The following is a 144,179-nucleotide window of genomic DNA, read 5'->3' on the forward strand; positions in this document are numbered from 1 at the left end:
ATCGGACGGTTCTTCCACTTGACCAGATATTGCAGATACTCTTTCCATCGAGTTCGCTTAGCTACCTCAGTGTCGAGGATTCTCTCGATCTCGAGAGGTTGAACGTAAGGCATTTGTCTCATCCAAGTTACACTTCCATCTTGGGTGTCCCGTTTAGGTCGTGTGGTTTTGTCTTCTTCTTCTGGGTCAACAGTGTAGGGAAATAGGTCTGCCACATTAAAAATGGGCGAAATGCCTATCCCTGGTGGCAGCTATATTTCATAGGCATTTATTGAAAATTTCTGGAGAAATTTGCAAGGACCTATCTTCTTGTACTTCAACTTGTTGTATGCTCCTCTAGGAAAGTGTTCCTTGAACAAATGCGCGAGGAATTCATCTCCCACATTAAACTGCACTTCCCTCCGTTTCAAATCTGCTTGCTGCTTATATTTTTGGCTGCTATCCTGCAGTTTAATTTTCACCTGCTCATGAAAATACCTCATCGCATTAGCGATATCTTCCCCATCTGCACTTCGCCTCTCTTGCTGTCCTAGATCTTGAAGCTCATGCACTCCGTGAGGATGCATGCCATACATGATCTGAAAAGGATTGTAACCCGTGTTGCGAGTAGGCGAGTCGTTATAAGTGAACTCTACCTGGGCAAGTACTCAATCCCACATCCGTGAATTCTCACCAATCAAGCTTCGTAGCAGGTTCCCCAGACTTCTGTTTACCACCTCTGTTTTCTCGTCGGTCTGCGGGTGATAAGTAGAGCTATAACTCAACTGCGTATCCATCTTCTTCCATAGGGTGTTGTTACAGGGAAAAGTGTCTACTCAGAACTACTTATCCCACTAAGGTGTGACAGCTGCCTTAGAAACAAACAGAGTAAAGCTACTTTTGTTTTTCCTTTATGAATTATAGATAGAAAGGAACAAAAAAACCAACCTCTGTCTTGCGCTAATCTCCTGATTTGATTCCTCTCTTCCTTGATAGTCTTTCGCTACTTGTTCCCTTGCACGCCCAGCTTCACAGAGTACCTGTAAGATCACAGTAGCATAGCACTATACAAAGACATGGATCTATAATCGTAAACAATCTAGGATCAGATGTAAATTGACCATACAAATGCAGCAAACATGAATAACACAAAAGTATGGAGGAAAACTTGAATAGCTTTTATTGATAAACAAGAAAGAGCCAAGAGGAGTTACAACCAGTTGTTCTGACCTAGCATCAACCTCTCAGCAAGGAAGCCCCTCTTCACCTCATACAATGCTTAGATCACCCAACAATCTAATGTTTGTCTCAAGAAACCAACGGAAATTCCTTACAATATGAAAAATTCCAGCCTCTGGATCTCTGGGATGAGGGATCCATATATAGATATTTGTAAGGGAGATGAGTCAACTTGTGATTTGATTAGTGTCCTCCCTCTGATAGCTCTTGCTTCCACTTGGAGATTGATGATCTCTTACTCATCCTTGGTCGAATTCAGAGAGGCAAGTGTCACAGGAGAAGTTTCTGGAAGCTTCCATTGCCTCTCCACCTCGTGGAATGACACTGCCATTTGTCATTTCTCGCCCATCGCACCCCATAGAAGGGATTTTTGAAATGCAATGCACCCACACAGTGTACTTAGGTGAGATGCAACGCACTTGGCCAGTGGAGCAGCTGAAATGATCCTACTTTGACCAATTCTGAGCAGTTTTTCATGGAGAACTTCTGGGAGAAGCTATAATCAGTTGACCTTGTTCCTTTAGGGGTTAGAACAACACTTTTAGGGACTTAGGAGCCCTTGGTTTATGGACATTTCATGCTTGGGGTTGTAGTGCCCAAAAATGTCTATAACAGTTGCCCCCTAAAGCATGAGGTTTTTAATCTTTTGATGTCGGGTGAAATGCTTTATTATGAGGATCCGAAGTTCTTTCAAGCTGGGAGGAGACCTGTAATAAGATACAATACAATACATTATCTTCATAATATTTTCATTATCTAGCTGAGGCGGGCATTCCCATGCTCAGCTTTATAAATTCATTTTCATGTACATAGGACAGATAATCGTCTGAGTGTAGACTGATGATTCTGATAGAGCCAACATCCCTTTGATTGGATGATTATCTGTGCATCAATGATGTACATTTGATATCTTTATTTCCCTGAATATATATCGCAGCCCGGATGGATGAAACTAGATCTGGGGTCTTCAATCTCGTCCGATCTTCACTCAAAGTACAAGTCTATCCATGTGAGAAATGTTCTGGAGTCGAACATGGAAAGACATCGCCTGATTACCAGCCAATGATGTAAGCTGTTAACAGGTGCGAGAGGAATCACCGATAATGATAATGACCCTCAAGGTACTGCAGTACAATTCACGTGGTGTGAATAAAGGACTGGGCGTCGAACACCACGCAAAATCTTTCGGTCGAAGGTCATTGATGTAAACCTATCGCCGGAAGTGAGAAACTTGCCATTGAGGCATGCAAGCTTCAAAGTACTGAATGGGGTGTTCCTAGATCAACTTCTTGGATAATGAGCTGATGTCGACAAGAAGCGATTCGTCACAGGAGGGCCTTAATGAATCCCACATCAATGACACGGAACGGAGCAAATGATTTTAATGGAGGTGAAAACGATCTGGTGATATAAGGTTCAGGGTGGCGGTCATGAAAGAATGGAGTATAAATGTATTGTAGTGGGTGAGACACAGGTGAACTCTCTGAATGACTTCTCTTGAACATATTGGCGACATTGACGTGATGGATTGGTAGCAATAACCCAAAATATGGATGGTATGATGGGACCATGGTGATGTGACCGGTGAATGAAACAACCCAACCCGACTTGGATGCGGAGTGAAAGTGTCATGTTCAAGAGCGACTTGCTACCAACAAAGTTTCTTCAAGTTTTCTTCCCAATTTTTCCCCAGTCACTGCTGACCAGTACCTCTTTATTTTTATCAAGCTTGAGGAGGATAACATATGCTTTTTCTATAATTTGCCCTTCGGGCAAACCCATCGCTATGTTTTAATGAGCCTAGTGATAGTGAAACTCATTCTCGTCTATAGACAAGTTTGTCGCTATTAAAAATTTTAACGAGCTTAGCGACAAATATAACTCGGTCCTTTTCAATTTTAGAGAGTCTGAAAAGGAACGTAAAGGAAACTCCAAAATTCCTTTTTCGTCATCTAATCCCTTAGGTCCGAAAAAGTATAAAACAATACAGAAGGGATGAATTTTCGATACTTTTAACGAGCCGAACAAAACAAGCGCTCGATCTTTTTGTGTAATAATCCTTCAGGTCCAAAAAGATTAAAATTTAGAGGAGGGATAGCACTTCCGGTCCCTTTAATGAGCTGGAGAGGCCAATGGCTCGGCAATCTTTTCATATTTTACGAGTCAGTTGAAAAGAGCTTAAAGGAGACTCATCTTTTGAGGAACGAGTGATAAAATGGGTAGCTATTGATTCCAGGTAAGGCTTGGAATTTTCCAATCACGGCAGTGTTACAAGGATGGCTATTGAGATCACTCTTCGCAGCTGTTCCTCAAAATGGGTAAACAATCAAATGGAGGTGAATGATCGGCCAATGCAAAAATGGAGGTGACGGTGAAACACGACCAAGGCTTTAAAGGCTGAAGTATTTCATTCACGATGGTTATTTACCGAAAATTGGTTCATTTTTTAATGAGCTTAAACTCTGGAGGAACATGTGCTCATTGCTTTTGTTTATTTTTTAACGAGCATGAAGTCCGCGCTAAAACTGCTAGATTAAATGGTCTCTTTTTGACTTTACCATAAATGGCTTTGACCGTATTCCTGTTTATCTTTTTTCTTTTGTAATGTCCTTGTGCTTTATTCTGTCAAGACTTAACCAAACTCATGTGTTCATGCAGATGTTGGTCTCGTTCGGCCAGTAGTATGCCTGAGAGTGCCAGCTGCCGCCTCAGCAGGAGAGGCTGTTGGAAGGGCTATCCTTCGCAACCTCGATGTGGCCGAGACTCTTGCGGCATTATAGGAACAGGTTGAGGGCCTCACTCTTGGTATTCCAGATGTGAGGACTGATGAGCTGCCCTTGAGGTTGCAGCGGCATACTACTGGTGTGCCAAGACGATGGACTCGGCTCCTACGCATGATTGCACAGGCTGTGACTTGCTATCACGAGCATCATTAGACTAGGGTACCCCCTAGCGTTTTGAGTTTTTTGGTCATTTGACCAATTTTGTCTTGGTTACAGAACATTATGTGTAAACCATAAACAGTTATATATATTTTTTATTTTTGGAGTTTTATTTTGGTTAAGTTACATGATCCAAATGCAAATATTGATGGTATGCTTCTTTTTATAAATGTTGCAAATGTCTATCTAACACATAATTTGCCAATGAGTCAGTTAATGTGTTTAAGTTTCTGGAAATATGTTGATATTGAATAAAATCAAATTGTCTTTCCAAAATCTTAACCCTTAGGAACATGCGATAAATAGCTGGATTTCGGACAGAGTAGATACCAGTGAGTTGTAGTATGACGAGTTGTGAGTCTAGCCTGACAATCAGTCGGCGTATACCATGTGTGATGGCATCAGAGAGAAGTTCTATCAATGCGCTATATTCAGCGATGTTATTCGTTGATCGACCAATACATACCCCTCTGAAACTTACTAACTCGCCGCTTGGATCAAAAATGGCCTAGGCCGCGGAAGATAGGTTCCACAAATTACGACTCGCTCCATCGGCATATCCAACACATGACTCCGATAGGTTTGACATCTGCAATAAACGTAAAAAGTGGATTACTTGACCAAAATAAACACTTTAGCGAAAACAAAAGACCTAACAAAAGCATACAGGTTACCATACTGAATTACGCATAGTAACGCTTGAGGTACAACCCGTTACGAGGTTGCGCCAGTGGAATTTCGTCATAATCCATTAACTCGTAAGCTCCTTTTGCTAACACTCGCTTAACAATATAGGGGCCCATCCATAAAGATTTAAATTTACCTGCTCCCAATTTATCGGATTCTTGGTCATAAAGCAAGACCAAGTCACCTTCTGAGAAGACACGGGGTTTGACATTTTTGTCGAACTGCGCTTTGACTCGTTTCTTATGGGCTTCGTTAGCCAAATCGGGAAGCCCCTCTTCACCTCATACAAAGCTTAGATCACCCAACAATCTGATGTTTGTCTCAAGAAACCAACAACAATTCCTTACAATATGCAAAATTCCAGCCTCTCGATCTCTGGGATGAGGCATCCATTTTGTTACAGGGAAAAGTGTCTACGCAGAACTGCTTATCCCACTAAGGTGTGATAGCTACCTTAGAAACAAACAGAGTAAAGCTACTTTCATTTTTCCTTTATGAATTATAGATAGAAAGGAACAAAAAGACCAACCTCTGTCTTGTGCTAAACTCCTGATTTGATTCCTCTCTTCCTTGATAGTCTTTCGCTACTTGTTCCCTTGCACGCCCAGCTTCACAGAGTACTTGTAAGATCACAGTAGCATAGCACTATGCAAATACATGGATCTATAATCATAAACAATCTAGGATCAGATGTAAATTGACCATACAAATGCAGCAAACATGAATAACACAAAAGTATGGAGGAAAACTTGAATAGCTTTTATTGATAAACAAGAAAGAGCCAAGAGGAGTTACAACCAGTTGTTCTGACCCAGCATCAACCTCTCAGCAAGGAAGCCCCTCTTCACCTCATACAAAGCTTAGATCACCCAACAATCTGATGTTTGTCTCAAGAAACCAACAGCAATTCCTTAAAATATGCAAAATTCCAGCCTCTGGATCTCTGGGATGAGGGATCCATATATAGATATCTGTAAGGGAGATGAGTTAGCTTGTGATTTGATTAGTGTCTTCCCTCTGATAGTTCTTGCTTCCACTTGGATACTGATGATCTCTTACTCATCCTTGGTCGCATTTAGTGAGGCAAGTGTCACAGGAGAAGTTTCTGGAACCTTCCATTGCCTCTCCACCTCGCGGAATGACACTGCCATTTGTCATTTCTCACCCATCGCACCCCATAGAAGGGATTTTTTGAAATGCAACGCACCCACACAGTCTATTTAGGTGAGATGCAACACACTTGGCCAGTGGAGCAGCTGAAATGATCCTGTTTTGACCAATTCTGAGCAGTTTTTCATGGAGAACTTCTGGGAGAAGCTGTAATCAGTTGACCTTGTTCCTTTAGGGGTTAGAACAACACTTTTAGGGACTTAGGAGCCCTTGGTTTATGGACATTTCATGCTTGGGGTTGTAGTGCCCAAAAATGTCTATAACAGTTGCCCCCTAAAGCATGAGGTCGTTAATCCTTAGATGTCGGGTGAAATGCTTTATTATGAGGATCCGAAGTTCTTTCAAGCTGGGAGGAGACCTGTAATAAGATACAATACAATACATTATCTTCATAATATTTTCATGATCTAGCCGAGGCGGGCATTGCCATGCTTAGCTTTATAAATTCATTTTCATGTACATAGGACAGGCAATCGTCTGAGTGTAGACTGATGATTCTGATAGAGCCATCATCCCTTTGATTGGATGATTATCTATGCATCAATGATGTACATTTGATGTCTTTATTTACCTGAATATATATCGCAGCCCGGATGGATGAAACTAGATCCTGGGTCTTCAATCTCATCCGATCTTCACTCAAAGTACAAGTCTATCCATGTGAGAAATGTCCTGGAGTCGAACATGGAAAGACATCGCTTGATTACCAGCCAATGATGTAAGCTGTTAACAGGCAAGAGAGGAATCACCGATAATGATAATGACCCTCAAGGTACTGCAGTACAATTCACGTGGTGTGAATAAAGGACTTGGCGTCAAACACCACGCAAAATCTTTCGGTCGAAGGTCATTGATGTAAACCTGTCGCCGGAAATGAGAAACTTGCCATTGAGGCATGCAAGCTTCAAAGTACTGAATGGGGTGTTCCTAGATCAACTTCTTGGATAATGAGCTGATGTCGACAAGAAGTGATCCGTCACAGGAGGGCCTTAATGAATCCCACATCAATGACACGGAACGGAGCAAATGATTTTAATGGAGGTGAAAATGATCTGGCGATATAAGGTTCAGGGTGACAGTCATGAAAGAATGGAGTATAAATGTATTGTAGTGGGTGAGACACAGGTGAACTCTCTGAATGACTTCTCTTGAACATATTGGCGACACTGACGTGATGGATTGGTAGCATTAACCCCAAATGTGGATGGTATGATGGGACCATGGTGATGTGACCGGTGAATGAAACAACCCAACCCGACTTGGATGCGGAGTGAAAGTGTCATGTTCAAGAGCGACTTGCTACCAACAAAGTTTCTTCAAGTTTTCTTCCCAATTTTTCCCCAGTCATTGCTGACCAGTACCTCTTTATTTTTATCAAGCTTGAGGAGGATAACATATGCTTGTTCTATAATTTTCCCTTTGGGCAAACCCATCGCTATGTTTTAACGAGCCTAGCGATAGTGAAACTCGTTCTTGTCTATAAACAAGTTTGTCGCTATTAAAATTTTAACGAGTTTAAGGACAAAGATAACTCGGTCCTTTTCAATTTTAGAGAGTCTGAAAGGGAACGTAAAGGAAACTCCAAAATTCCTTTTTCGTCATCTAATCCCTTAAGTCCGAAAAAGTATATAAAATAATACAAAAGGGATGAATTTTTGATACTTTTAACGAGCCGAACAAAACAAGCGCTCAATCTTTTTGTGTAATAATCCCTCAAGTCCAAAAAGATTAAAATTTAGAGGAGGGATAGCACTTCCGGTCCCTTTAACGAGCTGGAGAGGCTAATGGCTCGGCAATCTTTTCATATTTTACGAGTCAGTTGAAAAGAGCTTAAAGGAGACTCGTCTTTTGAGGAACGAGTGATAAAATGGGTAGCTACTGATTCCAGGTAAGGATTGGAATTTTCCAATCATGGCAGTGTTACAAGGATGGCTAGTGAGATCACTCTTCGCAGCTGTTCCTCAAAATGGGTAAACAATCAAATGGAGGTGAATGATCGGCCAATGCAAAAATGGAGGTGACGGTGCAAACACGACCAAGGCTTTAAAGGCTGAAGTATTTCATTCACGGTGGTTATTTACCGGAAATTGGTTCATTTTTTAATGAGCTTAAACTCTGGAGGAACATGTGCTCATTGCTTATGTTTATTTTTTAACGAGCATGAAGTCCGCGCTAAAACTGCTCGATTAAATGGTCTCATTTTGACTTTACCATAAATAGCTTTGTTCTTTCAAAGATTGTACTGTATTTTCAATTGATTCATCAAACTAGTCAGAAATGAACAATATATGCTTGAAAAATGAGTTAGAACACTAATATTTTACTTTGAACTACGTAAAAAGTAATGAAAAAGTGCTTTTACCTCTCATTTTACCATTTCATTTGAACTTTGGTTTGTTGGAGCTTTGGAGGTGCTTTCCCCCTTTGATTTTCATCAGCTGATTTCGGGAGATTCTGTGGACGATTCTTGGCGCCGTCTGGACCAGGTAGGAGCTAAACTTGAGCTCTTTCATTTCATGCTTTCCATTTTGCATTCTGAGCTTGATTCCTGGTTTTTCTGAGCCTCTGGGGTTTGAAAAACTCGTTCTGCCTTCAATGCACCCTCTGTGTATCGAAAGGTGCGTTGGATGTTGGCCTGTCCACTGGCCATCTGACATGAAATGCACCCAGAGCACTACTGTAGGTGCGATGGGCGCAAAGAAGGAATTTTATGCACAGTTTTTGATGGAAATTTTGCCTGTTTCTTACCAAAATCAGGATCTAACTCTTCTCTTGTTTGTTTTTCAGAGATCTTTGGAGTAAGATGACTATTACATGGCGAGAACGTGAGCATGAAGAAGAGGACATGCTTGCCCTACATGATCCGGTTACAGTAAACGCACTGCGGAACTGTGGCTTGCTGAAGTTTTTCCGCATTTCTAGCATGAGACAATAGATCAACTTACTGCAGTATTTGCTCGATGCTTGGGATCCTACCAACCAGGTGTTCCAGATCAGGGGCAAATCCATCCCCTTGACTGTAGTAGACATCTATTTCTTGACTGGCTTGTCGAGGCGGGGTGCCCCCATCTCTTTATCAGGTTCGGCCCCAGGAGGTGAATCTGTGAGAGATTATGTTTGCCGGTATTGTAGAGAGGGATCTCAGCCGAGTAAAGATGGCAAGATCATCATTCGTGATGTAACTGATAGGTCCCTCAGGACTATTCTGTTTACTTTTGGTAGGATGGCTGGTGGTGCGGCTCTTCATGTAGCCAACCGATCTTATATGCAGTATGCCTTGGAATGCCTCCAACCGAAGGTGTTCAAGTGGTGTGACGCAGTGCTTCTTGTGATGAAAGAACAGTTGACCAAGGTAAAGAGTGGGAGGTTGAAGAACTTTGGGTATGGTTCTATTTTGACTGCCTTTGCCTTGGAAAAGATACCACTGATGTAGCTGCAGTATATTGCACTCGATTTACCTTCACCGACTGAACCACGTATGCAGAGATGGGTTGACCATATGTCTAGGCATGCTGGTCAGTCTCAGATTTCATTTTCTGATACCTTCTTTGGGTGGTTTGATCGTCAGGAGATGGTTTACTCCGAGTATCCATATGCTGGCATGGACTTCCGGGGTGACCCAGATTTAGTACTGCCAGATGGCGAACAGTGGGATGCCATTGGTAAATTCTTTGACCATATTCCTGTTTATCGTTTTTCTTTTATAATGTCCTTGTGCTTTATTTTGTCAAGACTTAACCAAACTCATGTGTTCATGCAGATGTTGGTCCCGTTCGGCCAGTAGTACGCCTGAGAGTGCCAGCCGCCGCCCCAGCAGGAGAGGTTGTTGGAAGGGCTAACCTTCGCGACCTCGATGTGGCCGAGACTCTTGCGGCATTACAGGAACAGGTTGAGTTCCTCAGCCTTGGCATTCCAGATGTGAGGACTGATGAGCTGCCCTTGAGGTTGCAGCGGCATACTACTGGTGTGCCAAGACGATGGACTCGGCTCCTACGCATGATCGCACAGGCTATGACTTGCTATCACGAGCATCATTAGACTAGGGTGCCCCCTAGCGTTTTGAGTTTTTTGGTCATTTGACCAATTTTGTCTTGGTTACAGAACATTATGTGTAAACCATAAATAGTTATATATATTTTTGATTTTCCGAGTTTTATTTTGGTTAAGTTACATGATCCAAATGCAAATATTGATGGTATGCTTCTTTTTATAAATGTTTCAAATTTCTATCTAACACATAATTTTCCAATGAGTCAGTTAATGTGTTTAAGTTTCTGGAAATATGTTGATATTGAATAAAATCAAATTGTCTTTCCAAAATCTTAACCCTTAGGAACATGCAATAAATAGCTGGATTTCGGACAGAGTAGATACCAGTGAGTTGTAGTATGACGAGTTGTGAGTCTAGCTTGACAATCAGTCGGCGTATACCATGTGTGATGGCATCAGAGAGAAGTTATATCAACGCGCTGTATTCAGCGATGTTATTCGTTGATCGACCAATACATACCCCTCTGAAACTTACTAACTTGCCGCTTGGATCAAAAATGGCCCAGGCCGCAGAAGATAGGTTCCACGAACTACGACTCGCTCCGTCGGCATATCCAACACATGACTCCAATAGGTTTGACATCTGCAATAAATGTAAAAAGTGGATTACTTGACCAAAATAAACACTTTAGCGAAAACAAAAACATAACAAAAGCATACAGGTTACCATACTGAATTACGCATAGTAATGCTTGAGGTACAACCCGTTACGAGGTTGCGTCAGTGGAATTCCATCATAATCCATTAACTCGTAGGCTCCTTTTGCTAACACTCGCTTAACAATATAGGGGCCCATCCATAAGGACTTAAATTTACCTGCTCCCAATTTATCGGATTCTTGGTCATAAAGCAAGACCAAGTCACCTTCTGAGAAGACACGGGGTTTGACATTTTTGTCGAACTGCGCTTTGACTCGTTTCTTATGGGCTTCGTTAGCCAAAGCGGCGTCACGATGGGTTTCATCCAATTGGATTAGTTCCAAGAGACGAGCTTCTTCTTTTGAAGTTCCGGGTAGGAGATCAATTGCGAGTTTGAGGGACAAGATTTCACACTGGATTGGTAAGACTGCTTCCAGGCCATATACCAGTTGAAAAGGTGTAAACTCGGTTGCATTCCTTACCGATGTTCGGTAAGCCCACAAGGCTGAGTACAGGATTAGGTGCCACCTTCTTTTGTGAACTCCAATCATCCTTTGCAGCATGCGCTTCAGGACCTTATTGATTGCTTCAACTTGTCCGTTGGCTTGCAGGTAATATGGAGTAGAGCTGTCGTGAGAAAACCCTAGTTTGGCAGCTAATTCGACCATCATGTGATTGCGAAAATGTGATCCATGATCTGTGACTATAGTTTGTGGGACGCCGAATCTGGCGACTACATGATTGAAAAAGAAGAGGGCAGCTGTTTCACTAGTATTATCTAATGTAGGCATCGCCTCGGCCCATTTGGTAAAATAGTCAACTGCGACTATGATATACCCATGCCCCCGGTCTAGAACAATTGGTTGTAACTCCTCTTGGCTCTTTCTTGTTTATCAATAAAAGCTATTCAAGTTTTCCTCCGTACTCTTGTGTCATTTATGTTTGCTGCATTTGTATGGTCAATTTACATCTGATCCTAGATTTTTTATGATTATAGATCCATGTCCTTGTATAGTGCTGTGCTACTGTGATCTTACAGGTACTCTGTGAAGCTGGGCGTGCAAGGGAACAAGTAGCGAAAGACTATCAAGGAAGAGAGGAATCAAACCAAGAGATTAGCGCAAGACAGAGGTTGGTCTTCTTTGTTCCTCTCTATCTATACTTCATAAAGGAAAAATGAAAGTAGCTTTACTTTGTTTGTTTCTAAGGCAGCTGTCACACCTTAGTGGGATAACCAGTTCTGAGTAGACACTTTTCCCTGTAACAAAATGGAAAAGTGTTTACTCAGAACTACTTATCCCACTAAAGTGTGACAGCTGCCTTAGAAACAAACAAAGTAAAGCTACTTTCGTTTTTCCTTTATGAAGTATAGATAGAGAGGAACAAAGAAGACCAACCTCTTTCTTGCGCTAATCTCTTGGTTTGATTCCTCTTTTCCTTGATAGTCTTTCGCTACTTGTTCCCTTGTACGCCCTGCTTCACAGAGTACCTGTAAGATCACAGTAGCACAACACTATACAAGAACATGGATCTATAATCATAAACAATCTAGGATCAGATGTAAATTGACCATACAAATGCAGCAAACATAAATGACACAAGAGTATGGAGGAAAACTTGAATAGCTTTTATTGATAAACAAGAAAGAGCCAAGAGGAGTTACAACCAGTTGTTCTGACCCAGCATCAATCTCTCAGCAAGGAAGCCCCTCTTCACCTCATACAAAGCTTAGATCACCCAACAATCTGATGTTTGTCTCAAGAAACCAACAACAATTCCTTACAATATGCAAAATTCCAGCCTCTGGATCTCTGGGATGAGGGATCCATATATAGATATCTGTAAGGGAGATGAGTCAGCTTGTGATTTGATTAGTGTCTTCTCTCTGATAGTTCTTGTTTCCACTTGGAGATTGATGATCTCTTACTCATCCTTGGTTGAATTCAGAGAGGCAAGTGTCACAGGAGAAGTTTCTGGAAGCTTCCATTGCGCCTCCACCTCGCGGAAGGACACTGCCATTTGTCATTTCTCGCCCATTGCACCCCATAGAAGGGATTTTTGAAATGAAATGCACCCATACAGTGTATTTGGGTGAGATGCAATGCACTTGGCCTGTGGAGCAGCTGAAATGATCCTGTTTTGACCAATTCTGAGTAGTTTTTCATGGAGAACATCTGGGAGAAGCTGTAATCTGTTGACCTTGTTCCTTTAGGGGTTAGAAAAACACTTTTAGGGACTTAGGAGCCCTTGGTTTATGGACATTTCATGCTTGGGGTTGTAGGGCCCAAAAATGTCTATAACAGTTGCCCCTTAAAGCATGAGGTTGTTAATCTTTTGATGTCGGGTGAAATGCTTTATTATGAGGATCCGAAGTTCTTTCAAGCTGGGAGGAGACCTGTAATAAGATACAATACAATACATTATCTTCATAATATTTTCATGATCTAGCTGAGGTGGGCGTTCCCATGCTCAACTTTATAAATTCATTTTCATGTACATAAGACAGACAATCGTCTGAGTGTAGACTGATGATTCTGATAGAGCCATCATCCCTTTGATTGGATGATTATCTGTGCAGCAATGATGTACATTTGATGTCTTTATTTTCCTAAATATATATCGCAACCCGGATGGATGAAACTAGATCCGGGGTCTTCAATCTCGTTCGATCTTCACTTGAGGTACAAGTCTATCCATGTGAGAGATGTTCTGAAGTCAAACATGGAAAGACATATTTTGATTACCAGCCAATAATATAAGCTGTTAACAAGCACAAGAGGAATCACCGATAATGATAATGACCCTCAAGGTACTGCAGTACAATTCACATGGTGTGAATAAAGGACTTGGCGTCAAACACCACGAAAAATCTTTCGGTCGAAGGTCATTGATGTAAACCTGTCGCCGGAAGTGAGAAACTTGCCATTGAGGCATGCAAGCTTCAAAGTACTGAATGGGGTGTTCCTAGATCAGCTTCTTGGATAATGAGCTGATGTCGACAAGAAGTGATCCATCACAGGAGGGCCTTAATGAATCCCAAATCAATGACATGGAACGGAGCAAATGATGTTAATGGAGGTGAAAACGATCTAGTGATATAAGGTTCAGGGTGGCGGTCATGAAAGAATGGAGTATAAATGTATTGTAGTGGGTGAGACATAGGTGAATTCTTTGAATGACTTCTCTTGAACATATCGGCGACACTGACGTGATGGATTGGTAGCATTAACCCCAAATGTGGATGGTATGATGGGACCATGGTGATGTGACTGGTGAATGAAACAACCCAACCCGACTTGGATGCAGAATGAAAGTGTCATGTTCAAGAGCGACTTGCTACCAACAAAGTTTCTTCAAGTTTTCTTCCCAATTTTTCCCCAATCATTGCTGACCAGTACCTCTTTATTTTTATCAAGTTTGAGGAGGATAACATATGCTTGTTCTATAATTTTCCCTTCGGGCAAACCCATCGCTATGTTTTAACAAGCCTAGCGATAGTGAAACTCGTTCTCGTCTATAGACAAGTTTGTCGCTATTAAAATTTTAACGAGTTTAATGACAAAGATAACTCGGTCCTTTTCAATTTTAGAGAGTCTGAAAATGAATGTAAAGGTAACTCCAAAATTCCTTTTTCGTCATCTAATCCCTTAAGTCTGAAAAAGTATAAAACAATACAGAAGGGATGAATTTTCGATACTTTTAACGAGCCGAACAAAACAAGCGCTCGATCTTTTTGTGTAATAATCCCTCATGTCCAAAAAGATTAAAATTTAGAGGAGGGATAGCACTTTCGCTCCCTTTAACGAGCTGGAGAGGCCAATGGCTTGGCAATCTTTTCATATTTTATGAGTCAGTTGAAAAGAGCTTAAAGGAGACTCGTCTTTTGAGGAACGAGTGATAAAATGGGTAGCAACTGATTCCAGGTAAGGTTTGGATTTTTCCAATCACGACAGTGTTACAAGGATGGCTAGTGAGATCACTCTTCGCAGTTGTTCCTCAAAATGGGTAAACAATCAAATGGAGGTGAATGATCGGCCAATGCAAAAGTGGAGGTGAGGGTGCAAACACGACCAAGGCTTTAACGGCTGAAGTACTACATTCACTATGGTTATTTATAGGGGAATAGTTCATTTTTTAATGAGCTTAACCGCGAGGGGAAACATTTGCTCATGGCTTATGCTTATTTTTTAACGAGCTTGAACTATGCGCTAAAACTGTTCGATTAATCCAGTCGTGTGATAAGAATGTCTCATATATAAAAATGGTAACTTTTAGAGTTTTGCCCCACATCCTTTCTTTATGCAAGTTAGGAAACGACCAATCCTACGAGTTTAAAGGGTTAGAGGACCTACAAATTTAAAAAATAAATAGACGCTCTTCGCTTGCATGCCAAAAGGTTTGCATGCCCCCAGGTATAAAACAGAGTTTCAAGGTTACCTCTTCTTCTTTCCATTAAAACATTTGTTTTACTGGGAGAGGTCTACCTCTTACAGGTTACCAAAGATTGTTCTATTTACAGCGTAAACAAAACACTTCTTCGGCGATGTTTATTGAAATAAACAAAGGTGAGTGGAGGAGGCTACTCCACTCACGTAACTTTGACAAGAGAATCTTGTTCCAGAATAACTCCCTCTTCCAATCACAGATGGGAGTACAGACCAGTCATATATCTCTCGCGGAAACCTACCCTATACCCAAAGTTTTCCTGCCGAAGCAGACCAGGGTGCATGCCCCCTGGGTTTCAGTCATGTCCCCCGAATCACTCACGCTCTTCGGGTGGGCGGACTGGGGATTGATGAGACATTCCTTGTGTGAAAAGACCATTTAGGGATGGTATATGACTATTTGCTATGCATGAACCGGGGAATGAAAGCTGGTCTAAGAGCTTGACCACTCTTCCTTCGTGCGGAAAACACATTACTGTAAAGAGTGAGGAGACAATCGCTCCCATGCAATAAATATAGTCTCGTCCAAGGAGTAGATTATAATCTAGGGGTCCTTGAACTACCATTACGTTCATTTGAACGATTTTCCCCCTCAATGTTATGGGCACATTGGGAAGGATCCCTAACGGTCGACTGGTTCCTTTATCAAAGCCTGTTAGATTTCTCATCTCAGGCAAAAGCGATGGCGAACCAAGCGCTTTCCAAGCAGTCGAGGAAAGGATACTCACAGAAGCCCCTTCATCTATGATGGTACCAACCATAACCATTCTATATATTTGAACAATGATTTGGAATGGTATGCTAGCTGGTAAACGGGGTCTGCCTAGTTGATTCCAATCAAAGGAGACAACTAGGTTGCTTGGAGGTGGGACCGAATAGACGGCCGGGTATGACTCTGACGAACTTCCTTCCTGTGGTAAAGGAATGGGTAAATTGACCCTATGTTCATTGGACACTGTGCTTATGAAAAGAATTTGGATGGTGTCATCCTTGTTCTCTTCAGTGACGGTATCATCTGAAGATGGAACCTCTGAAGGCAAGACCGGGTCAACTGCCGCCTCGATGTTTTGACTTTCGTCTGGTATGGGTTCAGATGGTTTGTCTTCAATGATAGATGCTTCAGCCGACCACTTGAGCGGGCCAGCCGGATTTTCAACTAGTGACGGACTCGGCAAGAGTTTTTTATATCCAGGAGGAAGTCGTAACGGTGAAACCGGATGATCGTCCAAAACTCTTTTAGCTTCGTCTAAGAAGGGACAATGGTGGATGGCATGATCGCCTTCGTACAGTTTACAAGGAAATCTATATTTTCCTTTTTGTCCTGGGGCTTCACTTTCACTAGTCGACGGTGTGTTTTCAACATGATCATCAAAGGTTGACGACACCGGGTTGTGAAAACGAGGAGACCAGTCCCTTAAGATCCGAGGGATGCAAGGACAATCTCTATGATAGTGGTCTCCTTTGCAAATGACACATGGCGATTTAGGCCTGGTCGGTACAGTGTGTGGATTTTCGCTAGACGACGCTCATTTGCCCCCATTTGCTTTTGGCTCCTTCTTCTTCTTCTCTTTCTTCTTCTTTTCCTTCTTCTTCTCAGGTACTTGACTTTTGGCTTTACCAGCCCCATCAAGCGAAGAGGAAGGAGGAGAGGAAGAATTACAGGAAGTAGAAGGTTGGTGGGTAACTCTGGACTCGTCTAGTTGCTGATTCGATTGTTCAGGAATTGCGGTGTTCTGAATGACAGATGTTGAGAAGAGCCATACAGGCAAGCCGATTTTCAGTCTTGGAAGCGACAATGTGGCCATATGGGGTGCACCAACATCTCCCCAAGAGGAGAAGGGACTAGGATTTCCTCCAAGGGGAATTCCTTGGTTGGTGGATTCCATTTTCTCAACCCAAGATCAATGTAGGAAAGGGTAACGAATATTTCGTTTAAAATAAATTTTAAACGCTTTCACACAACTTGTTTTTTCAATTTTTAAGAGTCGAGAAAAAACAAAAGATGACTCTAGTCGCCTTCGATTTTTAATGAGTCTGAAGTGACAAGTGCTCAGATGGACCTTTTCTGTTAAAGAGTCTGAAAAGGAACGAAAGGGATTGCTCTGGAAATCTAGGTAGAGGGATTACCAAACCAATCGCAAAACTGCAGAATACTTTTTACGGTACAGCAGTCAATCTTCCCGAATGCTGTGTTCAGTGCATTGCGATCGATAGGGCGGCAGGCACAGCTTCCTATGGATAAAGGATTAAGCCTATTGTGGTCTCCCAAAATATACTCGATGGTACGTGGGAGCACAAGTCCGTACTTGCACTTATCGTCTCAAAGTGGAGGAATCACCCAACCATCAGTGAGAACAACAGTTACCAGGCTTTACGACGCCGGAATACGTCTCTAGCCTAGACTTCTAAATGTTGTGTGTTAGGTTCCAAAGCGTTGTTAGGTTCATTGAATTTATTTTATAGTTGATCTTGTTTATGAAGTTTGCCTTTCAGGTTCACCGCGAGATGTAGATGTAATTCCTAAAATGCAATCTAAGATGATAAACAATCTTTTATCTTCTTTGTGCAATGAAATTCCTAGTTACTAAGGAAAGAAAGACATAATCCTTTCACAAAGAGCAAAGAGCACACTCTAAATGCACTTTCTTAAATCAAACCAATCAGACTGTCTAAATGCAAATGCACATGGATGTATTTTTTTTCGACTTTCTTACTATATGAATGATAAGAAGAAAGTTGATGCACAAATTTGAATTTCTTTTCAAGCGACAAATATCAACAAGTTTCTTTTCGAAATAAAAAATGAAGACGATCACAACACCTTACGATTTTGAAATGAATACTTGTTTTGACACTAGAAAAATTACAAATTCAGACCAAAAACAATAGTAACAGGATAATCGACTATCAACAGCAATCAAACTCTTTCCTATGATTGAAATCGACACTTGCGACAGTTTCAAATTAAAGGACGACAGTATGATTATGCTACTTTTGCAAAGGAGAACTGAAAATGACTCAACAAACACACAAAAACATTTACAGTTCTTTTGTACAAAGGAGGCGGAATAACAGCAAGGAAAAGGGGTCTCAAACAGATGTATACTGATCACAGGCAGCAAAATTCAGGAATAGAACTGGAAAGAATGAATCACAGAAACAAAAACTGCACAAAGCCTGGCCTGATCAGCGCACCTGCAACACAGAGAATTTGAAATGCAGCGCACCTTCTACACTCGGGAAGTGCGCTGAATTTCATATTCTCAGAACAGTACCTACGCTGGGCCAGAAACGAGACTCTGTTTGGGTTCCGGGTCACAGTTTGCAGTTCAGTTCATGGGTTTTGGCTGAGCAAAAGGTAATCAGTAACTCAACAATTAGGGGTAGATCTAAGGAGGATCTAAGAGCTATCACAAGGGCAATCAGAGAGTTTGTGAATCAGTTGTTTAAATCATAAACAGATCCCGTAGATGGACTGAAGTAGCATTTATCTACTTTGCATTTGCTATGGAAAATGCAGTTCGAATTCTACCTATAAGTTTATGAAATAGACAACAAGGAAGATAAACAAACAAACTAATTCGTCCCCAGCGGAGTCGCCATTTTGTTACAGGGAAAAGTGTCTACTCAGAACTGCTTATCCCACTAAGGTGTGACAGCTGCCTTAGAAACAAACAAAGTAAAGCTACTTTTGTTTTTCCTTTATGAAGTATAGATAGAGAGGAACAAAGAAGACCAACCTCTATCTTGCGCTAATCTCCTGGTTTGATTCCTCTCTTCCTTGATAGTCTTTCGCTACTTGTTCCCTTGCACGCCCAGCTTCACAGAGTACCTGTAAGATCACAACAGCACATCACTATACAAGAACATGGATCTATAATCATAAACAATCTAGGATCAGATGTAAATTGAACATACAAATGCAACAAACATAAATGACACAAGAGTATGGAGGAAAACTTGAGTAGCTTTTATTGATAAACAAGAAAGAGCCAAGAGGAGTTACAACCAGTTGTTCTGACCCAGCATCAACCTCTCAGCAAGGAAGCCCCTCTTCACCTCATACAAAGCTTAGATCACCCAACAATCTGATGTTTGTCTCAAGAAACCAACAGAAGTTCCTTACAGTATGCAAAATTCCAGCCTCTGGATCTCTGGGATGAGGGATCCATATATAGATATCTGTAAGGGAGATGAGTCAGCTTGTGATTTGATTAGTGTCTTCTCTCTGATAGTTCTTGTTTCCACTTGGAGATTGATGATCTCTTACTCATCCTTGGTTGAATTCAGAGAGGCAAGTGTCACAGGAGAAGTTTCTGGAAGCTTCCATTTCCTCTCCACCTCGCGGAATGACACTGCCATTTGTCATTTCTCGCCCATCGCACCCCATAGAAGGGATTTTTGAAATGCAACGCACCCATACAGTGTATTTAGGTGAGATGCAATGCACTTGGCCTGTGGAGCAGCTGAAATGATCCTATTTTGACCAACTCTGAGCATTTTTTCATGGAGAACTTCTAGGAGAAGCTGTAATCTGTTGACCTTGTTCCTTTAGGGGTTAGAACAACACTTTTAAGGATTTAGGAGCCTTGGTTTATGGACATTTCATGCTTGGGGTTGTAGGGCCCAAAAATGTCTATAACACATATGTAACACCTGACATGTAAGAGGGCCTCACTCTTGGTATTCCAGATGTGAGGACTGATGAGCTGCCCTTGAGGTTGCAGCGGCATACTACTGGTGTGCCAAGACGATGGACTCGGCTCCTACGCATGATCGCACAGGCTGTGACTTGCTATCACGAGCATCATTAGACTAGGGTGCCCCCTAGCGTTTTGAGTTTTTTGGTCATTTGACCAATTTTGTCTTGGTTACAGAACATTATGTGTAAACCATAAACAGTTATATATATTTTTGATTTTCGGAGTTTTATTTTGGTTAAGTTACATGATCCAAATGCAAATATTGATGGTATGCTTCTTTTTATAAATGTTGCAAATGTCTATCTAACACATAATTTGCCAATGAGTCAGTTAATGTGTTTAAGTTTCTGGAAATATGTTGATATTGAATAAAATCAAATTGTCTTTCCAAAATCTTAACCCTTAGGAACATGCGATAAATAGCTGGATTTCGGACAGAGTAGATACCAGTGAGTTGTAGTATGACGAGTTGTGAGTCTAGCCTGACAATCAGTCGGCGTATACCATGTGTGATGGCATCAGAGAGAAGTTCTATTAACGCACTATATTCAGCGATGTTATTCGTTGATCGACCAATACATACCCCTCTGAAACTTACTAACTCGCCACTTGGATCAAAAATGGCCCAGGCCACGGAAGATAGGTTCCACGAATTACGACTCACTCCGTCGGCATATCCAACACATGACTCCGATAGGTTTGACATCTACAATAAATGTAAAAAGTGGATTACTTGACCAAAATAAACACTTTAGCGAAAACAAAAACCTAACAAAAGCATACAGGTTACCATACTAAATTACGCATAGTAACGCTTGAGGTACAACCCGTTACGAGGTTGCGCCAGTGGAATTCCGTCATAATCCATTAACTCGTAAGCTCCTTTTGCTAACACTCGCTTAACAATATAGGGGCCCATCCATAAAGATTTAAATTTACCTGCTTCCAATTTATCGGATTCTTGGTCATAAAGCAAGACCAAGTCACCTTCTGAGAAGACACGGGGTTTGACATTTTTGTCGAACTGCGCTTTGACTTGTTTCTTATGGGCTTCGTTAGCCAAAGCGGCATCATGACGGGTTTCATCCAATTGGATTAGTTCCAAGAAACAAGCTTCTTCTTCTGAAGTTCTGGGGAGGAGATCAATTGCGAGTTTGAGGGACGAGATTTCACACTGGATTGGTAAGACTGCTTCGAGGCCATATACCAGTTGGAAAGGTGTAAATCCGGTTGCATTCTTACCGATGTTCGGTAAGCCCACAAAGCTGAGTACATGATTAGGTGCCATTTCCTTTTGTGAACTCCAATCATCCTTTGCAGCATGTGCTTCAGGACCTTGTTGATTGCTTCAACTTGTCCGTTAGCTTGCGGATAGTATGGAGTAGAGCTGTCGTGAGACAACCCTATTTTGGTAGCTAATTCGACCATCATGTGATTGCGAAAATGCGATCCATGATCTCTGACTATAGCTTGTGGGACACCGAATCTGGTGACTACATGATTGAAAAAGAAGAGGGCAGCTGTTTCACCAGTATTATCTAATGTAGGCATCGCCTCGGCCCATTTGGTAAAATAGTCAACTGCGACTATGATATACCCATGCTCCCCGGTCGAGGTGGGGTTACATGTCATGAAATCGATGCTCCATTTGGCGAATGGCCCGACAACAACTATTGGCTGCAGAGGGTGCGGGTGGTCTTCTGGTTTTGCTATCAAAAATTTAACAAGCATGACAACTTCTGACTGCATTTATGCAATCTTTAAACATTGTTGGCCAGAAGTATCCTGCTCGTAAGATTTTTTGCGCTGTAGCATAACCGGATTGATGCCCCCCACACGCGCCTGAATGGCAATCATTCAGGACTTTCTCGGCCTCCTCATGCTTGAGGCACCTTCTTAGAACTGTATCGATACCGCGATGGTAAAGCGTATTACCGACGATCATGTAGTCTTTTGCTTGGTATCAAATACGTTATTAGCGAGAGGTATTTGGCCTATATTTTTGGGTTTGGAGATAAATTATTATATCCCCATACCACTCATTGCTTGAAGATATCAGAAATAAACTTTCATCCATGATCGTTTCTTCTGATATTTCATCGTTGGACGACGATGGGAGATCGCATAATAATTTTGCGAAAACCAGAGCTTTCTTTGACTTGGATTTTACAAATTCCAGATCAAACTCTTGTAGGATTGCTATCCATTTTGAATAGTTTCCCCCCACAACTGTCGCAACAATATGTAAGTCATGGGGTTGCAATCTGACAGAATGGTAGTTTTTCGAAAGAGGACATAGTGTCAAAATCTCTGTATCGCTTGAACAGCTGCGAGCGCTAGCTTTTCAACATAAGAATATTTTCTTTCTGTATCATTTAAGTTTTTACTTAAATAATATATAGGATGTTCGATTCCGTCGTCTTCTTGAACTAAAACCATTGCGATGGTCGTATCTACTGTAGCCAGATACAGGTTAAAGTCTTTTTGATAATCAGGAGCATACATTAATGATGCTTTCATCAGGGATTCTTTTAAAGCATCAAAGGAAGCTTGCGCAACCTGATCCCAGACAAAGGGTACTTCCTTTTTCAAAAGATGCGTATAACCTTTAGCAAGTTTGGCATAATTTGGAATGAACCTCCTCAGAAAGTTTGCTTTCCCTTGGAGTTTCTGAATCTGAAGAAAATTCGAAGGTGGAGGCAAATTTATGATTGCCTGAACCTTAAATGGGTCGAGACGAATCCCGTCCTTTGAGACTACAAAGCCAAGTAAACGACCAGAACTGACGCAAAATACACATTTGTGTGGATTGAGTCGTATCTTGTAGTGTCGGCAACGTAGAAATATCGCTCTTAAATGCTGCGGGTGATCAGTCCGCTTTCGCGAATGAGCTAGAAGGTCGTCGAGGTATGGTTGAATGATGTTTTTGATGTCATGGAAGGCATAATTCATTGCCCTCTGAAACATCGCCCCTGCGTTCTTTAAACCAAAGGGTAATTTTCGATATGCGAATGTGCCCCATGGACAAATAAATGCAGTCTTTGACTGGTCCTGTGGGCGGATATTTCATTGATTATACCCGGAGAATCCATCCATGAATGAAAAGATTTCGCATCCGGCACATTCATCAATTATATGGTCGATGAAGGCTGTAGGGTAGTTTTCTTTTGGACAAGCTTGATTTACATCCCTATAATCAACACACACTCTAATTGTTCCTTGTTTTTTCATAACAGGGACAATATTCGATACCCAATCGGTTAGAGGAGCCGGGTAAATGAAACCAGCATGGAGAAGTTTCTGAACTTCTGCCTTAATGGCAGCGGCTTTCTTGGGGTGCACCTGCCATAGCCGTTGTCGTACTAGTTTGACATCTAGATACATCTTAATTTCATGTTCAATGATACTCGAGTCAATGCCTGGCATTTCACTATATGACCAAGCAAAGACATCTCTGAATTCGTGAAAAAGAGCATTATATATTTCCAGTTCTGAAGGAGAACAACATTTTCCAACATAAATATTCTCTACAACATCTGTTTTGGTCGAGATATTTATGGCGATAGTCTCTTCAATGTTGGACAAGTTTTGCTCGGAATCCGCCGTATTTACAGAATTTGATAGAAAATAAAAAACTGAAGGATAATAAAGGTCATCAGGAGTATCTTCTCCACAATCCGGAAGAAGGGAACTATGGTGGTAATCATCCCATGGTGCCCCTTCAACTACCATTGATTGAACAATTCCTTCGTCGGTGTCATGCAGTCTCGACCAAGGATCTGAAGGGGTGCCATATTCCGTAGACCTATCTATCCAAACACTCGATGAGCGTTGATTTGGGTTTGCCTCCCAGGCCAGGAACATTGATTGCTACAATATTTTTGTTGGGCTTGGAGGAAAAACCATTGCATGATCCATGTCGATATCATTTTCTGAGATCTTTTTAGAAGATATCATATTGCAGGTTCCTACCGACGCTACTTCCGCCAAATTGATTGGAGGAGGAAAGGCAAAAGTTCCCATTAATACAGGGTCTTTTAGTAGGCCTACTCCGATATTTTGAAGCAAATGGGGGCTTCCATGGATCATAGGAATGCTTCCCGTAACTTGAGAACCATTGGGGAGGAAGTTTTGTTGATCGACGATTGTAATCCCTCCTTGAAAGGGAAATGCAATCTTCCTAAAATAGGTCGACACAACAACAGCCATGGCATATATCCATGGTCTTCCCAGTATGATGTTGTAATCGAGATTTCCGTCGATTACCTCAACATCTATTTCTACTGTTTTTCCTCCTAGTTCAACCTTCAAGTTACTTAAAATACCATATGGGGTATATGTTCGTCCATCAAATGCTTTTAATGTTATTGAAGATCACGACAAGGTTGGAGATCCTAAAGTTTTCGAGCAACTCGTCAACATAATACATGTAGATGCCCCCTCATAAATAATTGTTCGATGAACAATTTTGTTGAGGGCTTTCACTTGAACAAGGAAAGCTAGTTGAGCTGGTAATTGAGGATCGTATCCTTTATGATCGAAGGATACAAGATTGGAATCCTTTGGGTCTATCCCACCAATGGCTGATAATAAAGCCTGCTTTTGGGATGGGCAATTTTGTAGTACTTCAAGAGTCGACATAGCGGATGGCGATTGGGCCAAATCTTCCACTATATTATAATGCTGTGCTACTCTAGCACGAGGATTAAATGTCGATTTGTGTACTACTCCCTTTGGCGGTTTTATTGTCAATTCAGGAATGATGGGCGGCGCAACTTCTGTTGAAGTTGTTGTCGAACTACTAGGTTGATCTTTATCCTTGTTGTTCGACAGCTGTGGATTCCCATAATCTTTGTTCCTTGTCGATATCAAAGCATCATTTTGCTGTTTTGAAACCGACAACATTAGCACTTGAGACGAGGAAGCATTTCCACTGTCAACCATATTTGTTCCTGGATTTGGAAATTGGATCAGTTAACACTGCGGAGGTTTTTGAACTCTTGAAGAATTTTTTAAGCTCAGCTCTGTGTGGACAATCTGTGGTCCAATGATCCTCATCGCATATAAAGCATGGATTTTTTGGTTTCCTATTTCCAGGAGGGTTTGTAGAAGATTTTTCGGGAGATGATTCTTCCTGTTTCTTCTTCTTCTCTTTGCCTTTCTTCTTGCCCCCTGGTTGCTTGGTTTCTTTGCCTTTATCTGTCGATACGGCATTTACTTCCGAGGAAAGAAGTTCATCTTTTGCATTTTGACCTGAAATCTTACGGGCCTTTTTGGATGTAGCCTTTGTCGATTTCGTGTCTGTTGCGCCAATCACGCCATCGCCGGCATGAGAGTCGTTGTTTGATTTAGGAGGAGGAGGAACTGAGAATTCTGGTCTAGGGGCGTCAGGTATTTTATCGTAGAGCGTTCCGGACTGAGTGTAAATCAAGTCCAAATATTGCGCACGAGCGATAACTTGCTCTTCCGTGACGACTCCCCCTTTTGCCACATCTTTCGTGATGGAAGGTAGTAATGACTTGATAAACCATTCAGCTAAAAGCTGATCGGGAACATACGCTTTTACCATTCTACGACGACGTCGCCACTCATGTATATGATCAGATATGTGAGTGGTCGTCGTTTGTTTGAAGTTGGTAAGGAGTTCTGTTCTCGTTTCGTACCTTATCGGTAATTGAAAATGGGTTAAAAAGGTTGTGGCTAAGGTACTGAAGTTGTCGAATGAAGCTCTAGGCAATTCGATGTACCATTTTGCTGCTGGACCAGTCAACATCCTCCGAAAAAGGCGAAGCCTAATCGAATCATCGTTTAGGGTGTTTGATGAACACCACAGATGAAATGTCATCACATGATTCGACGGATCTTCACCCGGATTTCCATTAAATTTAGGAATATCTGATGGAAGTTTATGCGGAATCGCTGGCCACCAAGGGGCGTAAGCGATTGGATCATTTGTTAACCGATTTAAATCAAGTAACTCTAAAGTTGCCATGAAGGGTAACTGTTGATTCAGGTTAGGTGAAGCATACCTAGGATAAGATGGGATTGCCTGAGCAGTTGGTCTTTGCATACCGGCATAATGCATTTGATGCTGGTAACTTTGGTAAGGTTGGTGGGCATGACCATTGTAAAATGGTTGATTTTGACCGTTTTGAATAAACGGCTGCCCACTATTTGCAAAGATTTGTTGCTCAGAACCTTGGTATACTTGTTGGAATTGCGGTTGTTGGTATTGTACTAGCCATGGTTGTGAAGCCATGTGCTGATGCCCAATACTAACTGTTTGACCAAGATGAGGGGTAATTGTACCCCTCTAAACCTGTGTCATTCCACCAGTTGGCGATTGTGGTTGAGTTGCAGGGTCAAGGGGCTGTTGCATTACAACCTGAGAGACCTGAGGTTGGCATACAACAGGCAGCGCTTGAACTTGCAACACCGTCACAATAGCTGGCGTAGTTGGTATATTTGACATAGGTAAACATTGTTGCAACGAATATACAATTCTTGGTTGTTGAGGTAGTATCGATACCCAACCGCTTGTAGTAATTCCGGCATAACCAGAATTTTGTTGTGAACTCCCGTATGGTTGTCCTCCCAGAGGGGATAATGAAAGGGAATACTGCCCCCCATACGGTGGTAATCCAGAACTCAAGGGAATGGTTTGCCCTTGAGGGCCGGACTGCCCAAATTGACCTCCAAATGGATCAATTTGTTGAGACTCAACATAAGATTTCCCGGATATTATTCCGGATGAACAAACAGGAACAGACCATACTGTCGAAATGGCCCCTGAGTGGGCTCCTTCTAGCGATTGAGAGCTAGTTGGGACAGATGTTATACCGGCGAACATTGTTGGAGTGACAGCAGGGGGTTCTGCCGTCACTGTGTCAGACGACACAGTCCTAGATGTTGACGGTTGTTCAGACATTTCTAGTCTATCCAAAAGATTACCTAGCGATTCTACAGGAGCTTCCGCTGGCGGTAGACTAACTTCTGATGAAGAAGGATACAGAGTGATCCCGACTCCAAATTGCGATGGAGTACTAGTTGGAGGATCTTCCACAATCTCTTCTATGGCAATCAGACCAGGTGGAAGGGGTAGACCGTCAGGTCTGTAGAATATTTATGGTGCCGAAGAAGGTATGAAATCGGCAGCGACAGATGTTTGAGGAGTAAGACTCTCCGAACCGGTTGTAAATGGAACTGGTTCGGTAACACAAGTGTTTACCCTCAGACTAGGATCAGTACTACTGTCCTTCTGTGTCTGCTGAACTTCTTCTGTAGAGGCAGGGATTCCAAAAATGTTTGGAGTAACCGGAGTCTCTGATGTTGTTGGAACACTTGTTCTAACTTTAACAGGAGATTTGGAACCGGTTAAACGAGTTTGCTTTGTCCGTACTAACTTCGATTCCGGAGACAAAGACAGTTGACTCGTAAGCCTCCGCGAACGACGGGGTTTCAATTGACTTTCTTCCACGATTGCGGATTACTCGATCAACTAAAAATAAAGGGGAAGTATGTTTCCGAATTAAATGAATTTTAGACGCTTTGACACAACTTGTTTTTTCAATTTTTAAGAGTCGAGAAAAAACAAAAGATGACTCTAGTCTCCTTCGATTTTTAATGAGCCTGAAGTGACAAGTGCTCAGATGGACCTTTTCTATTAAAGAGTCTGAAAAGGAACGAAAGGGACTGCTCTGGAAATCTAGGTAGAGGGATTACCAAACCAATCGCAAAACTGCAGAATACTTTTTACGGTACGGCAGTCAATCTTCCCGAATGCTGTGTTCAGTGCATTGCGATCGATAGGGCAGCATACACAGCTTCCTATGGATAAAGGATTAAGCTTATTGTGGTCTCCCAAAATATAATCGACGGTACGTGGGAGCACAAGTCCGTACTGGCACTTATTGTCTCAAAGTGGAGGAATCACCCAACCATCAGTGAGAACAACAGTTACCAGGCTTTACGACGCCGGAATACGTCTCTAGCCTAGACTCCTAAATGTTGTGCGTTAAGTTCCAAAGCGTTGTTAGATTCATTGAATTTATTTTATAGTTGATCTTGTTTATGAAGTTTGCCTTTCAGGTTCACCACGAGATGTAGATGTAATTCCTAAAATGCAATCTAAAATGATAAACAATCTTTTTATCTTCTTTGTGTAATGAAAATCCTAGCTACTAAGGAAAGAAAGACAGAATTCTTTCACAAAGAGCAAAGAGCACACTCTAAATGCACTTTCCTAAATCAAACCAATCAGATTGTCTAAATGCAAATGCACATGCATGTATTTGTTTTCGACTTTCTTAGTATATGAATGATAAGAAGAAAGTTTATGCACAAATCTAAATTTCCTTTCAAGCGACAAATATCAACAAGTTTCTTTTCAAAATAAAAAATGGAGACGATCACAACACCTTACGATTTTGAAATGAATACTTGTTTTGACACTAGAAAAATTACAAATTCAGACCAAAAACAATAGTAACAGGATAATCGACTATCAACAGCAAACAAACTCTTTCCTACGATTGAAATCGACACTTGCGACAGTTTCAAATCAAAGGACGACAGTACGATTATGCTACTTTTGCAAAGGAGAACTGAAAATGACTCAACAAACACACAAAAACATTTACAGTTCTTTTGTACAAAGGAGGCAGAATAACAGCAAGGAAAAGGGGTCTCAAACAGACATATACTGATCACAGGTAGCAAAATTCAAGAATAGAACTGGAAAGAATGAATCATAGAAACCAAAACTGCACAAAGCCTAGCCTGATCAGCGCACCTGCAACACAGGGAATTTGAAATGCAGCGCACCTTCTACACTCGGGAAGTGCGCTGAATTTCAGATTCTCAGAACAGTACCTGCGCTGGGCCAGAAACGAGACTCTATTTGGGTTCTGGGTCATAGTTTGCAGTTCAGTTCATGGGTTTTCGCCGAGAAAAAAGTAATCAGTAACTCAACAATCAGGGGTAGATCGAAGGAGGATCTAAGAGCTATCACAAGGGAAATCAGAGAGTTTGTGAATCATTTGTTTAAATCATAAACAGATCCCGTAGATGGACTGAAGTAGCATTTATCTACTTTGCATTTGCTATGGAAAATGCAGTTCGAATGCTACCTGTAAGCTTATGAAATAGACAACAAGGAAGATAAACAAACAATCTAATTCGTCCCCAATGGAGTCGCCATTTTGTTACAGGGAAAAGTGTCTACTCAGAACTGCTTATCCCACTAAGGTGTGACAGCTGCCTTAGAAACAAACAGAGTAAAGCTACTTTCGTTTTTCCTTTATGAATTATAGATAGAGAGGAACAAAAAAACCAACCTCTGTCTTGCGCTAATCTCCTGATTTGATTCCTCTATTCCTTGATAGTCTTTTGCTACTTGTTCCCTTGCACACCCTGCTTCACAGAGTACTTGTAAGATCATAGTAGCATAGCACTATACAAAGACATGGATCTATAATCATAAACAATCTAGGATCAGATGTAAATTGACCATACAAATGCAACAAACATGAATAACACAAAAATATGGAGGAAAACTTGAATAGCTTTTATTGATAAACAAGAAAGAGCCAAGAGGAGTTACAACCAGTTGTTCTGACCCAGCATCAACCTCTCAGCAAGGAAGCCCCTCTTCACCTCATACAAAGCTTAGATCACCCAACAATCTAATGTTTGTCTTAAGAAACCAACAACAATTCCTTACAATATGCAAAATTCCAGCCTCTGGATCTTTGGGATGAGGGATCCATATATAGATATCTGTAAGGGAGATGAGTCAGCTTGTGATTTGATTAGTGTCCTCCCTCTGATAGTTCTTTCTTCCACTTGGAGATTGATGATCTCTTACTCATCCTTGGTTGAATTCAGAGAGGCAAGTGTCACAGGAGAAGTTTCTGGAAGCTTCCATTACCTCTCCACCTCGCGGAATGACACTGCCATTTGTCATTTCTCGCCCATCGCACCCCATAGAAGGGATTTTTGAAATGCAACGCACCCACACAGTGTACTTAGGTGAGATGCAACGCACTTGGCCAGTGGAGCAGCTAAAATGATCCTGTTTTGACCAATTCTGAGCAGTTTTTCATGGAGAACTTCTGGGAGAAGCTGTAATCAGTTGACCTTGTTCCTTTAGGGGTTAGAACAACACTTTTAGGGACTTAGGAGCCCTTGGTTTATGGAAATTTCATGCTTGGGGTTGCAGTGCCCAAAAATGTCTATAACAGGTGCACCAAAAGTGCCCTGTAAACTTCACGTCCCTATCAGAAAGAATAGATTTAGGCAAACCATGTAGCCTGACAATCTTTGTAAAGAACAAGTGGGCCACGTGAGTAGCATCGATGGTTTTTCTGCAAGGGATGAAATGCGACATCTTCGAAAACCGGTCCACTACTACCATCACCGAGTCATAACCCCGCTATGTCCTTGGTAGACCCAAGACGAAGTCCAAGCTAACTAAGTCCCACGGTCTACTTGGAATGGGAAATGGTGTGAAAAGTCTCGTGTTTTGACTGTGACCTTTGGTTAACTGGCACACTTTACATCTGGTCACAAATCTCTGCACATCCCTTTGCATTTTTGGCCAAAAGTAAAAATGGATGAGTTGCTCTAATGTCTTGTTTATGCTGAAATGTCCGGCTAGACCTCCACTGTGCTTCTCCCACATAATATTCTCTCTCATCGAGCAGTCAGGAATGCATAGTTGTCCTCCTCTAAACAACAGTTTCTCCTGCAAGTTATAGTCCAACCATGGACTATTATCTCTCACCAAAGGGTTCTAACATGCCTCGTAGGCCTCCTTAAAATCTATGTCAGCCTGATACAAATCTTTCAAGTGCTCAAAACCCAGCACTTGTGTAGTACTCTCTTGCAAGAGTATGACCCTCCTACTCAACGCATCTGCCACCTTGTTGGCCTGCCCACTAATATGTTTCAACACAAAGGTGAAACTCTGCAAATATTCAACCCACTTAGCATGTTTGTGATTCAACTTGTGCTGTTGCATCACATACTGCAATGCAGAATTATCCAAGAACAAAACGAATTCATTTCCCAGAAAATATTGTCTCCAATGCTTTAGTGCTTGGACGACAACATAGAACTCCTTGTCGTAAGATGAATACTTTTGCCTGCTTTCATTCAACTTCTTGCTGAAAAATGCAACGGGTTTATCCTCCTTGCTAAGTATAGCTCCAATAGCCGTACCGCTTGCATCACAGCGAACCTAAAAAATCTTTTTCAAATCTGGCAGTCTCAAGATCGGTTGCTCTATGATCTTCTTCTTTAGTAGCTGAAAACTCCTCTCTGCTGCATTAGTCCATCGAAAAGGCTGACTGGCCTTTTTTATAGTGTCCAACATAGGTGCGCAGATTTCACTAAAATTTCTTATAAATTTTCGGTAAAAACTTGCCAGCCCATGAAATCTACATACCACCAATAAGCTTTTCAGGGATGGCCAATTGAATATTGCTGCAATCTTCTTCGGATCCATCTTCAACTCGTTTTCTACTATTACGAAGCCCAAATAAATTAATTCTTTTTGCAAAAAAGTACAGTTTTTCAGATTTATCAGCAATTTATTCTGCTGCAATTTTTCCAACACTTTTCGAACATGTCGAAAGTGTTCCTCCCTTGTCTTGCTGAAAATCAATATGTCGTCCAGGTACACTATCACAAACTTCCCGATGTATTCTTTCAGCATTTAATTCATTAACTGCATAAAGGTACTGGGTGCATTGCTCAGTCCGAATGGCATGACCAGCCACTCATACAGCCCCTCGTTAGTCTTGAAGGCTATCTTCCACTCATCCCCCTCTTGAATTCGAATCTGATGATACCTTCTCTTTAAATCAATATTAGAAAAATATGTTGCCCCGCTTAGGCAATCCATCATGTCGTCCATCCGTCAATGGAAATATGTATCAAATGGTGATCTTGTTGATGGCCCTCAAGTCTGTGCACATCCGCCATTCTCCTCCTTTCTTGGGAGCGAGAACTGTTGGAACTATGCAAGGGCTCAAGCTCTCCCTTATCAACCCTTTGTCTAGCAGTTCTTGCACCTACTTTCTAATCTCCTCATTGTCTTTTGGGCTCATCCGATATGCTGCCTTATTTGGCAAACTTGCTCTGGGTATAAAGTCAATATGATGACTTATGTTTCTTTTAGGGGGAAATTTATCTAGCAAGTCATCCACCACTATATCATTAAACTCCTGCAACATCTGTTGAATTTCTATGGGTAAATCTGACACCTCTGTGTGTAGCAGCACCATCTTTGCTCTTCTAACAACAACATAGCTCACCTCGCTGTCCTCAACTTGTTTCAGAAACTATTTCTCGCTCATTAACAAAACTCTCATCTCACTTGTCCCTGCTGTTTCTTCCTCCTTGATGGGCACAAGCGTGTGCTTGACCCCATCTTTGACAAACTTATAACAGTTTGTCTTTCCATCATGTACCACCTTCTTGTCATACTGCCATGGCATGCCTAGCAGTATGTGACATACATCCATCGGCATTATGTCACAAATGACCTTATCATTATATCTACCAATACGAAACTTCACTTCACATTGCTCATCTACCAGCAACTAATGGCCTTTTTGCAGCCATGAAACTTTGTAAGGGGTGGGGCATTTCAACCACTTCAACCCCAACTTTTCCACCATCTCTGTGGCCACCAAATTATATGTACTTCCACTGTCAATAATCACCATACAACACTTACCATGTGACTTACAAACTGTCTAAAACAAAGCTTTCCGCTAAGTTTGTTCAACTGTTTCTTTGGCTGGTTTTAGCAACACCTTGTTCAAACTAAGGCTTCCCCTATTTTCGGCACATTTTCTACTTCTTGGGGAGGTTCCTCTACTTCTTCTGGCTATGCGACATACGCACCCCTCTGTCCAGCTTGTTCTGCCTCAGGGCATTCAAATGATTTGTGTCCCCACTTTTGACACCTGTAACATTGATAACCAGCTCCTCTACCTCAGCCATTTCCCCTACCTCGCTGATATGGCCTACCACCTCTTGTGCTTTCACCTCTTTTTGTTGTTTCGGAAGCTTTAGAACTACTGTCTTCTTCATTACTGGTAGCAGTTTGTCCTCTACCATAAGACTGTCCTCTTCCTCTGCTTATTCCCCGTCCTCTCCTGGCATTTTATTTTCTGGCGACTTTCTCCTCTACTTTCATAGCACTCTGATATGCTTCTTTAATGTTTTTTAGGGAAAGAATGCTAATTTCATCTAAGATTTTTAACCTTAAACCATTTACATACCTGGTTGTTTTCTCCGCGGTGTCCTCTGTATAACTAGCCCTTAAGTTCACTCGGTAAAACTCTTCAGTGTACTCCCTTACTGTCACCCCTTTCTATTCAGATTTTGCACTTGCCTGTGTAGTGCAATTTGGTAATCCTTAGGCAGAAATCTACCTTTCAACTTGGCCACCATCCTTGACCATTTCTTGATTAGCAACTTGTTCAACCTCCTTCTCTCTGTTTGGACACTGTCCCACCACAGGGCTGCGTGTCCCTTCAACTTTGTCGCAGCGAACTTGACTCTACGGTCCTCACTGATCACTTTGCACTTGAAATACTTATCCAGTTCGCTGATCCAGTCCAACAGAACCTCTGTGGACAGGTTGCCGTCATAATTTGGGAGTTCTGGTTTGGGTTTGCTGCTCGCCATTAGGGCCGACCTCAACAGCCTCATTTCCAGTCCTTCTTAATCCGATCCATTTCTTGTCACTACATCTTCTTCTTCGTTATCGTCTCCTACCTCTGGATCCCTTCTTCTCCCTGCTTCAACCGCCTCCAAACGGGTAGTAAGGATCCTGATCTCCTCCCTCAACCCTTTCTCTGCTATCCTTTGAACACCTCTTCCATGACCTCGTCTTCCTACCTTCATTTCTCAAGCCAATTCCAAATCCTGCTCTGATACCACTATGATGGGACCAGCCCACACTACAATGTACAAACTTTATTAAAGTCTATTTGGTGTTGATTAACAATATGTGTTTGGTTTGCGATTAATCACTAATCACACATTAATCATAAGATATTTTTTCAATGGTGGCTGGAACATTTATGACAGTGCTTTAATGTGATAGCTGAGCTGTACTTACCTCGATCCTCATTTCCCGCTTGTTCAACTTGGCAAAACCCTTGGCATTTTGGTATTCCGTCATTCTGGTTTTTTGCTCTGCATGGTAAACTTAGTGAGGGTTTGTTCTGGAAATGGCTTTCTGTGCTGTATGCGAGTGGAAATGAGCCACAGGCTCTCCCTGCGCCGGTTATGGCTATGCTCTTTGCTGGTGCGACCTTGTTACTCGTTCTGGTGGCTTGCCTGCTCGGCTTCTGGGCACAGAGTATTGGTTTGTTTATTCAAGTAAGAAAATGACCACTAGTTGGTCTTGTCCGGTCTCTCAACTGTTGCCTGTTCTGCTATTTCTTTGTTTTGTTACAGTTCTGTTGCTAATTTTTGATTAATGACTCCACATGCTCCAAGTTGCAGACACGGTGACCTCACTCTGCTTGTATTCTTCAGGAAATTTTGTTATCGATGTTTTATTTCTTCTCCCATCTTGTTCCAGCTCTAACAATATTTTGCCCCTTTGGTCTCAGGTGGTCGCCGTGGTCTGTGGCTCAATGGCCTGCGTTTTATCTATGTGAATAAGTCTCCAAGTAACGGTTTTCTCACTTTGCACAAATTTTATTGCTCTTCATTTGTCCTCTTCTATTCGCAGTTGACCTAATAGGTTTGTCCTGTTCTGGTCTTGCAGGTCAGGGTTTGCTCTTGGACGTGGTCGGTTTTGAGCTCCTCAGCTCTTACCTGGTAGGCTCTGCCACTGTCTTCATTTTGTGGTTAAAACTAGAGTTTGTACGTTTCATTGGCTGGAGTCACAATACTTGTTCGTTTGTTCTTCTCTAATGTTGCTATGCGACTTGGGTTCACTTATCACAACCCCTATTTGTAATTTATTTCTTTGTAACTGTAAGGTTGTATTCAAAGCCAACTATTCCAAAACCCTCGACTAGGGTATGCTAGTTCGTGAAGGTTATTTTCCTTTTACTCTGTCCAGTGTACTAACCCTGGACTGCTATGTATAAACAAATATATATCTTTCTTTTTCGGTTGGAATGAAAAAATGAATTACATTGACATGAGTTTTTACTGGTTACCTCTGTTTTGGGCTCAACCACTGGGTGCTTATATTTTTGTTGTCTTGTTCGGACTGTTGTGATGCATTAGACTCTTTCGGCCACGGGCTTTTCTTTTACTGCTTGCCAAGCCTCATTGTTGGAAACTTGTGTGCAATTCGATTTGTCAATTCTTTGTTCTTTAAGAGAGGAAATGAATGAAACTATATGCATGCACCATATTTGTCATTCTGAATTATTTAATGGTTAAGAAAAGGAAATTTAGATACACAATACAAGATTGTTACAGATGGATGGATTCAAAAATAAACTTATTCTCTGTCTTTTATTACTGTGTGCAAAATGCTGAACCCCCAGAATGATTTTTGATTTTACATTTATACTTTCTGTCCACAGTTACCTGAACTGTGCGTAGTTATTTTTTCAGTTGCTATTCTATTAGTTACACAACTGTTTATGCATTCGGTTCTGTCTGTACTGCAAGATTTTACATTAGCCATGTTTGTCTTTTTTCTCTAAAACGAAAAAAAAAACAATTATTAAACTATTGTCTATTAAAGACAAACAAAACACTGACCCTAACTGACTAGACTGTTCCTAACTGATACTGAGATTAAAAAGAAACAAAGTCCTACATTCTACTTTGACAAACTGAACATAAAGAAACCAATTCGCTGATAAAACTTTCCACCTTGGCGGAGACCAACACCCGATCATGGTGCCCTAGCCGGATGCTCCTGCATCACACAAAGTGATGGTTGTTGAGGATAGTCATTCCTCTAATATTGCGGGATAGAAGGGACAACTTCATTAAGTGGGAATACCCATACCAAGGCCACTAAATTTGTTGTTTGAAAAAAAATTACTCATGACTAAGATCCTTTCATCAAGAGATGTGAACTAGGACTCAACCATTGATTTGGTATTTTTGATGAAGTTCAAGATTTGAGCTCAAACAAAATCACTCATGATAAAAACCCTTTGATTAAAAAACCATATAGCCATATTCTTGTAAGATCTAAGATGTGAATTAATGCTCCAACTCTTGCTATGATATTTTTCGAGAAATTGAAAATTTGAATTGTTTTCTCTTATTTGTCTAAACTTACAACCCCTATGGGTCCAGATTTATTATCAAGACTTTGTTGTTGGTGAAAATGTTCACTGGTCTAGAAAAAATAATATAAGCTCCTTAGGCTGGGCCAATTAAGCTAGAGATGAAACTAGAACTTGTTTTGTGATAAGACATTGACCAAAAATAGAATATTGAGTTGCAAACAATACCTCCATAACTGCATACTTGTTAGGGCCTTGGGTTGCTGCATTTTAAAATTTCAGTATGGAAAACCTTTAACAAGGTGATCCTATGCTTGGCATGGGAAACAAGCAGTGCACATATTTAAATATCATAGTTATTGTTGTCATATGCCATCTGTGTTGATCACAGATAAACCGAGGGAGTTTTTTCAAGTGGGGTTTCTTTCTTAAGTCAACTGCCCCACAGACATAAATAAACTGTTTGGATTTGAAGAAACTACATCACGCCCCTAGATAAAGAAGCTCACTAAACCTCTCAGCATGACGAAAGAGTAGAGACTAGCTTGGAATGCCGTGAATTTGATCTCAAGAGAATAATTTATGCGACATTTGTCATGAAAGCTGAAGTCTAAACTCCAACATCCCACATATCCTAAAGAACGTGCAATATTCCAAGCACCATACTGAATCAGACGTCAGACAACAGCCATATTCAAACAAAGGGTGCAAGCATTTAGATCGAAAGGCATTTAAAACCAAGACTCACTGCTAATTTAAATACAGCATTATGTTAAAGGAAATAATAAGCGAGCTATGTTTATTTTTTTTTCTGTATTATTAGATATCATTTTTTGAGATTCAATTACATTAAGTAAGCCATTCATGTATAATCATTTTTATGAGAAGTAGTCCTAGCTGATTAATTTCTCATAATTTTTGAATAACAATCATTGCATCGGATGATACTCACAAAAATGAAGAAATAAGATTGAAAATAGTGATATGAATCACATAGGGTAAATCATGACTCCCGAAACTTACATCCAAGACCATCCCAAATCATATTCTTCTTAAATTAAAATATATATTTTTTAATTTTTGATTTTAATTAATATAATTATATTAATAAATATATTTAATACTATTTTTTATTAATATTAATTAAATTATATTAATCATTTTTAATTAAAAAATTCTTATTTTTATTTTTTTCCTTATTTTATTGTACTCTAATTTTTTATACAATTTGCACGCTAAGTTTTTATACAATTTGCAATTAAATATTACTTGCAAATGACACTCCCTCACGTTCTTAATATTATCCCCCCAGCTGGTGTGTCATCCAAGAACCACAATATATATATATATATATTTTTTTTTTATTTATAAATATAGTTTGTTATTTTTTCACGTAAATTTTGGATTTTATATATTAATTATTTTGCATTGTAAATTTGGATTTCAAGTTTGTATGGAGTTTATAGTTGTTCAAATGGATTCACCACTCATTGCGAGAGACGGGAGAAAATCATAATGGATCAGGAAAAAGTGTTATCAAGGTTATAGAAAATTGGAAGGTGACCAATGTTTAAATGAATTAAAAATAAAAATTAATTAAAATAAATTTGATCAAAATATTTAAATTAAAAATTATAAATAAAATAAGTGATTTTGACATAAAGATTTAATGATAAAAAAAAAAATGATAAGATTTATGATAAAATATAAAAAAGCAAGTTATAAGAGGTTTGACCAACTAATAGATACAAATGAAAATGTTGAGGCATTAATATGTTTTTTTCATTAAACATTTATTAATTCCTCAACAATTTCATTTGTATGTATTGGTTGGTCAATCTTCTTTTAATTTTTTATTTTTTATTTAAATTTCTTGTTCAGAAAATTTTCAATTAATTTTTATTTTTAATTCATTTGAATGTTGATATGAACATTTGTGTTAATGTTGTTGGCATTTTCCATTCTTTGAAGCCGTTTTGACACTTTTTTTCCAATTTACCATGATTTTCTTATTTGCGGATAATGGGTGGTGAGTCTACCAAAAACCTTGGACAACTAAAAACCATTCTTTATAGCCCTTTTGACGCTTAGTTTTCAATTTACCATGATTTTCTTATGTGCGGATAATGGGTGGTGAGTCCACCAAAAATTTTGGACAACTAGAAACCATCCTTTATAACCATTTTGACACCTTTTTCCAATTTACCATAATTTTCTTTTGTGCCTAATAATGGGTGGTGAGTCCACCAAAAGCCTTAGGCAACTAGAAACTCTGCATATAGTGAGATCCAAAATTTACATGGAACATGAAATTAATATGCAAGATAATTAATATTTAAAATTTCATTTGATTAAAAAAAAATGATGAGAATAAAATAACAACATTTACCATTAATACAAATTTAAGTTAGTGAAAAAACCTCTATGGGGAAATGCCTATAGACTTGAATTACAAATTTAGAATAGGAAAAAAAACATAGACCATGAAAATGCTTATAGACATGAATTACATGTGATGTTGAAGGGAAATGAAGGAAAAGATAGCGATTTGAGTGCTATCATCACGTTGGTATAAAATGTTCTAATTAAATACATGTTGAGGACTATGGTTAATGTAGTGAACTTCAGTGCATGAAGTTGTAATTTTATAAGAGCATAATTTCCAATTTGAATGATAAGAACTAAACTATTTTGTAATACTTATTTTATACTGATGTAAATTTTAAATATATATTATTTTTAAATAATTTTATAATTTATAATTTATAATTTTAAAATTAAGAATAATACTCTTTATTTCATTTTATTTATATAATATAATCTTTATTAAAGTGTAATTATGACTAAATATTCAATATTTAAATTTCAAATTTTTAATGAAAATCTCATACAAACTTTTTGAGAGATAACATACAAATATAATATCCTTAGAAATATTTGAAAATAAAAGAGAATGTTCTTTCAAAAATAATGTTGTCATTAAAAGTTTTAATGAGAAATTATGATGTCATTAAGAAATAAAAATATATTAACTTAAATATTATAAGAAAATCATTAACTTTAAAACAAAAATTAAAACCATCTTTACATTATAACTAATTTAAAACCAACTTAAATTATTTTTGATAAAAAACCTAATAAGAATTATTACCACTATTAATTTAAACACATAATTTATCAACTAAGAATTCCAAAACTACCCAGGTAAAAGTGGAAAAGTGAATCACAAGTGCATTTTTTTAAAAGGGATAAAGCAAGTCAATTGACATTATAATTATACAATAATTTGAATCTTGCATTCATTTTATTAATGTATATCTTTTTAAAATTCAATGATGTTAAAACCAGTGAAATATCTTCTTTTCAGTTTCCACCGTAACAAGAACACACCACCCTAAAATGGACGATGGTTAATGTTGACCGTACTAATCCACCATCATGATAAAGTAAAATAAGAAAATGCCTACGTCACACTCGTGTTTTTACGACTTTGACCCGAGACCCACACGAAGTAGCTTTTAATTTTTCGCCGAAAACGAAAGGTTCATCTTTTCAATGGCAGTGCAATGAGCACGTGATACTGAAACCCTAATATTCCACTGGAGAATCAGATCTACATTACACAGTGAAAAAACACTGTCATCTTTATCTAAAACCTAAGTTTTGGAAATATTTCAGAATTTAAGGAAATTTGGTTTAACTTTTATGAATGGTATTCTAAACTATATATAAATTTAGCTTATATGAGAATTTTAAAATATTTTCAAAAATTTACACTCAAAAAAAATTATTTAGCTCAATCAGATATAGAAATATTTGAATATATGTGATGTATTCAGGTATGATCCATGATAAATTAAGCAAAGTTTTTGGGTAGAAATCATATAAGATAAATTTTTGGTCTACTCTTTTCGAACCAAGAACTCTGTTTTGTCATGAATAACAAATGAAAAGACACACCATGAAAGAGAAAGCAATGTAGAGACATAATTTCACTTGAAATTATGTCTCTACATTGCTTTCTATTTAAGCCTTCGCCATGATTTGCCTCTTCATCTGGTCCACCACATTTGTTGGTTCTAAGATTGTCAGCCAAAATTTCTCAAATATGATTTTTAAAGAAAAACATTACTTAACTAAAATATTTATTGATTTAACCTATACGTGAATTCTAAAATATTTTCAAAATTTACAATCAAATTAAATCATTTTACAACATCAAATATAAAAATACAACAACATGCATGCCATTGATTATCTCTTCTTGACACATCTGCAAATACAACAGTGTGCACGCCATTGATTACCTCTGCTTCCCATACTCTCACATCAATATTATGCAGCAGAGAACTGTTTATAATCAGAGCGAATCTTACCAGAGAATTGTCGTAATGGAAGGGGACCGGGATGGATGTGCTGCTACTGAAGATTCCCCATAATGAATGCCCCCGTTCGTGCGTGCCTGAGAACTCCAACTGGGGTTTATGTTGGAGCTCAGAAAAATAAAGTAACTAATGAACAAGGTGGAACCATCAATTTTATATTATGCTTAGAACTTTGAAGCCAATCATAGCTATGTTGGAGCTCAGAACTTTGAAATAAATGGTGTGACAGCTTGGTAATGAGTTTCTTTTGCTTACAATTAAAGGGTGAAGTGAATGATGAGGTTAAAGCAAATGGTAGGGCAGGTTGCAATGATGAATTTTATCTTTCCAAGAATTTAACTGTGAAATGAATGATGAGGAATGTTGGAGTTTAAAGCTTTGTAGTGAATGGTGGAGCATGTTCTCATCATAATTTTCCATAATGTCAACTTGCTTGAAAGATGGATAAGGAAGGTGGAAGTTTCTTTATGCTTTTAGCACACTGTAAATGATGAACTAATATTTAAATATTACCTTTTATTTCTCCAATGCTATCGAGTTTTCACAGAGTAATGATATATCCATTTTCATCCCATAGCGAAATGCATAAATTACAATTTTCAAATGGATGGATTCGGAAGCTTCTTGACCCATTTTGAAAATTTTCTATTGGATCTAATATTTTGACATTATTCATATTAAACATATAGTTACATAGAAACATAGCGTGGTTAATTGAGTGGTAAAATATTTTGACATTATTCATATTAAACATATGGTTACATAGAAACATATAGTGTGGTTAATTGAGTGGAAAAATGGATCAGAAATGATGATAACATATGGTTACATACAATCATATATTGTAGTTAATTGAGTGGAAAAATGGATCAGAGAAGGGTGATGAAGGGGAAGACAAATCCTTATACCTAGGATTAAATTATAATTCCCAATGCTATTACAATAAAGATTCTCCACTATTTAATACCAAGAAGGATTTCAATCTTGTATGAGAGAAATAAAATATTTAATAGCAAGAAGGATTTCAATCTTATTCAAGTATGAGAGAAATAAAATTCAATGAAAATACTGTTGGGATAAGTGTCTAACACATTTTAGTTTTTGTAATATAGTGAAATATGATTCTTGAGCTATACTAACGAATAAATATTTAGTAGTAATAAGAAATAATAGAATAGATAATGATGGTAAAGTTTTAAGGAATAAATATTCAGTAGTAACAAGAAATAATAGAATAAATATTTAGTAGTAATAAGAAATAATAGAATAGATCATGATGGTAAAGTTTTAAGGAATAAATATTTATTAGTAACAAGAAATAATATAATAGATAATGATGGTAAAGTTTTACTAAAGAAGTAAATGATGATTAGTAATGAAGAATAATTATTAATTAGAGGTAGGGAGTAATTACTCAGTAGTGTAAGAAATAAATCATTAGATATAATAATTGGTTGGTATGTTAAGGTTGAAAAAAATTGGTGTGAGTTTTAATTTATTGTTATGTTGTTAAATTTAGTTGGAATCCTTATGCTATAGCTGAATACTGTTAATGAGAGACTAAAGACTCTGTAATTTATTGTGTCCATTTAGTCATTAAATAATACATTCAACATGCTTTAGAGCATGGGCATTTTTCTCAAAGAATTTTTTATCTAGTGGTTATATGGTTTTATATTTTTTATTACTACAACCATGTTTATCTAAAATTTCGATATTCTTTTCTCATTGATTCATCTAGGAAGCATATTCTACATCTTTTCTTTATTTCATTTCAAATTAAAACATGATAATCTCAAATCCAGGGTGTTAGGGACAAGGTTTTTTAATTTAATATTGGATTGACTGGGAGCTTGTCTAGAAGGAAATCTTGTTGTAGGGAAATGGTGAGCATTGATCTATATTAGAAATAGATAAGTTTAATGGGACTAACTTTGAGCTATAGAAGCTCAATTTGGAATATCTTCTTGTAGATTAAAGATCTATTGGTTGCGGTGTTTGGAATCGATCCCAGTTATATGAAAGATGAAAAGTGGGTGATGTTGGAGAGAAAGGTCAGAAGCTTTATCAAGCTATCTTTAACCAGTTTGGTATATTGAACTTTTCTGAAGAAAAATCCCCACAAATCTTTGGAAGAACTTTGGGGATTTGTATAAACATAAATCCTCACTTAATGATTTTTCTTAACGAAATAATTGTTCATCTTGAGAATGGATGGTGGGGATTATGTAGTTGAGCACATGAATGCATTTAATATTATTGTTACCTAGTTGATATTAGTTGGAGTGAAGATGGATGAGGAGAACTATTGTATGAAACTTTTGTGTTTTTTTTCCATATTCTTGAGACAACTAGGGTAATGGACATAAGAAGCACTATGAAAACAATTTTACTTATGAGGTCATGGTTTCTTTAATCTAAGAGGAGGTGAGGTGTAAAGCTTTTGAATCCACTTGAGTCCTTAGTTTTTTATGGAAAAATGAAATATAAAAATAAGAAGAGAGAAAATGGAATATCCAAATTCCATGTAATATACTAGTCTCCCAAAATGATAGAACAATGATAAGGCTTGGCATTTCAAAAGAGATTAGAAGGAAAAAAAAATAATAAGAAGAAAGAGATTGATTTGATGATAATTTTGAAAATATTCTCAAGACAATGGTGGAAATGCCTTTGTTGTATCTTTGTAAGCCTATGCAAGCTAAGGCCATAGTTGATATACTCTAGAACTTCCTTCCATATGACTTTCCATCAACACTAGTTTTCTATGTATGAAAAATATGATGGTGTGATAGTATATGATTTGCAAGCCACTATGGATATTATGCTAAAATAGTTCATTATAATGAATCTTTTAATATTTTGAAATATTTAATTGTGTAGAATCTCAAATATTAAGTCCTCTAAGTTAGTGTTTTAGTTGCTGCAACAACCCTCCTCAATTCCTTCTAGTGCTTTGCAACTGGAGTAAATTGAGGGGCCCACCTAGCTTAATCAACTTAGAAGTCACATTACAAGGCTTTGTTAGACCTTCCCTAGGTGAGATCAATATTCTTAGGACTTGGAGATAGTGGAAGAAGACTTATAACACTAAGCATGGTTGGAAAACCTAATAGTACATAGAAACAGTAATCCTTAGTATAGAAATAAAAAGGCATCTTCAAGATCTTTAGCCTAGTGAGATGATAGTTAGGGATAAATTTCAATTTGAGTTTCTTACAAACTTTGGATTTCTTAAGCTCGTGTGTCACTCCACTGAGCCTTATTGGAGAAATATTGCACCCTACTAAGCCTTAGACCAATGCCAATATGATGGCTCTTAGTATTGCAACATGATTTTTACAAACCCAAGATCCTCCTTTAATTATCAATCTAAGGTTCGTACAAACTTAAGAGGGGTTGATAGTGTATGTGCAGTAGACACCTTCCTCTTTCTAGCCTAACTCCCTTTGATGCACGTGAAAGAAGGAAATGAAACAACTTCAAATGAGAAAAGATCTATATAAGTCACCAATCCTAATTGCAAAAGGTAAATATCAATAAGTAAAAATATTCTACTTTTGCTGGAAATTAAATGATAGAAACGAAATCTATTCTATTTGAAAAAATGTAAAGCACACATAAATAAATGACAACAAAGAAAATCTAATCTATCTTGTTGGAAAAGTAATGAAAATAAAGGAAATCTATTCTAGTTTGAAGAAAAGTAAAGTTCTAAAATAATCTTGCACGAAATAATTCACACTTTGGGGAAAATGAAACCTAGACTAGTTGCATGTGGAAAAATGCAGCAAGAAATTCTCAATTTGATTTTGCAATTAAATTGGGAAAAGTCAAAATTCCACATCAATAAACAACTAGGAGGTGTTAACTAAAGTGACATGGCTCTTGTCACTTAATTATCTTATTTAATTCGAGTTAGGGGCATGAAGTTCATTGGTATGTAGTGATTCCAAAATTTTAGGAGCCTAGGTTGACTTAATTTTAGTTGTAATCAATTAAACTAGTTCTAACTATTAATTGAACTAGTTGGTGCTCAGTTAAGTAGTGGGAGATTATTCTAACTTCGATATCATCTAGCTAACTTATCAATCAAATAAATAATTAACTCATGCATGCAAAGAATATGAGTTACCTAGTTGTGGTGGAGTTTCCAAGGCATTTAACTAGTAGTTGTAAAATAGTTGAGAGTAGAGGCATTACATGAGGTCAAGTGATCAACCCTGAGGGACTACATAAGCATTTTGGAGGAAATTCAAAATTAACACGGGCCTATTTCCTCAGGAATTGCACAAGGAAATAAGGGCTCAAGCAGAGGTAGAAAATAACTAAGTCTGGGTTAGAGCTTCCGAGTGAACAGAGAGATAGGTTATGCACTTGAACAATGTGCTTAGTTGAGAAAAGAAATTGTAATACATCTCTGTTCATTGTATTAATACAAGGCATTGGGGATTTTAGTAGTTTAATTTCCTGGGGAAAAATACTATTTTCATGTGTGTGATTCCTTATTGACCGTTTGAGATTTTTGTTCTAAATTTTTAATTAATGGCTATATAGAAGTAGAGTAGATTTTTGTCTTGTGATTTTGATTAAAACTTCACGAGAAATTGCAAATATACATCATAATTTATAAGTGGTATTAGAGAAAATTTCACATTTGAATGGGAATTTTGAAGTTGTTTTTGAGGAGGTTCGAATTTAGAGTCTAGTGCAGCAGGATTTCTTTAGAGTTGAGAAGATGGTCTTCATTGGACTAAGGCTATAGAATTCCTCGAAAGGCACCTCTAATTTTGTTGCATGGAAGTATCACATGAAGGAAGTATTGGATGACAATGGATTTCTAAAATACATCAAAACAAATGTTGCAAAACCACTAGAATCTGATGCCCATAACCTTGCTCAATATAAATAAGATGTAGCCAAGGTGAGGAGAATAATCTTGGAGGGAGTACAGGATGATATTGTCTCAAATATCCACGGAAAATAAACTTCGTTCACAATGTGGAAGGCAATGACAAAATTAATCGAGAATAGTAGTGACGACAAGAAGCTGGTACTCAAAGATAAACTTTAAAGTGTCAAGATGTAGAAAAATGACGGTATTCTGCAGTGTCTGAGTAGGTTCACACAATGTCATGATGAACTTGGTGGGGTTTGTGTTAATGTTGTAGAAGAGAAGTTGGTAAGCCTAGTCCTTATATGCCTTCCCAAGAGCTATCATAACCACCAAGATTTAGTGAACGAGATGGAGAAACTATTGAATTGGGAATTCCTATGGTATGATTTGGTACAGGAGGAAATAAGGCGAAATACTAGAGATGGAACCTCATCCAAATCATAGGAAGAGGACTTTGATCTAGTCAGCAAAGGAATGAAGGCCAAGGGAAATAATTCCCAAGGTGAGGATGATTCCATTTAAGAGGGAAAGAAGAAAAACTTCTCCAAAATAAAATGCTTCAATTGTCATGAATTCAAGCACTATGCCACAAAGTGTGCACACAAAAGTTCTAGCAAGAAGGAACCTTTGGGAGGAGAAGCAGGTGAAGCCTTGCCTTCAAAGTTTGAGCTTTACTTCACCCTTATCGCATGCATGGTGAGATTAGTTATGGGGAACATGTGGTACTTAGACTAAGGTGCATCGTTTCACTTGATAGGGTGTAGATATTTTTTAAGTGACGTGGAAGAAAAATATTTGCAGATGCAGATCGAGATCGGGGATGGAAAAATGTATAGCACTAGTGGGATTGGTACAATCACCTTTCACAAGGAGTCGGGATCCCCCCTTAGGCTTAAGGAAGTCATGTTTTTTCCAAGCCTAAAGAAAAATTTCATCTTTGTTACAGTTTTGGAAGACCGTGGTTTTGATGTGGTCTTTAGCAAAGGAAGGGCATTCCTAAGACAAGTAGGCATGGGACAGGTGAAGAATATCAGGGTAAGATTCAAGAACCTATATGCACTTGAGGTATAAGATGCATGCAAAATCTTGAGGATAAATGAATATATTAGAGATATGGTGGTTGGGAGGGAGCAAGATAGGCCTCTCAAAATGAAGCCTTAGAAGGAGCTTGAGGAAGTTGTAGAGTAGCCACAAATGGAGAGGAAAAAAGGAGGCAGAGTGAATACATCCACCAAAGTAGATACATTCAGTAGGGGGATATTTCGAGCCAATTTGGTAGAGTAAGAACATGCAGTTATACCTCCAAGAGTGAGGTGGAGTGATATAGCTGCTTAGTCCAAGAACTGTAGAACTTTCGGCATAATCCATTGAGGAATTCTCGTCATGGGTCATTACCTTGCTACGGGGGGCCAAAATATTCAGTAGTAGGAGGATCAGTGTCAGTCAGATAGTGAGGATTTTAGAGGACTGTTGATAGTAGAGAAGAAGGTTCAGTAGTAGAGTCAACAACAACACAATTTTCCTAGTAGACAGTTGCAGACACAGTTGAATCATTTTTTTTTATGCTTCTGAGTTGTAGATGTTACAGTAATAGAAACAACAATGAGAGGTGTTACATGTAATACATTCAACATATGTAGGATAGGGGTGGTTGATAATCCATTTCATGCTGACAGGGAGTGCTAAAAAATGCAACAAGAAAAACTCAAGTTGATTTTTCCTTAATTAAATTGTGAAAATTCGAAATTCCACATCAGCAGACAACTTGAAGGAGTTATCTGAGGTGACATGGCTCTTTACACATAGTTATCTCAGTTAATTCATGTTAGAGGCATGAAGTTCAGTTGTATGTAGTGACTCATGAATTTAGGAGCCTAGGTTGAGTTAATTTCAGTGGTAATTAGTTAAACTAGTTCTAACTATTAATATAACAAGTTGGTGGTCAGTTAAGTAGTGAGACATCAATCTAATTAAAAAATCATCTAGTTAATTGATCAATCAACTAATAATTAGCTCATGCATGCAAATAATATGAGTTAGCTAGTTATGGTGGAGTTTTCAAGGAAGTTAACCATCAAATGTAGACTAGTTGAGTGTATAGGTGTTGCATGAGGTCATGTGATCAACCCTGAGGAATTGCACAAACATTTTGGAGGAAATTCCTAACTAATAGGGGCCTATTTCCTCAGGGATTGTGCAAGTTAATAGGGGCTTATGTAGAGGTATAAATTGACTAAGTCTGAGTCAGAGCTTCTCAATAAGCAGAGAGATACATTAGAGGAAATTTCAACTCAAAAATAGCCACCTAAGAAAAAATTAAGAAATTAATAAAATAATGGCATGTAGACAATTTTTTAATATATCATTTTTATTATTTCACTTTTATCAACACTACCCAAATAAATAGCATGTTTATCAAAATAACCGTAAATATATTTTATATTTAAATTAATTTATTAGCGTAAGGTTTAATAAAATTTAAATAAAAAAAGTAAAATTAAAATTAAAATTAAAATTTAATTTAAATTTAAATAAAAAATGTAAATTTAAATTTAAATTACCCAAATAAACATCACTTTTATAAAAAAAATAACCGTCTATATATATTCTATATTTAAATTGATTTAGTAACACAAGATTTAATAAAATTTAGATTAAAAAATAAATTTAAAATGTAAATTTAAATTTAAACACAAGATATAATAAGATTTACAATAAAAAAAGTTAATTTAAAATTTAAATTAAATTTAGATTTAAGATTTTATATTTAAATTTATTTATTTAACACATCATGATTTGCCCTTCATTAAAAATATTCTCGGTATTCTAACTTTTATGGATTAAGATATTAATTTTATTTTTAATATCTAATATAGTTTTGGGTCACTTGGGCACCATTCACACTTAAAGTAGGTGAATTATATTATAAAAAAAATTGTCGATGCCTAGTCACACCTATATCTCTTTTAAAATTTAAAGGATTTTGATTAGCTTACACATTATGACACAAAAATTCATTTTAACATTTTAGAAACAAATTTCCTCTAATGGGTTATGCACTTGTAGGTTATGCTCAATTGAGCAAAGCAATTGTAATACATATTTATTCATCATATTAATGCAATCGGACATTGTGGTTTTTAGCAGTTTAATTTCCCCTAGAAAAATACTATTGGCATGTGTGTTATTTCTTAGTGCATGTCTGAGATTTTTGTTCTAAATTGTAAATTAATGTTCGTAGGGCAGTAGGGTAGGTTTTTGTCTTGTGATTTTGATTAAAACTTGATAAGAAGTTTCAAATCTACATCATAATTTCTACATTGCACATATTAGCATTCAAGAAGCAAGCAATGCATAAGCTTAATGGCGACCTAAGAAACCCTCAAATCAACTAAATTGGGCTCAGAGATTCATAGGCTATCCTAAGACATAAATATACTTCTACCATGAATTTGGATTAAATCTAGGCAAGGGGGAAGCTCGAAAATAAACAACTATAGGAAACTCTATTATGTTACAGGAAACTTCTAGCAAGCCTTTCTATCGAGTTAGCCTTCGAAATTCCTAAGCTAATCAAGTGAAAATATTGTGGGGTAATTATTTTTATTAATTTGAATGTTCTTATAATTCATTCCAAGTGGAATCAACTCAAAAGAGCTTCATTAAGACGTGGGAAAATTCAACCGACTATTAAAACAAGAAATTAGTAGGCGAATCTAAGTAACCAAATTCCTAAGATAATACGGTGAAAATTCTATGGGGAAAATTTTGTAATTGATTTTAATATTTGTAGAATTTGATTCAAGTGGAATCAACCCAAAATAACTTCATTAACATATGCTAAAATTCAACAAAGAATTACTACTAAAACCATAGATTTTAGAACAATGAACTAATAAGTTAATCTAAGTAATCCAATGATGACAATGAATTTAATAATATATGATAATGATGCATCACACTATTTATTATCTAAATAACTTGGAAACAAACTAATTTCAAGCATTTAGTTAATATAACCTACAACAAATGAAGCATGAACAATAAGTGGAGAAATGGGAAATGCAAATAAACAAGAAAATGGTGAAAGGAAGATAAAAGAAATGGTACAACATGTCTTTAAGGCTCCTGGGATGGACAAGCCCAAGGATACCCAAAGTCATTTGAAGAAAAACAAGCCTTAGAAGCTAAAAAATAAGCTATCTTTCATTATTAGAAAGAAGTCAAGTACATCACTCGTGGAAATGAAAGTGAAAGTACTGAATAATAATTTCTTATCGAAAATACCAAAAAAATCCTCTCCCTTAGAGGCTAATTCAAAATTTACTTATACAAGTTGATGGGGGAAGAAACCTCCTGGAATGGAGGGCTGATTTCCCCTCCAAAATTCCTCAAAAAGTGGATTTGGTGCCCAACAACATGAATCTTCATTAAATGTTGAGTTCTAGCTTCTCTTGTAGCAGGGAACTTATCCTTAGATTTTCTCAATTAGTGGATCTTTAGATATATCCATAATTCCATAATATTTTGTTTATTTATTATCCAATCCAAGTCCATCTTATAGTAGGGAAAAATCCCCTAAATTCTCTCACTTTTCAAATATTCATAATATCCCCAATATTCTCACAATATTCTACAAAAGAAATAATATTAGGAACATAATAAAAAATAATCTCTAATGCTTCCTAAGAACATGTTAAATCTAAAAAATACATTATTAAGTGCAAAAGGAAAGGTTTAATGTGCCTAGGAAAGGTTAGATGGGCCTTAATTTGTATCTAATTTAGAGGCCCATCATAACTCCTACTGAAATTGTTTCTCATCCTCTGAGAAATATATTCATCCTTTTTACTCTTCTTTTATTAACACATTTCCCTGAAGCTTTGTCTCACATCCCATGTTGTGCTTGATGTTGTCTTTTGCTTCCTCCTTCCTCTTTTTAGTTGGTCTTTTTAGTGTCTTGATGTTTTTTTAGGATCTTGAGACTCTCTCTATGATGCTGGAATTTTAGCTTGAACCTTTGGTTATGCTAAATGGAGCTCAACCAACTCTATTTTAGGTTTTCTTGTCTCCATTTTTATCTTTCATAACTCTTCCCATACCTTTATCTTTTTATTTGATTCTTCCTCTATTTATGCATTTTTTCTTATGTTCTTTTTGTTTTCTTCCTCTATCTCTACCTCATCTAGCTCTATTTCAATCTCTGTTGCTATAGGATCTAGAGTTTCCTATATAGTGGGAAATGTGGTAGCAGAGAACAATTGACAATTCTTTTGAGGTTGGGGAAAGGAAGACTTACATCATGCACCCCTCCCTTAGTTGACACTCCATGTTCTTAACCAAATACTCATCCCATTCAACTGTTGTCTCTATTGGAATTCAAAATTGTAAAATGTAGGGTGTTGAAACTATAAAATGCAGAGTTATTTTCTTTATGACATAGGTGTTTTTGTAATATGTATGCTAAATGTTGTAGAGGAGGAATTTGTACTTACATTTCCTCTAAATATTTGCTTGCTTCTGGAGGCTTTGATGACCTTTTATGGGAAAAATTCTCCTTCTTGTACCACTATGTCAATCTCCTGTAGCATCCTATATGTCTCTTGTAGTAGATCATGTAGGATATGTTTTGATTAAGCTGACCCCCTGTAGTATTGGTGGGCATCCTTGCTGCTTAAAATAAACATTTTTCATTTAAGGTTGGATTTGAGGGCCACACTTAAGTGATTAGACGACATTGTGGTTATGGGTTTAGCACGTTATGTGAGTTGACCCCAACCTACCATGTCAAACACCACATGTCATAATAATTAGGTTCATTGGCCCACCTCCTCGAGTTATCATCCCCTTTTTCTCTTTACTCTTTTACACATGTGGATGATTTTGGTGAGGACTAATGTTGACTATTAAATATGGTTGAGACTGATCTACCAATTTTTTCCTATAAAACATTTCTCTTCATATAGTTGTAATGCTTTTTGGGCTAAAACAAGTTTGTGGGAAAGGTTTGGAGGATTGCATACCTAAGCCTTACCCTTGATGTCTTTTTTTAGATTATGTTGAGGCTATTGATCTGACTTCTAGACCTCTCCTTGATGGTCCCGAAGTTACTTGTTAGATACCTATAATACTAGTGTATTCCCCTTATTGTTATTAGTGTAGCCCTCGATTGTTATTTTTGTGCCCATGTATCTTCCATGTTGTTATTGTTGTGCCCTTACATTTTTATTTGATGTAGAAGCATGAGGCTTGAATACAAAAGGCTTCATTTTATTCCAAAATCCAAAAAAAGTTTACAAGCAAAGGAGTGGGATTCCTTAGCTGTCAATTTACAAAGTTTTCTAGATAGGATTTGAGCTAGAATATAGGTATTTGAATGATTTTGTAGTTAATCCAAGTAGTTCAGAATTAGTTGAGATTCTCGAGGAGAATATCAAGTAGTTTAGGTATTTATCTAGGATTAGATAGATTTGATCCATTGATTGAGGATCAGATCATTGGATGTAAAGTATTTATGTAAGTTATGAACTATTGTAAGAGGATTTGGCTGGATTTGGCTATGGAGAATTAGACTGAAAAAGGATCGGAATATCTTTGTATCTTTGTGTATCCTGCGCATGAATGGTTAAATCCCGGATGTTGAATTCCTTCGAAATATCTCTGTGTATTGTTGAATTTCAGTTTGGCCTGTAAAATTAGAATTCTGCATGATTTGGTTTTATCGCGTTTAATTCCTCTTTCACTGGGTATTAAGTTAAATCGAATTTGTTTCGAACCACAAAGATTTAGTTAGTGAAGCTTCAAATTCCATAGAGAAGAGCTAAACCTGGAGGAAGTGCTAAAATCATAGTGGAAGGAGAAAAGTTTGATAACTTCGTGAGGGAACCCAAAGAGGCCTAGAATCGTCCGATCGACATAACCGTTAGATCTATGGTAGTCACAAGCAAACAAGTGCCAGAGTTAAACAGAGGAGTAAAGCAGTCTTCATAGGTGAAAGTTGTTTTCGCGTGGGCTCAAGGAGGTAAGCAGTATCTTTAGATAGTCATGTGATTCCATTTAGTAGCTAACACGTATCATGGAGAAACCAATTTCCTCATGTGCTCTTGGCTTGATAAACATAGGCAAGAATTCCACACGATATTAAGCATTAATCATTGGATCAAGTGGGCTTGATCAATGGTGGAGGATCACCCGGCTAGTTTACGAGCGGGGAAAGTGCCAACCGTCGAATTGAAGAAAGAGGATTGACGGTGGAGAATGAACGCAATAAAGGTTGGGAGAAAGGTGGATGCAAGAAGTTTATGAACAACGATATTGTTTTCCTTTCGGTTCTGGGGTAAGTGAAGTTCTGCTAATTTTCAGGTAATTTTAGTAATTCTGTTGTTTTAGTAGAATATCTAAGTTTGGAGGTGGATGACTGAAACTGAAAAGGAAATTGAAGAAGAAATTCCACCTATGCTTGAGGAAATTGTTTCTTGATTTGAACGATTATCCCTTACACCTGCAACCATACCACCACTTGTGGTATTAGAGCAACCTACTGACAATGAACAAGATCTCAAGGATCAAAAAACGAAATCCAACATGGCTTTTAGAGTTGGAGGAAGAGGTCGTGGTTGAAGGAGAGGAAGACCAGTTGCAAATGCTGAAGTGTTGGAAGCTATGCAATAGATGCAAGCTAGATTAGAAGCAATGGAAATGGGAAGAGATGCAGATGCTGGAGATGTTAGTGAGCCTGAAGTTGGAGTTGCAGAAGAAGAAGAACCTGCAGATGTAGCTCCTGAAATGATATTCTTTAAGTTGGTTTTGAGATCCACATCTAAACCCAAACTTGAAGTTTCAATTTATACAGGAGGTTTAAGCCCTGAGGAATTGATAGATTGGATTAATGACATGGATAAATTTTTTGATTATGAAGAAATAGAAGAAGGAAAGAAAGTGAAGTTTTTTGTCACAAAATTGAAAGGACATGCAACACTTTGGTGGGATGGATTGCAGGAAGAAAGACGAAGACTTGGTAAACAACCAATTAAAAATTGGAACAGGATGGTGGAAAAGTTGAAAGGTAAGATTTTGCCAAGTGATTATCAACAAACATTATTTTGAGAGATGCAGAATCTTAGACAGAGGTCTACGATAGTAAAGGAATACACAAAGGAGTTCTACAAAGTGAGCATAAGAGTAGGACAAATCCAAGATACAAATGAGAAGGTTGCAATATATGTAAATGGTCTCTGAATGGAGATCCAAGATGAGATAAGTGTATTGTCTCTTAAAACAGTAAAAGAGGTTTATCAGATGGTATTGAAGGCTAAAGAAAAACTCATGAGGAAGAAATATGCTATAAATAGAGGTACTTTCCAAGGAAGGGGAAGTCAAGGTGGTAGAGGAAGGTCTACAACACCTAGAGATGAAGCTAGCAGCAGCTCAAGTTAGCGTTCACCCATAGGCAGTGATGCAAGTGGCAGAGGGAGTTTTTCCAGAGGAATAGGAGGCAGAGGCAGAGGAAGAGAAGTCAAATCTTACTGATGTAACAAGCTGGGACACAGAGCCTATGAGTGCCCAAAAAATATAGGAATAAATTAGAGAAATGCAATTGTTTCTAAGACTGAAGAGGAAGCAACAAAGGTAATAGAAGAAGAAAATGTACTAGAGAAAGGGGAATATTTGGTAGTTAACAAAGTTTTGTTAAAGCCAGCTAAGGAAATTGTTGAACTAGCACAGAGAAAGACCTTGTTCAGGACTGTGTGCAAGGTTCAAGGGAAATGTTGTCAGATGATAATTGATAGTGGTAGTACAGATAATTTGGTCTCCACATAAGTGGTGGAGAAGTTGAAATTGAAGACAAAGAAACACCCAACACCTTACAAGGTGTCATGGCTTCAAAAGGGATATCAGTTGATAGTGAATGAGCAGTGTGAAGTGGAGTTGTAGTTGGGAAAATACAGAGACAAAATTCTGTGTGATGTGATGCCTATGGATGTGTGTCACATATTGCTGGGAAGACCTTGGCAGTATGACAGAGGAGCTATGCATGATGGAAAGAGGAACACATACAAATTTAGTAAAGATGGTGTCAATCATACATTGTTGCCTATGGAAGAAGAGGATGCATCAAGGAAACCTAATCCAAAGACCCTGTTGTTGAGTGGAAAGGAGTACCCGCAGCCGATTGGAGAGGATGCGGTAAATTTTGCATTGATTTGCAAACCCAAGGTAATAATTACTTCCACAAAAGTTTCTGATTTTCCAATTGAAATTCAAGAGATGTTGGACAATTATTGTGATACCATTGTAGATGATTTACCTGATGAGTTTCCACCCATTAGAAAAATTAGTCATCATATAGATTTGATTCCAAGAGCAAATCTACCTAATAAAGTAGCTTATAGGATGACTCCCACAGAGAATGAAGAAATCAGGAAACAGGTTTAGGAACTATTAAATAAGGGATTGATTAGAGAGAGTTTGAGTCCTTGTGCAGTGCCAATAGTGTTGAGTCAAAAGAAAGATGGAGGCTGGAGAATGTGCACTGGTTCAAGAGCAAACAACAAGATAACAATCAGGTACATATTTCCTTTACCTAGAATTGAAGATTTGATGGATTGTTTGAGTGGAGCAAAATATTTTAGAAAGTTAGATTTAAAAAGTGGTTAGATCATCAATTTAGAATTAGAGAAGGGAATGAGTGGAAAACTACTTTTAAGACAAATGAAGGATTGTATTAATGGATGGTAATGCCTTTTGGGTTGTCAAATGCTCCTAATACATTTATGAGGCTCATGAATGAAGTTTTGAAAGAATTTATTGGTAAATTTGTAATAGTATATCTAGATGATATATTAGTTTACAACAGATCTAAAGAGGAACATGCAAGACATCTGAATTATGTCTTACAGAGGCTATAACAAGAGAAGTTACTGTTAAATTTAAAGAAATGTTCATTCATGAAGGAAGAGTTGGTATATTTGGATTTTTTTTATTTCTGCTGATGGGTTAAGGATGGATCTAGAGAAGATCAAGGCAATCCTGGAGTGGCCTTCACCAAAAAGTGTCTTTGAGGTAAGAAGTTTTCATGGTCTTGCTAGTTTTTATAGTAAATTCATAAGGAATTTTAGTAAGATCAATGCTTCTATTATTGACACTATAAAGAAGGACAGGCGACCATTTAAATGGACTGTTGAAGCAGAGAGGAACTTCCAACTGTTGAAAAGAAATATTACTGAGAAACCTATTTTGATTTTGCCTGATTTTAATAAACCTTTTCAAGTGAAGTGTGATGCTAGTGGAGAAGCCATTGGAGCTATTTTAAGTCAGGAGGACAGACCTGTAGCTTATTTTAGTGAAAAAATGAATGAGTCAAAGAAGAAATATTCTTCTTATGACAAGGAGTTTTATGCAGTGGTGCAATCTTTGAAGAAGTGGAGACATTACTTGATGTCTAAGGAGTTTATACTTTATTCAGATAACCATGCATTGCAGTACATTATGCAACAACCAAAGCTTAACTAGAAGCATGCAAAGTGGGTAGAATATCTTCTAAGTTTTAATTTCATGTTGAAACATATAACTGGCTAGTCAAATAAAGTAGTAGATGCCTTAAGTAGAAAAAGCATTTTAGTTCAAGAAAGTGAAATTCAAGTGTTGGGTTTTGATTTTCTTAAGGAATTATATGAGAAAGATTTAGATTTTAAAGAGGCATTTGAAGCTTGTAATAATGCTGTTTTGTTAGGCAGAAGTATGTGTTTGGATTATTTCTTACAAGAAGGACTGTTGTTTACAAGAAATCAGCTGCGCATACCAAATTGTTCTATGAGAGAATATTTGATCAAGGAGAAACATAGTGGTGGACTTGGAGGACATTTTGGTGTAGACAAGACTTATGAGTAGTTGAACCAATTTTATTTCTGGCCGAGGATGAGATCTGAAGTGGAAAAGTATGTGAAGAATTGTAAAGTCTGTCAATATGCAAAGGGAAGGAGCTAGAACATAGGTTTGTATGTTCCATTACCTATTCCAGATAGACCTTGGGATATGGTAAGTATGGAATTTGTTTTGGGTTTACCAAAAAATCAGAGAGGTAATGATTCAATTTATGTAGTATTTGACAAATTTTCAAAAATGGTACATTTTATTCCATGTTATAAAACTAGTGATGCTATTCATGTTGCTAACTTGTTTTTTAAGGAAATTGTAAGGTTGCATGAGTTAGCTAAGAACATTGTTTCAAATAGAGATACCAGATTTGTTGGTCATTTTTGGATGACCTTGTGGAAGAAACTTGGTACCAAACTGAGTTTCAGCTCTACTTATCATGGGCAGACTGATGGGCGGACTGAAGTTGTAAATAGAAGCTTGGGTAATCTTCCGAGAAGTCTTGTAGGTGAACATTCGAAACAGTGGGATCAAGTGTTGGCATAGGTTGAATATGCTTATAATGATTGTCCTAACAAGAGTAGAGGGCAGATTCCATTCCTTATAGTTTATGGAATGCACCCAAGAGGAGTGTGTAAATTGAGAGATTTGGGTAAAGCTGAATTGAGGAGTGCACAAGGAGAAGATTTTTCTTTTGAGATACAAGCAATACATGAACAGGTAAAACAACAGTTACAAGACAACAACACAAAGTACAAGAACATAGCAGATTTGAAGAAGAGAGAAGTTAATTTTGAAGTTGGAGATTTGGTGTTGATACAGCTAAGGAAGGAAATATTTCCAAAAAGGGAGTGTAACAAGTTAAAATATAAGAAAATTGGACCATGCAGAGTTTTAAGAAAATTTTCTGCAAATGCATATGAAATTGAATTACCCCCTGGTATTGGAATATCTCCAATTTTCAATGTTGCTGATTTGTACAGGTATGAAAAGGGACAAGAAGATGACACAACAGAAGACAAGGAAGAACAAGAGGTGGATTGGGTAAAACAGTTACCTACAACAAAGGCATTGCAGCCAGAGAAGATATTGGATAAAAGAGTGTTTAAGAAGACAAGGGGACAGGAGTATTTTCAGTACTTGGTCAAGTGGAAAGATCAACCAATTGCTGATGCTACCTGGGTGACAGATACCATGCTACAAAAGTTGGGCAGTTCTGTAGAAGAGCTCATGGACAGGAGCCCATGAAGAATTTTGTCCTTAGGAGTCTGATGCAGGAGCATGAGGCTTGAAGACAAAAGGCTTTATTTTATTCCAAAAATCCAAAAAAAGTTTACAAGCAAAGGAGTGGGATCCTTTAGCTATCAATTTACAAAGTTTTCTAGATAGGATTTGAGCTAGAATATAGGTATTTGAATGATTTTGTAATTAATCCAAGTAGTTCAGACTTAGTTGAGATTCTCGAGGATAATATCAAGAATTTTAGGTATTTATCTACGATTAGACAGATTTGATCCATTGATTGAGGATTGGATCATTGGATGTAAAGTATTTATGTAATTTTTGAACTATTGTAAGAGGATTTGGCTGGATTTGGCCATGGAGAATTAGACTGAAAAATAATTGAAATATCTTTGTATCTATGTGTATCCTGTTCATGAATGGTTAAATCCCAGAGGTTGAATTCCTTTTAAATATCTCAATGTATTTTTGAATTTCAGTTTGGCCTGTAAAATTAGAATTCTGCATGACCTGGTGTTATCGCGTTTAATTCCTCTTTCACTGTGTACTAAGTTAAATCGAATGTGTTTCAAACCACAGAGCTTTAGTTAAAAAAGCTCCAAATTCCATAGAGAAGAGCTAAACCTGGCAGAAGTGGTCAAATCATAGCGGAAGGAGAAAAGTTTGATAACTTCACGAGGGAACCCGAAGAAGCCTAGAACTATCCGATCGACAGAACCATTAGATCTATGATAGTCATGAGCAAACAAGTGCCAGAGTTAAATAGAGGAGTAAAGCGGTCTTCATAGGTGAAAGTTGTTTTCACGTGGGCTCAAGGAGGTAAGCGGTATTTTGGGATAGTCACGCGATTCCATTTAGTAGCCGACACGTAGCATGGAGAAACTACTTTTCTCACATGCTCTTGGCTTGATAAACATCGACAAGAATTCCACACGATATTAAGTGTCAACCATTGGATCAAGTGGGCTTGATCAATGGTGGAGGATCACCTGGCTAGTTTGCAAGTGAGGAAAGTGCCAACCGTTAGATTGAAGAAAGAGGATCAACAGTGGAAAATGAAGAGATAAAGGTTGGGAGAAAGGTGTATGTGAGAAGTTTATGAACAACAGTGTTGTTTTCCTTTCGGTTCCGGGGTAAGTGAAGTTCTGCTAATTTTTTGGTAATTTTAGCAATTCTGTTGTTTTAGTAGAATATCTAAGTTTAGAGGTGGATGACTGAAACTAAAAAGGAAATTGAAGAAGAAATTCCACCTATGCTTGAGGAAATATTTTTTGGATTTGAACAATTATCCCTTACATCTACAACTAGACCACCATTATTGTTATGTAGGCTTTGATTATATTGTGATCCCTTAGAATCCTATGTTGGCCAAGGAGGTCTTATCATTTGAATCATAGAACAATTTCTCATTTATGTAATATAAAGGAGGATTCCCCCTCGAAGAGGATAATTTTTAAGTGGTTGATTTATATTTTCTGTGAGCAGGTTACATAGCATTTGGTATAATAGCTTTGGATTCTAGGATTTTTCTTCTTGAAACAGGTCATCTTGGAATTTCACTTGTTTAGAGTTGATAGAAAATACACTAAAGGTCATAAGTGTGCTGAGAAGAAATCATTCTACATAGATTATGAAGAGGAGGAAAAAAAGGAACTAGAAACATCAAAAGAGGAGGATATACACCAAGAACCAATCCCTGAGAAAGAAGAAATGAATCTGATGTGGATGGTTACCAAATTTTATGTGGCAGTCTATAATTAGACTAATGGTTCACTTAAAAACCAATCAGCTGTGCATTAATAAGATTATGTACGTGTATTTCCTCCCAAGGGTCCCGCTAAGCTGACCAATCACAGTCGGTCCCACTTTGACTTCTTACTCCCTGAGCGCTTCAATCTCCACCATTGATCTGGCTCCTTTAGATCCAATGAATATCACATTGTATCACATGCCAACTAGCCCGGATGATCTCCACCATCGAGCTGTCCCGTTCAATCCAACGATTATCGGACCTTCTCGCGTGAATTCTTACACGACTGATATCAAGTTGAGAGTGTGTGAGAAAAGTGGTTTTTTCGTGCTATGTGTCACCAGCTTAGGTCAATCTCGCAATTTGGGAAAATACCATTTACCATTTACTTTCCACGCGATATACCACTTACTGCTTTTTAATTCCGCTCACATGCTCAATAAATAACTTTAAGAACCACTGTTTAATAAAGGTTTAACTAAATCTCGAAATAGAGCCTTAACACTTATTAGCAGTGATTAACAATAAACACATAAATGGAAATGATACCTAATCAAGGTCCAGAATGTTGATCCGCAGGTTCAAGATAATTTCACACTAGGAATAATACACCATGCCACACTTAATCAATTTATTTATATAAAATGGAAATTATAGAGTCTTGGTCCTCTCGGCTCAATTACAAAAATTTGTCTGACCTCTGTTTCTCTGGCAAACCCTATCTTTCTTCCTCAATTTCTCGCTTACCCACTCTCCTATTTCATTCCAATCTATCATTACATTTTTTCCCTTTCTTTTATGGATTGAATCCTATCCTAACAACATTGACAACTCAATCTCTATTTTTATCAGCTCAGCTATTAAATCCATATTCTCAATCCCTGATACACACCTATTCTAACAACTTATCTCCTATTCTAAAAATAATACAATGAGTTAATTATTACAATAATTGAAGTAAAGATAAATTCAAGAGGTCCAACGCTCTTTATTAAAAACTGATTTTGACCATTCAGGTCAATGAAATTCATCTCATGTTAGCCACAACATGTGAACATACAATCACATTGCTGGCTAAGTCTGGATGCTCCTGTAACAGACTCCTAGGGAAGAAAATAATCATCCATCGAAGTTTCAGTGTTTACTCCATACTTCTGCAACTCTGTAGCTGTTAACCAACTAGCATCCTCTATTGGTTGTCCTTTCCATTTGACTAAATACTTAAAATAAACCTATCCTTTGGTTCCTTTAGTTACTCTTTTCTCTAGAACAGTGTCCACCTCTTTCTTAATTATCTTTGGAATTTTTTCTTCCCAATGTACAATTTGTTCTTCATTTTCTGTAGGCTCCTTCTATAACTCTGCCTCTGTCTCCTTGTATTGGATATAAATCTACAACATTGAAGATAAGTGATATTCCAATCCCTTATGGAAACTCAATTTCATAAGAATTAATTAAAAATTTCCTCACAATTCTGCATGGCCCTATATTTTTCATCTTTAGTTTATTATAAGTTCCAATAGGAAACCTTTCTTTCCTCAAGTGTACCATCACTAGATCATCCACAGGAATTCTTTTTCTTTCCTCCTCATATCAGCTCTCTATTTTTGTTTGCCACTGCTTTCCTGCAATCCATCTTTGACATCTTCTTGTAGTCTTTTCATCTGCTCTACAAAGTTTTCAACCTTTGCACTTCTTGTCTCCTGTTTGCTCAAATTTCTGAGATCATACACACCTCTTGGATTCATCCCAAAAACAATATAGAATGGACTCATCCAAGTAATTTGGTTTGGAGTGTCATTATAGGCAAACACAGCTTGAGCAAATGCTAAATCCCACTGCTTAGGATTTTGATACACTAAACTTCTCAATATGTTTCCCAAGCTTCTGTTTACCACTTCGGTTTGTCCATCTGTTTGAGGGTGATATGCTGAACTGAAACTAAGGTTGGCACCTAGTTTCCTCCAAAGAGTTCTCCAGAAAGTCCCAACAAACTTTGTATCCCTATCAAACACAATACTTATAGGAAATCCTTGTAACCTTGCAATTTCTGAAAAAAATAGATTAGCAATATGTGTTGCGTCACTAGTCTTTTTGCATGCAATGAAATTTGCCATTTTAGAAAATCTATCTACCACAACATAAATGGAATCATTTCCTCTTTGAGTTCTAGGTAGTCCTGTTACACTAAAAAATGTCACCTTGATTACTTACAGTTAGTATGGCTCAAATCAACAGTCATGCTACCCTCTTAGGCAAGTCTCATGCCTCTGTTATCCATCTCAAACTCAAAGAAGAGAGAAAGTCTTGTAAAAACTATGTTTATCTCTGGGGTCGCAGGTTCTCTCTAGCCTTACCTGCGGGGACGCTGACCATGTTCACAAAATCTGCATCCATGGACGCTCTGTATGTTAAGGGACAGGTGCGTCCCTCTGTAAAAGGCAAAATGCGCGAGTTTTATCTTGAAAAAGTTACTTGTGGTTACTTCTAGAACATTCTAGAGGTCGGTTTGATGAAATGGATGCGCCTCCAGTTGGTTCATGTATCTCTATTAAGGGGGAACTTATCCCATCAATAAGGGAGCTATCCCACCCAAAGAGGGGGATGATCCCATTGATAGTGGACCTGAATAACCTCTTTACAGCACTATAAATAAAGACATTGAGCCAGAGGGAGGGGAGGTTGGAGCTATACATTTTCTTTGGGTAAATGCTGCAGGATTTAGGTCTTCCATTAGAGCCTTTGTAAGGAGAGATTGTCTTTACTTGATTCTACTTGGAAGAGGGTGAGCTTTGTCAAAGTAGAGGAAAACCCTTGATGGACCCTGGGAGGAACTTGCACAACACCAAGGCCAGGTTGTAAGAGTTTCTTTGTTTCGTTATTAATACAAACTGGTTTATTTTTCTCAATAGCTTGTGTTAATGAGTTATTTCATGTGTTCCTTGGTCTGCATGTTGAATATATGTTTTATTATATGAAATGCAAGTGCTTGGTAATTGTTTGATTGTTTGTGGTTGCAGGAATTGACTTGAAGGAGGAGCTCATCCGGATCGTCAAGAACAGACTTCAACAACAGCGTTTTGGAATAAGGTAAGCCTAAACACTTGTAGTTTTCATGTCGTAAAAGGTGTATTTAGAGAAAGATCACTCCATTTTGTCTTGTTTGTCATTAGAACGTCTTAGACTTCTAGGAAGGTCAGTCGTGTCCGCACCCTTGACAAATTCCGTGTGACAAATTGGCGACTCCGCTGGGGAATCCATTAATGAGAGAGTCTTTTCCTTTATATGAACTTTGCTTTGAGAAAATCATTTTTATTTTCTGGTTTTTGACTGTGAGAATTAGTATTTGGGTGGCTTAGCTTTAGATTTAGTTAGATTTGGTTTTTCTTCATTTTTCCAGAAGGACGCACCCTCTGAGTACTGCACAGTGCGTCTTTGGACGCGCTGTTGCCGTTTGCATAGAGCGGGGCCGCACCTGTGACAACGGGTTGCCTGCGTCTTCCTGTAAAATTTAAGAAAATTCCATTTTTGCTTTAAATTGCTTTTAGATTTTGATTTTCCTTAGTGTTTTCTGCCCAGATCCTTTAGTACCCTGTCAAGAATTTTCACCTGAACTTGTTTTGTGAGCTTTGAGTGTTTTAGTGGTTTTCAACGAAGTTTAGGCCTAGGGTTTGATTTTTCAATAGGTCCTGTAGTGACTTTGATAGTAGAAAGTTGTCCAGCCTTAGATCTCTCTGGTTAGTCAACCTTCTTAGAAGTCGGGCCTGTCGTAAAGTCTCCTTGTGTGAGCAGCTTGCCATTTAAGTTGTTTTGGGTCAAATTTCGAATTGCTTGTTTATAAAGTATTGATTTCCATTTTACAAAAAGAACAAAAAGATTAGAGTTTTGTTTTGGCTAGTTTTTGGTTCTGCAATAAGCTAGTCCTTGATTTGATTGTGATCAAGTAAAACACCTTAGAAATAATCATTGTTAGTTTTGACCTCGTTAAGATTGCTTAGAGTAAATTTGCCTTTAGTTTGCTTATGAGTGGATTTTCATAGATTTTAAGAGTTGTTAAGATTGATTTTTGGTTATATTAGATTTATTTGCTTTATTAAAAGAAAAAATACAAAAACATCTTTTTTAAAAAGTCTTGTTTCAACCGGTTTACCAGTATCAACCGTATCCTGGGTACACTTATCAACAACCTCAACAACCCCAGTACGGTCCGGTTAATCCTGGTTTTCCAGGAGGATATAATATCCCAAATGCGACTCCTGTTCCTAGTTATCCTGGATATCCTCCTCCTGGGGCTGGTATTGTGACTCAGAGTTTTAGAGATCCTAACCGGCAGTTACCGTTTATTGCGACTTTAGATTTACCCGACTTGACGCGCCTAATGAACGATCCAATTCAATATCTTCAGTTCTGGCCGCCAATGCCAAATAAGTTGCCCAGCGATATACCCAAGTTCGAAGGTAAGTCTGGAGAGGATCCGTCTAATCACGTGATGACTTACCACCTCTGGTGTGCCTCAAATTCCATCTCAGATGATTCCATCCGCTTACGTCTTTTCCAGCGTACACTCATTGGTCTCGCAGCCAAGTGGTACATTGAGTTACCACGGGCCTCTTTTTACAACTTTAGCCAGTTAGCTACCTCGTTCTTAACTCATTTTCAGTTACCAGTCAGATACGATAATGGTACAGAATTATTAACTTCGCTAAAACAATCGACATCCACGTACATTTCTGATCACATTCATGAGTGGAGACGTCGAAGAAGATTAGTGAAAGTTTTTATCCCGGACCAAATCTTAGCTGAATGGTTTGTCAAATCATTATTACCAAGAATTACTGAAGATGTAGCTAAGGCCGGAGTAGTTACTGAGGAGCAAGTCATTGCTTAGGCACAATACCTTGACTTAGTTTACACTCAGTCGGGTACGTTACATGAGAAAATTCTGGATCTTCCAAAGTCAAACCAAATCGCTGCTGCTCCTTCGGGATATCATGCCGCTGATGGTATGATTGGTATCGTGACTACGAAGAGTAAGAAGAAGTCTTCCAAGGCCTCCAATACTCCAATTATCACTTTGCCTGATTCTCCGACAGGAGAGTCTTCTCCTCCTGAACTTACCGCCGACATTCACGCTGTAGAGTCATCTACGGCCAAACCAAAAAACGGTGGAAAGAAGAAAGGAAAGAAGAAGGCTAAAGCAGACAAGGCTCCAAAGGAGAAAACGGAAAAGTCGGAAACCAATGACGAAAAGCGCAAACCTCGATATCCTTGTCTCATTTGTGAAGAAGATCATTTTACGAGAGACTGCCCTCATTGGGCCGAGGTAGTGAAAATAGTCAAAGGTTCTCCCACTCCTGCTGTGTTAAAAAATCCATTTCCAGAGCAGGAGAATAAGATGATAGGTTCTTCTTCGAATGCCAGTGAAGAACCCATTTTGATGATGTCTCATGTCAGGATTGCGACTCGATCGCAAGATTATGGTAGTAAGGCTCCTGTTGATGGTAAGGAAGCAGAATCTTCTCACTCTAACCCATCAACCTCAACTCCTGGTTCCGATCCACTACAGATCGAAAAACCTAACCCAGACTTAGTGATTAAGCCGCCCGCCAAGGGTGTACTTCGAAGGTCTGCTTTCAATCCACATGCGAGAGCAGCCCAGAATTACAACATTGTTGAAGACTTAGCTGTTTCACCTTCAGCAATGTCGGCACTCGAAGTGCTGCAATCATGTCCAGCGCAACGAAAATTGCTTTTGTCGGCTATCGGAGCTGTCGATGTTCAGGACCCGAACCTAATGATCTTTGATCTAGAAAATAGTACACCGCGTCTCCCCCATCAAATGGCTTTCCAAATCCCAGTGATAGTAAAAAACAGGCCTATTCATCGGACTGTGATTGATGAGGGAGCTTCTACGTGTATTATGTCGATTCAATGTTGGAGATCGCTTGGTTCTCCTTCGTTGAACCAATCCCCCACCATCCTTAAGGCCTTTTATGGCCGTGGGTTCCGTCCGTTTGGTATTCTACAAGAATTGCCTATAGGGGTCGAAGGTAAAACCGTTAGTCTGGATGTGGAAGTGGTTGATGCCCCTCTAGACTACAACCTTCTTTTGGGTCGAAGTTGGTCATATGCTATGACAGCGGTCGTTTCATCGGTCTTCAGAATAATTAAGTTTCCACATAACGGTAAGATCGTGACTATTGATCAGCTGACATACTTTTCATCCGATCCAGCCTCTTCAGCGAGTATCCAACATGTTGGTAAAACGACAATCCCTTATAGGGACATTGGTGTAGGTTTAGTTAAGGATTCCAGTTTACTGGGAACTTTTCCTCTCCCTCCACTCAACGTAGACCCTTCGTTTGCAACGATTCATATGATCACGTCAGAAAACATTATTTATGATGATCCTTGGTATGTTCCATCTGACTCTGAGCTAGACTCACTCGGTGATGTTATGTCGTTGAGTCCGTATGAGATTGCTTATGAAGCTCTTATGTCTTTTACCGATTTTCATTCAACCGAAACCGACCAAATGAATGTGGTCAGTGAAGAGTCACTTTTCACCTCACCCTTAGAACGGATAACGTTTCCCGAAGAAGTGTCATCTGACGAACAACTTCGCGAAATCCTAAGTGTAGATGATCTACCATGGGAAGATCTCCATCACAGATCTTCGTTTTTACCTAAGGATGATGAATTTGAAAATGATTTTTCATCTATCTTTACCGCTGAATATGTCAAAGACGCTCAGGATCCAACGAAACATTCTGATTCAGAGCTGAATTTAGGGAATATTTCTCGTACTATTCCCATTGATATTTCAGTGAAGCCCGGAATCGAGGAGAACATTCATATAGGTGCCGCATGTACTGAAGAAGAAATCCAAACTTACAAGGCCCTATTCCAAGAATTCCGCGACGTGTTTGCCTGGTCTTACGAGGAAATGCCAGGAATCGATCCTGCCATTGTTGTTCATGAAATCAAAACCTACCCGGATGCTAAACCCATTCGGCAACGGTTGCGTCAGATTCACCCTCGAAAAGCGGCTGCGATTAAAGCAGAAGTCGAAAAGCTGTTGAAAGCAGGTTTCATTTATCCGATCCCGTTAACGGATTGGGTATCGAATATTGTTCCCGTCAATAAAAAACAAGGAACAATAAGAATCTGTATCGACTATAGGGATATCAATCGAGCTTGTCCAAAAGACAACTATCCTACGCCTTATATCGATCAAATTATTGATGATTGTGCCGGAAGTGAGATGTTTTCCTTCATGGATGGTTTCTCAGGCTATAATCAAATCAATATTCTACCTGCCGATCAACCAAAAACGGCATTCATTTGTCCATGGGGGACATTTGCTTATTGCAAATTACCTTTTGGGCTTAAGAATGCCGGCGCTACTTTTCAACGGGCGATGTCTTATGCATTTCATGACATCAAGCACATTGTGCAACCCTATCTCGATGATTTGCCTGCTCATTCTTTACATCGAGCTGATCACCTTGTCCATTTACGAGCAATCTTTATGAGGTGTAGGCATTATCGAATTCGGTTGAATCCCCACAAGTGTGTTTTCTGTATAGAAACAGGTCGATTGCTGGGATTTGTTGTTTCAAAAGCCGGCATTCGCGTCGATCCCTCGAAAGTCGAGGCTATCATCAAATTGCCTCCTCCTTCGAGTTTGCGCCAACTCCAAAGTTTGCAAGGGAAAGCGAACTTTTTACGCCGATTCATCCCAAACTACGCCGAGGTCACTAAAGGTTTTACACGGTTGTTGAAACAGAACACACAATTCTTTTGGGACGAGATTGCCCAACAATCTTTTGATGCACTGAAACACGCGTTGACCCATGCACCGTTATTGCATCCTCCCAACTACAACCAGGACTACTTCTTATACCTCGCAGCTTCGCATTCCACCATTGGAATGGTGTTAGTTCAAGAAGATGAATTCAAAGCAGAGCATGTGATATATTATCTTAGTAGAACCTTAAATCCCACTGAGTTAAAATATTCGCATGTGGAGAAATTGGCCCTGGCAGCCGTTCAAGCTGTCCAGCGTTTTCGTCACTACATTCTTCTTCGCAAAACTACGGTTATTTCGGATTGCAACCCTATGATTTATATTTTGACAAAACAACTGCTAGGGGGCAAGTACTCTAAATGGATTGTTATCCTGCAAGAGTTCGACTTGGAGTTCGAGAAGTCCAAGTCTAAGAAATCTTTAGTTTTTGCGGAATTGATGTGTGATTTCCCGAGTGCTGACACAGAGACTGTGGCAGAGGAGTCCATTGCGGACGAATCTTTGTTTCTTATTAGCACTTTAGATCCGTGGTATGGGGATATAATCATCTATCTCCAAACCCAAACCTTTCGGCCTGAAGCTTCCAAGGAAGACCGTCGAAAAATTCGGTTTCGATCCCAGCAATACAGAATTATTGGAGATACACTTTATCGCCGGGGGGCAGACTTAGTTTTTCGACGTTGTTTAACTCACGAAGAGGCTGAGAGAGTTTTGAATGATTGTCACTCTGGAGCATGTGGCGGTCATATGTCTGGGTATGCCACAGCTCAGAAGGTGTTGCGCGCTGGCTATTTCTGGCCGTCTATGTTTAAAGATTGTATCCTTGCCGTCAGAACATGCCACAACTGTCAAGTGTTTGATCGAAAGATGCGCGCTCCACCTGCTCCTCTCCACCCTATAATTGCCGCTGGTCCATTCGCCAAATGGGGCATTGACTTTATTACTTGTAACCCTCACTCGGCCGGGGGGCATGCGTATATCATCCTCGCGGTTGATTATTTTACAAAATGGGCCGAGGCGATGCCTACATTCGACGCAAGCGGCAAGACAGCTGCAGTTTTCGTATTCAATCATATCATAACTAGGTTTGGTGTCCCACAAGCAATCATTACTGACCATGGGAGCCATTTTCGAAATGTCATGATGACTGAACTTACAAGCCAGCTTGGTTTGCGCCACGATAGCTCTACTCCTTATTATCCGCAAGCCAACGGTTTGGTTGAGTCAATCAACAAAGTTCTAGTCATCATGATTCGACGGATCATTGGTATCCATCGAACGAATTGGCATAACATGTTATTTTCGGCGCTATGGGCATATCGAACTTCAGTGAAAAATTCAACAGGTTTCACCCCTTTCCAGCTAGTTTATGGCTTAGAAGCTGTGTTACCTATTGAATGCGAAATCCCATCACTTCAAATGGCTGTCGAATTACTTCCAGCTACTTCCGAAGAGGAGAAACGGTTATTATACTTGGCTAAATTAGATGAGACTCGACGTGACGCTACTTTAGCTATCGAGACTCACGCGAAACGAATGAAAGCTCAGTACGATAAAAATGTAACCCCTCGAAGTTTTTCGGAAGGAGACCTAGTACTATTATATGATCAAGCTAACGATAAGCTAGGTGCCGGAAAATTCGTTCCCATGTGGCATGGGCCCTACATTGTAAAGCGAAAGCTAGCAAAAGGGGCTTATGAGTTAGTTGATTTTGATGGGGACTCTTTGGGTAAACCCAGAAATGGACTTTACCTAAAGAGGTATTATGCTTAAAATGATGGGTATGGAGAAATTTTTAGATAGGTTAGATTTCCTTTCTAGCTAGCAAGTGTGTTAGTTTAGTCAGTGTGCTTAGCTTAGCGAGTGTGGTTTTTCGTCATTATTCTGGCTTATCTTGGTTTTACTCTTGATATTGTAGATGTCGACGCCTCTCCAAACATACATTGGATTTGCTGATGGTGCTTGTCGTAATACACGGAATATCTCTTCCGCAGCTTGGGTTATCTATTCGCCCTCTGACGAGTTAGTTTCTATGCATGGGGTAAGCCTCGGTCAAACAACGAATAACATTGCAGAATACAGTGCAGTGGTTGAATTATTATCCGAATCTATTTCATTTGGAATTCGACGTTTGATAGTGAGGTTAGATTCTGAACTTGTTGTATTACAGCTTAATAGAGTTTATGCCATTAGAAATCCTGTGTTATTAAGGTTGTTTTTGAGAGTGCGTCTCTTGGAACGTGAATTTGATTACATTGAATATCAACATATTCCAAGGTCTTTGAATACATTAGCAGATGCAATTGCTTCTCGAGTGTTGGACAGACATTTATAATAATCATGCAAGTAAATTTAAAAACATTTCATCATACATGTTAAACAAGATAAGCCGGTAATAGTGATATATATAGATAGAAGTGTGTCAAAAAATATATACATCGTCTTCGATCATAGGTTTAAAACACCTTATGATCGGCAAAATGATAGTACAAAAAGTCAAAAATGTCACATGTGACTACAAAAGTGACTAGTCAATCACTGGTGGTGCTCTCTGTACGACACCACTGCGCGGGCTACCTTACGCAAAAATCTCCTAAACGGTCCAGGGACCGCGACTACGAAGCGCTGAAGCCTGATAGGAATGTCGTCCATAGTAGTCTCAGGTATATCTGCCGTGAGACGCTCTAGATCATGCTCCAACTCAGCTAGTACTTCTGCTGTCGCGTCCTGTGGGGCCGGTACCGGTGCAGCTGGATGTAGTCTATCATAAGGCCGGAGGTTGGCTGGACGCTGTGGACCAACATCTGCATTTTGAAAAAATTTTACTATTAGTTTTGAGACGATATATATAAAAAATACAAAAAAAATAAATACATAATTAGAAAACTTGTGAAAATAAAAGTACCTCTGTCGTCCCATTGTTCTCCCTGTGGAAGAACCATGTCCGGATCACCTCTGAAATCCATTCCGGCATACGGAAAGTCCTGTATCACAAAAAGCTGGCCCTCTAACCAGTCAAAATAACTATCTGAGAATCGAACTACTGTCGCGCCCTCGTCAGGATGCCGGGCCATCACCGCAACCCATCGTATCAGCTTTGGCTGCTGAGGACCCAAGATATCAACAGTGAGTTGCTGAGGGATCAGCATTGGAATTCTCTCCAAGGCAAAGCTCACGACTATAGGCCCATATCCAAAAGTCTTTAGTCGTCCGTTCTTTGCCTTGGTCAGTTGGCTCTTCATATGAGCCGACACAGCTTCACACCAGTTGAAAATGGTGCCTTGGTAACAGTCAATTGCCATCCGCATTTGGGATCCGGAAGCAATGTGTAAAGCGGCCGCGCCGCAAATTCTGGTAACCGTGAACGCTATGACTTTGAGTTCCGGTAGAGTGATGTGTTTTATCTCTATGCCTTTTCGAATGGTGAGCCCCACGTGTGCACCAATCCTCGCGGAGACTATCAAGGGATTGGCCACCCGGCCTAGTCCCCGCAAGACTGAGTTGCTCACCTCTGTTTGGCAAGCCAGTGAGAAAGTATACATCCGAGGGCTCTATCTCGAGCTGGTGCCCTCCTATGTAAAAGCATTGTTCTTGAACGTTCCATCGCTCAACCAGCCATTCCAAAATCTTACCTGGCCCCTCATGCCCGGTATGGTCCAATATTTGTATAATCCGCATGCTCTTAGGGCATCCAGGGAAGGTTGATGATTTATTGCAGCTTCATCTTCCTCTACATGCTCTCTTTCTCTCCAGTCTAACATGATTAATGCCTTGCATATCAAAAATAGCAATTAGAAATTGATTTGGGAATTTTTGGTGGTTTTTTGAGAGAGTTGGGGTTTTGAAATGCGCGTTTCTCGGAAGACGCACCCCGGCTTTGTAGCACAGGGCGCCCGGACGCAGCTGGCCTGAAGGCGGGCTGCGTCTTCCGACCGTTTTCCCGTATGAGAAAAAGTCGGGGGACGCAGGTCACCCGAAGGGCACCTGCGTCCGCCGAGAGGCGCATTCCAAAACCAAAACCCTCCAAAAAAATGAAACTAAAACCTAAAAATTAATTCTAAACGGATAGAAATGCAGAGTAGGATGTGTAAAATACCTGGATGAGACGGCGTTCGATTCCGACGGTCAGATTTTCCGCAGCGACCACGGGAAGTTTCTTGTCAAAAGCTCCTTTTTCAACCTCAACAGTGAAACGGTAAAAATGACATGGTAAAAGGTCTTTTTATAGGTTTTTTGGATGAATTAGTTCATTTTTTACCATGAAAAGATGTTTTTGAATGTATTTTTGCCTATTTTAAACAGGTATGAGTAATGTGTTGCTTTTGTGCAGGACAAAGGGATTTCGAGGGAAATTGTAATTTTTCACAAACAAAAATATCAGAGTCATCTTTTAAGCCCTTTTCTGACTCCTAAAACATGAAAAGATCGCCGAGTGTTTCTTTTTCACTCGTTAAAACGGAATTAAAAGACGGTCCCCTTTTAGCTCTTTTCTGACCGTAAAATCAGGAAAAGATTGCCAGGTTTTTGTCGTTTCAAACTCGATAAGGAAATAAAACGACGTGTCCTTGATCGCTTTTTACTTTTCAGGTCAACGACACTATTATGAAAGTACTCCTTGGTCGCAAGATCAAGCGGTTCCCCCAGGTATTATTTTATACTTTTTCGGGCTTGAGGGACACAAATATACGAAAAAGTTCAACCTGGAGTCTCCTTTAGTTTTTTCAGACTCTCTAAAATTGAAAAACGCCGAGTTTCTCCTATACTGGGCTCGTTAAACTTTTACAGTAGAGGACCTGTTCAATTACAAACAGGAACGAACCACTCCTTCCTAGGGTTCGAATTTAAACTAGGTTGGACTCGTCCGAAGGATGAGCTTATAATCAAGCATATGTTATCCTCCTCAAGCTTGTTAAAAATAAAGAGGTACTTGCCAGAAATGGTGGGGCAAAAGAGAGAAGAATGAACCTGTTTGTCACCTTTTGTCTCAGAAGAAACTTTATTACCACTCTTGAACACGACACTTTTCATTCACCTGGGTTGGGAAATCTTTTACCTCACAGTTGACCAAACCACTTTGAAAGTCTTTAACCGGGTTCCGGGGATTAACTTTGAGTTATTCGTCACCAAGCCATCTGTCGTGTCGTTATGTGTTCAAGAGGTCTGCAAGCAAAACTTTCATCTGCAAAATACTTGTCATCCATTTGACCATCCCTGAGTCAGTCCTTACAGCAACATTTCTTCAACTTGAACAATGATTTCGTGTTGTGGGCTTGCCTGCAACGGGTCGCTTTCTATCGACATCGACACATTATCTAGAAAGATGACTTAGGAATCGACAGTACCTTGAAGTCTGCATGCATCAATGGCAGGTTTCTCGCCTTTGACGTCAGTTTACATCATTGACTTTCGATCAAAGGATTCCGTGAAGTGTTCGACATCAAAACATCTATTCACATTTCACGGGTTGTGCTTGGTACTTTGAGAACCATTGACATTACTGGTGGTTTCTCTCACGCTTGTTAACAGTTTGCATCATCGACTGGTAATCAAGTGGTTTCTAACATGTTCGACATCGAATCATTTAATCACATGGCTAGAATCGTACCAATTCGGGAAGTAGAAGTGAAGACCCTGGATCTAGTTTCTACCATCCAGGCTGCGAGGAGTTTTGTATTCATTATCTATGTAGACTAATCATAAACAGATGGCTGCGTCCATACTGTGTCTACAAAAGTTTATAAAAATGATGTACTGCAAGATCATTCCTGTATCAGAATAGTTAGTCCATTAGTTAAAGTTTTGAATCTGAGTATGGGAATGCCTACCTCAGTGATGATATAATCTTATCCATGTATTTTGTGTTGAAAATTGCAGGTTCCAACCAGGCCATCCACAAGACAATCCTTGAAATGATAAAGCGCTTCACCCTTCCTAGAATTACAAAACCCTACTCTATTCCAGGCTTCGCACTTTAGGGGGCAATCTGTTACACTAAAAAATGTCACCTTGACTACTTACAGTTAGTATGGCTCAAATCAACAGTCATGCTACCCTCTTAGGCAAGTCTCATGCCTCTGTTATCCATCTCAAACTCAAAGAAGAGAGAAAGTCTTGTAAAAACTATGTTTATCTCTGGGGTCGCAGGTTCTCTCTAGCCTTACCTGCGGGGACGCTGACCATGTTCACAAAATCTGCATCCATGGACGCTCTGTATGTTAAGGGACAGGTGCGTCCCTCTGTAAAAGGCAAAATGCGCGAGTTTTATCTTGAAAAAGTTACTTGTGGTTACTTCTAGAACATTCTAGAGGTCGGTTTGATGAAATGGATGCGCCTCCAGTTGGTTCATGTATCTCTATTAAGGGGGAACTTATCCCATCAATAAGGGAGCTATCCCACCCAAAGAGGGGGATGATCCCATTGATAGTGGACCTGAATAACCTCTTTACAGCACTATAAATAAAGACATTGAGCCAGAGGGAGGGGAGGTTGGAGCTATACATTTTCTTTGGGTAAATGCTGCAGGATTTAGGTCTTCCATTAGAGCCTTTGTAAGGAGAGATTGTCTTTACTTGATTCTACTTGGAAGAGGGTGAGCTTTGTCAAAGTAGAGGAAAACCCTTGATGGACCCTGGGAGGAACTTGCACAACACCAAGGCCAGGTTGTAAGAGTTTCTTTGTTTCGTTATTAATACAAACTGGTTTATTTTTCTCAATAGCTTGTGTTAATGAGTTATTTCATGTGTTCCTTGGTCTGCATGTTGAATATATGTTTTATTATATGAAATGCAAGTGCTTGGTAATTGTTTGATTGTTTGTGGTTGCAGGAATTGACTTGAAGGAGGAGCTCATCCGGATCGTCAAGAACGGACTTCAACAACAGCATTTTGGAATAAGGTAAGCCTAAACACTTGTAGTTTTCATGTCGTAAAAGGTGTATTTAGAGAAAGATCACTCCATTTTGTCTTGTTTGTCATTAGAACGTCTTAGACTTCTAGGAAGGTCAGTCGTGTCCGCACCCTTGACAAATTCCGTGTGACAAGTCCCAAAACGAAATCCATACTAACTACATCCCATGGTCAGTCTGGTATTGGTAATGGCTAGTACAATCCTGTATTTTGGCTTCCCCCCTTAGCATGCTGACATATCCTGCACTTTTCAACAAATCTCTTAACATCAGTTTGCATCTTTGGCCACTAGTAAAAATCATTTACCTGAGTGAAGGTTTTGTCTTGTCCAAAGTGTCCAGATACCCTCCACTATGTTTCTCCTTAATTATGTTTTCCCTCATAGAACATTTGGGAATGAACAGTTTGTTACCTTTAAATAGTAAACATCCTTGGATAAGATAATCTAAGCACTAGATTCTATTATGAACTATTGGATTTTGTACAACTGCATAAATATCTTTAAATTCTACATTATCTTTATACATAGCAACCATTTCTTCAAATCCTACAACACCAACTCTTAATTCTTGCACAACAAAATTTACCCTACTTAGAGCATTAACAACTTTGTTCAACTTACCACTTGTATGTTTTATCACAAAAGTGAAAATCTGCAAAACCTCTACTCACTTGGCATGCTTTTGATTCAATTTTGTTTGATTGTTTATAAATTGCAATGCATGATTGTCAGAGTACAATACAAACTCCTTTGGTAGCAATTAATGTCTCCATTTTTTAAAGCTTGCACAATAGCATAAAATTATTTGCCATAAGAAGAATATTTCTTCTTAGCTTCATTTAGTTTCTCACTAAAGTATGCTATTGGTCTTTATTCCTGACTTAAAACTTCTCCAATTGCAACTCCACTAGCATTAGTTTCAACTTGAAAAACTTTTCCAAAATCAGGCAAAGCTAAAACTGGTTTTCCTGTAATTTTCTTCTTCAACAATTTAAATTTTTTGTATGCTGCTTCTATCGACTTGAATGGATGATTAGTCTCTTTGATTGTTTCAATAATTGGTGCACAAATCTGACTAAAAATTTTGATAAATTTTCTATAAAAACTTGCAAGACCATGAAAGCTTCTTACCTCAAATATGTTTCTTGGAATAGGCTAGTTCCAAATTGCTTGGACTTTCTCTAGATCCATTTTCAGACCTTCTTTAGAAACTACAAATCCCAAATAGATTAATTCTTCTTTCATGAAACTACATTTCTTCAAATTTATCAGCAATTTCTCTTTCTGCAAAGTTCTTAGAACCAACTTAGGATGCTCCATATGTTCTTCTTTGCTTCTAATGAAAACTGGAATATCATTAAGATAAACAATGAAAAACTTGCCTACATATTCCTTCAAGACATCATTCATCAATCTCATGAATGTGCTGGCTGCATTAGTGAGTCCAAGAGGCATCACTAAGCACTCATACAGCCCACTGTTTGTTTTAAATGCAGTCTTCCATTCATCTCCTTCTCTAATCCTTATTTGATGACATACACCCTTCAGGTTTATCTTAGTAAAATACTTTGACCCACTTAAAAAATCCATCAAATCATCCATGCATGGTAAAGAAAAACGATACTTGATTGTGATTTTGTTGATGGCTCTGGAGTCTGTGCACATGCGCCACTCACCACCTTTCTTTGGGCTCAACACTGTTGGAACAACACATGGACTAAGACTCTCTCTGATCAACCCTTTGTCCAACAACTCCTGCACTTGTCTCCCAACTTTTGCATTCTCCTAAGGAGTCAATCTATATGTTGCTTTGTTTGGAAAACTTGCTCCAGGTATCAGGTCAATGTGATGACTAATACTCTTGATTGGTGGCAATGTATTTGGCAACTGATCAACAATAATATCAACAAAATAATTCAACAAATTTTTGATTTATTCAGTAAATCATCCAAGTTTGTAGAATTCAAAATTACCTTAGGTCTCCCTATGACAACAAAATGCATTTCTTCACCTTTTCCAACTTCTTGCAATAGCTCCTTTCCACTCATCAGCATAACATTATTTCCAGTTGTTCCTTTGTCTGCTTCATCCTTTAATGGCAGCAATGTATGCTTCACTCCATCCTTCTCCAAGGTATAGGTGTTCCTTCTACCATCATGAATGGCTTTTCTATCAAACTGCCAAGGTCTTCTCAACAATACATGGCATACATCCATAGTCATTACTTCACATAATACCACATCCTTATAAGTACCAATCTGGATCTCTACCTTGCATTGTTCTGTTACAATAAGCTGATGTCATTTTTGCAGCCATGACACTTTGTAAGCAGTAGGATGTACTGTTTTCACTAATCCTAACTAGTCCACCATTTCTGTAGAAACAAGGTTATCAGTGCTTCCACTATCAATTATCACTTTACAACATTTTCCTTTGGAATTGCATGTAGTTCTGAATAAACTCTTCCTCTGAGTTGCTTTTCTTGTCTCTCTCTCTGCTTTAAGAAATACCCTTTTCAATAACAAAGATTCTCCTACTTTAGGTGATTCTGCCTCAGGCACATTCACATTCCGTTGATTTGTTGCTTTATTATGAGGACAGTCCCATGATCCTTGTCCCCATTGTCCACATGTATAACACCTAATTTCTCTTCCTAGGCCTTTTCCTCTAGGTGAAAATATCCCTCTACTAAAATCTCCTCTCTATGGTGGTTGACTACTTGAACCTCCTGCTTCACCCTGACGGTGCTGAAATCTTGATCTCGCAGTTCCTCTACCTCTTGCTGAACTTTTCCCTCTATTCCTCTGATTTTGTTTTCTCAACATCTTCTCCTCTATGATAGGCATCTTCAATTGTCTTCAGACTGAACAAGCTGATTTCCTCCTGTATGTCATACCTCAAGCCATTGATGCATCTAGCTACCTTTTCTACATCATCCTTTGCATGGCCTGCTCTAATGCTCACCTTATAAAATTCTTCTGTATATTCTTTGACATTCAGTCCCTTTTGTCTCAAATTTTGCAATTGTCTGAAAAGATTTAACTGATAATCTTTTGGCATAAATTTAGCTTTCAATCTAATCACCATTTTACCCATTGTTTGATCTTGGAATTTCCCTTTCTTACTCTGGATGTTTGTAGTTCATCCCACAAAATAGCTACATGACCTTTCAATCTGGTAACTATAAATTTCAACTTCTTTTTGTCATCAACCTCTCCTCATAGTCAAAATACCTATCCAATGAACTGATCCAGTCTATCAACTCTTCTACAGTGAGATTCCCATCATACAAAGGTATTTCCACCTTTGGTCTTCCACTTGCTTTAGCCAATATCTTCAGAACTTTGGTAGCTTCACTTTCATCCTCTTCTTCTTAATCAGAAGATTCCTCTGAAGCACTGGCATCTCCTTCATCAAGTGCTCTCCTTTGAGCAGTTTCCATTGTCTCCATCCTTGTGTGCAAGTTTCGAATCTCTTCCAGTAGAACTGCATTCGCTACAGGTCTCCCCTGACCTATGCCAGCTCCTCTCCTAGGTGGCATGTTTACTGTAGCAAACTTAATCGTTGGGCTTTTATACCAAATGATGAGGATGGTTACCAAATTTTATGTGGCAGTCTATAATTAGATTAATGGTTCACTTAAATGCCAATCAGCTGTGCATTGATAATATTATGTATGTGTATTTCCTCCCGAGGGTCCCACTAAGCTGACCAATCACTGTTAGTCCCACTTTGACTTCTTAGTCCCTGAGCACTTCAATCTTCACCGTTGATCTGGCTCCTTTAGATCCAATGAATATCGCGTCATATCATGCGCCAACTAGCCCAGGCGATCTCTACCATCGATCTGTCCAGTTTGATCCAACGGTTATTGCACCATCTTGCGTGAGTTATTGCACGACCGATATCAAGTTGAGAGTGTGCTAGAAAAGTGGTTTTCTTGTGCTACGCGTCACCAACTTAGGTCAATCGCGCAATTTGGGAAAATACCATTTACCATTTACTTTCCACGCAATATACCACTTACTGCTTTTTAATTCCGCTCACGTGCTCAATACATAACTTGAAGAACCACAGTTTAATAAAGGTTTAGCTAAATCTTGAAATAGTGCCTTAACGCTAATTGATAGTCTTTAACAATAAACACATGAATGGAAATAATACCCGATCAGGGTCCAGAATGTTGATCTGTAGGTTCAAGAGAATTCCACACTAGGAATAATACACCATGCCACACTTAATCAATTTATTCAATAAAATAGAAATTACAGAGTCTTGGCCCTCTCGGCTCGATTACAACAATTTGTTTGACCTCTGTTTCTCTCACAAACCTATCTTTCTTCCTCAATTTCTCAGTTACCCACTCTCCTATTTCACTCCAATCCATCATTACATTTTTTCCCTTTCTTTTATGGATTGAATCCTATCCTAACAACATTGACAACTCAATCTCTATTTTTATCAGCTCAACTATTAAATCCCTATTCTCAAGCTCTGATACACACCTATTCTAACAACTTATCTCTTATTCTAAAAATAATACAATGAGTTAATTATTACAATAATTGAAGTAAATATAAATTCAAGAGGTCCAACTCTCTCTATTAAAAACTAATTTTGACCATTCAGGTCAATGAAATTCATCTCATGTTAGCCACAACATGTGAACATACAATCACATTGCTGGCTAAGTCTAGATGCTCCTACATCAGATCTGACCATATCTTGCAATGCATTAGCAGGAATTACCACTCAAACTCTCAAGATAGAAGCATGTATCAAGAAGAAAAAGCTAATAGTGTTTATTGATTCAGGTAGTACTCATAATTTTATTCATTCTAAGCTAGCCAAAGAATTGAATTGCTTCCTATATCCAACACCCAAGTGTCAAGTGATGGTTGCAAGTGGAGGAACTATAAATTTCTCTGGAAAGTTCCATAATATCAAGATAACCATGGGGAAATAAGTATTGAATATTCTAATTCTTTCCATTCCAATTGGTGGTGTTGATGTTGTACTAGGAGTCTAATAGTTAGAATCTTTGGGGACAATAGATTTTCATTTTCAAGAAATTTTCTTGAATTATTTTTGGGAAGGAAAAGAAGTTGAATTAAGGGGTATCACAAGGAAACATGAAATATAATCATCTATAATGGCATGGAAAATATTTCGAAGAAATAACAACAAGGAGTAATTTCACAATTATGCTCACTATAGGTTCAAACATCAAAATCATCTATTTCTCCAGATCTTAAAAAAGCCTTGGACAATCATTCCAAGGAATTTGAGACTCCCAAAAGCCTCCCACTTATCTGTGATCATGATCATGCTATTAATTTGATTCCAGGAAGTGTTCCTCCAAATGTCAAACCTTACATATATCCATATACCTAAAAGAATGAAATTGAGTGTATGGTTGTAGAAATGCTGGCGGCTAGTATAATTCAACCTTGTCAAAGTTCTTTCTCTACTCTAGTAGTATTGGTGCACAAGAAGGATGGATCATGGTGTATTTGTCTAGATTATAGGGATCTCAACAATCTCACTATTAAAGATAAAGTTACCATTCTTCCCATTGATTAATTTTTGGATGAATTACATGGAGAAATTTACTTCACCAAGTTGGATCTTCGTTCAAGATATCATAAAATTAGAATGAAGACTGAAGACATTTCAGAAACAACATTCAGAAATGATTTGAATTGGATCCTAAAATCTCTCTTAAGTTTTCATGACTATTTCAAATTATGCTAAAAGATTCAAGTCCTAGAAAAGATCAAAGCTATCAGAAGGAAACCTTGTAACAGTTGCAGTTGTGGCCAGAGCAGAGCAACGAGGACCCTTGGTCAAGCGTGCAAATTGTTGGCCCATGGTAACGCGCACTAGCACAAACTAGAAAAATCAGAGGCCAAATCAAGAAACAGGGATGGTTTCTAATTTCTGGGGTTCGGGGGCTAATCGTGTATCGCAGGGCATCCCCCTCAGTGAAGGAAAGCCCCAAAGCGCCTGGACCCGAAATCACCATGAAAAACGGAAAAGTAATTGTTTCGGTTTCGTAGCTTCGAATTCCACAAACCGGTAGGATATTGGACGGCCTCAAGGTGGTAAGAAGTTTTGACTGATTCCTACCCGATGCCACACATCGAGTGACATGCGTCCGATAGATGAGAGAGAAAACCACTCACATCGGATGGGTAAACACCGTGCAGCTTGTCCGCCAGATATGAAGGATGACCGTAGGATCTGGGGGGCCCACATCAATGACAGAGATATGTCCTGATGAGTGATCGGACTTGATAGGTCAAAAAGCAAGATGATAGGGGATTTTAAGTTTGATGTGGATGATGAGTTGGCAAATGATTCATGATTCACGGGCGATCATGAAGCAAATGGAATTAACAACCATTCAGAAATGATTCAAGGAATCTGACACCCAGTTCGTTGGGAAAAGGGTGGCCACCTCCTTGCGAGGTGTTACCCAGTGATGATGACACATAGCAGAGGAATTCGAACAGACAAAGGTAAGGAAACTAGAAGGCCGGGAAGCTGAAACAAGCAGTCAAAGAACATACTAGATTTAAAACCATGAACTGACAGAAGTAGAGGACAAGCAAAAAATAACAAAGACGCAAGAAGTGAATAGCAGAGAACAGAGAGTAGAAGCCGAGCTGACCTGAAGGCAACATCAAGCCAGACAGAGCCAAAGAGAGTTAGAGAGTCTATGTACTCCATTGAAAGCTTGAGAGGTTCAAGCAAACTCCTCGGCATAGGCCGTAGTATGACCCTCATAGGTCGAGTTTCAGTAAGGAGAGTCTGTGCACTCCATTCCTACTAACTTCATTGTGTTTAGTGAGTCTTGAATCGAGCTCACTATTGTAAAAAAAATCTACTTGAAAACATAATAGAGAGGCCACCACTGAAAGGCTAGACCAGGAGACGTAGCCCAGGAGCATTGGGTGAACTCCTTATTAAACTTGTTTTGTTTACATGTTTGACTGTTATGTTTTCTCTGATTGCCTCAGCGTCTATGTATTATAGCAATCTTATCGATCCATTGCATGAGTAGCATAGGCATATCCATGCACATGAGTCTGTAGTACCTTTAATTCTTTGTCCTGGATAAATTCTAGATCAAGTGGTATCAGAGCTCTAGGTTACTAAGGTTAGACAAGCTTGTGCTGGATCTTGTTGTTGAATGCTAAGTAGATCAAAGCTTAAATTAGGAGAAGGAGAGTTTGCTGAAACTAACCTGGAAATTGGAAGAGTCTATTCTAAGAGGAAAATGTTAGAAGAAAATCCCTTGGAATCAGACCCCTAGTTCATGGATAGTTTTATGACCATGAGATCCATGGTGGAGGAAATGTATACAAAATTTAAGAAAAATAGAGATGAAGATTCATCAAACTCCAAACAAGACAAAGGAGTAGAATAATCTCTCCTCCATGACCACTCTAAAGGTAAAGGGAAAGAAGAAAAATTTCTCACACCTCCTAATAGCCCTGAAAATGAAAAGAAGACATCTTTGATTAAATTAGATGTTAAATTTGATTTACCAATATATGATGGAGAGTTGTGTTAGTGTCGGTATCTTCATCCCTCCATCAGTGATCAAATTTCTCTTTTTTCATGCATATTAGGTGTCTCATCCGATCAGCTGCATTCCATTAGGTCATGGATCAACTGATGGTAGCGTTTCATAGTCATTGTCCCTCATGGCATTTACCTGTTGGCTTGTTTTCACATGTTCAGGTCATTTACTGTTATTTTATTTCATTCCATTTACCAAAATCATTTTTAGGGTTTTAGGCCTCACTAGGTCTAGGGTTTGTCACCATGGTCATCAAAAACTCAATAAATGGTCATCTGGCACATGAGGAGGTCTTATAAGTTCACAAAATCAAAATTTCACTAATGATATGCTCAATAAGTGATTTTTACCTCAAAACTCTGTTTTTAGGTGAAAACTGAGTTTTATTTTTATGTACAAAATTTGTGTAATTTGTAATGTTTTCTATATGTAATAAGTTCTAGCTGCTGCCCTTTATCACCTTGCCAACTCTAGCTACTATAGAAAAAAGAAAAAGCATCATTGCATCAGTTTACCAAGTGACCAAGAAAAGTAAATTTAAATGCAAAAACAGAGCTAATGACCAAAAGTGACTTGGACATTAGAAAAGTGGGTTTGAATAAGTAAAAAATTTAAGGTCATCCATATATAAAGTAAAAGAGGAGCCATTCATCATTTCGTTGTGCAAAAGACCATTGGAGAGCAAAAAGTCATGATTTGGAGCAAAGGAGACCAAAAACCCTGTTTTTCAAGGAAGCTTGCCTGGCGCTGCGCATCATAGGTAGTGTAGTGTGCATCAGGCTGGCGCTGTGCATCAGTGGTTGTCTTGTAGTGTAAATTTGCACGGGCGCTGTGCATCAAAAGGGCACTGCGCATTGGGCCCAGTGCACTGCGCATCATCCTAGAACTTCTTATCATTCCAAATCGTCTAATAACCCTCAAAATTGCTACATTTCCATGCTACAAGTAAGTAATCATCATCCTAAAGCTGAATTTGAGGCCATACTTGTGTTCTTCATGAATCTTGCATGTTGAAAGTGAAACCCTAGCTTGTCTTCACTGTTTTCCATTTCATTGTGTAATTTTTACTCCACCATCATAAAAAACATTATTAAACCCTTTTCCCTCTTCCATTACCCTAAATCACTCCATTTATCCCATTCTCCATATCCCACTCCCCTAAAACAAATAATTCCCTTCACTAAACCCTAAATCCCTCACTAAAACCTAGTTCCCTTCATTCCAAAATTCCATTTCCCAAAAGTAAAATCTCTTCATACTCATCATTGTTGTCCTCCCTCATTACCATTTTTCACCACATCATCATCATATCACTTTCCTAAGATAAGCACCAACACCACGACAAGAAACAATGGGTCAAGTTATGAAGAGGAGACACTAAGTGATAGTTTAAGAGAAATGAATGTGCAGCCTAGGAGACCTCACAAGGGTGGGAAAATAATCGGAGAGGAACGTATTAGCATTGTTGAACTCCTTGCTTGCCACCTTGCTACCACTTGCTTTAGATACCAATATTGCTTTGAGTTTTGTGAGATGGTTGAGAGGGTTAAGTATCACCATGAAATGGCAAGGAAATTTGTCATCAACATGGAGGACAATATGGTAAGCCTTGTTGGCATCAATTTCACTCTTTCACCAGCCATTATTGCAGAAGCAACTAGGATGCCTGATGTAGGAGAAAGGTGGAACAAAAGACAGAATATTAGCAAACAACACTATGAACCATACATTAAAGCCAAATATCATAGTAAATTGGGTAGGGTGTTCCCTTTCAAATTCTTGGAGGACCGATATGTTCCACTTATGAAACTCATCATTAAATACTTCACATGTGAGGGAAGGTTCTCCAGACTCTATGCCTATCATATCAGATTGCTTATGCATTTCACTAGGGTTAGAATGATGAGTATTCCATATTTCATTTGCAAAAACATAGAGAGGATGATTGTGATTGCAAAGAGAAAACCATACCCACAGTAGCTCAACAACATTTATCACTTTGTTGTCATCAAGATTATTGTTGTGCATTAGCTCACTCAGTTGGGAGTGCCATGGGAAACCTTCATTTCCCATGAAATCTTCAAGGGGCCTCAAATTTTTGCAGATCTTCAAGAGGAAGGTGGACCTTCTGGGCAACAAACTAAGCATCAAAGCAAAACTGAAGAGGCCCACATTCCTGTGTTTATAACTTATGAAAAGGGTACAAGAAGACGTTTTGCAGCTGCTAAATGAGTATTATCTCCACCAGGGGTGGAAGGGGTTTCATTATCTTCACCGGATCACAGGGGAATGCTATCTTCACCTGGGGTGAAAGGGGCTTTTCCTTCTTCTCCAGCAGAATAGGTACAGGACAAAGGAAAGCAACCATTGCATGATGAAGGCCCTTCTGAAGGGCAAGACATGGATTTTTTTTTTATTCAGGAAGAGGACACTGATTTGGGTTCCCAAAACTCAAGACTCAAGGAGGTCATCAAACAGAAATAAGCTGACATACATGCCTTATCACTTGACCTTGAGAGGGCTAAGTGGATCATTAATGTATAATCAGTAGCAGTCCCAGTTTTGGATCTATACCCATAGCGAGCCCAAGCCATCAAGCCCAAGCTAGCCGCATATCCTGTTCCAGATTCCCCTGCAATTGAATGGGTAACTCCCAGATCTAGAGCCATTAGCCACCTTGCCTAGATATCAGCAGTAAGCAGCATCTTCACCAGCAGCATGTAAACCAGCAAAGGAAAGATAGGTAGGAGCAGGAGCAAAGCAACTTCCTTGAGCAACAGAACAAGAATTTGGAGGACAAACAAACAATCATGGAGGTACAAACCATAAGGGAAAACTCACAAGTGGCAAAAAGAAGGAAAGTCAAGATGACATCACTAGAACAAGAAATAGAAGCTGACTGAGAATCATGGTTGGAAAGAGTGAATATCCACCTTAAGAAACTTCTTGATAAGGCTAACAAGGAAAAGAAAATGTTGCGCCACATGGCTTATCACTATTTCGCCCGGAACAAAATTTGTACAACAAAGATAAGAAGCCTAAAAGCCAAGTTAAAGAGAGCCTTAGAAGCCAAAAGGGAGCAAGATAAACTTAGAATTTTGGCTGAAGCTTCCTTGGATTAGCAAAGGAACTACTAGGCTTGCCACTTGCCAAATTTGAGGCAATTTTGAGAAACTTTTGTCATTTCATAAATTCTAATTGCAAAACACGGGAATTTTCCTCTAATGCACAGCGCCACTGATGCTGCGCACTGATCTGGCTTGGAATTTTGACAAATGGCTTACATTTTTGGATCCCTCATGGAAAAATACTAAAACCCAAAAATTTTCATGAATTTTGGGGGAGATCTGGGTCACCTAAAGGGCAAAAAACACCAAAAAAAGGCCCTCTCTACCACTTTTTGGACCCACGGGAAGCAGTCTTGGGAGAAGTGATTTTTGAAGGGGCAAATGGACTCAAAATCCAAAAATTATAGTTGTCCTTGAAAGTCGAAAAATAGGGCTTTCCAAAAAGCCATTTTGGAGATAATTTGTTGAAGGGGAAGGCCTTCAAACTCAGACTTTAAGTGGCACTGCGCATCAGGAAATTTTTTGCCAATTTTGCTCAAAAACTTAGAATTTCGCCTAGTTTTGTACTAGTTTGACTTTTTCTCTCTCATGGTAAAATTCATGATGTAATTTGATGTAAATTGATGTACTGTGATGTAAAAATGATGAAAAATGACTTAAGGAGGTAGATACATCAGTTTTAGGTGGTTTTGAGCTAAATGAATCAGTTTCCATAGTTTTAGAGGCAAGTTGTTCCACTACCTATTTTTTAGTTCCTAGTTTAGATCTTGTTGAAACAACTCCTTGACTCATGGATTCAACCCCTGATGGCTAGCATAGGTGGTTTGATGCCTATATATTGTACTTTCTTATTCATTTTTTGGTTGGACTTTTTTGGATGCATTGAGCACTATTTTACATCACGTCTGTAGTTTGGCAAGGAAATAAACTAGGGTCTTGCAGCATTTTGTGGGATTCTTATGGCAAGGTGAATTAGTATTGTTTTCTCCTATATTATTCAGTTTATCATATGTTTATATGTGCCATCATATCTCTCTTTTTCTGCATAACTAAATGAATCAAGTGTAAAAGGTGGAGTTCATTGATGTTTTAGTGCTCTGCCTTGGGGTTTATTTAGTTTTACATGCTTTCTGTTGTTTGAAGAGGACTCATGACACTTGAATGCCATCTCCAACTCCTCACTAGTCTTTAGACTCAACATTACACCTAATTCAAAGTTCTAAAACACTTTCCTACCTCGCCGCACAGAAACCTCTGCAAATCTAAGTTCATTTCCCAGACCCAAAACTGCCTTCCTCATCTAATCTAGCAAACAACCATTAAAATCAATCAAACTCCTATAAGCATATAGCTAGCCTAAAATTAGTATTTACATTAGTCATCTCTTGCATTATTTGTTATATTTTTCTGAGATTGACAAGGAGAGATCCCTCTCCTAACATGGTAGGGCTAGCTACCAGGTTAAACGTGGTTTGATGTTACCCTAGACCTGCCTTCCTTCAACTTGAGGTACATTTAGGAAATAACAAGTTGAATGCAGAGAATCTGGATAATTGGATCAAAGAGATTGATGTTTATTGCAAAGTGTAGAGCATTGACTCAGACAAGAGTAAGATTTAGCTGGCCAGCCTATGCCTTGGAGGCATTGCCTTGGTATGGTGGGAAGGTAGGACACAAGATGACATGAAGAAACATGGTAAGATTCTTTCTGTCTGGAGTGAATTTGTTTCTACAATTAAAAATGAATTCTATCCACTAGCCTACATGCAGCAAGCCATGATGAGCTGGCAAACTCTTCGACAACTAAAGGGGTAAAGTGTATAAGGTTACACCCAAGAATTTAGGAAAAGAGCTTTGATTCTAGGAATTTCTTTAGACTCACTTGAGACTCTATTGAAGTATATAGGTGGTACACATAGATACATGAGGCACACTATCCTCATGTTTAATCCCACCAGCATAGATGAGGTATCTGTTCAGGCTACGCATCTAGAGGCTAGAGGTAGGAATGGGAACCCAGAAATTGGGGGATCATCCAAACCCACTGCAAGAAAAAATAAAGAGAAAAGAAAACAAAAATGGAAAGAGAGGAAAAAAAACATTGTACAGAAGAGCAAGTCTTCATGCACTCAATGTAAGAAGGATGGGCATGATGATGAGCACTGCTAGATTCTGCATTCAGAGATGAAACCTAAGAAGTTCAAGGGCAAGAAGAAGACTGTTGTGGCTATTCAAAAGGATTTGGGGTCAGACTCAGGAGATGAAGCAACAATCGCAACCATGGGTATAAAAGGTAAAAATTCTGAAGCATATACTAGTAATTTTGCACAATCTACTGATAATGAAGAAAATGAGAGAAAAAGACATGAGCTTTTTCATATTCAAGTTATTTCCAATCATCAAAAGATTGATACTTTGTTTGATTGTGGCTGACAAGTAAATTTAATTTCTGAAGCAATTGTAAGAAAGTTAGGATTACTAACCACACGTCACAAGAAACGATATCCATTAGGTTGGCTATGTGATAAAGAAAAGCTACAAGTGACTAGACAATGTAAACTTAAGTTTTCTTTTGGGTCAACATTTGTAGATGAGGTTGAGTTAGATATAGTTCCTTTGGATATATGTGGAATTGTTTAGGAAGTCCTTACTTGTATGATAGAAAAACTATTCTCTATAGAGCTAAGAACAAGTATCTACTCATTAAAGATGGAATCAAATATATTATAAGAGCTCATAAGCTCAAGAATAATTATACTCTCATAAACTCAGGGCATATGAAACGAATTGTAAATTCATGCAAACAATTTTTACTGATGGTTGTAAAGGAAAAGAAACGTGATAAAACAAATGTATTTGAGGGTTGTGATGCTAGAAAGTGAGCTAATTTAGAAAAAGTTGTTTCAAAATATGATATATTGTTTCAAGAACCTAAAGGTCCACCACCCAAAAAGGAAATAGTGCATGATATTAATTTGCAGCAAGATGCTCCATTGCCTAACATCAGAATGTACAGGTTATCCACTTTAGAGAATGAAAAAATCAAGAAGCAGGTACAGGAGCTGCTCGAGAAAGGGTTCATCAGACCTAGCACATCACCATGTGGGTCTCCAATTGTTTTGGTGAAAAAGAAAGATGGCTTGTGGAGAATGTGCATTCATTACCGAGCACTGAATAAGATAACAATAAAAAATCGTTATCCCCTTCCTCGCATAGATGATCTATTAGATCAGTTGAAAGAAGATGTTTATTTTTCCAAGTTAGACTTGAATAATGGCTATCATTAGGTCAGAGTTGCAGAGCAGGATGCATGGAATACTGCTTTCAAAACAAAGAAGAGATTGTATGAGTGGCTAGTTATGCCTTTTGGCTTAACTAATGCTCCTACTACTTTCATGAGAGTAATGAATGATGTGGTCAAACATTTTCTTGATGATTTTGTTATTGTATATCTAGATGACATTCTTATATTTAGCAAAACATGGGAAGAACATTTAAAGCATGTTAAACAGACATTGGATATTTTGAAAAGAGAAAAAATTTATGTTAAACTCTTAAAATGTGAATTTGGCAAAACATCTTTGAATTATTTGGGACATATAGTAGGGGGTGGTGAATTGAAGATAGATCCCTCTAAGGTTGCAGTCATTGTAATCTGGCCTAAGCCCAAATCTGCTACAGAAGTTAGAAGCTTCTTAGGAGCAACACAATATTGGAGAAAGTTTATTTCTAACTTTTTCTTAATTACAGCTCCCTTACATGCTTTTACAGGATTGAACACGGTGTTTCAGTGGGGAGGCAAACAATAGAAAGCCTTCGACACCTTGAAAGAAAAGATTAGTATAGCACTGGTACTAGCACTACTCGATATTCAAAGACCATTTGAGATTGAAACAAATGCCAGTGACTATGCCATGGGAGCAGTGTTGATGCAGCATGGTAAACCCATATGTTATCATTCTAAGACATTTAATTCTGTAGTAGTTAACTATCCCACATATGATAAAGAATTGTATGCATTAGTACAAAGTGTGAAAAAATGGAAACATTACTTAATGGGCAAAGAGACAGTTATACATACTGATCATTAACCACTTCAATATCTACACTCCCAAACTAAGTTGCGGCAATCAAGACACTATAGATGGATGGGTTTTCTACAACAGTTTCATTTAGTCATCAGGTATAAAAATGGTATGCACAATAAAGTTGTGGATATGTTGTCGAGACCAATTATAAATGCATCTACTATACTTGAGCATAATTCAATATTGCATGAAAGCTACATTGAACAATATGCTCAAGATATAGATTTTAAGGATGTATATGCAACTTTAAGTCAAGGAAAACAAGTAGAAGAATTGGATTATTATATTAAGGACCAACTCTTGTATCATTTTAGGAAGCTACGCATTCCACAAAATTAAAGAGTAAAGATAATTCAAGAAGCACACACTTCTCTAATAACAGGTCACTTTGGTAAGTAAAACAATTGCATAGCTGCAAAGATTTTGTTATTAGCCCGAAATGAATGAGACAGTTTCTAGATATGTAAGAGGGTGTACCATGTGTGCTAAAAGCAAGCCCAACAATAGAAAACTGGATTTGTACACTCCACTACCAGTTCCTTCTCATCCTTGGGAAAGTGTTCCATGGACTTTGTTAGAGGACTACCTAAATCTAGGAAAGGTCATGACTATTTATATGTTGTTGTGGATAGGTTAAACAAAATGTGTATTTTAATACCTTGTAACAAACAGATTACAACTGAACGAACTGCAAAGTTGTTCTTTCAACATGTATTTGTTCATTTTGGATTACCCACTTCCATAATATCTGATCGAGATACCCAATTTGTTGGAAAATTTTGGTCAATTTTGTGGGAATTGATGGACACCAGGTTGAAGAAGAGAACAACTTTTCATTTGCAAATATATGGCCCAATAGAAGTGGTCAACAGGATAGTGATCCAGTTGCTCAGAGGCTATTGCAGCAAGCATCCCAAGCTCTGGGATGAACATTTATGTTATGTGCAGCATGCTTACAACTAAGCTAAACTTTCATCTACAAAGAGATCTCCTTTCGAGACATGTTTTGGTCTCACCCCAAGGTCTCCCTTGGATTTTGTCTTTGGTAAAGACATAGCAGTTGATGGACATAATGATGTGGACAAGGCAACCAAGTTCATTGAACAAATCTAAGTGATTCACCAGGCAATATAGGAACAACTGGAAAAGAGCCAAGCCAAGTATAAGGCAAGGCATGACAAGCATTAGATGGAGCATAGTTTCCAAGTTGGTGATCAAGTCTGGCTGTATATCAGCAAAGAAAGAATGCAAGGTGAAGGTAAGAATCTGAATCCAATAAGGTATGGACCTTTCAAGATACTTGAAAAAATTGGTGAGAATGCTTTTCGCCTTGATCTACCAGCTTACATGCACATCTACTCAGTCGTTAACGTAGACATCTTGAGACTATTTGAACCTTCATTAATCGAAGATCCCGAAGAGCAGAGTCAATTTCCTTCTATTGATGATCTGTTACCTGAATATCTTAATGAGTTGCAGGAAGATACAGTTCTGGACAGGAAGGTAAGAACTACACGTAGAGGGAATGTTGAGTACCCCAGGATTGGACTCAAGGGTTCAAAGCCAAGAAGTGAAAAATGGATAGAAATTCAGCAAGTGAGGAAGCAATACCCTCACTTGATTGATGCTTGAAAGAAAACCAACTTTTGGTGGTCCAAAATCTTTTTCAGTGGGAAGGCCATGATCCGAATTGGATCCTAAAAACTCTCTAAGTTTTCATGACTATTTCAAATTATGCTAAAAGATTCAAGTCCTAGAAGGGATCAAAGCTATCAAAAGAAATCCTCGTAATAGTTGTAGTTGTGGCTAGAGTGGAGCAACGAGGACCCTCGGTCGAGCGCTTAGATCGTTGGCCCATGGTAATGCGCATTGGCGCAAACTGGCAAAACCAGAGGCCAAATCAAGAAACGGGGGTGGTTTCTGATACGCGATTAGTGCTAAGGCAGGGCGTCCCCCTTAGTGAAGGAAAGCCCCGAAGCACCCAGAGCCAAAATCGCTATGAAAAATGAAAAAGTAATTGTTTTAGTTCCATAGCATGGGATTCCACAAACCAACAGGATATCAGAAGGCCTCGAGGTGGTAAGCAGTTTTGACTGAGTCCCATCTGATGCCATACATTGAGCGACACGCATCCGGCGGATGAGATAGAAAACCGCCTGCATCAGACGGGTAAACACCGTGTGACTTGTCTACCTAATATGAAGGACGACCATAGGATCTGGGGTCCCAGATCAACGGTGAAGATACTTCCCGATGATTGACTAGATTTGATAGGTCAAAAAGCAAGATGATAGGGGATTTGAAGTCCAACATGGATGATGAGTTGGCAAACTATTCATGATTTGCGGGTGATCTTGAAGCAAACGGAATTAACGACCATTCTAAAATGATTCTAGGAATCTAACACCTAGTTCGTTGGGAACAGGTGGCCACCTCCCTGCGAGGTGTTACCCAATGATGATGACGCAAAGCAGAGGAATTTGAATGGACAAAGGTAAGGAAACCAAAAGGCCAGGAAGCTAAAACGAGCAGTCAAAGAACAGATTGGCTTTAAAACCATGAACTGACAGAAGCAGAGGATAGGCAAAAACTAACAGAGACGTAAGAAGAAAATAATAGAGAACAGAGAGTAGAAGCCAAGCTGACCTGAAGGCAGCATCGATCCAGACAGAGCTAGAGGGAGTCAGAGAGTCTGTGTACTCCATTGAAGGCTTGAGAGGTTCAAGCAAACTCCTCGACATAGGCCATAGTATGACCCTTAAAGGTTGAGTTTTAGTAAGGAGAGTCTGTGCACTCCATTCCTACTGACTTCATTCTGTTTAGTGAGTCTCAAATCGAGCTCACTGTTGTAAAAAACTCTGCTTGAGAACATAATAGAGAGGCCACCACTGAAAGGCAGGACCAGGAGATGTAGCCCAAGAGCATTGGGTGAACTCCTTATTAAACTTGTTTTCTTTACATGTTTGACTGTTATGTTTTCTCTGATTTCCTCAGTGTCTATGTATTCTAGTAATCCTATCGATCCGTTGCATAAGTAACATAGGCACATTCATGAACATGAGTCTGTAATACCTTTAATTCTTTGTCTTGTATAAATTCCAAATCAAGAAATCATGAGGGTCGCTATGGATTTTTGGTCATGCCTTTTTTCCTTATTGATGCACCTTCGACATTTCAAGGTTTGATGAATTCCATTTTCAAACCCTTCCTTAGAAAATTTGTGTTAGTATTTTTTGATGATATACAATTTTACAACAAGTCTTGGTAGGATGATGTTCAACATGTTGACAGGGTGCTTAAATTATTGTAGGAGAAACAATTAGATGCAAAAACATCCAAACGTTTCTTTGGAGTATAGGAGGTGAAATATTTGCATCATGTTGTATCTCATGCGGGTGTTAAAGTAGACCCTAACAAAATTAAAGCCATTAAGGAATGGAAAATCCCCACAACCATAAAACATATTCGAGGCTTTCTTGCGTTGACAGGGTATTATCACAAGTTTGTTAAGAATTATGGAGAATAACAACACATCTACAAACACTACTGAAGAAATATGCATTTTCTTAGAAAGAAGCATTTTGTTGGAATCCAGAAGGGACTAAGGCCTTTGAACATATTAAATAGGCAATGCGCCTAGCATTGGTCTTAGCTGCGCCTGACTTCAAAAAAAACTTTATTGTGGAATTTGATGCCTTAGGAAATGAAATTGGTGTTGTTTTAATGCAAGAAGGAAGACCCATTTCTTTTCAAAGTCATTCAAACAAAGGAAAATATTTACACAAACCTATTTATGAGAAGGAAATGTTGGAAATACTACATGCACTAAAGAAATGGAGACCTTACCTAATGGGAAGACACTTCAAGGTAAAATCAGAGCATCATAGTCTTATATACTTTATGGAACAAATATTATCTTCAGAAGAGTAGCAAAAATGAGTCACAAATATGTCAGGTTATGAATTTGAAATAATCTACAAAGAGGGAAGAAAAATGTTGTTGCAGATGCACTCTCAAGAAAGAATGAGGATGTGGAAGCATTGCTTTGTTCCATTTCTATTATCGATCCTGATTGGATAACTAAAGCAACGGATGAATGAAAGAATGATGAAGAGTTGTGGAACTCATTCAAGAATTGCAGCAAGATCCCAGAACATCTGATACATTTAGCTAAAAAAATGATTCATTATGGTACAAATATCGCTTATATCTTTGTAACAATTCCCACCTCAAGAAAAATATTATTTTGGATTTGCACACCTCCCGCTTAGGAGGGAACTTAGGATTTTTTAAATTTACCACAGGGTCAAGAAGGATTTCTTTTGGGATAACCCTAAATATGCTATTCAGAAGTTTGTGGCAAAACGTTTAGTTTTCCAACAAAATGAAGTTGAGACAATTAAGACACCGGGTTTGTTACGACCTTTAGCCATTCGAAGTCATTGTTTGGAGGAGGTCTCAATGGATTTGATCACATGTTTACCCAATTGTGAAGGAAAGAGTGTCATCATGGTGGTAGTTGATAAACTTACCAAGTATCCACAATTTTGTGCATTATCTCATCCTTTTAAAGCCATTACAATTTCTACTTCATTTATGAAATATGCAAAAGCTACATGGAAACCCCAAGATTATTGTAAGTGTCAGATATCCCATTTTCACTAGAAAATTTTGGAAGAAATTATTTTCTTGTCTTGGTACTCAACTAGCTCATAGCTCATCTTATGATCCTCAATTTGACGAGAAAGTTGAGATAGCGAACAAATGTTTGGAAGGATATCTTTGTAACTTTGTATTGGATAAAAAAACACAATGGGTCAAGTGGTTGCCTCTAGCTGAATGATGGTATAACACTTCCTTCCATATTCCAACAAAAATGACCCCATTTATGGCACTTTATGGATATCATCCACCATCCATCACATCATCTTGAAGAGAAAATTCTAAGGTTCAAGTAGTGGAATATCACATCGAGCATAAAAAACAAGTTCTCCAACTATTAGAAAATAACCTGACTCTCACAGAGAATCGAAGGAAACAAAAGGCAAATCAACATCGTAGTGAAAGAAGTTTTGATGTAGGAGTCTAGGTATTTTTACCACTACAACCATACAAACAAATGCCCCTCAATATATACATAAAACTTTTGGTTTTAAATTGTTTTTACTTATTATTGTTGATTTTCCAAAATATTTATCCCCTTTCAAATAATTTCCCAAAAAAACATTATGTAAAATATTAAATTTTGAACTTAAGCACATATAAATCTAACCTTACTTAAAATCTTGCTAAAATAATTTTAAAATACAATAAATATTTTTAAAATACTAAATGTAAATTATTTTATACCATCCTAGATCCATCGTAGCTTTTGATCTACTAGCGTCGAGAGGGATCAAATCTCTTTTCACTCTAAAAGAGGTTTTCACCTCAAGAGATCTGATCCCTCTCAACACTTGGTAGATCCAAAGTTAAGATGAATTTAGGTTGGTTTAATTATTATTTTATTTCATTCTCTTAATTATATTTTGATTTAATTTTATTTTTATGTAATCTGACCAAGTCAAAATATTTTAATTAATAATTATAATTAATAATTTTATTTATTCATCTATTATTATTATTATTATGATGTAATTTGACCAGGTCAAAATGTTTACAAAACATAACATGATAGGACATTACAACAAACTTGTCTAAGAAGGTGATAATTTAGCATGAATGATGATTTTCTTGTGAGAATCCGATGATATCTATCTATCTATCTATCTATCTATATATATATATATCTATATATATATATATATATATATATATATATATATATATATATATATATATATATATATATAGAAAATATGAAAATGGGAGTGTATGAATCATTTTTAATAGTGGAAATGGATTAAAGACCCTCAGTCACCCTTGGAGTCCCCAAAATTCTAAAAGTTGACAGTTGTAACTTGGATTTAAAAAACAAATCATTGAATTTAATCAAAATCATGCCGGAAAAACCATCCCTATTTAAGAAAAATCATCACTTGTTTAAACTACACACATTACAACATCACTTCCATATTGGACTAGAAAGTGTGTCTTAGTGCAATTACCATTAATTTTAATTCATTAAAACCATCCTAGGTCCATCTTAACCCGAGACCTATCAAGCATCGTGAGGAATCAAGCCTCTCGAGGTGCAAACCTCTTTTTTGAGTGCAAAACATGAGGAAGGATTTGAAATTGGAGAGATTTGATCCCTCTCGGTGCTTGCTAGATCTGGTTTGCATGGATCTAATATGGTTGTAAATAAGTGCTAACAACAAACAAATCCACACTCCCATTTAAAAACATACACATATAAACTAAACTGAAAAATATTCTTGCATATAATTACTTATAGGAAACTTATACAAACAAAATCATGTACAAAAAATTATTTATCCCAAAATATTTATGTATTAATGCATAACAATTTTCAATATTCAATTTCATATTCATGTATTTATAGCAAACTCTTTAAATTGAATACTAATTCTAAAACAAAATCAGGAATACCATTAATCATTGTCGCATTAAGAAGAGTAATTAGGAAGCAGGTGATATAACATTATGGGAGGAAATTACAATAATACATATGGTCTTCTAAACCAATAGAAGTATTTTTAACTTTGGCACGAAAGTAGTGAGAATTAAAACAAATCTTGGCTTGCTTTATGCATTTTTTAATTTTTAATTTTTTATAGTTGTAGTAAAAGAGAACTTTATAGTATTTTACTTTATATTTTTAAGCTAGGTAGGCATTACTTTGACTTTCTTTCTATATTTTTATAATTTTATAAATTTTATAATTGTGGTAAAAAAACATTTTATAATCTTTTACATTATATTTTTAAGCTAGAGAGGCATTACTTCTAGGGCATGATTGAACACTCTCTATACATTCAATTGTATTTACTTTCTTTTAATATACAAAAATGACCAATTTAACCTATTGTATTTCTAACAGATTAGCAACTACAAAATATCATCTGTATTACCTATAGAGACATAATGATCAATTTCTATAACGCTAGTAGGATTAGGAGGAGATCGAAAAGAAATGACCGTGATTACAAAGTTAATAAATTTGGATTTCAAAAATAAAACACACGAGAGTTGGGAAATTAATAATGTATCTAAAACCAGAATAACTTGAGCCTCATCGTGTTTTTCTCACAAATGAAAGAAGAAAAACTTAATCTCATTGTACATGAACCATAACATACACGTCAATCTTTATCACACCAGAAGCAAGGCATTAGCAACAAAAGAAAAGTATTATCACCACAAATCTGTGTTTATATCAACACTAAGCCCATTGTCAATATTTTTTCGAAACCATGTTTGTATCATCCTTGAACCTATGTATTATTTCTATAAAACAGATCCTGGTGGATGTTGGTGGCCACCCACCTATCCCACTTGGACTGCCACAACTGTCTCTTTCAGTTTTTCAGTTTCCTTAATTGTAGCACAATTTACTATTTTTGGTAGCTTTTTTCGGGTCATGAACTTTCGGAGCCATTTTGAGGGCCTAAACGATGGTTTTTTGGGAAAATGAGGACCAACATGAGCAATGGACTGATGTTGGTCACTCAAAAATTGTAGTCCTCGAATATATCTTTCTAACGAGGTATTGTGTGCATCAAACGAAGATCGTATGCCAAAGTTACAACCACGGGAAGTTGATTTACCAATTTACCCAAATGGGGCCCATAGTTTGGCGCTTCATCTCCTAGGCTTAGGTTTTCGGATGTTTAGGGTTTTCCATTGTTTCTTAACAATAAATAGGCCTTTGAGTCTCATTGTAACACAGTTTAGAGGCATGTAGCCGCCACATCTCTTCTCAGAGATAAGCAACCATTGCCCGAGCTAGTTTATTTCCATTTCTGTTTGTAAGCATATTTCAGTATTTTACATTAATGAAATGAAGTATTATTTCTGTTGCACCTCTGTATTTATGGTTATCTCTATAATTTTTTGTGTTCCTATTTAAATCCAAATCAGTGGTATCAGAGCGGTTTTCTCTTTCTCTGTTTTTCTTTGCATGTCCCCAATGAGGATAAGATACAAAGAGTTAGGGCTTGAACTTGTCTAACCTTTACAATACTAGCCTCACAAATCTCGACGGCCTCCCTTGGTGGATGAAAAGAAAGATGAGGGGGCAAGAGATCATATCAAAACCTTGCTCGAAAAAGCCGAGTGACAAAGGAACTCGATGATGGACAACTTTGCCCAGATCCTTTAGTGACTACCTAGGGGTGACACATTTACTTCCGATAGCTACTCTAGAAGTGCCACACTATTTAAGGTACAAGTTAACTTTGACATTCCCATATTTGAGGGTCAGATAGATGCAAACACTGTAGATAAATGGTTAAATTTGCTAGAACGGTGTTATTCCATTTATGATTTTTCTAGCTGGGAAAAGATCACTTTTTCACTTCTCAAAATAGCCTCCCACGTCAAGGACTAGTGGGAAACCTATACTGAGTAGAAGGATGAAAGTACAGCTTCACTGTTTTCAGCCGCACCCACTTGGAATTCATTCTGGGATGCGACCAAGGAGCAGTACTACCTTGTGAGAAGCTATGAGGACAAATACATAAAGCAAACCATGGGACGATAGGGAAGGGACCAAGATGTGTCAGAGTTCACAAATATTTTTCATACCCTTCGCATGAAGTTGGGTATCAAGGATTCTGAGAAACATTTGGTACTCAAGTACCACAACTGCCTACACAAGTACATCTAGGATGAGACAGAGTTCCTGAACATCTCCTCACTCGGTATGATGTATCGATACGCTGTCAAGATCAAGTAGAAGTTTAAACAAAAGAAGTGAGACTTTGGATATGCGAATTTGAAGAACAAAGGACAAAGCCAAGGCAGGGTGATAGAAGAAAACCTTCGAAGTTGCAAGACAAGAACAACACCACAAAGTCAAATAAGGACATAGGAAAGTGGTGTGAGTTCCATAAGAGCCCCACTCATAACACAAGTGAGTGTCAGGCCAAGCAGTCGCTGGTGGCCAAGTTGAAGGCTTTAGAATTAGATGCAGTTCCGACCCTGAGACAAAACCCAACAAGAGGAATGAAAAAGGGAAGAAGATCATTGATCTGGAGCCTAGCACCACAGTTGCCACCCCTAAGGTCTAGAAGAATGAGCCTGAAGATCCAGAGGAGGGGGAGCATCTTTTCCACTCATAGATGTGGGTGAAGGGTTCATCACTGCAATTCATTATCGATAGTGGTAGCCAAAAGAACCTCATTTCAACAGAAGTCATGAAGCAGCTGGTACTATCGACCATACCACACCCGCAACCTTACAACATCAGGTGGCTTCACCAAGGACGAGATCTTTGAGTCTGCCAGTAGTGTTGCCTTCCCTACAGCATCAAGCCCTTCACAGATGAGGTATTGTGTGATGTTGCACCTCTGGATGTTTGTGATGTATTATTAGGGAAACCATACTTGTGGAAGAGACATGATGTGTATGACTCAAGGCCTAGTGCTGTTATTATTTCTTTTTGTAATACATTATAGAGGATATCAGAGGTAGCCCCACCTACTACCGCTTCTTTGATCTCTACTAAGAAAGGTAGTAAGATCATCTCCCAGACTAGGAAATTTATTTTCTTTCTAGTTCACTCTCAAAGTAAGGGGAAGATCATAGCCACATCCATGGCCCCCAAGAAGGGTTCCTCCACGCAGCAGAAGTAGGTGGATACAGTCATGAAAGAAGACAAGAACATCTTCTCCTCACCCACAGGGGTACCGTTGCACTGTCAGGTCAAGCATTCGTTCGATCTGACTCCCAGAGAACCTCTACCCAACGGGCCAATATATCACTGCTCCATTGTGGAAAATTCCAAGTACAAGTAGCGACATGATCAACATTGGGTGCCACACAAGTTTCTGGTGGGCAACAAAGTTCAGTTGCATTTCCAAAAAGAACACCTTACAGGAGCCCATCAAAAGCTTATACCACTCTGATATGGTTCTTACACCATTACCAAGGCTATGGGAAACAATGCTTTGGAGCACAACATTCCCCCATTCCATGGCTTGCACCGATTGTTCAATGTGGACCGCCCTCGATCATGCTTCTCACCATTACTAGACACATCAGAGATTGCAAAACAACTCACCAAGGACCAAGTTCAGCATAAGTTTCCCCATTTGATGGAGGCACTCAATGCAATGGGGACCATTGCTTCCTAATGGGGGAGGAATGATCCAGGTGGATTTTGGTGGCCACCTACCTATCCCACTTGGACCCCCAAAACTGTCTCTTTCAATTTTTTAATTTCCTTAATTGTAGCACAATTTACTATTTTTGGCAGTTTTTTCAGGGCCGGAACTTCCAGAGCCATTTTGAGGCCCTAAATGACATTTTTTGGGAAAACGAGGACCAACATGGGTCATGGTCATGTTGTTACAGGGAAAAGTGTCTACATAGAACTGCTTATCCCACTAAGGTGTGGTAGCTACCTTAGAAACAAACAAAGTAAAGCTACTTTCGTTTTTCCTTTATGAAATATAGATGAGAGAAGAACAAAGGAGACCAACCTCTGTCTTGTGCTTATGTCCTAGTTCGATTCCTCTCTCTCTCTTGATAGTCCTTCGCTACTTGCTTCCTTGTACGCCCAGCTTCACAGAGTACCTGTAGGATCAAAGTAGCATAACACTATACAAGAACATGGATCTATAATCATAAACAATCTAGGATCAGATGTAAATTGACCATACAAATGCATAAAACATAAATGACACAAGATTATGGAGGAAAACTTGAATAGCTTTTATTGATAATCAAGAAAGAGCCAAGGGAGTTACAACCAGTTGTTCTGACCTAGCATCATCCTCTCAGCAAGTAAGCCCTTCTTCACCTCATACAAAGCTTAGATCACCCAACACTATGATGTTGTCTCAAGAAACCAACAACAATTCCTTACAAGATGCAAAATTCCAGCCTCTGGATCTCTGGGATGAGGGGTCCATATATAGATATCTATAAGGGAGATAAGTCAGCTTGTGATTTGATTAGTGTCTTCGCTCTGATAGTTCTTGCTTCCACTTGGAGATTGATGATCTCTTACTCATCCTTGGTCGAATTTAGGGAGGCAAGTGTCACAGGAGAAGTTTCTAGAAGATTCCATGCCTCTCCACCTCGCGGATTGACACTGCCATTTATCATTTCTCGCCCATCGCACCCCATAGAATGGCTTTTTGAAATGCAACGCACCCATAGAGTGTACTTAGGTGAGATGCAATGCACTTTGCCTATGGAGTAGCTGAAATGATCCTGTTTTGACCAGTTCTAAGCAGTTTTTCATGGAGAACTTCTGGGAGAAGCTGTAATCAGTTGACCCTGTTCTTTTAGGGGTTAGAACAACACTTTTAGGGACATATGAGCCCTTGGTTTATGGACATTTCATGCTTGGGTTTGCAGTGCCCAAAAATGTCTATAACAGTTGCCCCCTAAAGCATGAGGTTGTTAATCTTTTGATGTCGGGTGAAATGCTTTATTATGAGGATCCGAAGTTCTTTCAAGCTGGGAGGAGACCTGTAATAAGATACAATACAATACATTATCTTCATAATATTTTCATGATCTAGCTGAGGCGGGCATTCCCATGCTCAGCTTTATAAATTCATTTTCATGTACATAGGACAGACAATCATTTGAATGTAGACTGATGATTCTAGTAGAGTAATCATCCCTTTGATTGGATGATTATCTCTGCAGCAATGATGTACATTTGATGTCTTTATTTCCCCGAATATAGATCGCAGCCCGGATGGATGAAACTAGATCCGGGGTCTTCAATATCATTCGATCTTCACTCGAAGTACAAGTCTATCCATGTGAGAGATGTTCTGGAGTCGAACATGGGAAGACATCGCCTGATTACCAGCCAATGATGTAAGCTGTTAACAGGCGCGACAGGAATCATCGATAATGATAATGACCCTCAAGGTACTGCTGTACAATTCACGTGGTGTGAATAAAGGACTTGGCATCGAACAACACGCAAAATCTTTCGGTTGAAGGTCATTGATGTAAACCTGTCGCCGGAAGTGAGAAACTTGCCATTGAGGCATGCAAGCTTCAAAGTACTGAACGGGGTGTTCCTAGATCAACTTCTTGGATAATGAGCTGATGTCAACAAGAAGCGATCCGTCATAGGAGAGCCTTAATGAATCTCACATCAATGACACGGAATGGAGCAAATGATTTTAATGGAGGTGAAACCGATCTGGTGATATAAGGTTCAGGGTGGTGGTCATGAAAGAATGGAGTGTAAATGTATTGCAGTAGGTGAGACACAGGTGAATTCTCTTGAACATATCGATGACACTGACGTGATGGATTGGTAGCATTAACCCCAAATGTGGATGGTGTGATGGGACCATGGTGATGTGACCGGTGAATGAAACAACCCAACCCGACTTGGATGCGGAGTGAAAGTGTCATGTTCAAGAGCGACTTGCTACCAACAAAGTTTCTTCAAGTTTTCTTCCCAATTTTTCCCCAGTCATTGCTGACCAGTACCTCTTTATTTTTGTCAAGCTTGAGGAGGATAACATATGCTTGTTCTATAATTTTCCCTTCGGGCAAACCCATCACTATGTTTTAACGAGCCTAGCGATAGTGAAACTCGTTCTTGTCTTCTATGGACAAGTTTGTCGCTATTAAGTTTTAACGAGTTTAACGACAAAGATAACTCGGTCCTTTTCAATTTTAGAGAGGCTGAAAAGGGACGTAAAGAAAACTCCAAAAATCCTTTTTTGTCATCTAATCCCTTAAGTCTAAAAAAGTATAAAACAATACAGAAGGGATGAATTTTCGATACTTTTAACGAGCCGAACAAAACAAGCGCTCGATCTTTTTGTGTAATAATCCCTCAGGTCCAAAAAAATTAAAATCTAAAGGAGGGATAGCACTTCCAGTCCCTTTAACGAGCTGGAGAGGCCAATGGCTCGGCAACCTTTTCATATTTTACGAGTCAGTTGAAAAGCGCTTAAAGAAGACTCGTTTCTTTTTTTGAGGAACGAGTGATAAAATTGGGTAGCAGTTGATTCCAGGTAAGGTTTGGAATTTTCCAACCACGGTAGTGTTACAAGGATGGCTAGTGGGATCACTCTTTGCAGATGTTCCTCAAAAGGGGTAAACAATCAAATGGAGGTGAATGATCGGCCAATACAAAGTGGAGGTGATGATGAGAACATGACTAAGGCTTTAAAGGCTGAAGTACTACATTCACGATGGTTATTTACTGGGAAATAGTTCATTTTTTAATGAGCTTAAACGTGGGGAGAAAAATTCTCTCATGACTTATGTTTATTTTTTAACGAGCTTGAACTATGTGGTAAAACTGCTTGATACAACGATCATTTATTGAGTTTACCATAAATAGCATTGTTCTTTCAAAGATTGTATTGGATTTTCAATTGCTTCATCAAACTAGCTAGAAATGAACAATACATGTTTGAAAAATGAGTTAGAACACTAATATTTTACTTGAATTACGAAAAAAGTAATTTAAAAGTGCTTTTAGCTCTCATTTTACCATTTCATTTGAACTTTGGTTTTTTGGAGCTTTGGAGGTGCTTTTCCCCCTTGATTTTCATCAGCTGATTCCGGAAGATTCTGTGGATGATTCTCGGTGCTGTCTGGACTAGGTAGGAGCTAAACCTGAGCTCTTTCATTTCCTGCTTTCCATTTTGCATTCTGAGCTTGATTCCTAGTTTTTTCTGAGCCTCTCGGGTTTGAAAAACTCGCCCTGGCTTCAGCGCACCCCTTGTGTATCGAAAGGTGTGTTGGATGTTAGTCTGTCTACTGGCCAAATAACATGCAACGCACCCAGAACACTACTGTAGGTGCAATGGGCGCAAGGAAGGAAATTTATGCACAGTTTTTGATGGAAAATTTTCCTATTTCTCACCAAAATCAGGGTCCAACTCTTCTCTTGTTTGTTTTCAGAGAATTTTGGAGCAATATGACTATTACATGGCGAGAACGTGAGCATGAAGAAGAGGACATGCTTGCTTTACATGATTCGGTTACAGTAAACGCACTGCGGAACTGTGGCTTGTTGAAGTTTTTCTGCATTTATAGCATGAGACAACAAATCAACTTGCTGCAGTATTTGCTCGATGCTTGGGATCCTACCAGCCAGGTGTTCCAGATTAGGGGCAAATCCATCCCCTTGAATGTAGTGGACAGGTCTCTCAGGACTATTCTGTTCACTTTTGGTAGGATGGCTGGTGGTGCGGCTCTTCATGTAGCCAACCGATCTTATATGCAGTATGCCTTGGAATGTCTCCAAACGAAGGTGTTCAACTGGTGTGACGCAGTACTCCTTGTGATGAAAGAACAGTTGACCAAGGTGAAGAGTGTGAGGCTGAAGAACTTTGGGTATGGTTCTATCTTGACTGCCTTCGCGTTGGAAAAGATACCATTGATGCAGCCGCAGTATATTGCACTCGATTTACCTTCACCGACTGAACCACGTATGCAGAGATGGGTCGACCATATGTCTAGACATGCTGGTCAGTCTCAGATTTCCTTTTCTGATACCTTCTTCGGGTGGTTTGATTGTCAAGAGATGGTTTATTCCGAGTATCCATATGCTGGTATGGACTTCCAGGGTGACCCAGATTTAGTACTGTCGGCTGGTGAACAAAGGAGTGCCATTGGTGAATTCTTTGACCATATTCCTGTTTATCATTTTTCTTTTATAATTTCCTTGTGCTTTATTCTATCAAGACTAATCAAACTCATGTGTTCATGCAGATGTCGGTCCTGTTCGGCCAGTAGTACACCTGAGAGTGCCAGTTGCTTCCCCAGCAGGAGACTCTCACAGCATTACAGGACCAGGTCGAGGGCCTCACTCTTGGTATTCCAGATGTGATGACTGACGAGCTACCTTTGAGGTTGCAGCAGCATACTACTGGTGTGCAAAGACGATGGACTCGGCTCTTACGCATGATCGCACAGGCTGTGACTTGCTATCACAAGCACCATTAGACTAGGGTGTCCCCTAGCATTTTGAGTTTTGGGTCATTTGACCAATTTTTTCTTGGTTACATAACATTATGTGTAAACCATAAACAGTTATATATATATATATATTTTTGATTTTCAGAGTTTTATTTTGGTTAAGTTACATGATCGAAATGCAAATATTGATGGGATGCTTCTTTTTATAAATGTTGCAAATGTCTATCTAACACATAATTTGCCACTGAGTCAGTTAATGTGTTTAAGCTTATGGAAATATGTTGATATTGAATAAAATCAAATTGCCTTTCCAAAATCTTAACCCTTAGGAACATGCGATAAATAGTTGGATTTCGAACAGAGTAGATACCACTGAGTTGTAGTATGATGAGTTGTGAGTCTAGCCTGACAATTAGTCGGCGTATACCATGTGTGATGGCATCAGAGAGAAGTTCTATCAACGCACTATATTCAGAGATGTTATTCATTGATCGACCAATACATACCCCTCTGAAACTTACTAACTCGCCACTTGGATCAAAAATGGCCCAAGTCGTGGAAGATAGGTTCCACGAACTACGACTCACTCCGTCGGCATATCCAACACATGACTCCAATAGGTTTGACATCTGCAATAAATGTAAAAAGTGGATTACTTGACCAAAACAAATACTTTAGCGAAAACAAAAACATAACAAAAGCATATAGGTTACTATACCGAATCACGCATAGTAATGCTTGAGGTACAACCGATTCTGAGGTTGTGCCAGTGGAATCCCGTCATAATCCATTAACTCGTAGGCTCCTTTTGCTAACACTCGCTTAACAATATAGGGGCCCATCCATAAAGACTTGAATTTACCTGCCCCCGATTTATCGGATTCTTGGTCATAAAGCAAGACCAAGTCACCTTCTGAGAAGACATGGGGTTTGACATTCTTGTCGAACTGCGCCTTGACTCATTTCTTATGGGCTTCGTTAGCCAAAGCGGCATCACAATGGGTTTCATCCAATTGGATTAGTTCCAAGAAACAAGCCTCCTCTTCTGAAGTCCCGGGGAGAAGGTCAATTGCGAGTTTGAGGGATGAGATTTCACACTGGATTGGTAAGACTGCTTCTAGGCCATATACCAGTTGGAAATGTGTAAACCCGGTTGCATTCCTTACCGATGTTCGGTAAGCCCACAAGGCTGAGTACAGGATTAGGTGCAAACTTCTTTTGTGAACTCCAATCATCCTTTGCAGCATGCACTTCAGGACCTTGTTGATTGCTTCAACTTGTCCGTTGGCTTGCAGGTAATATGGAGTAGAGCTGTCGTGAGACAACCCTAATTTGGCAGCTAATTCGACCATCATGTGATTGCAAAAATGCGATCCACGAGCTGTTTCTATAGCTTGTGGGACGCCGAATCTGGTGACTACATGATTGAAAAAGAAGAGGGCAGTTGTTTCACCAGTATTATCTAATGTAGGCATCGCCTCAGCCCATTTGGTAAAATAGTCAATTACGACTATGATATACCCATGCCCCCCGGTCGAGGTGGGGTTACATGTCATGAAATCAATGCCCCATTTGGCGAATGGCCCGACAACAACTATTGGCTATAGAGGTGCGGGTGGTCTTCTGGTTTTGCTATCAAAAATCTGACAAGCATGGCAACTTTTGACTGCGGTTATGCAATCTTTGAACATTGTTGGCCAGAAGTATCCTGCTCGTAAATTTTTTTGTGCTGTAGCGTAACCAGATTGATGCCCCCCACACGCACCTGAATGACAATCATTCAGGACTTTTTTGGCTTCCTCATGAGTGAGGCACCTCCGTAGAACTGTATCGACACCATGACGGTAAAGTGTATCACCGACGATCATGTAGTCTTTTAATTGGTATCGAATACGTTTTTGTTCGGAGTGAGAGGTATTGGGCATATATTTTTGGGTTTGGAGATAAATGATTATATCCCCATACCACAGATTGCTTGAAGATATCATAAACAAATTTTCATCCACGATCGTTTCTTCGAATGTTTCATCGTTGGACGATGATGGGGGATCGCATAATAATTCTGCGAAAACCAGAGCTTTCTTTGACTTGGATTTTACAAATTCCAGTTGAAACTCTTGTAGAATTGCTATCCATTTTGAATATTTTCCCCCCAGCAACTATCGCGACAATATATGAGTCATGGGGTTGCAATCTGACAGAATGGTAGTTTTTCGAAAGAGGACATAGTGTCGAAATCTCTGTATTGCTTGAACAACTGCGAATGCTAGCTTTTCAACATAAGAATATTTTCTTTCTGTATCATTTAAGTTCTTACTTAAATAATATATAGGATGTTCAGTTCCGTTGTCTTCTTGAACTAAAACCATTAAGATGGTTGTATCCGCTGCAGCCAGATACAGGTTAAAGTCTTTTTGATAATCAGGAGCGTACATTAATGATGCTTTCATTAGGGATTCTTTTAAAACATCAAAGGAAGCTTGTGCAACCTGACCCCAAACAAAGGGTACTTCCTTTTTCAAAAGTCACGTATAACCTTTAGCAAGTTCGGCATAATTTGGAATGAACCTCCTCAGAAAGTTTGCTTTCCCTTGGAGTTTCTGAATCTGAAGCAAATTGGAAGGTGGAGGCAAATTTATGATTACCTGAACCTTACATGGGTCGAGACGAATCCCACCTTTCGAGACTACAAAGCCAAGTAAATGACCAGAACTGACACAAAATACACATTTGTGTGGATTGAGTCGTATCTTGTAGTGTCGGCAATGTAGAAATATTGTTCTTAAATGTTGCGGATGATCAGTCCGCTTTCGCGAATGAGCCGAAAGGTCGTCGAGGTATGGTTGAACGATGTTTTTGATGTCATGGAAGGCATAATTCATTTCCCTCTGAAATGTTTCCCCTGCGTTCTTTAAACCAAAGGGTAATTTTTCGATATGCGAATGTGCCCCATGGACAAATAAATGTAGTCTTTGACTGGTCCTGTGGGCAGATATTTTTTTGATTATAGCCGAAGAATCCATCCATAAATGAAAAGATTTCACATCCGATGCATTCATCAATTATCTGGTCGATGAAGGGTGTAGGGTAGTTGTATTTTGGACAAGCTTGATTTACATCCCTATAATTGACGCACACTCTAATTGTTCCTTGTTTTTCATAACAGGGACAATATTCGATACCCAATCGGTTAGAGGAACTAGGTAAATGAAACCAGCATGGAGAAGTTTTTCAACTTCTGCCTTAATGGAAGCGGCTTTCTTGGGGTGCACTTGCTGTAGCCGTTGTCGTACTGGTTTGACATCTGGATACATCTTGATTTCGTGTTCAACGATACTCGAGTCAATGCCTGGCATTTCATTACATGACCAAGCAAAGACATCTCTGAACTCGCAAAAAAGAGCGTTATATATTTCCAGTTCTGAAGGAGAACAACATTTGCCAACATAAATATTTTCTACAACATCTGTTTTGGTCGAGATATTTATGGCGATAGTATCTTCAATGTTGGACAAGTTTCACTCGGAATCCACCGTGTTTACAGTATTTGATAGAAAATCAAAAACTGAAGGATGATAAAGGTCATCAGGAGTATTTTCTTCACAATCTGGAAGAAGGGAATGATGGTGGTAATCTTCCCATGGTGCCCCTTCAATTAACATTGATTGAACAATTCCTTCGTCGGTGACATGCACTCGCGACCAAGGATCTAAAGGGGTGCCATATTCCTTAGACCTATCTATCCAAACGCTTGATGAGCGTTGATTTGGGTTTGCCTCCCATGCTAGGAACATTGATTGCTACAATATTTCTGTTGGGCTTGGAGGCAATACCTGTGCATGATCCATGTTGATATCATTTCCTGAGATCTTTTTAATTGAAGATATCATATTGTAGGTTCCTACCGATGCTACTTCCACCAAATTGATTGGAGGTGGAAGGGAAAAAGTTCCCAATAATATAGGGTCTTTTAGTAGGCCTACTCCGATATTTTGAAATGAATGGGGGCTTCCATGGATCATTGGAATGCTTCCCGTAACTTGAGAACCATTGGGGAGGAATTTTTGTTGACCGACGATTGTAATCCCTCCTTGAAAGGGAAATGCAATCTTCCTAAAATAGGTCGACAAAATAGCAGCCATAGCATATATCCATGGTCTTCCCAGCAGGACGTTGTAATCGAGATTTCTGTCAATTACTTCAACATCTATTTCTACTGTCTTTCCTCCTAGTTCCACCTTCAAGTTACTTAGAATACTATATGGGGTATATGTTCATCTGTCAAATGCTTTTAATGTCGTCGAAGATCGTGACAAGGTTGGAGATCCTAAATTTTTCCAGCAACTCATCGACATAATATATGTAGATTCCCCCTCATTAATAATCGTTCGATGAACAGTTTTGTTGAGGGTTTTCACTTGAACGAGGAAAGCTAGTTGAGCTGGTAACTTAGGATCGTATCCTTTATGATCAAAGGATACAATATTGGATCCTTTGGGTCTATCCCACCGATGGCTGATAATAAAGCCTGCTTTTAGGATGGGCAATTTTGTAGTACCTCAAGAGTCGACATAGCGGATGGCAATTGGGCCAAATCTTCCACTATATTATCATGTTGTGCTGCTTTAGCACGAGGATTAAATGTCGACTTGTGTACTACTCCCTTTGGCGGTTTTATTGTCAGTTCAGGAATGATGGGTGGCGCAACTTCTGTCGAAGTTGTTGTCAAACTACTTGGTTGATCTTTATCCTTGTTGTCTGACAGCTGTGGATTCCCATAATATTTGTTCCTTGTCGATATCAAAGCATCATTTTGTTGTTTGGAAACCGACAACATTAGCACTTGAGACGGGGAAGCATTTCCACTATCAACTAGATTTGTTCCTGGATTCGGAAACGGATCAGTTAATACTACAGAGGTATTTGTATTCTTGAAGAAGTTTTTAAGCTCAGCTTTATACGGAAAATCTGATGTCCAATGATCCTCATCGCATATAAAGAATGGATGATTTGGTTTCCTATTTCCAGAAGGGTTTGCAGAAGATTTTTCAGGTGATGATTCTTCCTATTTCTTCTTCTTCCCTTTGCCTTTCTTCTTGCCCCCTGGTTGCTTGGTTTCTATGCCTTTATCTGTCGATATGACATTTACTTTCAAGGCAAGAAGTTCCTCTTTTGCATTTTGACTGGAAATCTTACAGGCATTTTCAGATGTAGCCTTTGTCGATTTCATGTCTGTTGTGCCAATCATGCCATCGCCAGCATGAGAGTCATTGTTTGATTTAGGAGGAGGAGGGACTGAGAATTCCGGTCTAGGAGCGTTAGGTATTTTATCGTAGAGCGTGCCAGATTGAGTGTAAATCAAGTCCAAATATTGTGCACGAGCGATAACCTGCTCTTCTGTGACGACTCCCCCTTTCGCCACATCCTCCGTGATGGAAGGAAATAATGACTTAATAAACCATTCAGCTAAAAGCTGATCAGGAACATACGTTTTTACCATTCTATGAAGATGTCGCCACTCATGTATATGATCAGATATGTGAGTGGCCATTGTTTGTCTGAAATTGGTAAGAAGTTTCGTTCCCGTTTTGTACCTTATCGGTAACTGAAAATGGGTTAAAAAGGTTGTGGTTAGGGTACTGAAGTTGTCAAATGAAGCTCTGGGCAATTCGATATGCCATTTTGCTGCCGGACCAGTTAACGTCCTCTGAAAAAGGCAAAGCCTAATCGAATCATCGTTTAGGGTGTTTGATGAACACCACAAATGAAAGGTCATCACATGATTCGACGGATCTTCACCCGGATTTCCATTAAATTTAGGAATATCTGATGGAAGTTTATGCGGAATCGCTGGCCACCAAGGGGCATAAGCGATTGGATCATTTGTTAACCGATTTAAATCAGGTAACTCTAAATTCGCCACGAAGGGTAACTGTTGATTCAGGTTAGGTGAAGCATTCCCAAGATAAGATGGGATTGCCTGAGCAGTTGGTCTTTGCATACCAGCATAATGCATTTGATGCTGGTAACTTTGGTAAGGTTGGTGGGCATGACCATTGTAAAATGGTTGATTTTGACCATTTTGAGTATACGACTGCCCACTATTTGCAAAGATTTGTTGTTCAGAACCTTGGTATACTTGTTGAAATTGTGGTTGTTGGTATTTCACTAGCCATGGTTGTGATGCCATGTGCTGTTGCCCGATACTAATTGTTTGACCAAGATGAGGGGTAATTGTACCCGTTTGAACCTGTGTCATTCCACCAGTCGGCGATTGTGGTTGAGTTGCAGGGTCAAGAGGCTGTTGCATTACAACCTGAGAAACCTGAGGTTGGCATACAACAGGCAGCGCTTCAACTTGTGACACCATCACAATAGCTGGCGTAGTTGGTATACTTGACATAGGTAAACATTGTTGCATCAAATATACAACTCTTGGTTGTTGAGGTAGTATTGGTACCCAACCGCTTGACGTAATTCCAACATAACCCGAATTTTGTGGTGAACTCCCGTATGGCTGTCCTCTAGGAGGGGACAATGAAAGGGTATACTGGCCCCCATACGGCAGTAATCCGGTACTTAAGGGAATGGTTTGCCCTTGAGGACCGGACTGCCCAAATTGACCTCCAAATGGATCAATTTGCTGAGACTCAACATAAGAGTTCCCGGATATTACTCTGGATGAACAAATAGGAATGGACCATACAGTCGAAATAGCCCCTGAGTGGGCTCCTTCTAGCGATTGAGAGCTAGTTGGGACAAATGGTATACCGACAAACATTGTTGGAGTGATAGCAGGAAGTTCTGTCGTCGCTGTGTTAGATGACACAGTCCTAGATGTTGACGGTTGTTCAGACATTTCTAGTCTATCCAAAAGATTACCTAGTGATTCTACAGGAGCTTCCACTGGTGGTAGACTAATTTCTGATGAAGAAGGATACAGAGTGATCCCGACTCCAAATTGCGATGGAGTACTAGATGGAGGATCCTCCACAATTTCTTCTATAGCAATCAGACCAGGTGGAAGGGGTAGACCGTCAGGTCCGTAGAATATTTTTGGTGCCGAAGAAGGTATGGAATCTGCAGCGATAGATGTTTGGGGAACAACACTCTCCGAACTGGTTATAGATGGAACTGGTTCAGTGATACAAGTGTTTACCCTCAAACTAGGATCAGTACTACTGTCCTTCGGTGGCTGCTGAACTTCTTCTGTAAAGGCAGGGATACTAGAAATGTTTGGAGTAACTGGAGTCTCTGATGTTGTTGGAACACTTGTTCTAACTTTACCAGGAGATTTGGAACCGGTTAAACGAGTTCGCTTTGTCCGTAATAACTTCGATTCTGGAGACAAAGACAGTTGACTCGTAAGCCTCCACGAATGACGAGGTTTCAATTGACTTTCTTCCACGATTGTGGATTACTCGACCAACTAAAAATCAAGCAGAAGTATGTTTCCGAATTAGATGAATTTTAGACGCTTTGACACAACTTGTTTTTTCAATTTTTAAGAGTCGAGAAAAAACAAAAGATGACTCTAGTCGCCTTCGATTTTTAATGAGCCTGAAGTGACAAGTGCTTAGATGGACCTTTTCTGTTAAGGAGTCTGAAAAGGAACGAAAGGGACTGCTTTGGAAATCTAGGCAGAGGGATTACCAAACCAATCGCAAAACTACAGAATACTTTTTACGGTACGGCAGTCAATCTTACCGAATCCTATGTTCAGTGGATTGCGATCGATAGGGTGGCAGACACGGCTTCCTATGGATAAATGATCAAGCCTATTGTAGTCTCCCAAAATATTCCCGACGGTACGTGGGAGCACAAGTCCGTACTGGCACTTATCATTTCAAAGTGGAGGAATCACCCAACCATCAGTGAGAACAACAGTTACCAGGCTTTATGACGCCGGAATACATCTCTAGCCTAGACTTCTAGATGTTGTGCATTAGGTTCCAAAGCGTTGTTAGATTCATTAAATTTATTTTATAGTTGATCTTCCTTAAGAAATTTGCCTTTCAGGTTCACCGCGAGATGTAGATGTACAATTCCTAAAATGCAATCTAAGATGATAAACAGTCTTTTATCTTCTTTGTGCAATGAAAATCCTAGCTACTAAGGAAAGAGAGACAATATTCTTTCACAAAGAGCAAAGAGAACACACTAAATGCACTGTCCTAAATCAAACCAATCAAACAGTCTAAATGCAAATGCACATGCATGTATTTATTTTCGGCTTTCTTAGTATGTGAATGATAAAAAGAAAGCTAATGCGCAAATCTGAATTACTTTTCAAGCGACAATTACTAACAAGTTTCTTTTCAAAATAAAAAATGAAGACAATCACAACACTTTACGATTCGGAAATGAATACTTGCTTTCGACACTAGAAAAACTACAAATTCAGACCAAATACAATAGTAACAGGGTAATCGACTATCAAGAGCAACCAAACTCTCTCCTATGACTAAAAACGACACTTGCGACACTTTCAAATCAAGAAACGACAGTACAATTACGTTACTTTTTGCAAAGGAGAATTGGAAATGACTCAACAAATACACAAAAACATTTACAGTTCTTTTGCACAATGGAGGCAGAATATCAGCAAGGAAAGGGGTTTCAAATAGATATATACTAATTACAAACAGCAAAACTCATGAATAGAACTGAAAAGAATGAACACAGAAACCAAAACTGAGGAACAATGCCTAGTCTGATCAACGCACCTGTAACATAGTGAACTTGAAATGCAACGCACCTACTACACTCAGGAAGTGCACTGAATTTCAGAGTCACAGAACAGAGCCTACGCTGGGCTAGAGACGAGACTTTGCTTGGATTCCGGGTCATAGTTTGCAGTTCAGTTCAAGGGTTTTGGTAGAGGAAATGGTAATCAGTAAATCAACAACAAGGGTAGATCTAAGGAGGTTCCAAGAGCTACCACGAGGGCAATTAGAGAGTTTGTAAATCAGTTGTTTAATTCATAAACAAATCCCGGAGATTGACTGAAGCGGCATTTATCTACTTTGCATTTGCATAGCAAATGCAGTTCGAAAGCTACCTGGCTCGACTTCAGGCTCCATCTATAAGTTTATAAAATAAACAACAAGGAAGATAAACAAACAACCTAGTCGCTCCCCAGCGGAGTCGCCATTTTGTTACAGGGAAAAGTGTCTACACAGAACTGCTTATCCCACTAAGGTGTGGTAGCTACCTTAGAAACAAACAAAGTAAAGCTACTTTCGTTTTTCCTTTATGAAATATAGATGAGAGAAGAACAAAGGAGACCAACCTCTGTCTTGCGCTTATCTCCTAGTTCGATTCCTCTCTCTCCTGATAGTCCTTCGCTACTTGCTTCCTTGTACGCCCAGCTTCACAGAGTACCTGTAGGATCAAAGTAGCATAACACTATACAATAACATGGATCTATAATCATAAACAATCTAGGATCAGATGTAAATTGACCATACAAATGCATAAAACATAAATGACACAAGAGTATGGAGGAAAACTTGAATAGCTTTTATTGATAATCAAGAAAGAGCCAAGGGAGTTACAACCAGTTGTTCTGACCCACCATCATCCTCTCAGCAAGTAAGCCCTTCTTCACCTCATACAAAGCTTAGATCACCCAACACTATGATGTTGTCTCAAGAAACCAACAACAATTCCTTACAAGATGCAAAATTCCAGCCTCTGGATCTCTGGGATGAGGGATCCATATATAGATATCTGTAAGGGAGATGAGTCAGCTTATGATTTGATTAGTGTCTTCCCTCTGATAGTTCTTGCTTCCACTTGGAGATTGATGATCTCTTACTCATCCTTGGTCGAATTCAGAGAGGCAAGTGTCACAGGAGAAGTTTCTGGAAGATTCCATGCCTCTCCACCTCGCGGATACACTGCCATTTGTCATTTCTCGCCCATCGCACCCCATAGAAGGGCTTTTTGAAATGCAACGCACCCACATAGTGTACTTAGGTGATATGCAATGCACTTTGGCTATGGAGCAGCTGAAATGATCCTGTTTTGACCAGTTCTGAGCAGTTTTTCATGGAGAAATTTTGGGAGAAGCTGTAATCAGTTGACCTTGTCCCTTTAGGGGTTAGAACAAAACTTTTAGGGACTTAGGAGCCCTTGGTTTATGGAAATTTCATGCTTGGGTTTGCACTGCCCAAAAATGTCTATAACACATGTATTTATTTTGGTCACTCAAAAGTTGTAGTCCTTGGATAGATATTTCTAACGAGGTATTGTGTGCATCAAATGGAGATTGGATGCCAAAGTTATGACCTCAGGCTGCTAGCATGCCCTATGGGCCTTGGGGGGCAGCGTTAACCATGCTAGGTGCACTCTCGAAACCCCTAGCTTGATTTTCCATGATATTGAATAGCTGAGAGAATTGTTTATTGGTGTTTTTATGCAGGCTAGGAGCTAGCATCATGAGTCTGTGGCGGGAAAGAGCCCATGATAATGAGGAACTTCAAATGCTAAATGATCTGGAAAGTTTAACATGTTTGCGAAGATGCAGATTGTTAAAATATGATATACCTGATCTAATGAAGGGTTAGGAGGACCTCCTCAAATAGATTACCGAGCAATGTCATGAACATCAGGGTGTGTTCAGGGATTTGGGATCATGATTTCTCTATCAAAAGAGATGATATTTAATTCTTCATTGGTTTATCGTGAAAAGGTGCCTGAGTAAACATAACAGGAGGGAGAACAGATCCCAAGACCACTGTAGATTTGGTTCGAATACATTGTAGACCAATCAATGCACTAGTGAGAAATTGGGTTCCTATTCAGTGGACAAGAACTATGCTAATGAGGGAAATTATATGGATGATCTTATGTTTGGCAGGGTCCAAGATCCAAAATGTTACTTTAAAGGCTTGGTTTCTACTAGAAATAAACTACTTATAGCCACATGTATTCAATTGGTGTGAGGGAGTCCTTCACCAAGTGAAAGTAGAATTGATAGCTTGCAAGACTCAAGCCCAAAGAGAGTTTGGGTATGGTACTCTGATAGTATCCTTTTTCCTTGAGAGAGTGCCCATGCTGAGGCCTTGCATGAGTCTAGACATAGCCGGTCCCAGGGAGTCGAGATAGGAGCGATGGGCTTCCCTAGCACCTCGTACTAGAGGGGGGCTAACTAGACACTTTTTCGAGGATGACTTCTTCGAGTGGCTCAGTGGCCAGATCATCATGATAGATGATTATGCCTATGCAAGCATGGATTACACAAGAGATTCAGAATTGATTTTTCCACCTGGCACTCAGTGGGGGCCACAAGGTAAGAGGTTTAATCAGAGTACCAAAAAGTATTTTTTAACTTTTGAAATTTATGTAATGTTTTTATTTTTATTATGGGTGAACAAGTGCTGACATGAAGCATTTTTTTGACACAGATGTGGCACCGGTACGTCCTACAGGCATGCCTAGCCATGCTAGGCAGGGTTATTAGCTGCTGAGGACTCGAGCAAGTGTGGAAGTCGCCAAAGAGGGAGATGACACACAGAGTCTCCACGAGGTTGCTAGGAACCTTAAGGGTTTGAGCATGGGTGTGCCACCTCTTTCCATGAGAAATATACTAGCTCATATGTAGTGACACACTATGGGTGTGCCAGAGTGGTTTATGGTTCCTCTTAGGAGGTTGTCTAGAGTTGTTCTGAGTTAACATGAGCAACAGGCTTAGTAATAGTACAATATAGCCAGTGGGTGTCATAATGAGGCTTAGTAAATCCATTTTGTGCTTAGAAACACCCAAGTTTTGGGAATTTTTTATGTAAAGGGACTGGACTTGATTTATTACATATGAATACATTCCTTGAGAATTTAATTCAATAGTTGACTCATTGGAAAACTATGTATTAGATTGGCATTTGTCTCATTCATTATAGATACATGCATGAAAGTAAAATTTGTCTCATTCATTATAGATTAGCCAAACAAATCCTTACACTACTGACCCTTTCAGCATCAGCGTATGGAGCGTGGACTGAAGTCTCACACAAAGCAGTATGGGGGGGTGCTAGAACCAAGTTTCCACACCCTAAGATGGTTGTGATGTCGTTGATTCCTTCTATCCCTTCCTTCACATAGGTCACTTTGCTACAGGGCTTGTAAGATGAGACCTTTATTATGGAATTTAATACCTCCACAAAAGGGTATGATCAACATTCGTGTAGCCCGAACTTGCTACTCAGGTATTTTCATGCTGCTACAGATTCCCCAATTAGTCTAAGTGATTTTCTTATCTTACCAGATAATTAAAGTTAATAACGCGGAAATATATATCCTTGATCGTGTTCAATTATCCAATGTATTCATTCATACATCATATAAGCATAATAAAGGAAATTCATACATAACATATAAAGATGCAATAACAGAATAAATACACACAAATTACAGAATATCTTTCTTTATTAATATCTTCCAAGTGCTTACAAACTCTGTCCACCCTACGGACTTAGCTGCAAAGGTCTTCTCACTCAGTTGCAGACTTCTACCCTAGGCCTCTGCGCACTCAGCTGCAAATCCTCTACCTACACTATAACTCAAGACTTAGACTTCCTACTTTAGAGCAACGACTCTCTTACATTATTCATCATTCTATGTAGTGGCTCTAAAACTACTTAGAGCTTAGCTCTTTTTATACAATCCCATGGTCCGCAGACCATGGGTGGATCTCTTACAATCGACTTTACTCTACAAAACTAAGGGTGGAATACCCTTTATGACACATAACGCCTTCGGGCTCCGCGACCACAAAATGTGGAGACTTTACCATTTTATTACAAAATTTAACTCAAACATGGGTTTTTAGCCCCAAAACTACCCTTGGGGAATCCCGCTCCCAACAAGCCCCCAACATAAACATCATGACTCATCCTCGATTCACTCTGTAGGCATGGATATCTTTGCACGAAGCCGATCCAACTTGACTCGTATGACCGCTACCTCAACTATGCACTGAGCCATTGCTTGCTTCACATCTTCCATTGTCTTCTTGGTCGCTGCTCCTGCGCTGTCAGTCTGAAGCTTTTGTTGCATCGCTTGCAAAGTCACAATATTGCCTTTAATATTTTATGTGACTGCATAAGCTTCCTCCAGCTAGGGCTTTAGTAGCACCTTCAACGCTACTTCCTTGTGCAGCATTGTGTCCACCCATTCCTTCAGCTACTTGGCCTCCTGTAGCTTGGTGAGTGTCTGTGTCAGCACAACGGTTCACACTGTGCCCTTAGCCTCATCATAGCACTATTGTAGCTCATGCGTTTCTATCTCCAGCCTCTATACATTTGGGTCCTCCTGCAAGCTTGTCAGGACCTCAAATGATTGCTTGAACAACTGTGTGTAGTCTGCTATTGCACTTTCCACCACCGTGACTGCCTCTGTGATAGCGGTCGCCCGCTGTTCCTTTACTTCTGGCGTTTTGGAGGGCTAGGCCCTCAACCGTAACTCAGTAATTTGCAGGTTCAACTCCAGCTGAACCCGCGCCATCTCAGTCCAAGTGTCGTGCACCCCTGTGGCCAACTTACGGATGCGTACCTCGACTGGCTCTTCCTCCGGAATGGCCAACTCTGGGACCATTTTGCATGCCTCCTCAACAATCTGCATGATCTTCTTGCTTTGGTTCATCACCTCAGTCTCAGTGGCGATGGCAACATTTCTTTGTAGGGCCATCTGTTCATTATTGATCCGTTGTTTGTTGATCACCTAGAGGGCGCGGTGTTCTCGGACCCTCATTTCTGCAATTCCTCCATCCTGCAAGAGTTGGAGTGCTTCGCGCAGAAGCGCTGCCAGGTTCAACCCAACTCCCTTCAAGCCGTTGACAATGGGCCTATTAGACTCATTGTCTGTGGTCAGTGCTCTATCCGACAGCACTATTGCACTGCAAGCCTTCGTGTGCAGCATATCAACAGCCTCTGAAGTGTCGATGGCCAAGCTGGTAGACACCGTACTAGCCTATGACATGCAAGTTTGAAATTCTTGCAACCCGGTCTGGATATCCCCTAGTATGATTTTCTTCTGTTGTTCAAATTGCTGCAGGGCCTCTGCGATGACATCTCTGACTGTGTCACCAATATCATGTAAGTCGCCCTCTGTCAATGTGATAGGGTCCAACAAGGTCTCGGTTGCCTTGGATTTCTTTCTGGGCCCTCGCTTCTCTAGCTCTCTTGGGCGCTTGATGCAGGTGGACGTATCCTGAGGGTCCGCACTGTGCTGTTCAGTTTCTTCCTCTTCTATCTCAGGTGAAGGCAACCACGTGCCTTTGTTAGAGCCCTACTCTATGCCACCTATCTACTTATCTGCCCACTTTTCTGCCTACCGCCAAGGCCTTCTCAGTGGCCTCCCTTTTCCTTTTCTCAGCTAGTTGCACCATATTTAGCTTGGCCTCCTCCTTCTTCTTCTGCATGGCAAACTTACTTCCACCCACTGCCAAGTCCATGGTAGTGTGCCACTCCACCAGCCATTGATGAAGCACCCCATCAATGGCATCATCTATGGCTAGATATGACAAGTCATACCACTTTTTCACAGGGTCCTTCCTCGCCCTGATTGATACTCAATGGAAATCAGCTTTAAACTCGGCATAGCTCTACAGATTAGTGTACACCATGGGCAACAATCGCGGCTTGCGATTGATGGCCATCTCGATATTCATTTCCATCAAGATCTAGAAGATCTTGTTGTCCTGAACTCTCTGCATGTCCTTGGTTGCCCACATTGAAGCATACTTTGTTGCTTCAAGGAGGTCTAGCGCAACCAAAGGGAACTGGCTATCCTCTAGTAGCTCCCATTCTATCAGCACAATCGGAAGCAAGAGCCACGCATAGTGGAACATCTTGCTTTACTCTTGTGCTTCATGGAATTTCACCAGGAACACTCTGCAAAGGTAGTCTAACCAGTTAAACTGGACTCCTTCTGCGCACTGCTGTGCGAGCACAATGACAGGCGCTAGCACCTCATCAGCAGAACACTTCTACATCACCTTCCCTCCAAGGATCTGCATTGCTACCTTCATAGTGGGGTCATAGATGTTGGAGATAGTGTACCCATGCTACTTCTTCACAAGCTTGAATTTCTCCTTCATTGAATCTAAGAGAGCCTGCTCGTCGCCCTTGCCATCAAAGATCATCGCTGGATTCTCTCCTATATACAACAATTACGTTATTTAGTGAATTAACATATCTGTGATGGGTATCAATTCCTCCAGCCACAGACACCCATTATGCACCAACCACAGTAGCTGCTTGATTACCAAAACTGTCACTGGGGTGTGGTTATAGTGCAATGCTAGAGCCGGTTGAGAAATCTTGCCTTCTCTACTCCCCTGAGCCACTTTCGCGGCTCTAATGTGGTCATCCCCGTATTCATGTCTATGATGCGGTGCATCAGCTGCTCGGTTTCTAGGTGTGGGAACTTCTCGCGATCCACCAAGTCCCAGTCTTCAAGCTTTCGTATCGACGCTCGGGCCAAGCACAAACCATCAAAAGAAATTTTTTCTGGTAGCAGAGGGGTTTGCAGGGGAGTCTTACTCTCATCAATCTCCTTTGGGACCTTGGACGTAGGCTTTCATGGAGGGACATACTCCGACAACCATGTAATAGAGTCCACACCCTAGGCTTCAACCTCCTCTACTTCCATTCCCACATCTTCACTGTCCATCAAGATGTCTTCGAATTTTCCTCCTCGACTTCTAGGTTTATAGCCTTGCCTTTCTCTTGTGTAGTGGGCTTTGGTGGGTTTCGCCTTGGCAACGCGTGCACTAGTATGGTAGGATTCTTTCCCTTCTTTTCCTTCACAATCTCTTTGGTTGGGTTTGGCTTCAGTCTCAAAATTCTTGGTGACTTAGGGACCTTTGCCATTACTTCGAACGCTTCCGGAGCAACTACCTGTGGCTTTGTTTCCATTTCTTGTGTTAGCTCTTCTACTACTTGCTCTGTACTGATATCTTCTAGGGGCGTTGACGTAACACTCTCTAATAGTGCTCACGACATCTTAAGCAAGTTCACAAATGCAGGAGTCTATTTGAGAACCTCGAAGAACTCTGGGTCCATAGGTGTCTGAGAACTAAACAATTGAATACTCAAAATGCCAAGTGTTTCTTGTTGGACAACCACTTCTAATTTATAGGGCATTTTGAATTCAAATCAGACCATTCCCCCAAAATCAGTTCATTAATGTTGGATTGATGGCATATTTTGAAGGATCTAAGCCATAAATTTCGTCTTAAATGTTGGTCGCCCGCTCCATTTGGCCTCACTCCTACTGTCTTTTCATGAACAGTGACCATAACAATCATTTTCAGGCTGAGCTACATGATCTCACCCTAGGTAGAGCAGCTCCCTCCGCGCTACCACGAACCTAGTGATACTTCCTCGCCTCGCATCATCCTTCAATCATGCAAGTCCCCAACTCGATCAGTGTAGTTTATAGTCCCGTGCTGCCTTTCAGCTCCCTGGAGTGCTAAGATTGTGCTACAATCATCTAGTCACATGGTTGGACTGCCAGTGTATGGCTTCAAGCCACTGCCATTCACCTTTCCATGGAAGGTTTCTCCATTCAATTTGACCAACTATACCACTCCTCCATCGATAATTTCCTTAATGACATGGGTCCTATGAAATCTAATACCCACTTCTCAAAGGGTTGTAATGTCATCTATGGATTCAAAGGCATCTCATCCCTCCGCAATGGCCTGCCAGTCCTTTGACACACATCACATGCCCTGTAATACACTTTTGAGTCCTGATGGAGGGTTGGCCACCACAACCCTGTGCATAGAATATTTTACACAGTCGCTCTTCCTGCATAATGTCCTCCTGCAGCACCCCCAAGATCATCCACGAGGATGCTGCTTCTTTCGAACTCAGGTACATACCATCGCAATATCTCATTATTTCCCATCTTGTACATATCGCCAGCAATGACAGAGAAATCTGCCACACGCACCACTAATTCCTTTTTCTACTAGACAGTGTATCCTTCCGGTGCAGTACCTGTCGTTAGGAAATGTATTATATCCTCAAAATGACCATCCGCGATGCACACTGCAAATAGTTTTGCGTCAGGAAATCATTCCTGCAAATTAGTGGGATCCTCCCCTATTTCGATGCGTGACAAATGGTCTAGTCCCATGTTCAGTTGTTCAGGCTTTACGACAACTTCAAAATCATACTCCTAGAACAATAAGAGCCACCTGCAGATTCTCCCCCCAACATAAGCTTATTGACCAGGTGCTTTAGCGTGGAGTGATCTGTATACATCTTACAATGGCCTCCCAACAAGTAGTGCCTATACTTCTGGAGCACATACACCATGGCTAGCCCTTCAAGCTCAGTGGTGGAATAGTTATTCTCGGCTTTGGATAATATTCGGCTTGTGAATATGATGGGATGATCCAAACCTTCTCTACCAGCTAGTGTTAGTACTGATCCCAACGTTGTACATGATGCTCTATATGCACATGAAACTCTTTCTTCTAATCTAGGAAGACTAGAATCGGCGCGGTGACCATCTTTTCTTTCAATATATCCAAGCTCTTCTTACGGTCATTGTTCCAATAGAATGTAATATCCTTATTCAACAATTTTACCATAGGTGTGGTGATCTAGGCATAGCCTTTGATAAACTTCCTATTATATCTCATATGTCCTAGGGTAGCGTGTAGCTGTTTCACACTCCTTGATGCTTCCAAGTTCAGTATTACTGCTATCTTTGCGTGATCTACCATCAATCCCTATCTGCAAACTACATGCCCCAATAGGTTCCCAAAAGGAACACAAAACAAATACTTCTTTATATTGAGCACGATCTGGTATCTTCGACAGGTATCCAGTATCAGGCGCAAGCTTTCTACATGGTGTTTAACTAGCACAAACATAATCCAGTCATCAAAATATACCTCCAAGAACTTATGAATAAATTCCTTGAATGCAGCGACAACTCCGCGTGAGAAGATCGCAGGTGCATTCTTCAATCCAAACAGCATTACAATGTACTGAAAACAACCCCACTCAGGTGCAAAGGTTGTCTTGCTCCTGTCCTTTGGTGCGATTTTGATCTGGTGGTACCTGGTGAATCCATTAGTGAAGGAATATGATTCCTAGCCACCTACATTGTCCAACACTTCATCAGTGAACGAAGGCGAGAAAGGATCATGTACACAAGTGTCATTTAGCTTTTTGAGATCCACGTATATCCTTATTTCATCCTTTTGCTTCTTTTCTTGTACCACCATTGGGCTTATCTAGTTAGATTCTTCCATAGGCTCAATGATGCATACCACGAGCATCTTGTCCAGCTCTAAGCAGACCTTTTCCTTATATTTAAGATTAAGACGGTAAGGCCTTTGCTTAACTGGCTTCATGTTAGTTTTCAATGCAATATTCATCATACCTAGGTCCCCGATTGTCTGTTTCAGATCCGTAAACTTGGTAGGGAATAAATCTTGGTAATTGCAGAGAAATTTAGCGACCTTGTCCACCATCATGTTGTCCCATTAGTATCCAATCTTCGTGAATTTTGGTTTTGCCTCCATACCATTGTAAACTTGGTAGGGAATAAATATTGGTAATTGCAGAGAAATTTAGCGACCTTATCCACCATCATGTTGTCCCATTAGTATCCAATCTTTGCGAATTTGGGAATGCCTCCATACCAATGTTCACTTGTTTTGTTTTCAACGACGTGGTTATATCAGGGTTCTCAATCTACGGTCTTGAACCTTGTGGTGATCTTCTGTTTCTGGAATGTTAATATTCCGCAGATCCTTGTCCTCTTCTTCAGTAGTTACATTATAACATTCTAGCGCTTTACTCAACTGAGTAGCCTATTCAGGCTGAATCAAGTCTAAAGGATCCTGCGGTATCCTAAAGATTACTACTTTAACTTCCTGTACTGCTTCATCAATATTGTCAAACCATCCTCAAAACTAAATGTCATCATGAATCCCTCACGCAAGATATCCCATTGGCCTGTCCCATGGCGGAGCTCAGTTTCTACATACCAATTCATCATGACAATATCCAAGGTGTGATAGAACAAGTGCACCCATTCAGGTTGGGGATTTTCTCCATAAGTCTAGGTCCATTTGGCCAAATGCGCGTGCGAATCATCATACCCATTATACTTATCTATCATTCACATATTTGGCTTCCGAAAGTGAGTTCTCATCATTCTCCTACATTCATGCCAGTCATCAAAGCTTCCCTTGTGCATACCCCAACATCTTGCGGGCGTAGCGTGCGGGACCCAATCCAACGCCTGGAAGCATTGCTTTTCTAGTACCTCCCTTTCAAATGAATCCAAAAAGATATCTACCTCATTCAGACCATCTTAAGTATGCAGATTTCTTACGTCTAAGGACACAAAATGCAGTGATCGGGTCATGATGTTGCAGTTTGGCGTAGTCACTTCATGTAACCAGTTCTGCCAGTGCTCTAATTCTTCATCGGAATCCGAAGTGCGGGAACTCTTGCAATCCCATGTAATTCATCCATCCACGGTGGGATTCACCCAATCTTGATCTCATACTGTTATCTTATAGATACAGTCCAAATTGTTGTCACTCTCATAATCGCGGACTGGTTCTATATAGTGCGATCCCTCAGTAGGATCTAGAGGTACTATTACACGTAATGATTTCTTCTTAAATATCATCTTCCACTTCTTCAGATTTATTACCTTATTCATATCAGTATCCTAGTCAATTCCCAGGGGCACAGAATAGGGATTGTTGTCATCCACTATATCTACTACTTCAAAAACAACCAGCATGCTGGCACCTTCAATATCCACAATCACCCCTTGCAGCCGCCCCATGGGGATGATCTTCTGTTGACTGGCCATCCTTAGCTAAATCAAAGACCATTGCAATTCGGGTCTCCCCATTCATTCCCAAGTCTTCTTCGATAGGATGTTCATGTCTGACCCGAGGTCCAAAATAACCTGATGCATCTCATACTCTCCTATTTGTGCGGTCAGTCTCATCTCCTGTCCTGTCCTTGTTTTATACTTGCCAATCTTTCATACTACGTGGGGCTCACCTAGCATGGTTCTAGCACATCTATTGATGAGCTCTTGTAACCCTTTCACAGCCTTACTATCACTCAGTAACTTCATACAGGTCTCCAAGAAAGTTGTGAGCATAGAGGCCCGAGGGGTCCATCTATTGCTGGGGTTTATCCTTTCTTCTTGAGGTGGAGGCCTCAGTGAAGCTCTTCTTTGCTTCCATGAAGGTTTCACGTGCGCACTCCAAATCAAACTTAGTTTCCTTTGCTGGAGCTTTGCGAACCCAAGTAATATCTTCTAGCTATTTCCCCTTGTCATCTCCTGTCACAATTCCACTTCTAAGCACTATATTTACATTTGGATCCTCTTTGCATGATTTAGACCTCATCATTTGCAGGTTCTGAGTCAGTGGAGGTGGTAGCGCCCCCTTGTCACATATCCTATCTATCAGCATAGGACAGTCTTCCATTTCATGATCAAACAACATGAAATACTTGCACGACAGACGCGTTGGATTAGTGCAATCGTAGGCATAATGTCATGGCCCTTTGCAATTGTAGCAAATCAACTATCCCCAACCTCTACCAGGTCCTCCTATACCTCGACCTCTTCTGCACTGCCGCATTTTAGTCTGAACCCTATAGGCGAGAGTTCTATCCATAATCAATTCATAGCTCCTGCAAGTATGCTCATCACGCCGTACCAACCTATAAAAGTTGCAGAAAAGTTGTTGCGGTGTTTATACAAGCTTCTGTAGCAAGTGACAGTTATCCGTGGCATATCTTCAGGCTACCTGAAAGATAGCACAAAATAATGCAGGCCCCACGCTAGCTCTTGCTTGAGCTTCTAGCCTTAAAGGCATCGGTCCCCCTCCTGCAATATAGTTCACAAAGATCAGGAAATGGTCCTTGTCACGCCCCTGAATCTTGCATTTCAAGCACCATACCTCCTCGCGCACCTCTGGTCGAACCGTCCTATCTTGCTTCAAACTTTGCATCTCAAGTTATAGATTCTTTAATTGTGCATGGATCTACTGAACTCCTAAATTTGGATCTTGCATCGGATTTTCATGTAGTCTCATGGCAATCTCCAAGGCCTCTGCCTGAGTGGTTATCTTCTGTTGCGACAGCACAACCCTTAAGTGTGGCATGAGTGAAGCAAAAAACCACTCACGATATTATCTGTCTATTAGGCTCATGTTGGCTTCGCAGATTGTACATTTCAACCTCTGATCTAGTTCCCAAGTCTTCTCACTTGGTTGCATCACGATTTCTTTGAATCCCATAATCGGCTGCGCCTCAGATTTAGGCCTATAGAATTCTCTATTCAGTGTTGTCTGGATGTCTGCCACTCTAGCATTCAGGTTATTATTAGAGTACTTAATATACCAGGTTAACGTGCAATCTTGCATAGCACTAACCAATGTTTCCTTCTTTATATGATCATCTGTACCACCTTGAGCTTCCCATACAACCGTTACAATGAACCAGAAGTGGTCCGAGTCCTCATTTCCTAAGCTTTTGAACAAAGGAATCTTCACTGTATTTGCCATACTGAACTGTGGTGGACGTGGAGGTGGTATGGGTTAAGTTGAGGCGATGGTGTTAAGGTCAGAGGTAGTGTGGGAGGAGGTGGTATTCGTGGGAATCCTTATCTTATTAAATGAATAGAACTTCGCGGAGAAACCTTCGCTATTTCTTCTTCGTCACCTCGTGGATTTGAAATCAATGGAATATACTTCGAACCCTTGTTTCCTTCATTCCTGTAAGTTTTTCCACTTCGCGTAGTCCTGAACATCAAGGTAGCTGCATAACCTGTTTTTCGCACAATAACATTTTAATGCAAGTATTCAAAGATTTCATGTACTTACCTCATGGTCCTTTGAAAAATGCCACTCTGCCTCGCTGTGGCTGACTAAGGTGTTGACCATGAATTCTGTCACAAACCCTCCTATGAGGAAATCGAGCCAATGATTGACAGTGCGGGTGATCTTTTCCTCAGATGCTTCTAATTTTTGTATTAGCTCCGGGGTCCAAACAATAGGACTGTCAAGTTTCCACCTTCCTTGGCTATCTGGTAGCTTTGCGATCCACTTGTATAGCTCAATTGGGAAGGAGCTGAAAACGATCCGTGGATCTCTGTGTACAGGTATCTATCCAACCACTGTTCCTTTGTTAGTTGTGGGTTTTTGTTCTCTTGCGCCGCGAATTCGTGGATCTTTCTATCCAACCAGTCTCTGATCTCCTTCTTAGTTAGATTCCACTGATACGACATCACACATCTCTTATGTAGATTCCAGTCCTGGCAATGAAACCATTTGTTGGCTTGAGGGGGCCTGACCCAGGTTCAATGTTAATTAGCCAAACAAATCCCTACACTACTGGCCCTTTCGGCATCAACCCATGGAGCGTAGACCGAAGTCTCACCCGAAGCAGTATGGGGGGATGCTAGAACCAAGTTTCCACACCTTGAGATGGTTGTGATGTCGTTTGATTCCTTCTATCCCTGCCTTCATGCAAGTCGCTTCGCTCTAGGGCTTGTATTATGAGCCCTTTATTCTGGCCTTTAATACCTCCACGAAAGGGCATTATCGACCTTTGCACAACCCGAACCTGTTGCTCAAGTACTTTCGCGCTGCTATGGCAGCGTGTTGTGTAGATTACCCAATTAGTTTAAGTGATTTTCTTATCTTATCAGATAATTAAAGTTAACACTATGTAAATAGATATCCTTGATCGCGTTGAATTATCTAATGTATTTGTATTCATTTGCACATCATATAAGCATAATAAAGGAAATTCATACATAACATATTAAGATGCAATAACAGAACAAAGACACAGAAATTGCATAATATCTTTCTTTGTTAATATCTTCCAAGTGTTTACAAACTCTATCCACCCTGCGCACTCAACTGTAGGGGTCTGCACTCTCAGTTGTGGACTTCTACCCTAGGCCTCTGTGCACTTAGCTGCAGAGCCCCCACCTATGCTACAACCCAAGACCTAGACTTCCTACTTTAGAGCTACGACTCTCTTAAATTATTCATCATTCTATGTCGTGTCTCTAAAACTACTTAGAGCTTAGGTCTTTTTATACAATCCCATGGTCCGCGGACCATGGGTGGATCTCTTACAATCGACTTTACTTTACAAAACTAAGGGCGGACTACCCTTTATGACACATAACACCTTCACACTCTGCGACCACAAAATGTGGAGACTTTACCATTTTCTTACAAAATTTAACTCAAACATGGGCTTTTAGCCCCAAAACTATCCTTGGGGGATCCCTCTCCCAATAAGTTCACAATGACAATAATGTAGTTGTGTCCATTAGAGGAAGTGGGCTTGCATGTGATGAAGTCAATGCCCCATTTGGAAAAGGGGCTGAAAGAGATAACCAGGTGTAGGGGGGCAGGTGGTGCACACATTTTCTTGGTAAATATTTGGCAAGGATGACACTGCTAGACTGCCTTAATACAATATTTAAACAAGGTCAGCCAGTAGTATCCTGCGCATAGAATTTTCTAGGTGGTATCCATGCTAGAAAGATGACAACCACATGCTCCAGCAAGGCAGTCAATTAAAACATGTTTCGCCTCTTCATGTGTGAGGCAATGTCAAAGAACTGTATCAATGCCACGACAGTACAGAGCATCGTTCATCACTAAATAGTGTCGAGCTTGTTGGTGGATGGGACGATGGTCACCTGACAAGAGATCAGGGCAGAATCATTGTTCTTGGAGGTAAAAAAGAATGTCTCCATACCAAGGATCATTTGATTCAAACAGATAGATAGATTCATCTGGAAGAGGATCATGGGCTCTCTCATCTGGATTGACTATGGGAAGGTCTGACAATAATTCTGTGAATACTAAGGATTTTTTCACCTTGGCAGTGGTGAAAACCAAATCAAATTGTCGGAGGATAACAATCCATTTGGAATATTTACCTCCGATGACTTGAAAAGACAAAATGTGTCTCATGGGATTCTCTAAAGTGATGATGGTATTTTGTCGCAATAGTGTATAGTGCTAGAAGTGATCGAAAGCAAAGACAACTACCAAGGATATCTTTTCCACATGTGAATATCGAAGTTCGAGCCTAGACAAGCCTTTCAAGAGATAATAGATCACATTCTCACTAAGATCATCATGGATTTCGATGAACACCATACTAGTGGACGATGGTGAGGCTACCAGGTATAGGAGAAAGTTGCGTAAAGGGTTGGCAGCACTAAGTAGTGGGAAGATAAAAGTGCCCCTTTCAAGGCATCAAATGATTGTTCGGCTTGATCATCCCATAAGTATGGTACTCCCTTATTTAGTAGGTGCATAAATCCTTTTGCCAGCTCGACATAGTTAATGATGAATTGTTGTAAGAATTTTGCCTTCCCTTGCAAATGTTGGAGCTATAAAATGGATTGTGGCGTGGGTAATTGAGTAATTTTCTTTACCTTATCAAGATCAACCATAATCCCATTTTTGGAGATAACGAAACCAAGTAGGAATCCAGGCTCAACAAATAATATGCATTTGTGCAGATTCATACGTATGTTATAGAACCTACACCTAAGAAAAAATGCTCTGAGATGAACTAGATGTTGGGTTCACTTCTTGGAATGGGCTGGAAGGTTGTCCATGTAAGATTGAACAATGTGTTTGATATCATGAAACATGTATTCAATGGCTCGTTGAAAGGTTGCTCCAACATTATTTAGACTGAATGGGAGTTTTCTATATCAGAATATTCTCCAAGGGAAAATGAAGGTGGTTTTGTGATGATCCATAGGTTTTATGGAAATTTGGTTATAGCCTAAGAAACCATCCATAAAGGAGAAGGATTCACAATTAGCACAATCGTTGATTATTTGGTCAATGAACGGGGTTGGATAATTATCTGTTGGACATGCAGGTTAAAATCTTGGTAGTCGACACACACCTAGATGGTACCATCTTTTTAATCTATAGGAACCATATTGGAAACCCATTCCGTCAAGGGAACGGGGCAGATGAAACCAGCACGTAACAATTTTTCCACCTCAGATTTGATGGCTGCAATTTTGTGGGGCTGGAATTAGGGAAAATTTGAGGTCTAAAATGGGCCTCCTATGGAATTATAAAATAATAGTGGAAACAATGAAATAATATTAGATGACATCAACAAATTTTAGAGGGAAAAAATAAAAAAATATTTTTCAGCTTATCTCCCTACGGGTTTTACTCAAATTTTGGGCTGAAACACTCATTGGATGAAAACTTTTATTCCTCATCTGAGTACTCATGTTGCATACTTTCGATGAACCTTAATACACGAAAAATGAAAAATACATGAAAAACTTGATTGCAATCATGTTTTTCATGTGTTTCTCATTTTTCGTGTAGTAGGGTTCATCGAAAGTATGAAACATGATTAATCCTTGGATGAGGAATTAAATTTTTCATCCAATGAGTACTCCCACTCAAAATTTGAGTAAAACCATAGGTAGATAAGTTGAAAATACGAGTTGAAAATGCAGTTTTATTATTTTTTATATTTTTACTCTTCTACTCCAAAAATGGTGAATCATCCCCCATGGTTGACATCATCATACTGAATCATATTCGTTCTCATAAATTTTATTTTGGTTTTACATTTTTCTTAGGAGGCCCATTTTAGACCTCAAAATTCCCCTAATGACTAGTCAGAGTCCTTGGCACACAGGCCTGGCATTGTCATAGACCTTAATCTCATGCTCAATGATAGATGGATCTATAACACACATTTTCTCATAAGACCAAGTGAATACAAAGAGAAATTCCTTGAAAAGGCAGGTGAAGCTTGCAATTCCTCAGGATTGCAATCAACTCCAATTTGTATATTTTCCACTATGTTTGTCTTGAGTGAGATGTTGATGAGCATTGTCTTTAAAATATTTCCCATGTTCCCTTCTGAATCCAAAGTTTGGATGGTCGTATAAATTGAGAGAATAACCTAAGGTGCATGAAAATGAAAATATTTCTATAGGGGTTGTGTCCGAATCAAATATTGAAACATGATGGTGAGAGTTTTCCCAAGGTTGCTCCTCTAAACACATGATCTCTCGAATAACTTTGTTTGAAGTTAGGACTTGATTGAGGAGATCATTAGAGGGAGTAGTTGTGGGAGAGGAGATGGTATCGATGGTTGTGACAAAAGTGACAGGAGAATCTTATGTAGATTGAATGACTTGATAATCCATTACGACTGGTGACAACGACATTTGTTCTCCATAAGAGTTAATATCTGAATGGGCTGGGAGGATCCAGGGATCGATTGGGTCATGATGAGAGGTGGAAACCATAGAAATCATCTATGGAACCTTGTGTGTTGGAAGAGGAAAGAAACTCATCAGAAAAGAACCCTTCAAAATACTGATACCAATACTGACATAAGAGTGAGGTATGCCACCCACTAAAGGTATGGTGTTGCTAGGCAACGAGGAGTAATATGGGGTGCAGAAGGAAAGTTGGTCCACTATGACTATTCTCCCATCCAATGGAAAGAGGATTAGGTAGAATATTGAAGACATGATCATAGTCATGGCATAATTCCAATTGTGGCCCAAAAGTAGATTACAGTCGAGTTTACGATCTATGACTTCAATGTCCACCATCACCATTTTCCCACTCAGAGTGATGGGGTAGTCGGCAAGATAACCTTTTGGGATGAATGTATGGACATCAAATGATTTAAGGGAATTAGATGATGGAGAGAACGTTGGAGAACCCAAGGAGCGCCAACATGAAGTAGACATGACGTAGGTCAAAGCACCTTCATCAATGATTTTTTATGTACAACTCGACCTTCCAAAAAAATCTGCACCTGAAATGCAAGTTGGTGGGAAAGTTGAGGTTTTCATTTCTCCATCTCAAATATTGCTAGCATGAAATCCTGGGCATCAACCACAGAAATGGCTGAAAGAAAAGATTTTTGTTGTGCTGGACAAGTTTAAAATACTTCGAGTGTGGACATAGCTGACACTGTTTGCACCAAGTATTCTACAATACTCTAGTTTTGGGTAGCATGTGCAGAAGTGTTATGTGTTGTTTGAAAAACTACCACTTTTAGGGGCTGAATTACAAGATTAAAAACATGCCTTTTGATATGAATATCGTTAGGAAACAGTGGGTTTGGACTTGAGGTAGCATCCTTAGCGTTAGCGATCAAAGCTTCATAAGTTTTGGCTCACTTTTGAAGATCAACCATTTCAAAGTTGTAAACAGTCAATGATCCTTCACCAGAGGAAGGATGGTTTGAATTGTCGTTCCCCCCTTACAGGGGTTGAGGTGGGTTTGCAATAAGATGTTGTTGTTTCTGAGCAGGGAAAGGGTTGTGTAGGACTGCAGGGTCTGGCTAGTGTCCTTTTGACCAAGAAGATCCATGCATTCTTGGAGACGCGAACATCGATGTGTCATATGGTCTTCCACAAAGATTTTTCAAGGGAACTTGAAAACTTTGTCTTTTCCATTATCAGTTTGTGAAACAAAGTTCTGCTTGGGGCCCCTGAATCTAACCAAGGTGATGATGAATGACTTGAAGGACCCTGAGGTCCTCCCATCATATTGTTACTAATAATATACATAAGGTTTGCAGGATAATAGTTCCCTTGTGGTGGTGGAACAATCATATAAGGTGGTTGACCATATTAGATGTTGGGCTGGGGGATATAAGCTTGATTTCTCCCAGGATAAAGATTTCCCCCTTGAATCAATTGAGGTTGAGGAGGGGGTGCCCAAATGGATTGAGTGGGACTGGGTTGAGGGATCCCACCAGACATGCAGTTAGTCATAGGCACATGACTCACATTGGTGCAGTGTCCACATGGAGGATTTATGTCAATTAATGACAGTATAGCTTGTCCTATAAGCAGAGCGGGTATAGTAATGCCCCCTACTGGCATGTGCATGTTGGGAACATTTCTCCCTGGTATTTGAGTCTAGTGGTTTTAACTTAACAAAGGATTCCAATGAAAGGGATTGTTGGAGGAACCCGTTCTTACAATGCTATTTTGAGTGATAGCTGAAGGTCCAGGAGCAGACACAAAATGGGTAGAAACCGACATGTACTGGGTTCCACTCATAGTAAGTGTAACTAAGTTGCTCAGACTTGGCATAGTTTGGATATCGAGGTAACCAATCAGTTGTGTATTATTGACTATCGGTAGGGGAAGTGAGGGTGGACCAAATTTGTCCACAAAAGCCCATGACCCATTAGTTTTCAGGGGAATGGTGGATGTAGGTACAATTGAAGACATGGTAGGTACAGGTGCTACCTGAATCAATATTGGTCCCAAAGGATCAGTGAGGGGAGGATTATAAGGAGGTACAAATCCTTCAGTGAAAAAGTCCTCCAATAGTATAGTGTCTTGGGATGTATTGTTTGATTCGGTGTTAGATACTAGAGACTGATTACCTGAAGAGGGGAAATCCGAATCATCGAGGCTCGACTGAGCCTCCACAATCAGTAGCGGAAGACCTTGAGGTCACTAAGTTTGATGACGAGGGTCGTATGTAGCCACGGTGACTGAAATTTTTTATAATAAAAAAATATAGTGATATTGATTATAGTCTTAGTGATAACAAACTAGCACCTAAAAACTAAAAAAATACTCTAAAATTCAATTAGAAAAAATTTGGGGGATATGCCTCTATTTGATAACCACTATTTGCTAGAGATGAAACCTAGTATCACAATGGCTAAAAGAGAGAGCTGGCCGAATGTACAATTATGATTACCCTTGAGCTTCGCTCGAACCTTATATTAAGGGGCCAAGTACTCTCCTAAAGATGAGCACCCTCCCAAAAGCCAAAGACAGAGTAGGTTCATCTGTTTAGGTACCAAGGTAGCCTACCCGAGTCACCTTATTTTTGTCCATAAAAAAGTATGGGCACTATGTTTACCTCAAATTATAGACACTACCTGGGGGGACATGGTCATAGATAGTATGCTGTGTGGGCAGGATACCTAAGTCCCCGACTCAACTCTTATATCCTTGGAGGGATCCCTGATACACAGAATACCAAATGGAGGTGCAATCAAAGGTGGGCTACCTTCTCTCACATTCCAATGTTGTCTCACATTTAACTCGGCTTTGACTGGAGCGGTCCTGGATGGTATAAGTATAGCAGGATTTTATCCTCTTTAACGACACTAGTCTCAGTTTTACGATCTTGGGAAGTTAACTCACAATTTCCAATCCCAAGAACCTAGCCTAGGCTAATATGTGAGTATACTAAAAAAAAAAAGGTTTCTGATTGATTTTATTATGAGATAGATTTTACAGTTACTTTATTAATGTCTTTAGAAGGGGTGTTCACATATGGAGTTTTGTTAGACTCTAACACAAACCATACAAAAAATGCTTTTCAATTTCAATTCGATGAATGAATTATTTCTACAAGGAGAGAATCATTTACACATCAGTCAACACCATGCATCCAATGTATTAAACACAAGCACAACTTGCAGACATGAAATGCTCTCTAACAACTAACCCAATAAACAGATGCAGAATCTAACCAACTAAAATAGAAAAAACGTAATTTTTTTATTGAAAAAACATAAAAACTTACCTTATTTCCGTAAAACGAAAAAATGCTCAGGAAATAGGAAACCAAACACAGTAAACAACTGCAAATCATTAAATAAACTATAGGCAGCTTCCCCAACTCAGGAATTCACAGAATAGGTTTTTGATCAAGATATTGGGTGGCTAAGGGACTTCAGAAGAGGCTACAAGGTGTTAATGATCAGACTAACACTCTATCTCCAAGCCATGAAAGAATTATAACTCATTCGTTTACACTATTGGGGTGAATTAGGGGGGCAGAAGCTGTAAAAAGAGTCTTTCAGGGTTAGATCAAAGGTTGAGCACAAAACAAAAGGTTATGAAGAGTCTTGAGTAGTCAAAAAGGGAACCAAGAAGAACAGGAGGGCTTGGAAAGAAAGAGAGATCTGGTAACTTGGAAGGAGAACATCGAGAACTAAGTATAGTTCTCAGTGGAGTCACCAATTCTGCATAGGGATTAATGCACGAGTGGTCGTGGTTGGAAAACCCTCAAGGATCTTCTCTCAATCCAATGTAGACCGTTCAGATTAACTGCAACTGGCACAAAGAATCATGTACATATCTATATGAATGCATGATAATCAAAGCAGAAAAGGAGAGATTACCTCAGATCTTAATGTAGTCTTGTTGGAGAACCCAATGCAGCAGAGCGGAAGACCCCTTTGCTAGCTCCTAGATAAACACCTCCATATAGAAAAAATGAAGAGTAACACTACAACATATGAACTCTGATAATGAAAACATTAATACATAAAGATATGGAATGACATGTATCTAATCTACTCATAAACAATGGTACTGAATCAACATGTAAATAAACACAACATTAACACCATCTAGTAGATAACAAAAAAACATGTCTTTATTATTAGATTGGAAAGAATGGTTACAATCATATGGTTCATCAAGATTCCCTTAATCCTCCAACTCCTTTCTCTCTGTCTCTTCTTAACCTCTTGGTAGCAAAACAACTTTATCTCACACAAAGTTTTGACAATCAGTTGACAATCCTACGACCTCTTTCACAATTCCCAATCCTCTAATATATAGATGATGAGAGGCTTATTCTTGCCAACTCTCTCATGAGTTCCCTTACGAAAAATCTAGGATGTTTCCTTGCTTTATTTCTCCTTCCCTTTCCATTAGACTCCATTATAAATAGGAATATCCTTAGACAGTTCGAAGGTGTTAGTGTTGGTATCTTCATCCCTCCAACAGTGATCAAATTTCTCTTTGCATACATATTAGGTGTCCCATCTGGTAAGTTGCATTCCATTACGTCATGGATCAACTGATGGTAGTGGTTCATTATTAATTCCCTCATGGCATTTACTTGCTCGCCTGTTTTCACATGTTTAGCTAATTTACTGTCATTTTGTGTCATTTCATTTGCAAAAGCCATTTTTAGGGTATTAGGTCTCATTAGGTCTAGGGTTTGCCACCATGGTCATCAAAAACCTAATAAATGTTCAACAGGCACATGAGGAGGTCTAATAAGTTCATAAGATCAAAATTTCACTAATGATATGCTCAATAAGTGATTTTTACCTCAAAACTCTGTTTTGAGGTGAAAACAAAGTTTTTATTTCCTATGTACAAAATTTATGTAATTTGATATATTTTCTATATGTAATAAGTTCTAGCTACTGCCGTTGGCTCACCTTGTCAACTCCAGCCAATGCAAACAAAAATAAAAGCATCAATGCATCAGTTTACCAAATGATCAAGAAAAGTCAGTTCAAATGAAAAAATAGAGCTTATGTCCAAAAGTGACTTTGACATTAGAAAAGTGGTTTGGGAATAAGTAAAAATTAAAGCCATCCATATATAAAGTGAAAGGAGTGCCATTTATCATTTCATTGTTCAAAATATCCTTGGAGACCACAAAAATCACGATTTGGAGGCAAATTGAGCTAAGGAGGTCAAAAAACCCTGTTTTCCAAACAAACTTGCCTGGTGCTGCACATTAGAGGGAGCACATTGCACATCAAACTGGCGTTGTGCATCAAGAGCTTTCTGCCAGTGTTATTTTGCACGGGCACTACGCATCAGGAGGGCACTGCGCATTGGGCCCAGTGAACTATGCATCAGTCCAACACTTGCTAAATCGTTCCAAATTGTTCAATAGCCCTAAAAAACGTCGCATTGCTATTCTAAAAGTAAGTTATCATTGCCCTAGAGCTGAAATTGATCTCATACTTGTGTTCTTCATGAGTTTTGCAGGTTGAGAATTTAACCCTAGTTTGTCTTCATTATTCTCCATTCCATTATGAAATTTTCACTCCATAATCCCAAAAAGCATCATTAAACCCTTTTCCCTCTTCCATTTTCCTAAATCCCTCACTAAACCCTAGTTTCCCAAAATCCATTTCGTATTGGTAAAATCTCTTCATACTCATCTCTCTTGTCCTCCCTCATTACTATTTTCTACCATATCATCATCACATCCCACCCCTAAAACAAGCACTAAGCACCATGGCGAGAAATAGTGAGTCAATCTATGAAGAAGAAACACTAAGTGATAGTCCAAGAGATAGAAATGTACAGCCTAGGAGACCTCACAAGGGTGGGAAAATTAGTAGAGAGGAAGCTATTAGCACTGGTGAACTCCTTGCTTGGCCCCTTGCTACCACTTGTTTCAGATACCAATCTTGCTTTGAGTTTTGTTAGATGGTTGAGAGGGTTAAGTATCATCATGAATTGGCAAGGAAATTTGTCATAAACATGGAGAACAATATGGTACATCTTGCTGGGATAAACTTCACTCTTTCACCCACTATCATTGCAAAGACCACATGAATTCCATAAGTAGGGGAAAAATGGAACGAAAGGAAAAAAGAATGATGAAAAGCTCAACATTTTGGCTGATGTCACTTTAGCCCAAAAAAGCAATCAATGAGGGACCCTTTGCCAAATTTGAAGCAATTTTGAGAATTTTTTGTCATTTCATAAATTTTAATTGCAAAACATAGGAATTTTCCTCTGATGCGTAGCGGCAGTGGCGCTGCGCATTGAGATGGCTTGAAATTTTGTAAGGTGGCTTACATTTTTGGATTCCTCATGGAAAAATACTGAAACCTAGAAAGTTTCATGAAATTTGGAGGAGATCTGGGTCACCTAAAGGGAAACAAATACCTAAAAAATGCCCTCTCTGCCACTTTTTGGACCCACAGGAAGCAGTATTTGGAGAAGTGATTTTTGAAGGGGAAAATGGACTTCACATCCAAAAATTCTAGTTGTCCTAGAAATTAGATAGACAGAGCTTTCCAACAAGCCATTTCGGACCTAATTTGGTGAAGGGGAAGGCCTTAAAACTAAGCCTTGAAGTGGCATTGTGCATCAGGCAAATTTTTTTCCAATTTTGCTCAAAAACTCAGAATCTCGCCTAGTTTTCTACCAGTTTGACTTTCTCTTCTCTCATGGTCAAATTCATGATGTAATATGATGTACTTGATGTAATATTATGTAAAAATGATGAAAAATTACTTAAGGAGGTAGATACATCAGTTTTAGATGGTTTTGAGCTAAATGAATCAGTTTCCATAGTTTTAGAGGCAAGCTCTTCCACTGCCTATTTTTCAGTTCCTAGTTTAGATCTTGTTGAAATAGCTCCTTGAGTCATGGATTCGACCCCTGATGGCTAGAATAGGAGGTTTGATGCCTATATATTGTACCTTCTTACTCATTTGTAATGTTTGGACTCTTGTGGATGCATTGAGCACTATTGCAAATCACTTCTGCAGTTTGGCAAGGAAATGAACTAGGGTTTTGCAACATTTTGTGGGATTCTTGTGGTAATGTGTCTCTGCATTGTTTTCTCTTCTGTAGTTTAGTTTCTCTTATGTGTATGTGTTCCATCATCTATTTCTTTCTTCATAACTAAATGAATCAAGAGAATTAGGTAGAATCCATTTTTATTCAGTGCTCTGCCTAGAGGATACATTTAGTTTTTAATATTTTCTATTGTTTGAAGAGGACTCATGAACCTTGCATTCCCTTTCCAACTCCTCACACTACAACAAAACATGCATTTTATGCCAGATTTAGCACCAGATTGTAGTGTATTTTTCTCTCCATTTGGATGATCAGCCTGGCGCTAAATCTGGCTCTATTGTACAATTTTTAAAGCGTCCTTTTTTGCGCCAAAATTTGCATCTTTTTTTACGTCAAATTTTGCATCATTTTTTGCATCATATTTTGCACCAAGATTTGCATTTGATTTTACAACAGGTTTTGCTTCTAGTTTTCTGCCATTTTTTTGCATCATTTTTTGCTTCCTGTTTTGTGCCATTCTTTGCTTCTATTTTTGTGTCGTAATTTGCATAGAGTTTTACACCATATTTTGCATCTGATTTAGTGCCTTTTTTTGCATCGAGTTTGTGCCAGTTTTTGCATCTAGTCTTATGCCATTTTTTGCTTCTAATTTTGTACTTATTTTTACATCTATTTTTGCATCAATTTTTCTGCCTTTTTTTACACCATTTTTTGCATCTAATTTTGCATCATATGTTGAATTTGATTTAGTGCCAAATTTTTCATCCATTTTTGCACCATTTTTTTCATCCACTTTTTTCGTTTCATTTGTCTCCCTTTTTTTCATCCTATTTTGCACCTAATTTTGCATCATTTGTTGCATCCAATTTAACATCATTTTTAACAACATTTCTTGCATCCAATTTTTCATCCTTTCGAGCATCTAAATTTTCACCCTATGTTGGACCATGTGTTGCATCCACCTTTGAATCCCATTTTGTGTCTAATGTTACATTCAATTTTGAGCCATTTTTTTCATCTACGTTTGCATTTGTTTTTGCACCAAGTTTTGAATTATTTGTTGCACCTCATTTTGCATCCAATGTTGTATCCAAATTTGAGCCATTTTTATGCCCATTTTCACACCATTTTTTCTACTTTGATGTCCAAATTTTCACCATATTTTATGTCTAATTTTGCATCATTTTTGGTGTCTAATTTTTCATCCTTTTTGGCATCCAAATTTGCATCCTTTTTTTTTGCCACATTTTGTGTCCACATTTGCATCTCATTTTTCACCTATATTTTAGTCTGAATTTTCATCTAGTTATGCATCATTTTTGGCATCCTTAGTTTCACCATTTTTTAGTCCCATTTTGCTTCTTGTTTTGTGTCTTTTCTTACATCCTTTATGCACCCACTTTTTCATCCTAATTTTACACCATTATTTGCATCCTCATTTTGGTGTCCATTTTTATATCCTTGTTTGCGCCCAATTTGGTATCTTTTTTTATGCCCTATTTTGTTCCCTTCTTTGTGTCTAGTTTTACACCCTTTTTGTCTCATTGTTTGCATCTTGTTTTGATGGCTAGTTTAACATCCAATTCTACTCCCAATTTTGCATCGATGGTTACATCCACTTTTGGCTTCTTGTTTAGAGTTTTACTTTTACTTCCAGTTTACTAATTTTATTACATAGTGAAATATGTTACAGTTTCTAAATATCATTTTGTTGTAGGATTTAATGCACAATTAGATGAACATAAAACCCTCTCAGTTTATCCTAGAAACCTAAGATATATTGATTAAGAGAAAGGCTATTCTAGGGCTGGGGATTCTTAGTAGATCAAGATGTAGAGTATAGATTAAGAAAAGAAGAATGAATTCATGTGAGTCCTCGCGTGCAGGTATTGTTGGAGCTTTTAGTGTAGTTGGGAAGCGCTCCTAGATAGCTCCAAATCTTGGTCCTACACACAAGAGAGAGAACAAAGAAAACTTCACAACATAATATCTTAATAATTGAAATTATCATAAACATATAAATGTTACTGAATAAATAAATATAAACCAAAATCCCTTAAATTCATTAGTTAAATAGGATAAGTAAAGAATGAATAGTAGCATATGGAAGGAAGAACAACTAATATATATTAATAAAGGAGTTGGAGGAAAGTTACAACCATTGCAACAACACCTCCCCCAAATCCTAGCTCCAAAACTCTCCCTCTCAAGATAGATCTCAACAGCGTGACAATACATGAATTCCCATTATTTCCTCAATGGCCAAGCCTCCAATATATAGGAAAGTGAAGGCTATGAAGATTTCCCAAATTCCTCATTAGTTCAATTTTGGCAAAAGCTTTTAGGTGAATAATGTTACCTCATATAAAAATGGCATTTTCCACTTTTTAGATGCTTTTGTGCTTAGGAAAAAGCTTCCCCATGCCTTATGGCTCTTTCCCACTTTTGTGTGCTTTTATTTTTTAGGAAAAATCTAAAGATGAGGATTAAGAGATCACATTCCACCATATGAGTTTCCGAAAGTGAACAAGAGTGTCAAACTCTAGTTAACTCGAGCTTTTTTCCTCACATTAGAGGAATTTTCATTTTAAAATGTTAACATTGAATTTCCATGTCATAATGTGTAAGCCAATCAAAATCTTTTAAAATTTAAAGACATATAGGTGTGACTAGGCAGTGGATTTTTTTTTAATAATATAACTTACCTAATTTAACTGTGAATGCTGCCCTAGTAACCCAAAACTATATTAAATATTAAAAATAAAATTAATATCTTAATCTATAAAAGTTAGAATATCTAGAATATTTTTAATGAAGGGTAAATCATGGCGTGTTAAATAAATAAATTTAAATATAAAATCCTAAATCCTAAATTTAATTTAAATTTTATTAATTCTTGTATTGATAAATTAGTTTAAATATAAAATATAAATATATGGTTATTTTGATAAAAGTGCATTTATTTGAGTAACTTAAATTTAAATTTAACTTAAATTTATATTTTAAATTTTCCTTTTAAGTTTAATTTTTCTTAAATTTTGTGCTAATAAATTAATTTCAATATAAAATACATGTAGACGGTTATTTTTTATAAAAGTGACGTTTATTTGGGTAATTTAAATTTAAATTTAAATTTCCTTTAAATTTTGAATTTGCTTTTTTAATTTAAATTTGCTTTTTTAATTTAAATTTTATTAAATCTTGTGCTAATATATTAATTTAAATATAAAATACATATACAATTATTTTGATAAATGTGACATTTATTTGGGTAATTTTGATAAAAGAATAATAAAAATGATATATTAAAAAATTGTCTACATGGCATTATTTTATTAGTTTCTTAATTTTTTCTTAGGTGGTTATTATTTTGGTAACAAAAGTTAGATGAAGGGGACAACTTGTTATAGACTAGGATACCGTGGTCCTCATGGTACATAACTTGTATTATAGGCTTATATAGTTTATGAGAAAGGGGTATTTCAACCAACAACATAGTATTCTCCTCCAAGATGATGAGGAGGTATTTTCATGTATAACACATTTAAGAATATATCACAATTCAAATTCATAACTTAGTATTTGTAAACAAATTTAAGGGTAATTGACGACATTCATAAAAAATATAGCAGTATCCTCATATATAACAATTCTCCATCAAAAAATCATTGACAATTTTCAATATACATATATTACTACTAAATCAACATTTATCACATATATCATTATTCCAAGGTAAATTCACAACATTACATCCAAAAATAGTAATGTCATTATACATAATCATTCTCCATAAAAAAGCATTGACAGGTTTCAACACATATATAAAGTAACAAGATAATACTAATAATATCCTCATCATCCTTAATCAAATCAACTAAGATTCAAATGTGTGATTATCGTATCAAAATATTTCATGAACACCATTATTCTAAGGTAAATTCACAACATCCATCAAAAGATAGTAATATCATCATACATAATAATTCTCCATCAAAATAATGTTGATAATTTTCAATATATACATAAAAGAACAAGATAAAAATGATAATATCATCATCATATTTAATCAAATCAACTAAAAGTCAATGTAATATTACCAAATAGAAATATTTCATAGATATCATTATGCTAAGGTAAATTCACAACATCCATAAAAAAATAGGAATCTCATCATACACAATAATTCTTCATAAAAAAATTGTAAACAATTTTCAACATATTCACAAGGTAACAAGATAATACGTATAGTATCATCATCATCATTCAAATAAAATAAAATTCAAATGTATGATTACCATATTAAGACATCCAACTAAATATAAAAAATAACGCATGGCTAGCTAGCACCATGAAAATCATAGCCAAGCTCATCCTCATGATCATTTCCATGATCATCATCCTGACCATCCTGATAATATCATCCACATAATCATCACCAATGCCATCGCCATCCTCATCATCATCATCTCTGATATATGATGTAATCTAAACATAGTCTATATCATCATCTTCATGGTCATTACCTATAGCGTTTTGGAAAAAAAACAATATTACATGTTAGTACTAATTTTATAGCAAAATGCATATTTTTATTACAATGCTAACAATAAAATGAGGTAGGACATAATAAAATTTAATAGTACTAAAATTAAAATGAAAATATGGCTTAAGATATATTGGAGATCCAACTAAGATTACACTTGTAATTCTCATTAAGTAGTAGAAGCATTTTTTAATCTATATGAAGTAGGTACCCATTTGTTCTTCATATTATATTGTGAATGTTTCTTATGATTTCCATGCAGAATTGGTAAATTAATATTTGCTGGAAGCTTTATTTCAAATTACAGTTGTAATTCAGATTAGAAATAGAAGAAATTTTAACACTAAAAGAATGTCACATGAAAAAGTAAATTGTTTTTAATGAAAAATAAGTCGCATATAATATGAATGTCACATGAAATATTGAGTTGTTTTTAATGCATGTACTTTTCTCTATAATAAGATGGATCCTAATGTTCGCTCAAGAACAGATTCTCACAAATAATTACTTCATTTTATCCATTATCACACTTAATCCATTATACCTAGTGACGACAATGATTCCATTCAAATTGCTTTGAACTCCCTAAATATAATGTAAAATAGAAAACTCCACGACCACGACCATGACCGCAACCCCCTCCCTTGCCTTGTGTCAACCATTAGAGGCATTGAACTAGTAATTAAGAGTACTCATGTTTTCTTTGCTCTAATTAATCTCCAAGGAATAAAAACTTGATCAATATATCAAGGACTCCATCAAGGAATAGATATATCATAAGAGAATCTCAATAGGCTTTGCCAAAAGAGTGTGAAATAACACTTATCTCTGTTTTATGAAATAACTCGAGTGAGTGGAATGAATGGTGGGAAACACTTACCAAGGAAAGGAATATTTTTGGTCTGTCCTTATTTCTATTATTATTTTTTCTTCTTAGAATGGAGGGAAGTGTTTAAAAAAATTCAAAAAATATTTTAGTTTCAGTTTAGTATTTTTTTATTTTCTAAAAAAATATATTTAGTTTCTAGTTTTTTTTATAACAAAAATTATATTTTCTTTTTATAAAAATGGATTTTAAACATCCATTCATGCTAAATTTGTGATTTTATGATATAAGTTTAAATTATATATAAAAAAGTAACTTAATGCCATGCGTTGTGTCACTGAGATGGGTATTATACATCTCTTCCTTGCTAAGTTATAGAATGTGCTTGGGTTTTCTTAATGCAATAAAATTAATTCTTCTCTTCATTATATCTTGAGATGTTCAACTTGCACCTAATAAAACAATAAAGTTAAAATAGGTTTGCCTTTGTCCTTTGTAAATTTCTTTCCCCATTAATCCTTGTCTTAATAGATTAATTGTCTTATGGTGGCCTTGAGTGGCCACTCCCATTAGTTGCATGCTTTTTAGTTTTATGTTAGTGACATTTCTTAGGATTGATAACATGTTATTTAATTTATGAAAATGTGTTATTTTCCATATTATTGTTAAATATTAATATTAAATATGTTGGTTTTGGACATGGTTTAGCAAAAAGTTCCCAAAAGGTTTATAGATTGTAATTTATAATGTAATGCTTCACTGCTTGATGAAATTGTTTTGGATATTTTTTTTAAAGATTCATTGATTGATGAAATTTTTATGGATGTTCTTTTAGTATATTAACTTGTATGTGATAAAGTCAAAAGTCACCTCTTTTTGAGATTTTCATTGGTTAATTTCCCTTAAGGCTATCAAGTTCACCATTCAGTCCCAGGTTAAGGAAATATAGGAGTCATGAAGTGGCATTGTCCAATAACTTAAATCTTGGAACATGTTTTTTTTAGTCACATTATACTTCCTTTCTGTGTAAATTCTCCATGAAAATAGTCTCATGGAACACGAGGGACCTCAATAGCAAAGGAAAACAAATACTCCTAAAACAAAAATGGTACACAAAGCACCCATCAATAATGTTGATATAAGAAATAAAAATATTAAGTGAGGTTCTACCTCATATAATTAGAAAATGGGGGAGGAATTTCCAAGTAGTAGTGATTGATGATTAGATATACTTGGGTGGAATGGCTATTATTTGGAATGTTTAGGACATCAAGGTTACCAATATGTTTACCTCTTTTCGCATTATGACAATATAATTTTAGTTAATTGACATCGAGGACTACTACCATGTATCCAATGTTTATGACTCCAATATCGCAAATGGAAAACCTCTATTTCTCAATTCTATTTCCAACACAAGTAATTTATACTCCCCATCTTCGTGGATTATTGGGAGTGACTTCAATATTATCAAGTGTCTCGAGGAACAGAAAGGATGAATCACAATGTTTACCCAGAAATTTTGTAAGATATACCATCAAGGCCCTAAAGTAGTATCCATTAAAGTTCTCAAGAAATGAGTCTCCAACCCACACATGTGGATCAATGACATGTAATACATGTGTATGTGGTGACTAACTTAATACACTATTCTAATAACTCCACAAACTTAAGTATTTCACTC

The sequence above is a fragment of the Pinus tabuliformis genome, chromosome 1_2, assembly GCF_031772625.1.
Source record: "Pinus tabuliformis cultivar Carrire ecotype Pingquan chromosome 1_2, CPIR1, whole genome shotgun sequence".
In the NCBI taxonomy this organism is placed as follows: Eukaryota; Viridiplantae; Streptophyta; class Pinopsida; order Pinales; family Pinaceae; genus Pinus; species Pinus tabuliformis.